The sequence below is a fragment of the Chiloscyllium punctatum genome, chromosome 9 (genome assembly GCF_047496795.1).
Source record: "Chiloscyllium punctatum isolate Juve2018m chromosome 9, sChiPun1.3, whole genome shotgun sequence".
Lineage (NCBI taxonomy): Eukaryota > Metazoa > Chordata > Chondrichthyes > Orectolobiformes > Hemiscylliidae > Chiloscyllium > Chiloscyllium punctatum.
The window spans coordinates 29,708,305-29,830,200 of record NC_092747.1 but is presented as its reverse complement, the minus strand read 5'-3'; the positions used below and the strand labels follow the sequence as shown (position 1 = coordinate 29,830,200).

The 121,896-nt window shown below is 42.1% G+C and overlaps 1 long non-coding RNA gene across 1 annotated transcript; it reads right to left on the bottom strand.

Moving 5' to 3' along the window:
- Positions 1 to 24,893: 24,893 nt before the first annotated feature.
- LOC140481254 (uncharacterized) lies at positions 24,894 to 61,505 on the bottom strand. Its single transcript, XR_011961487.1, has 4 exons — positions 61,366 to 61,505; positions 27,804 to 27,838; positions 25,944 to 26,095; positions 24,894 to 25,080 (listed from the first exon to the last, which is right to left on the bottom strand). It is a non-coding gene; the product is annotated as an uncharacterized lncRNA (long non-coding RNA).
- Positions 61,506 to 121,896: the final 60,391 nt, after the last annotated feature.

Here is a 121,896-nt window from a genome sequence, read left to right as displayed (position 1 = left end):
CTAAACTATGAAAGTAACCACCCCAACACACACAAACGAAGTTGCATCAGGACACTATTCAAAAGGGCCACAACACACTGCAGCACACCAGAACTACAAAAAGAGGAAGAGGAACACCTATACAAAGTATTCGCCAAAAACGGATACCCTCGCAATTTCATCAACAGATGCCTAAGGGAGAGACAACGGAACAAGGACATGCCGCAACCCAAAGGACTAGCCACACTACCATACATCAGGAGCATTTCTGAACTGACAGCCAGACTACTGCGACCAATATGACTCATAACAGCACACAAACCAACAGCCACGCACAGACAACAACTCACCAGAACAAAGGACCTGATACCCAACATGAGCAAAACTAATGTAGTGTACAAAATCCCATGCAAGGACTGCACAAAACACTACATCGGACAAACAGGAAGACAGCTAACGATCCGTATACACGAACACCAACTAGCCACGAAACAACACGACCAGCTATCCTTAGTAGCCACACACACAGACGACAAGCAACATGAATTCAACTGAGACAACACGACCATTATAGGGCAAGCCAAACAGAGAACTGCCAGGGAATTCCTAGAGGCATGGCACTCATCCACAGACTCTATCAACAAACACATCGACCTGGACCCAATATACCGGCCATTACAGTGGATAGCTCGAACTGACAACCGGAAGAGGCAGAGACAGGCCACTATAAATACCGGAGAAGACAGCACAGAAGCGCTTCACAGGAGGCTCCCAAGCACTGAGGATGTCACCTAGACAGGGGACAAAACGTTTGCAAGACAAATTCCAGCTCGGCAAACAGAACCACAACAAGAGTATCTTCCCTTACCCGTCTCACCTCCTCACCTCACAGCATCCTCACTCCACAATACAGACCCATTCCCCCATTTCTGTTTTACTTCAACTTATCCTGCTCATCCTCTCCCCCTTAACACCCTCAACTCCTCCTGCACCTATATATCTCACCCCAATCACCTCGTCCCTGAACTCCCTCATAAACACACACCCCCATATCACCTTACTGCATTAGCCCCTCCACATACATCAGTGCACTCACTTCTCCACATCTCCCAACAGAGTTATTCAGTTTCCAATATATACAAAACTCTTTGAGAAGTTTACAAACCAGTAAAAACAAACAAATGGCACTCAAAATCAATTTTTAAAATCCAGTATTCTCTTTGGTATCACATAAGTATGTTAAAATAGCCAAACTCAACTTCCTTTACAACTCTGTCAACAATCTCTGATCAGCAGAATCTATTGGAGCTCAGTCAAGAGTTCATAATGAGATTCGATTGAACAACTGTGTCAAAAAAAATCCTCCTAACCTGAATACAGTAAAGCATTTAGCAACAATTTCAACTTCTGTTATCTGGGCGAGCTTTGTAATAGCCAAAAGGAAATCACTGAACAGAACCTCAAAGATGGTAAAAACTCAGCCATTTGTGAAAGCTTTCAAACAGTCAAACAGAGCAGTGGATAAAGTTAAAAATCACACAACACCAGGTTATAGTCCAACAGGTTTAATTGGAAGCACACTAGCTTTCGGAGTGCCTCTCCTTCATCAACCTGGTGTTGTGTGATGTTTAACTTTGAACACCCCAGTCCAACACTGGCACCTCCAAATCAAAGCAGTGAATGATACTGATTGGATTGATCTACAGAGAGCCAGCATGGATTCTGTGGGCAGAATGGCATCTTTTGCATAATTGTGATGCAATGACTCCATGATCTGCACACAATGAAATGTTGAAAACCTCCAAACATTTCAAGGGGGCATTATAAAGCAAAATAATATACTGTACCACTTAAGAATATATTAGAGGAAACGATAAGGAAGTGAAAAAGGCGTTTGGTATGCTTTCCTTTATTGGTCAGAGTATTAAGTTCAGGAGATGGGAGGTCATGTTGCAGCTGTACAGGACATTGGTTAGGCCACTGTTGGAAATTTGCGTGCAATTCTGGTCTCCTTCCTATCGGAAAGATATTGTGAATGTTGAAAGGGTTTAGAAAAGATTTACAAGGATATTGCCAGGGTTGGAGGATTTGAGCTATAGAGAGAGGCTGAACAGGCTGGGGCTGTTTTCCCTGGAGCGTCGGAGGCTGAGGAGTGACCTTATAGAGGTTTACAAAATTATGAGGAGCATGGATAGGATAAATAGACAAAGTTTTTTCCCTAGGGTCAGGAAGCCCAGAACTAGAGGGCATAGGTTTAGGGTGAGAAGGGGAAAGATATAAAAGAGACCTAATGGACAACTTTTTCACGCAGAGAGTGGTATGTGTATGGAATGAGCTGCCAGAGGATGTGGTGGAGGCTGGTACAATTGCAACATTTAAGAGGCATTTGGATGGGTATATGAATAGGAAGGGTTTGGAGGGATATGGGCCGGGTGCTGGCAGGTGGGACTAGATTGGGTTGGAATATCTGGTCGGCGTGGACAGGTTGGACCAAAGGGTCTGTTTCCATGCTGTACATCTCTATGACTCTATGGTAGGTTTTGAGCAGACTCTTAAAGGAAGAAAGTGAAGCAGTGAGGTAGAGGTTTAGCAAGTGAATTCTAGAGCTTAAGGCCAAGATTGCACAGGAATTGACTTTGATTAAAATTAGGAAAGTTCAAGATGCTACAATTAGAGAAACTCAAATAGCTTAGACAGTTAAAAAGCTGATTATATGGGTGGTGTCCTGGATATGCTAGGGGAGCTGTTAAGGACAGAACTATCATCAATTCCAAGAAAAGAATTCTGCCTTGGTGAATTCAGATTTCTGCACCACTCAGAGGGCCCTCTCCCAACATCAGCAGAGGTAGATCTGATTATACTGGGTATATCAGTCAGTCAAAAATGGATTCTATGCTAGAATGGAGTAATGGTCCCCGAAAGATAAACTATGTTTTTTTAAAATTAAAAAATTAAAGTCATAAGAAGAATTCTTAAGTGTTACAAATAATGGTCTGAGACGACATCAGCAGATCACTGCAGGCACATTCTGATCTCTTCAGTAAGTGTCTAGGCATTATATTGAAAACCGCAAATATCATGCCATCTTTGCAATGTCACCAAGAAGACTTGAAAACTTTGGCAGGTTGAGCAGTCTTGATCATCACTATTCAGCACTTGTACCATGACATGTCACTTCCTGTGGACATCTGTAATCACTGGCCTAGGTTTTCTACTAGTCAGTCTTATCCCCGTATAGATAGGAGCAGTTCATGGGGATCCTGCAGCATTCCCATAACAACACACACCAAAGAAATTATCTGGGAACTTCAATTTTCCACTAGGCAGTTCCACGATGCCTTGAACTCTACAAGAGTCTCCATTTAAAACAGAGTTTAGAAGGTTCTGATGAAACTAAGTAAAATAATTAATCAGAAAAAGTTAGATCATTCGACTCTAGTCTGCCTCCTTAGCTATTAAACATGATTTACTCATTTACTCCAAGTACAATTCTGGGTAATCCAAGATGGAGGATGGGAAAAATTTCTGGCTGTAAAAGCTGCTCCTTTTTTTGAGGTATTTCAGGTGTTGGAGGTGATTTCCTCGAATTCCAGGAGCAGCAATTACTGTTTTATATGCTGTTGCATTGTTTTGGAACTTTGGGAAAAAAAAGTCAAAACAACAGTAGTTTAAAAGGGAGAAGAGCAGACAAAGGAAGCACATGGTGAGGACAGTGCAGGAGAGACAGACAGAGAGAACGAACGAACAAACAAACAAACAAAAACAAATGAACGAACGAACCTGCACAGTTACCGTCTTCGCTGTTTGAATTTGTGTATCGCTGGACATCAGAGTGCAGCTGGGAAAATTAACAAACAGTGAAATTCACAACTAATCTTGGAGGAACTGTTGGGCGAATCAGATAAGTTAATTGTAGTTTTAAGTCTGTCCAAGAGAAAGGCTGCAGTAGTGAGTATAGTGGATTCTTTCTTGATTATATGTTTTTGGAGGTAAATCTCTAGATTAAACTTAAGATATAAGCTATAGCTATAACTATTAATTTAACCTGGGGCAGTGTTTGTAGAGGAATAAGACGGTGTTATTTTCTGTGTCTGTAGATTGTGAAGGAGCAAAAATGGCCTTTGCAGTGATATGTACTTCATGTCAGATGTGGAAGGTTAAAGAAAGTTTAAGGGTTACTGCGGATTATATCTGCCATAAATGCTGTTGGATGCGAATCTTATCAGATCCACTGGATCGGTTGGAGAGACAGATAGAAGTGATGAGGAATTTGCAACAGCAACATTATGTGGTCGATGGCAGTTATAGGGAGGGGGAAAGTCTCAGATACAGTCATATAGATGGGTTAACTCGAGGAAGGGCGAGAGAAGTCGGCACCTAGGGCAGGAGTCTTTTGTGGATATACCCATTTCAAACAGGTATGCTGTTTTGGAAAATGTAGGGGGTGATGGATTTTAAGGGGAACATAGCATGAACAGCCAAGTTCCTGGTATTGAGACTGGCTCTAATGCAATGAGGGGTACGTTGGCTTCCAAGAGATCAATTGTGTTAGGGGATTCTATAGTCAGAGGTACAGACGGATGTTTCTGTGGCCAGCAGAGAAAAAGCAGAATGGTGTGTTGTTTCCCTGGTGCCAGGATCAAGGATGTCTCAGAGAGGGTGCAGAATGTTCTCACGAGGGAGAGGGGCCAGCAAGGGATCATTGTCCACATTGGAACCAACGATATAGGAAGGGAAAAGGTTGAGATTCTGAAGGGAGATTACAGAGAGTTAGGCAGGAATTTAAAAAGGAGGTCCTGAAGGGTAGTAATATCTGGATTACTCCCAGTGCTACGAGCTAGTGAGGTCAGGAATAGGAGGATAGAACAGAATGCATGGCTGAGGAGCTGGTGTATGGGAGAAGGATTCACATTTTTGGATCATTGGAATCTCTTTTGGAGTAGAAGGGACCTGTATAAGAAGGACCAATTGCACCAATATACTGGCAGGGAAATTTGCTAGAACTGCTTGGGAGGATTTAAACTAGTAAGGTTGGGGGCGGGGGGGGATAATGAGGAAAGAGATCGATCTGAGACGGGTACAACTGAGAACAGAATTGAGTCAAACAGTCAGGGCAGGCAGGGACAAGGTAGGACTAATAAATTGAACTGCATTTATTTCAATGCAAGGGGCCTAACAGGGAAGGCAGATGAATTCAGGGCATGGTTAGGAACATGGGACTGGGATATCATAGCAATTACGGAAACATGGCTCAGGGATGGGCAAGACTGGCAGCTTAATGTTCCAGAATACAAATACAGGAAGGATAGAAAGGGAGGCAAGAGAGGAGGGGGAGTGGCATTTTTGATATGGGATAGCATTACAGCTGTGCTGAGGGAGGATATTCCCGGAAATACATCCAGGGAAGTTATTTGGGTGGAACTGAGAAATAAGAAAGGGATGATCACCTTATTGGGATTGTATTATAGACCCCCTAATAGTCAGAGGGAAATTGAGAAACAAACTTGTAGGGAGATCTCAGCTATCTGTAAGAATAACAGGGTAGTTATGGTAGGGGATTTTAACTTTCCAAACATCGACTGGGACTGCCGTAGTGTTAAAGGTTTAGATGGAGAGAAATTTATTAAGTGTGTACAAGACAATTTTCTGATTCAGTATGTGGATGTACCTACTAGAGAAGGTGCAAAACTTGACCTACTCTTGGGAAATAAGGCAGGGCAGGTGACTGAGGTGTCAGTGGGGGAGCACTTTGGGGCCAGCAACCATAATTCTATTCGTTTTAATATAGTGATGGAAAAGGAAAGAGCAGATCGAAAAGTTGAAGTTCTAACCTGGAGAAAGGCCAATTTTGACGGTAATAGGCAAGAACTTTTAAAAGCTGATTGGAGGCAGATGTTCGCAGGTAAAGGGACAGTTGGAAATTGGGAAGCCTTCAGAAATGAGATAACAAGAATCCAGAGAAAGTATATTCCTGTCAGGATGAAAGGGAAGGCTGGTAGATATAGGGAATGCAGGATGACGAAAGAAATTGAGGGTTTGGTTAAGAAAAAGAAGGAAACATATGTCAGGTATAGACAGGATAGATCGAGTGAATCCTTAGAAGAGTATAAAGAAAGTAGGAGTACACTTAAGAGGGAAATCAGGAGGGCAAAACCGGGACATGAGATTGCTTTGGCAAATAGAATTAAGGAGAATCCAAAGGGTTTTTACAAATATATTAAGGACAAAAGGGTAACTAGGGAGGGAATAGGGCCCCTCAAAGATCAGCAAGGCAGCCTTTGTGTGGAGCCACAGAAAATGAGGGAGATACTAAATTAATATTTTGCATCAGTATTTATTGTGGAAAAGGATATGGATGATATAGGGAAATAGATGGTGACATCTTGCAAAATGTCCACATTACAGAGGAGGAAGTGCTGATGTCTTGAAACGCATAATGGTGGATAAATCCCCAGGACCTTATCAGGTGTACCCGAGAACTATGTGGGAAGCTAGAGAAGTGATTGCTGGGCCTCTTGCTGAGATATTTGTATCATCGATAGTCACAGGTGAGGTGCCGGAAGACTGGAGGTTGGCAAACGTGGTGCCACTGTTTAAAAAGGGCGGTAAAGACAAGCCAGGGAACTATTGACCGGTGAGCCTGACCTCGGTGGTGGGCAAGTTGTTGGAGGGAATCCTGAGGGACAGGATATACATGCATTTGGAAAGGCAAGGACTGATTTGGGATAGTCAACATGGCTTTATGCGTGGGAAATCATGTCTCACAAACTTGATTGAGTTTTTTGAAGAAGTAACAAAGAAGATTGATGAGGGCAGAGCAGTAGATGTGATCTATATGGACTTCAGTAAGGCATTCGACAAGGTTCCCCAAGGGAGACAGATTAGCAAGGTTAGATCTCATGGAATACAGGGAGAACTAGCCATTTGGATACCGAACTGGGTCAAAATGGTAGAAGACAGAGGGTGGTGGCGGAGGGTTGTTTTTCAGACTGGAGGCCTGTGACCAGTGGAGTGCCACAAGGATCGGTGCTGGGCCTCTACTTTTTGTCATTTACATAAATGATTTGGATGTGAGCATAAGAGGTACAGTTAGTAAGTTTGCAGATGACACCAAAATTGGAGGTATAGTGGACAGCGAAGAGGGTTACCTCAGATTGCAACAGGATCTGGACCAGATGGGCCAATGGGCTGAGAAGTGGCAGATGGAGTTTAATTCAGATAAATGCGAGGTGCTGCATTTTGGGAAAGCATATCTTAGCAGGATTTATACACTTAATGGTAAGGTCCGAGGGATTGTTGCTGAATAAAGATACCTTGGAGTGCAGGTTCATAGCTCCTTGAAAGTGGAGTCGCAGGTAGATAGGATAGTGAAGATGGCGTTTGGTATGCTTTCCTTTATTGGTCAGAGTATTGAGTACAGGAGTTGGGAGGCCATGTTGCGGCTGTACAGGACATTGGTTAGGCAACTGTTGGAATGTTGCGTGCAATTCTGGACTCCTTCCTATTGGAAAGATGTTGTGAAACTTGAAAGGGTTCAGAAAAGATTTACAAGGATATTGCCAGGGTTGGAGGATCTGAGCTACAGGGAGAGTCTGAACAGGCTGGGGCTGTTTTCCCTGGAGCGTCGGAGGCTGAGGGTGACCTTATAGAGGTTTACAAAATTATGAGTGGCATGGATAGGATAAATAGACAAAGTCTTTTCCCTGAGGTGGGGGAGTCCAGAACTAGAAGGCATAGGTTTAGGGTGAGAGGGGAAAGATATAAAAGAGACCTAAGGGGTACCTTTTCACGTAGAGGGTGGTACATGTATGTAATGAGCTGCCAGAGGATGTGGTGGGGGCTGGTACAATTGCAACATTTAAGAGGCATTTGGATGGGTATATGAATAGGAAGGGTTTAGAGGGATATGGGCCGGGTGCTGGCAGGTGGGACTAGATTGGGTTGGGATATATGGTCGGCATGGACGGGTTGGATCAAAGGGTCTGTTTCCATGCTGTACATTTCTATGAATCTATGACTCTACACTTGCCCCACACCCTATACACCCACAGATCCTGACCTGACATTCCCTGAAGACTTCCTCGGATATGTGGAACAGTCCATCTTCCGCGACTACACTGGCACCACCCCCCACCTTTTCCTCCGCTACATCGATGACTGTATCGGCGCTACCTCGTGCTCCCACGAGGTGGTCAAACAGTTCATCCACTTTACCAACACCTTCCACCCCGACCTCAAATTTACCTGGACCGTCTCAGACTCCTCCCTCCCCTTCCTAAACCTCTCCATTTCTATCTCGGGTGACCAACTCAACACAGACATTTACTATAAACCAACCGACTCCCACAGCTATCTAGATTACACCTCCTCCCACCCTGCACCCTGTAAAAATGCCATCCCATATTCCCAATTCCTTCGCCTCCGCCGCATCTGTGCCCAGGAGGACCAATTCCAATACCGAACAACCCAGATGGCCTCCTTCTTCAAAGCCCACAATTTCCCCTCAGACGTGGTTGACGATGCTCTCCACCACATCTCCTCCACTTCCTGCTCCTCCACCCTTGAATCCCGCCCCTTCAGTCACCACCAGGACAGAACCCCACTGGTCCTCACCTACCACCCCACCAACCTCCAGATACATTGTATCATCCTTCGTCATTTCCGCCACCTCCAAACCGACCCCACCACCAAGGATATATTTTCCTCCCCTCCCCTATCAGTGTTCCAGAAAGATCACTCCCTCCGCAACTCCCTTGTCAGGTCCACACCCCCCAACAACCCAACCTCCACTCCCGGCACCTTCCCCTGCAACCGCAAGAAATGCAAAACTTGCGCCCACACCTCCTCCCTCACTTCCCTCCAAGGCCCCAAGGAATCCTTCCACATCCATCACAAATTCACCTGCACCTCCACACACATCATTTACTGCCTCGTGACTGAACACTTTAACACCCCTCCCACTCCGCCAAGGACATGCAGGTCCTTGGCCTCCTCCATCGCCAGACCATGGCAAGACGACGCCTGGAGAAAGAGCAGCTCATCTTCTGTCTAGGAACCCTCCAACCACAAGGCATGAATGCAGATTTCTCCAGCTTCCTCATTTCCCCTCCCCCCACCTTATCTCAGTTCCAACCCTCAGACTCAGCACCGCCTTCTTGACCTGCAATCTTCTTCCCGACCTCTCTGCCCCCACCCCCTCTCCGGCCTATCACCCTCACTTTCACCTCCTTCCACCTATCGCATTCCCAATGCCCCTCCCCCAAGTCCCTCCTCCCTACCTTTTATCTTAGCCTGCTTGGCACACCTTCCTCATTCCTGAAGAAAGGCTTATGCCTGAAACGTCAATTCTCCTGCCCCTTGGATGCTGCCTGATCTGCTGTGCTTTTCCAGCAACACATTTTTTAGCTCATTCCCTCAAGACTTGTCACCCCCTTACAGCCTTGCCACCAAGCCCCATACCTGCCAGGTCCAATCTGACACCCCATCCCACCAGACCCAATGCAGACCCAACCTGAATTTCCCAGCACCGTGCCAGCCTTCTGCCCACCTGACACCCTATCCTAAACACTTATCACTTACCTTTCCACTTTGTACCCTCCCCATATGAGTCCCTACCTCCAACCCATCTGGCACTCTACTGCCCTGGCACTCTAACCCTTACTCACCTGCCATCCTACCTTTGGCACACTTTCCCCTTCCCATCTGGCATCCAACTTACACGTCTCCCTATTACTCGGTTTTCTATCCTGCTACCCAACTGGCACCCTAGTCTTCCAGCATCCTAACATTCCACTTATCTCATGCACTTATAGATGCTACCTAAGAACCTTTCCATTTCTGAATACAGCAGCCGACAGCTGTGTAAAGAGTCAGACGTTGTATTCCTCTGGCAGCTCTGCACTATGGAAGAGTGAGCCCTGAGCAGAATCTCCTTTTAGAAATGTTCCCTTCTTTCAGGAAAATGAAGGGCCAGGGTGGCAAATTGTGTGAATTCCAGCCTATGATTTTGGATGAGACCCTTGGATCAAAATAGAAAAAAATCTCTCAATCAAAGGTCGAAGCTCATTTTCTAAATTCTGAACCTATTTTACTGTTTCAGACAATGACTGACCTGGATCACTTATTTAATGTGACTTATTAGGGTGTTTAAAATATCATATAATTACTGACCTCACCCACCAACATACAGCAGTAATCTCCCTTCCCTCACTCCCCCCAAACCCCTGCCTTAATAAATGACCAACCTAGTGATTTTAGCTCAGGAGTAGAAATAATTTACTATTGTACCAAACCGATATTTGAAACTGGGCTGTAGTGGTTGTACCACTAAAAGCAGCCTTTGTGCCAAAGTATAATTTTATCCCATCCAGAAACTAAGCAGTAGAATTACTAACAGCCAAAAATAGGGCCCATAGTAACTCATCAGAGAACCACCAACCACTGCCGTCTCTTCTCTGTTACTTTGACTGAAAATGGGTAGAAATGTTCCAAAATTCAATCACAAACTCACATTGCTGTTACTTAACAGATCACATGAAATAAGTTTGCATCAGATGGAACTATTCCACAGTCACATGAAATACGTTAGTTCAGGGCTATGATTAAACATAAATTATATAAGGAAACATCAGTGACATTCCCAAATTCCTACCAGAATCTGCTAAGACATGCCGCATCAGAAGTAAACAATTTTAAAGAAACAACACTGTTTATTAATATTTTCCACAATTACCATGAAGTCAGATTTCCATACACAAATCTGAAGAAGAATGTGGAAGTGCACTTCTGGCAGATTTTTGCAGTGCTCAAACTTGGCTAATGGCTTTTTTTAAACTCGAAATCTCAGCACCCAGTGAGTTTGCAAACATATTCTGATCATTTGACGTGTGGAGATGTGTTTCTATGTGTAAATAATGAACTTGTGGAAGCCATGACCTGAGTACACAAATAAGCATCATAACATTAGCTATATTGTTGAATTCAGAATGTAATTAGAATGGAACATATATTTGGGCTCCTTAGTTAGACAAGGCCCACCTGTCTACTTGATTCAAAAGTTCCTCACAGAACTGGCTTCAATGATCAAATGAGACACCATAACACCACAATGCATTGTTTCTATAATTAGATCTCTAAGTCAAGTAACTAAACATGCAACTCCAGTACAATGTAATGAACTGTTATTATGCTTTTATATGGTTAAAAATAATGGCAAACAGATAATCTATGGAAAATACAGACTTTAATTGCAGCCAGTGTTAAGTCATAAGTCTCAAGTGGTAGCTCATGAAATTAATGAAGAAAAGACAGAGATGACCTGATGTTTCAGCTGAGATGAATTAATTGGACGATGAATTTTAATTAAATGAGTTGAGTGCCATAAGGGAGAAATTATTCTGAACTTGCTCTGCAGTGAATTATGAAAAGTGACTGAGTTAATTGGCCAGCAAGTTAGAATTAAGCAAGTTGCTATAGGGGTGAAGGTCATTAAAACTCCAGTCTAAATTGGATCATTAGCAGTGCCTGTATTATCTGGTGTGTATTTACATACACACATAAAAGGTTGTGCAGCAATTAACAGTTACGTTTACTTGGTATACAGATAAGTATAATAAGACATGTGTGTGCATAGGGAATGACTGTTGAAATTGTAATCATGGTGACTTAGCAGGTATGTTAAAGAGCACTGCTTCACACGCATGAGAATCATTGTCAAATTGGCAAGGTATCAATCTCAAAAAAACTAAACTGGTGTCATGCAACACGTAACTTATCCTTGTACCGTTGATACATCAGGGTGAAATTAGAAATGAGAATCTGATGTTATCGCATAGAGGAGATTTAAGAGCAGAGGGATCATCCCAATTGGCCCAGCCAATATTTATCCCTCAGTCTAAAAACAGGTCATCTGGTCCTTTACAGATTTCTGTTTGTGGGAGTTTGCTGTGTGCAGATGGACTGACATATCTAAACATTCCAAAAGTGATGACACATCAAAAATACATCATTGGCTGGAAAGCCCCTTGAGATGATCTGAGGTTGTTAAAAGTGCTAAAAGTGAGTGAGACATGATCATGCCTGGATTGAGATCTTAAAACATGTTAGCCTTGATAGAACTCATTGATGCCTTTCAACTTCCAAAGGCCTTTCCACAGCCTGCATGATGTAGTCCGGTTTGATGCAGATGACAATGTCTCGTCAGTGGACGTCACTTCCTCTAACACATAGCAACCTAGATTCTCGCACTTCAATGAGACCAACATCAAAAGTGCACAAGAGCAGGTGGTAGAGACTGGAACACTCGTGAGGAGTCGCATCAGAGTAGGAAGCTCCAAGTTCTGCTCAGCTAAACAGACACTGTACCCTGAGGGCCATCAGTGAATAGTTTTGCACCCTCAGTAGGATGAATGACCCTACAGCTGTTTACTTTGACTGGTTAGTTGCTTAGTTCTCTAGTAATCTGCAGCAAAGTGTGTGATCTTCAGCTCATTGCTAGCAGTGAGATGCAGATAGGCCAAAAGAGGGATGTTATTGACAGGTATGTGAGAATGGGGACTCCATCCAAAGCATTTCCACTGCCAGCTCATTAACCCCACTCTCCCACATCCCATTCTGTGATCAGCATCTGTCTCTTGTCTCAACGGTCTTGGTTCAATAGGGTCGCAGGTTGAGCAGTCTTCTGCAGAGTCTTCAAGCTCTGAAATTTAGACAATGCTAACCAAGATCATTCTGGTAGACAGAGCAGGATACTGTGCAGTTTGTCACTACCTCTGTGGAAGCAAAATGTAGAACTGATAGGGACAGTAAAGATTTGTAGTTGCACAAAGATTTGTACAAGTATTTCACAATGTTGAATTGATATGTTTCATATTTGAGTGCCATAAACATTATTCTCTTTTACCACTTTCACATCTTGCGCAGTGTGGTCAAGCCACAAATCATCTGCCATTGTCTCTGCAGTCTTAGCAGTCACATTTTACTCAGCAAATATAATTTTGAGAAGTTCCTGCAATGTTTCTCTCAGAAGAACAAATAGTTTCACCCTGAATACAGCGAGAGGATTCTTTTCAGAAATAGGAGATATCAGATGATAGCCCTTCCTCACAGGCTTTGTGTTCTCTGATTAATTCAAGATACAAAAACACTCTTCATCAGGCCATTGTTCAAACTGCCTCAGCAAGGGTCCACAGCAGAACATCAGTCGTTTGAATTCTAGGAAATAAAACAAAGTCTCCAGCGGCATATTTTCAAGAAGACACTCCAGCTACCTCTACAAAGGTTGAAATCAATCAATATTTTCACAATCCTTCAAAACTTAAATCATCCAATAAATATTATGCATGAAGTATGTTTCTAATACAATGACTGAGAAGATATAAATTAACACAAAAAAATGGTGCTGGGAGTTCGGTGGTGGTGAGTCTGATGCAATGGCAATGGTGATTTATTATTTGCAGGAGTCTTTAGTGTCATAACATCAAAGATAATGTGTCCCCAACAGAAGAGTCTTGAAATCATATTAGATTATTTAAAACATTTACAATATGAGAGAGGCTTGAGCAGAACATCTCAAGAGTCTTTTAATTCAGGTACCAACTCAATATGATCTAATGTTACTGATGATGTATTCAAGCTAGTAGTATGTAGCTAGTAATCCTTCATGCTGCATTTAGTTTTAATGGTATTGGCGTGGGCATTGAGTGTGTTGTGTGTTTGTGCACAAAGAAATTTCACATGTGGTAGTCAGATGGGTGCACTGGTAAAGCCTTAGGGAGCCTGACAATAATAAACCAACCATGGGCAGCAATGTACCCTATCTTCCTCCTGCTGCTCCTCTTACTCTCCTACTTCCCTGTCTTCTTCATCCTCCTCCTCACAATTGTCTGGGGACATTCTTGCTCCTCTTGCAGGCCCAAACCTGGCTATTGTGCAATTTTAAACATAGTCAATGAACCCATAACCATTCTGGAGGCTGTCGCTGGTGCACATGGAGAGGTTTCAACTTCACAATGGCTTGTTCAAAGATGGCGTTTTCACTATGTCATGGATTCCTCAGCCTTCTGAGAGGTATCATCAACGACATCTTAAGTGGATATCCCGTGTCTCCACGTTGCTGGTCAGTAACTTTGCATCAAGATGTGAAGAGAACAGGGAAAGTCGGCTGCTGCAGGCTGAAAGCATCATGGCAGCCAATCGGGAATCTTGCAGCTGCATAGAAATGTCCTTATGGTTGCACACCAACTGCTTTTTGATAGAGTAGAAGCCTCTACAATTGACTATTAATCCTGGGTGATCCATGGAGCCAATGTATGGAGTCAATGATACCGTGAATATAGCACCAGCCAAGGCTGAAACACAAGATTCTATGCACTCTGACTCAGTGGCAACCATGTAAGAAAAGCAATCAGTCACTGGCCTCATGGATTTGTGGATAAATATCTCAGTCGGGAGTGGGTACTGCAGATGCTGGAGATTAGAGTCAGGATTGGAGTGGTGCTTGAAAACCACAGCAGGTCAGGCAGCATCCGAGGAGCAGGAAAATCGATGTTTCGGGCAAAAGCCCTTAATGGAAATAAATATCTCAATAGAGTCCTGGAAATATTCAGAGACAAAGGAGTTGACAGTCATTGGTGAAGATGGGCCGTCAGGTCCAGTTGGCAACAGGACTTGTTCAAACTGGCTCCAAATGCATGATACCATCTACATGTCACTTTGAACCTCCTGATAAATGCACATTGCAACATGACGTGGAAACTTATTGTTTGCCTGTCGACCCTGTGTGCCACAAGCTGTATCTATCTGCGGATCTTCCTCCTGTTGTCAAACTGCAGCTCTATATATGATAGGCTGTTGCTGATACTGATCCTGATGTTGTAGGTGGTTATCCTGCTCCTCACCTGAACTTAAACATAACAGTGTTAGACAAATTCCTGCAGATATGATAGATCAGAGCTTGAAAGTGAAAATTAGACTCCTGAAGCTCTAAGGTGTAGGTGACACCTCTGGATTGTGTAAAGCAACCTCCCAGCCTCAGCTATGCCTCATTTCTAGCACTGTCACACAAACAAATAGGCAAGCAGCTGTGTCTGTCGAATATTTCTTGGCATATTTCCTTGCTGTATTTTTAACCCCCTTCATTGCTATTCTCTTCTCCTATTGTTAACATGAGCAAGTTCCATGAAGCCTAGGAAATGCAAAGCTCTACAGATAAATTGTCAAATTGCTTTAATTGAGTAATTAACAGGGATCATGCACATGCAACCAAACAGGCTGCAGGCAAACGCAGAAGTTAGAGATTTGCTGGCTTTCCAAAATACTCACATGTTTGCAGGTGTTCACCACCACCTTCACTCATGTTGAAATAAGCCTCCTGCTCCTTTAGTTCCCTTCATCTGGAGATGTAATTAAATTTAAAACTGTCTATTTTGGCATGATTTTCCCCTCCCTGGGGTGGTGAGGACAGTGGTAAGGGTGAGGTGTTCATTTTGCGAGACTCCCAAAATCATATCGTCACTGATGAGAGAAATTAAATCGTTTCTTCTGAGAAAACTTCCTTACCATCAGGTCTTGAAAAGTCTATCTGCATGTATTTACATCTCATTAATAACATAACTCATCGGAGTTAACTTTCCCTTCCCAAGTAACATCTGCCCAATTGAGACATTTGAAATTTCAGAAACCCGATTGATTGAACCAACCATGTACCTGGGGACCTTACACTACAGTCTCCAGTCCTGGGAGCGTGCACAGCTTTCACTGCCTGTACCAAACACTTCTTAATGATCCTTGTCTTTACTTTCACTGTAACCTCAGCAATTGTAAATGGCACCTTCCTGGGACTAGGGCAGGATGTGTCCCTGGGCCATTGTTTCACCCCTGGAGAATGGCAATATACAAGCTTCACCTTCATAGGAGTCAATTCAGCAGAGCAGGTGCAGGGGCAGGCAGCAGCTTTGTCTCCAATCAGAACGATGGTGCAGTAGACAAGGCACAAGTACATACTGAAGGAAACTGAAGAATTACTGGGTGTAGTGGCATTACCATTATACCACAGCTCTCCCCTGTTCCCAGTGGATGGCACCAACAGGCCATCCTTCAAAGCCATTCAACCTGCGAGAAGCTTGCAGCTCAGGTCTGCATCACAAAAAGAGACAGAAAGCAGAGCCACAAGAAAATTAATGACCTGCTGCACTTTGCAATGGTAAGTGGCATTATCTTCACACTATCTTGTTTCCATTGCTTCACACTTGCGGGCCGTCAGTCAGTCTCATCGTGCTACTGCATAGACACCTTACAAATGGTCAGAGACTACAAGCCTCGGTATTTCATGCATGATGTTCATACGAGGGCTCACACCCCTTCATCCTCTTCAACTAAACCTTCCTGCTCACTGTGTTTCCTACTCACTTATTGGGTGCAGAGCACCACTTTGCAAGTTTATGCCTGCTTGCAAACTGTTCCAGCACCTATTCTCACCACAATCAATCCTTCTCTTTATTTCACATTTACTTCCTTCCACCCAATGGTGACCATGTAACCATTGACAGTTTTCATAAAAATCCATTTGGTTCACTAATATCCTTGAGGGTAAGAAATCTGCTGTCGTTACCTTGGTCTGGAATCCATGTGACTCAGAAATCCACTCTTAACTGCCTTCTGGGGGATAAATGCTGGCCACACCAGTGACTCCCACATCCTGTGTAATCATAACAATAATAATACAGTCAGTTCTGCCATTACGTGGTAGTTCCATTCTCATGCAATCCTGTGTTACAAGAAAATCGCATAATAGCGCACTATTTAAAGTAATGGGGCTGGAATCACATTATAACCAAAAAATGCTTTAAAAGTTCATGCTTTTGAAACAGTGTCCCTGATTCATCAATCGTGTTACAGTGAATTCACATTAACAAAACGTATGTTATAGCCAAATGACCTGTATTAATAAATTTTGAAACTCAGCAGCAGTCTGAGTATTTTTTCTATCCCTTGTCACTAGCAGCCATCCCTTAATGTGCCAAAGGCTTCGGAAAGAAACATTAAAATATGAGCAAGAGTAGGCCATTCAGCCCTTTGGTCCTGGTCCTCCATTCACTAAGACCATGGCTGATCATTCAATTCAGTACTCTCTTCCTGCTTTCTCCCCACACTTTTTGATCCTTTTAGTATCAGGAACACTATCAATGCTTTGACTTCAAACACTTTCTGTGGCAGACAATCCACAGGCTCTCCATTCTCTGGGTGAATAAATTTCTCCTTACCTCAATGCTAAATGGCCTACCTGTATCCTTAGACTGTGACCCCTGGTTCTGAACTCCCTGGTCATTGGGAACATCCTTATTGCATTTATCTTGTCTAATTCTGTCAGACGTTTATAGGCTTCTATGAGATACCCCCTCAATCTTCTAAATACTAGTGAATATAGTCCTAATTGATCCAGTCTGTCTTCATATATGAGACTTGCCATCCCAAGGATCAGTCTGGTAAACCTTTGTTACACTTCCTTCATAGCCAGAACATTCTTCCTTAGATAAGGAACTCAAAACTGCACACAATACTCCAGGTGTGGTCTCACAAAGGCCCTGTACAATTGCAGCAAGACATCCCTGCTCCTATAATCGAATCCTATCACTTTAAAGGCCAACGTACCATTTGCCTTCTTCACCACATCTGCGACTTCTAGAATCGGCATCACAACATTGATTGCTCTGCATGTGACATTGGAGAGGCTGCACAAAATGCAGCTGTACAGCTCAGAGGGAATGTTGCCCCGTATTGGTTGGAGTTCACCCTTGCCCCACTTAACATGCCTCTCCTTTAACTTTCCCATATCGCCATGCTCTCCATGCAGCATGTTTGCCATCTAAGCTGCTCCTACAGATTTCTTCGAAGCCCTATAGGAAGTGTTACATTGTCAAGCAAATCACCCAACATCTCCCTTCCATAGATACTGAGCTTTGAAGCATGTCAGTGCATGAGGTAACCCAGGCATTGGTGACTCAACGGTGGACTCTCACCGTCGTGCTTTAACTTTACAATCTAACATTTTGGCCTAAGAGATTAAAGTAAATCTAACAGTGTTCTGATGGAGCTTGGAATACTGTGCTACAGAGAATATCTTCGACAGCAGAGGCCTCCTGTTACTGGGGTATAATGGGTTGGTGTTTTGAGATTGTTCAAGCTCCACAAAGAAAGCAGGATATCAATGAAAGCAAAATGCTGCAGATGCTGAAAGTCTGAAATGAGCGCAGAGAAGGCTGGAGAAACTCAGCAGGTCTGGCAGCATCTGTGGAAACAGAAACAGAATTAATATGTTGAGTTTGGAATGATTCTTCTCCAGTAGTGGAAAAGTATTTGATTTCGGACTACGCACAGAAAAGTCAGCATTAATGGGCTGAATGCACAGCTGGTGTAATGTAATGATTCTGTAGAGTCCAGCAGAGTCAATACCATGGTTTAAATCAACTGGCACATTTGCCACAGAGCTTTGCTGCTGTTGAAGTCCCGAATTTCATTGACAGCACACTAAGATAGGTGAAATGAAAGCACTCTGCAAGTACTGAGTACCTGGCATCACTCAAGGCAGAAGTCCCACAGAGGCAGTGTGAAATATTGCTTTCCATTAGTCACTCTTTATTCTTTGAGCAAGTTCACTGACACAAGCTGTGGGCCATTGGCCAAAAAACAAAGGCACAGATCATAGCTGTCAACTGATGTAAACAGGATGGATTTAACAGTAATAGGTGAGCAAAGTGTCACGAAACCACTACTTCCTCTAGTAAACTGGCTGAACAAAATAGAGTTTTGGATTGAAGTATGTCACGGAAAACTCCCTCCACTGATTAAAAAGGTTCCACATTGAATGTGTTTCCTTCTTCTCCTAGTAGAAAGTATCTGGTTAACACCCTCTCCATCCCCACTCCACTCTCCCTCCATCAAATATGCACTTTATTGTCCCTCAGACTGAGACAATCAGTGTAGCTGTTTTGGCTGCATTTTTTTCCTTTAAATAATCAACTTACCTACAATTGAGTCTGGGTACGATGTAATTTGTAATCTCACTCAGAGGCAGGATTAGATCGATTACTGCTGAGAAATTCTATTCTGAGGGCAAGGTCCAGTTATGCTATTATAGCAAACTGGACTCTGTACCTGACCAGGCATGCCTTCATGGGCTACGTATTGTACTGTTCCCAAAAACTGACATCCCTCACACTGCAAACATAAACATTCAACGAATAAAAATGTTGCATTTCCTTTTTAAGTCTAATTAACAGTCATCAATGATCTCAGCATGAAAGCAGGAGAGCACGGATGAATACAATAATAAAGCAGTATTGTTCACCAGCTGAATGAATCATGTTGGAGAACTGATGCTGATTGTTTGTATTAAAGGGAAACTGGTGAAAAAAAATACCCCTGCACAGACTGAAACTGTGGGAGTGCAGTTTAACAAGGCTTTGGTCCCAAACTAAATTTTCAGCCTCTATATTTATGTTGGTGCTCCAAAGGAGATTTGTAGCAGACAAATATTAATAAACAGCGTTGACATTGTTGACCGGAATTTTATGGAAGTCCGCCTGTTTGAATGAATGTGGATTCTGATCTCTTGCTGATAGGCAGTGGGACCCTGAAGGCAATGTTACTGACAGTGGATAGTTCCTGGGATACCACCTCTCAGAGCTGCATGCCAAAAGTGAAAGGCAGCTGTTCAGCAGCCTGAGCAATGCCACTGATGGATGTGGCTCCTGTCAAAGCTGCAGGGAGAAAGCCACAGCACCTCAAGATGAAGTACCTTTGAATGGCAGGCAAGAATGTGTTTTCTTATACATATGCTGGGAGCAGGCAGGGTGAACACTCCAGTGGTCGTTTCAGAGGCAATGGTGCCTCCATTGCTACGGGGCCATCAATGTGAGTCATAGCTCCCTCAATACAGAACACCAGGGGGGAAGCTGGCATGAGATACCCAGTGTGGCAAACAGTACAATGCCTATAGAGGGAGCAGAACGTGGCATTAAATGGGCTGTACATTGAATTAATTGGAGGCAAGCAGCCGCACTGTTGTCAGTCTCATTTCTGAGAAGCTCTTTCCAACTTTTCTCTTCTGAGATTTTAAGAGCCCTTCATCCTTTCCGTCCATCTCAAGCCCCATTTGGGTAAATTCAGCTGATGGGGACCAAGTAGAACTCAGGGAAACAATGGAAAGAGATTATTACACATCCATTCATGAGATTTAACAGAATATCATCTTTTGTTTTAAACACAGAATGACTTATTGCATCAAAAATTATCTGAGAAAATACCAGTAACATTTCTACTTTTAGAGAAAATTTATGTCTAATTTCTCTTATTATTTCTGGCTAAGTCTGATGTCCTAAGACATTGGCAGCAAACAGCACTTGATAAACTTGCCAAACTATTGTTAGCACCAAGAAGCTAAAGGAATACTTCTCATCCACGTTTAAGATTTTTGCTAGTTTATTGGTTAAAGTGCACGTTTGAGAAATTTTGAACAGAGAACCTCTGCCTAAATTCACAGTACAAAAATGCCTGCTCAAGATCTGCAGGAAAGCTATTCGTAGTGATGCTTTGGATATACTTAGAAAGGTAAGAGGAGAATCAATTGAGGGTCATTCCATTTAACAGCACAATGGAAAGAAGGTGTTAAATGGAGATGTTGTAGTTAACAGTAACAAACTCTGGTGAAGTTGAGAAGGATTCTATACCTGATGGATCTGTACCACAAAATCCACTTATCTGTCTTTGATCCATATCCCTGAACACACTTATCAAACAAAATCTGTCAATTTCAGTCTCGAACATGCATCAACACAATGATTTTACATCAGACTGTACTTGAGACTAGTTGATTGTCACATTTGATGTGCAACAAACTAAATATGTTGATGTGGCACTACTGAAATATTTGCAAACTACATGAACAACTACCAGAGCTCTGTGTATGCTTTGTCTTTGTTGTTCTGCCAAGCTGACAATGAAGTATTAATAAAAGCAGTTGCAAGATGACCTGTAAGAGGTAGACAAAGAACTGAGCCCAATGACCTTTTCTCTTATGGCAGGAGATACTGATGCTCATCTGCAGCCACATCCAGAGCACAAAAGTGACAACATCCGTCCTTTTACTGACTTCACTCAGGGTGCCCCTCAATACACAAAGCTCCCAAGAACTTTCTTTATATGGGGGTAGAACATTTTCCTCCTATATTTATCTCACATTGCGTTTTCCATAGAATTAGCTCCTTGTAACAAATAGTCACAGCTTTTTACAGCTTCTGGGGGTGGCACGGTGACTCAGTGGTTAGCACTGCTGCTTCACAGTGCCAGGGACCCAGATTCAATTTCAGCCTCGGGTGACCGTGTGGAGTTTGCAAATTCTTCCCATGGGTTTCCTCCGGTTGCTCCAGTTTCCTCCCTCAATCCAATGATGTACTGGTTAGGTGAATTGGCCGTGCTAAATTGCCCTGTGTTCAGGGATATGTAGGTTAGGTGCATTAGTCAGGGGTAAATGTAGGATAATAGGGTAGAGGAATGGGTCTGGGTGGGTTATTTTTTGGAGGGTCAGTGTAGACTTGTTGGGCCAAATGGCCTGTTTCCATACTGTAGGGATTCTAGTTTAGTCTTCTAGACTAACCTAGTCACTGGGTTCCCGTTTCCCCTCATCGCTGAGTAGCAAGTTCAAGTGACCATCTCCAGGTGAGTTCCTCAGAGAGAATCTTAAATCTGCCACCAGCATTAATGTATCTCCCTGTAGTTCTTCTTTCCCCAGACCATGCCAGGATAAATCTCCCAGAATCCTCCAAATGTGACAGGATTATTCTCTCCAACTGGAGACTATTTCTCTCCCACATCCGACTGTGGTGACTTGCAAGCCAAGCAACTTCTTTTATCTGCTGACTGTACAGAACTGTTGTCTGTCTGAGATAATCATTGACTTACTGGAAAATCGGTCATCTGATCTCAAAAAAAAGCTTCAGAGGTGTTGCAGGCATAGAGGGATTCAGAATGTAGGGCCTCTTGAATTGGGCCTTGTCTTGGGTGCCACTAGAGCTGACAGAAGAAGACAGGACTATCTGGTAAAGATGCAGAATAGCATATGCAAAGAAATATGTTTGCATTTGTGCTTATCCAAGAAGAGCAGAGCACATGTTGCTTCTGATGTTCCCCAGCAACTTCAATGCCTTTCCTCAAAGTAGGTAGTTATGTAAACTCCCAGCACTTCACATTTGATGATCTCAGCCCTCTCAGCACACTTATGCACCAGGCTCTCCTGCAATGAAATAAGGATAGAGATTGGATGAGATGAGAGCGAGTGCAGAAGCAGAGTAAGTGAATAGGAATTGTGGTGGGTGAGTAGTTTTAGATGATGTTATGGGTGTGATCTGTTAGACGAACATCATGCATGTGATGCTAAAGTTTGTAAGTTGTGACTGTTTGTGTGCTGCCTGTGCAGGGACAAAGTGAGACTGAGGGATGCCTCTGTGAGTGTGAGATGTCAGACAGAAAACAGTCCATTTAGCTTTGCAACGTACTCGAGATTATTAATGTTCTTGTGGCACTGCTCAATGTCCCTTTTTTGTAGGTCACTGGCACTGACCTGGAGCTGTGATCTGCTGCCAGGCTGGATGGGTCTGACAGGATAGCCTCCCATTGTTATCCCCTGGGAACAGGATGGATCTTCTCTTGCTGGGTCTGTCCAGCAGTTTCTGCAAGACGCCACCGCTAAACCGGAGTGCCAGCGCTGACTTCGTAGCTGGCATTTTTGGGCTTCTGGAGTAGTGGCAATCACAGGCTGAGAGAATGTTCCTGGTTTGCAGTGAGGGAAGTGGTGCCGAGCAGGTCTTAAAATGCAACATCAGAGTCTTCAGTCTTGGGAAGTCCCAATGGTATTGAGAACCTCCAGCTTCTTAGCCTTGTGATTCACCAAATTGCACAAATTTTGTTTGCTGTGGATAATGAGCTGAGAAGCATGAGAAGACATGAGTTAATGCAGCCCAATGTGGATGTCCCAATGAGTGAGGCCACAATCTAAGGATACAGAGCAGACCATTACTGACTGAGATGAGGAGAAATGTTTTCACCCAGAGAGTGGTAAGCCTTTCCAATTCTCTGACACAGTAAGCAGTTGAGGCCAAAATATTGAATATTTTCAAGGAAGGTGTTAGATACAGTTCTTAGGGCTGCAGGGATCAAAGGTTTTGGGGAAAAAGCAGGAACCTATTTGGATGGTCAGCTATGACCATATTGAATGGGCAAAGGGATAATAGCCTACTCTTGCTCCTCATTTTCTATGTTTCCATTCTTTTCTATCCCAGGCCCTGGTGGATATGGTGCAATTCAACACACTTAACGTTACTATAACCTTGAGATGAAAAATTCTTGCCCATGTCTTTGCATCACAAAATAATCGCCAAACAGTTACCTTGTTCACAAACTTAGGGGATTCTGATTCAAATCAGAGAAAGGTGAAACATCTTGTGGGATTTCATGCTGAGCATAAGAATTCAGGTTGGATTTTCCTGTCCATGTATGTCCCCAACTCCATGGACGTTTAAAAGCAGCAGGCAGAACCTAGCTGAGTAATACAGCAGGGCCATTTAAACTGAGGGCTGGTTTCAAACAAACTCCATCTTCACTGTCACTGCTGGGTGAAAAGTGCAAATTGATTGAGTAGATGTAAGTATGGCTGGAAGGCAGATAAATTCTGCTTAATTGTCAGGAACTGAATTGTTTTAAATCGCCAGCTGTTTAAAGTTGAGAAAAAAAACCTTACGTTACCATTGAACATTAAACAGAGGTTGGAGGGATTGCTTTTATTGGCAAGACATCTGTAGTTTTTTGAAGAAAATCTTTGCCACGTATTTCACGGTTTTAATTGATTTCTTTGTTCACAATTTCCAAGGGCTGTCATGTTCATTTTGAATGCTTACCTGAGTTTCAAAAGCCACAAAGCATTCTATCAGCTGTCGATGCCATAGAATAAAGGATTTTTGATTTTATAACAGATTAACCCCTGTGGAGAGTTTTTTAAAATGAACAGGTTTCATTAATAGTAGTTTTATCACAATCAAATGCATATGAGTGAGGATTATATAAGATTATTTGAGCTTATTTTCATCTTTACATTGTTCCTGATGGTGGACAATGAGTGAATGGTTATAAAAGTGGCATGTGAGTATTCAATCATGGGATGTGGCATTTGTTCTGCATCCCTGGTTGCCCTTGAGAAGGTGGTGATGAGCTGCCTTCTTGAACTGTTGTGATCCTATTGCTGGAGGTAGATTCACAGTGTCATTAGGGAGCAACTAAGAAATTAACAAGTGCTAAAGCAACTGTGACAAATCCAGAGAACCAAGCCAGGCCTTATCAACTGCCTGTCACAGCACTCATTCGTATCTGTGGCCACCCACAATCCACTTCTAGAGTCCATGGGTTTGACTCATTCACACCCTTCCCTTCCCCAAAGTGAAAATTGGGCCTTATTGGGCCAAATATATCAAAGCAGTTCTGCCAAGTTGACTTCGAAAGTAAATATCTCTGCTTTTTTGAAGTCTGTTTATTATTTTCCAATAATAATTGTAATAATCAATCTTGCAATGATGGAAGTCTCCTTTGAGCAATTGAAAGGAAATCATGATTAACCAACTGAACAATGAGCTCATTTAGACTGGAAGTGGTTGAAGGATAACAGTTCAAGGCAATCATTCAGCATGTGGCAAACTTGTGCAGGAGAGCTTCAAATGCAGTGCTGCTCAGTTAAGACCCAGTAGAAGTTTTCAGCTGAATCTTTCACCTCTTCCTCCATATTCTCTATCTCAATTCTCTTATCATTTATAATTTTCAGCATTAGCAATCAAAGAAAAAGTTTACACATTTTACTCATTTGAGAAGTTACACATGTAGGAAAGGTATTAAGAATTTGGGTATCAGAATTAACCCTACTTCAAGTATGACTAAGTAACACACTTAAACTTAAAGGTTATTGGAGTGGGATAGTCCCTTTCTTACTCATTTTCATCAGATCCTCCTCCAACTGATGCCTTTTTTGGTGCTTTTAGTTGATACGTGGCATTCCTTGAAAACCTGTCAAAAGTTAAAACCTGATCATACAAGTTATAATAACTGTTGCAATTGTTGCCTGCTGTTAATTCTACATACCATTTTCAACAGTAGACTCAGGATGGAGTCTAACACTAACATTCAAAATATTTAGTACGACTGACTAACCATTTTCAGAAGTCACTATTGCCCTAACTTTCCAAACTTCAGTTGTTGCTCTGGTGCTAGATGCAAGTGTAAAAAAACAAGCACTTTATGCATTCGATTTCATCACAAACTGTATATCAGCCCAAACAGCATAACTGCTAAGCCATAAAAGTGCTGGAGAAACTCAGCAAGTCTTGTAACATCTGTGGAAAGAGGAACAGAGTTAACATTTCAAATCTTATGATTCTTAATACAATCCTAAGAGATCTGCTGAGTTTCACCACTGCCTGAGATATCATGAACCTATTCTGAATTTTATACAAAGAAGCTGTCTGTGTGGAGTTTGCACATTCTCCCTGTGTCTGTGTGGGTTTCCTCCGGGTGCTCCGGTTTCCTCCCACAGTCCAAACGATGTGCACGTCAGGTGAGTTGGCCATGCTAAATTGCCACGTCAGGGGTAAATATTGGGTAGGGGAAATGGGTTTGGGTGGATTACTCTTCAGAGGGTCGGTGTGGACTTGTTGGGCTGAAGGGCCTGTTTCCACACTGTAGGGAATCTAATCTAAAAAAGTTCTTGATTTTCTCTTGCAGCCTTCAATGCCTGTTCCTCAACCTAATGAAGTTATTTTCTATTATCACCTGCAGCATCCTAAGCCAAATGGACAAGTACTTACTCACAAGCTTCAACAATTATAATGCAAGCTTTTAAAATGTAAGTGGAGCTTCTTGGTTTACTGTACCTTGCTATCAAGCTTGCTGATGCTTGAATGTTGATTCTTGGCCTTTCATCTGTGCTTTCACTTCTAAATTTACTCCATGGAAATATCCCAAGATAGGTTCTCCTCCAATTCTTGCTCTTTCCCTGTTTTGGCAGCTTCATATAATGAGACAGCTAAGGTAGAGAATTAATTTCATGGAATATTACAGTCTGTTCAGTGGTATAAGAAATTGGAATTACAATGTACAGTTTTATTTGAAAGGCTAACAGGAATCTTAAAGTGCAATTAGATTGTGAGAACAGAATGGCACAAGTACTGCAGATATTTAAGGAATAGGACCGTCTCCAGCATCATGGTAACTAAAAATAATTTGTCAAGAGGTAATAAATATCTCGTCAGTGTCATCCGCATCTGGACAGCATGTTTTTAAAAAGTGTGGTGGTCATCACGTCATTGCACTGAAGTGTTATATCAGAGCTGCAGAGTACAAATTCACAGGAAAAGCATTCTGCTCTAACGTACGCATTCAGTGTTTTGGCAAAGTGATCCCAGTGCAAGTTTATTTTATTCCTTGAAAATTGAAAAGGTAAATATATAACCTTCTTCACCTGTTTACATAGACTCCTTTTGTTGATGTAGATAACAGTTTCAAATCAGTTAAGGTTATTTTGTTCCAATTTTAGTTATTTTTAATCCTTTGACTTTCTCCCGTACAATTTTCTGGGGGACGTGGTTGTTCACAGTCTTTAAGAGGATATGTTGTAGGTTCAGTTCTGGTTACTGAGGGCAAGGACTGCTTTATGTAGCAGTCAGCAGGGGGTGCACCAAGTCAAGTTGCAAAGTTGCCTAACTTGTGACATCTTGCATTGGGGCACAGACAAAATTCTCACTTATTTAAAATTCAGAATAATTCAAATAAAATTGAAGTTGTACCATTTCTGTTTTGGCCCATTAGAATAGTTTTTTGAAGATTCAAAATCAATTACACACACATCTGAAGTTTCTTATTTCTCCACTTGATTGAAAAGGATATCGGCAGACATTAGCTGTATAAGAAAGTAACAGCACAAAGCATGATCACTGAAACATACCCACATTGGGGATAAATAATGTGCCATTATCAAACACTAATGTTTAAATTTTACCACTTAACACTTAAGAATAAGAGGATAAGCAAGGAAAGAGTGTGTCCATTAGGAACCAAAAAGTTAAGCCACGTGTGAACACAGCGAATGTGGGTAAGGTTCTTAATAAATACTTCATGGCTGCCTTCACAAGAAATGAGACCCATTATACACATATAAAGTGTGAAATATGGACAGGCTAAACATTGGAAGGGAGGAAGTAGTAAAGAATTCAATGTTTTTGAAAATAAATGGATGACTGGACATCGATGAAATATATCTAAGATTGTTCAATAAAACAAGGAAAGAAATTTGCAGAAGTTCTGACAATTATAATCCACTCCTCCCTGGCTACAGGAGCTGTGCCAGAGGATTAGAGAACTTTCAATGTTGTACTGTTATTTAGAAAGAGAGAAAGAGAAAAATAATTAGAGGCCAGTCAGCTTAACTTCAGTTGTGGGCAAATTATTGGAATCAATTCTGAGGCACAGTATAAACCATTGTTAAAAAGGCAGTGACTAGTCACGGAAAGTCAGCATGAATTTGCTGAGGATTTGTCTGATTAACTTGATATTTTGAAGAGGTACTATATGAGGTTGATGAGTGTAATGTGATAGACATGATTGACATGGATACATATGTGTGTATAGATCTATATCTAATTATGTAAAGCATGACTTTAGTCAGACTGGTCAAAAATATAACAATACATGGAAAAGTTTAGCCATCAGACTTTTTAAAATCTCTCTCCTCTCACCTTAAAAATGTGCCCCAGTCTTGAAATCCTCCATCCTAGGGAAAAGATATCTACCATTAGATTAGATTACTTACAGTGTGGAAACAGGCCCTTCGGCCCAACAAGTCCACACCGCCCCGCCGAAGCGCAACCCACCCATACCCCTACATTTACCCCTTATCTAACACTATGGGCAATTTAGCATGGCCAATTCACCTGACCTGCACATCTTTGGACTCTGGGAGGAAACCGGAGCACCCGGAGGAAATCCACGCAGACACGGGGAGAACGTGCAAACTCCACACAGTTAGTCGCCTGAGGCGGGAATTGAACCCGGGTCTCTGGCACTGTGAGGCAGCAGTGCTAACCACTGTGCCACCGTGCCGCCCATAAATGCCGCCATTAACTCTACCTATACCTCTCATTATTTTATAAACTTGTATCAGATCGCCTCTCAAATTTCTACATTTCACTGAAAAACGTCCCAGCCTATCCAGCCTTTCTTTATAACTCAAGCCTTCCATTCCCAGCAACATACTTCTGAACCCTCTCCAGCTTGATAATAGCCTTCCTACGTCCAGAAATGGACACAGTATGCATACATCTCCCCAAAAAGTGGACAATTTAATCTTGGAGAGGATAGGAGAAAATGTGAGCAGGAACAGAAGTCCAGCATTGATGAAGAAAATGTGTTAGGTGGCTGAGTACCAGCAGGCTACAGCTGGAGACATCAAAACTACTTTCACATCTTGACAAGAAAGAAAGTCATATTAGAAAGTCTGTTTCTCTCTACACATGCTGCCAGACCTACTGAGCTTCTTCAGCATTCTCATCTTGACACACTTCTTACTTAGCAAAATCAAGTATCACATTAAGTAAGGAAAAACAATAATAATAACGAATATAGGTGCTAAACGCACAATGAATAATTTCACATGGTCTATGGAATTTTTATATCTCTCAAAATTCACAGTCGACCTGATGTAGCAAAGCAGAAAGTATAAATACAGAATATATTCTCTCTGCCTTCAAATCTTTTCCAGCTTAATTTTTGATGTACTTGCCAATCCATCAGAAAAATGAGCTAAATAATGCAAGGAAACAAAAATCTAGAGTATTGTCAAATTATTTATGTGCTTTAAGTTGTAACAGCTACTGACGCATTGCACTCTTTTGGTCAAAGGATGAGTCTCATGCAATAGTTAGACAAAACAAACCATATCACAGAAGTATTTGCCTACATTCTTCATTTATTTCTAACTTTCTAAACCAACTTCACAGCTACGGAATTCAAAAGGTACTAACATTGTGTAAGATGTGGTATTACAATTATATCATTAGATCTATCAGTTTGAAGAACTGGCCTATTGCTGTGAATTTTTATAAGTATGTGGTACTGTAAAAATATCAATGTTGGGAATATTTTGAGGGAGTTAAAACAGACATCCTGCAACTACCTTCCGAATAGATAAGCTGAGGATGTGTGAAACACAATGCTCTTTCTGAAGGTATTTTTTTTCAGATCTGCTAAATTTCTTACAATTCAATGCCCATTGTATCCAATTGTTTGCCTTGGAAAATTAAGCTTCCACTCTATGTTAGTAAAACTAATTTTAAAATACCCTGCTTTAACTATCCATCTGCAGCCGAATTGCATTTATTTCTTTGGTAATTTCTCAGTGAACACATGAATATTCTAAGTTAATGAATAACATAACTGCGGTTAAAAGAAGCTTTGTGCACAGATTTGTGAATCTGATGTGAGAACTTTGAATAGTAATACTCACATTACTGGTAGAGGAGGTACCCTCACACAATTAAGGTACTTTAAAGGAACAAAGTTAATTTTACTTCCAAGAAACTGAACATTAAAAAATAATAAACCATGGCCTTGAGATTTCAATGGGCAGAAACCCTACAGAATTCCAAATGTGAAGATTTTGTGGGGATTACTGACGAAATTAAAGATTCTGATCCACAATTTCCTTGTGTCTGGAATCCTCCAACAGAATTCATTAAAGTCAGGCCATTAGGAGAGTTCTGCTTCCATTAAGCTAATGGTTACCCAGGGAAAGTTAGACAATTTAAAATTTAGAATAACTCTTGGGTACTTATTAAGCTGACCCATAACTCACCACACACTTACCCAACCATGCCTCTCTCGACTCCTTATATCACTGGACCTCTGACAATCATCTTCTTCCATCTTGACTAGATCACCCAACCCAACATGGCTTAATCCATCCCCCGCCTATCACCAACCCAAGATTCAATACCAGCCATGCCTGCCAGCACTACACTCCCTTGCCCATTGGACAGAAATCCAGGGGCTCAAGCAATCACTTAATTCCAATATTCCTATCCCACCACCAATGGCCCCAGTGCACCATACACTCAACCTACCCCAAGCTCTCTAACACTTATCTGCCACCCTAGTCACCTGGCACCTTACTCAACTGGCATCTTACCTAGCTGGCACTCTAGCTCACTCTGGCACCTTACTTACCTAACACTTTGGCACCATACACAGTAGGCTAAGTCTTAACCAACTCCCACCTTAATCCCATACTTAGCTAGATGTATTTACTCTTTCACTGCAGCTGACCACATGGCTGGCTGTATGGCTGGACATTTAACTCGCGGAACACAGCATGCTGACATGTTTTTTTCAAACTGGGGTATGGTTCCACCAACTACCCTGAACTCTGGGGGGTCTATGTTGATGTTAGGTTTGCACCAAATGACTGAAGGAGCAGGATGCTGAAATTCCCAACCAGAAATGTGGAGGTTAGTACAAATGGAGCAAGATTGGCTCAAAGGGGCAATCTAACTGTGATTACCATTTTCCCCAGAATATCTGGGTCAATAATACATTCAAACTGACTGCTTAGATTTCTGGAGCCATGTTAACAATGTCTTCAAATATACATTCTGACAATATTCTGAGAGTACTTTCTAACCTTCTTTTGACTTAAATTTTGACTCAACAGCTTTATATAACTGAATAGAAAGCTCGGTCAGAATTTATATTGGATCATTTTATGTTACTTATTATACCTCTTCTAAATACCTTGTTTATTCTATTGATGAATAGATGTTGGTTAAAACATCAGAATCACAGATGGTTTGGAAATTTGAGATGAAAATAATTTATGTATTCAGCAGCAGAAGGGCAGGTAGGAAGTAAATTGTTATGATCACAGAAAGTATAAAAGGCAGCATGTTTTAAATGGGGTTTTGGAGTTTCGGAGATCTGGTGTACACTGAGACTAATATTGTCATTTGGTGATAGTGTACATTCAGATATAAGGAGGCAATGTCACTCAAATATATTCTCATCACACCACACAAAGTCACATTTACCACCAATGATGGTATAATTTACCAAGATGGTATAATTTTGGTAGAAATGGGCGGTATATTCATCTGAGTGTGGAGGCATGTTTTGGTGTGAAAATAGCCACACTCATCATTTTGCAGGAAATCCATATCCCCTCTACAGCCCCAATCCCTGCCATTGCCCTTACCTTTTTTGGGGGGGGGGGTTGGGCATAAATTCCCAATGTACAAAATGCATACCTGCTTCCACTGAAATCAGGTTTCCCATTTTAAATGAAGGGCAAATATCAGATTTCCTCCCTCATGTTATTCCTGTCTGGTGGTGCAGGGCTTTGAAAGTCCATTGAAAGCATACCAGGCATGTAAGTTTGTGAGAATAAAGGAAATCCTGTTCAAGAGTCAGGAACATTCAGAAAGTTAAGTGCAAAATTATTTGATAGCTTCAAATTTCACTATTAGGTGCTGTGTAGTAATGTAGGTAGGTTTTTATTACATTGATTTATCACAAGAGTCTGTCTTGCAAAGGTAAATTGACTCTTCCATTGACCAACAGCATGTATTGCTTACATGAATTACAGAACTTGAAGATTTATATCAACAGAATACTGAATCTTTCATTATAAAGATGTTGTGAAACTTGAAAGGGTTCAGAAAAGATTTACAAGGATGTTGCTAAGGTTGAGGATTTGAGCTCTCGGGAGAGATTGAATAAGCTAGGGCAGTTTTCCCTGGAGCATCAGAGGCTGAGGGGTGACCTTATAGAGGTTTACAAAATTATGAGGGGCATGGATAGGATAAATAGACAAAGTCTTTTCCCTGGGTCGGGGAGTCCCGAACTAGAGGGCATAGGTTTAGGGTGAGAGGGGGAAGATATAAAAGAGACCTAAGGGGCAACTTTTTCACGCAGAGGGTGGTACGTGTATGGAATGAGCTGCCAGAGGATGTGGTGGAGGCTGGTACAATTGCAGCATTTAAGAGGCTTTTGGATGGGTATATGAATAGGAAGGGTTTGGACGGATATGGGACAGGTGCTGGCAGGTGGGACTAGATTGGGTTGGGATATCTGGTTGGCATGGACGGGTTGGATCGAAGGGTCTGTTTCAATACTGTACACCTCTATGACTCTATGACTAGGGATGAAGTCTAAAGAATATAGTGAAATTCTCTCTGGAGAAAGTGAGTACTGCAGATGCTGGAGATCAGAGTCGAGAGTGTGATGTTGGGAAAGCACAGCAGGTTAGGCAGCGTCCAAGGAGCAGGGGAATTGACGTTTCGGGCAACATCAGGATTCCTGATTATCTGCTTATGCCCCAAAACATCAATATTCCTGCTCCTCGGATGCTGCCTGACCTGCTGTCCTTTCTCAGCATCACACTCTCGACTCTGAAATTCTCTTTGCCAAATTATCAAAGGGATGCTCCAGAGAGTCAGTTTTAGGTGGCATCACTCCCAGCTTAGAGTTTTACTTGGCAGGAGCATAGGATTCCTGTCTAATGCAAGGTGACCTAACTGCTCCCAGCAGATAAAGCTTTATTTTTATTTGTTCTCCTGATATGGGTGTCACTGGTTAGGGCAATATTTGTTACCCATCATTAATTGTCCTTGAGAAGCTGATGCTGTGCTGCCTTCTTGAACCAAAGCAGTCCATAGCTGTGTGCCAAAGAAAAGATACCAGCACAAAGACATTCCAACAAGAATGGAAATTAAATGGTAAATTACAGAACACCACAACCAGATACCTAACAGCAATTCAACTGCCAGTTGGATAAGGAGAAAGTGAGGACTGCAGATGCTGGAGACGAGAGTGGAAGAGTGTGGTGCTGGAAGAGCACAGCAGATCAGGCAGCATCCAATGAGCAGGAGAATCGATGTTTCGGGCATAAGCCCTTCATTAGAAATGAGCTCATGTCCAAAATATTGGTTCTCCTGCTCCTCGGATGCTGCCTGACCTGCTACGCTTTTCCAGTACCACACTCCCTGCCACTTGGATAAGGATGGAATATTAAGCAGTGCAGGGGAATATAGAGAAAGAAAGAGGAAAGTAAGGCTAAGAATTCCTTGAACATATGAAGAACAGAGGTTATTGGTATATTTAACAGTTTTAATCATATCCTTGAACAAATATGAATGATAGTTTTACTAAATAGTCTGGGAAATAACTTTTCACCCTCCACAGTGACAGGGAGAAGTGCAAAACAAATCTACTTCTAAGATGATAGTTAATTTATACAGATTGGATTTGGATGGCCTAACTACATTCTGGTCGCAAAAATCTGAACAAAATGTTCCCATCGAGTTAATTATATTTGTTATGTCTGTCTTGGCATTTCAATGCAAAATATTATTCATATTCCAGATATGTGCTTTCTAGGAAAAGGTCCGGCAAGTGAAAACGATCCTGACACATTCCACACAATGAAGTGTGCCCAATGCTTTTCCGATAATAGCTTCATAAGCCACACCCTGTTTTTGTAAAGTGTCTTCTCATCACGTGGAGTCAAGTTACTTCTGCTGAGTTCATTCCAGGACCATAACCCAGACCCTATGATGTGTGTTTACAGTGTGAAACGTTGCTTAAAGACCTCAAAGTCCAGCCCCATATTGTTAACACAACTAAGGCCAGACAGGAACTGACCCAGAGCATTACAAGTTCATCAGACAATTCAAATTTTGAGTCCATATTTCCTGATTTTGTTTTTGCTTGTGCCATGAATTCTTTGGGGAGCCTTGTGTTACAAATAACTGTTTTAAAATAAAACATTCCAGTTTGACTTATTTGATTTCAATTGACTATTTGGATCACGCTTGAGTTATTTCCTTTACTGACTGAAAGCAGGAGAATTTCCAACAGGTAAAGCCATGGCTTACTGAGCTAAGAAAGCCAGTGGGATCTTCCAATATGCAGGGAGCCACACCCTATCTTAGGTCGAGTCCCCTTGGTCTTGCATCAAAAAATGTAAACTGAGGGTCTACTCACAGCACAACAGTCTGCTTCTCCAGTTTACTGGTCAGGTAGACTATTCTTCCTTATCCCGCCTGGAGCTGAAGTAATTGCAGGTCAGATAAGAGGAGATGCATATTAATTGGCCACTTAACACCTTATTTGGCAGTTGGACAGGAAAGCCAAACTTGGGCCTTTTCCTACAGAACAAAATTCCTGTGGTACTGGGAAAGCAGAAGTAACCTCCCTGATTTTCCAACTTTCCTCCCACCTCCTTCTCTGCCACTTCACAGCTAAGGGTAATTCAGACCTTGTATGATTTTGAAATGTGCTGCTTATCATAAAAGTAATCCACTGTTGAGCTTTTATCAACACTTATGGTGATGCGGATGTTCGACAATGTGCAATGGTGGCCCAAAATAAAATCCTTATGATTCTTCCTTTTTATTTTGGATAAGTATGTAGGTTCCAATTCTATGTATGTTTGTAACAGCACAAAAAAGTAAATACTTCAATAGTTTTTTTTAGGGATAAAGAAGAAAACTTCATGCTTAAGCTAAATGTTAACATGCTTTCTAGAATCAAATGTCTGCTTCCTATCCCCAACTCCATTCCCATTCACAGCTGTATTTCTAAGCTGTGGAAGAGTGCTGTGATTTTGCCAGGTGAGTAAGAGTCTTACCTCACAGATACCCAATCTGCCCTCTGATTTCTATCACTATTCTTCACTGACCAAATGTCTTCGTTCGACCAAATTAATATGGTTTTGTGTGTGGGAAATCATGTCTCACAAACTTGATTGAGTTTTTTGAAGAAGTAACAAAGAGGATTGGTGAGGGCAGAGTGGTAGATGTGATCTATATGGACTTCAGTAAAGCGTTCATTGGTTAGGCCGCTGTTGGAATATTGCGTGCAATTCTGGTCTCCTTCCTATTGGAAAGATGTTGTGAAACTTGAAAGGGTTCAGAAAAGATTTACAAGGATGTTGCCAGAGGATTTGAGCTGTAGGGAGAGGCTGAGCAAGCTGGGGCTGTTTTCCCTGGAGCGTCGGAGGCTGAGGGGTGACCTTATAGAGGTTTACAAGATTATGAGGGGAATGGATAGGTTAAATTGGCAAAGTCTTTTCCCTGGGGCTGGGGAGTCCATAACTAGGGGGCATAAGTTTAGGGTGAGAGAGGAAAGATATAAAAGAGACCTAAGAGGCAACTTTTTCACGCAAAGGGTGGTACGCATATGGAATGAGCTGCCAGAGGAAGTGGTGGAGGCTGGTACAATTGCAACATTTAAGAGGCATTTGGATGGGTATATGAATAGGAAATGTTTGGAGGGATATGGGTTGGGTGCTGGCAAGTGGGTCTAGATTGGTTTGGGATATCTAGTTAGCATGGATGGGTTGGACCAAAGGGTCTGTTTTCATTCTGTACATCTCTATGACTCTATGACGACAAAGCTGGGATTTAGCATTTTGTTAGCTGTAGATAAAAGAATCACTATGGGGAAGCCCAATTAGAAAATGCTACATTGGAAAGTAAGAACTGAATGCATTTTATATATTTTCCTGATCCACCCGTTCAGGGATTTTATTACAGACGGACAGCACGGTCGCTCGCACTGCTGCTTCACAGTGCCAGAGGCTTGGTTTCAATTCCTGCCTTGGACAACTGTCTGTGTGGAGGTTGCACATTCTACCCATGTCTGCGTGAGGTTCCTCCGGGTGCTCTGGTTTCCTCCCACAATCCAAAGATGTGCAGGTCAGATGGATTGGTCATGCTAAACTGCCCCATAGTGTTCGGTGCATCGGGTAGAGGAGTGGGTCTGGACGGATTACTCTTTCGAGGGTCGGTGTAGACTGGTTGGGCCAAAGGGCCTGTCTCCATACTGTAGGTAATCTTATTACCTCTGTCTATTTACCCCCACCCCCTCACCTTCCAAGGCCACCAACATAGCTTTCAGAGGAAGCAGCAATTTACCTGTATTTCATTCAGTCTAATCTACTGCATTTGCTGCTCGCAATGTGGTCTCCCCTGTCCAGGCGAGATGAAATGCAGACACTCTGTCCGCAAAAATGCCCCTGATCTTTCAGTTGCTTATACCACTTCAACAGATCACCGTGTCCTGTTATGACATGGGTTGCTTTGAACAGTCACTCATTCCTAAATTCCCCTTGGCCCATTATCACATTGTATGGCTTGCATTCAGCAAAGCCAGCTTATTTTCTCACTCTTAGCTCTTATTATCACGTATTCTCTTCTGTTCTGGCCTACTATCCATAATCTCCTTATTTATTGATCCTTCACATATCTCAATCTCTCTTTCTCTCTCTCTGGACTCTGTCTCCATCTATCTGCTCACCACTTCGCCCAACTTCATCTTCAGCATAAATTACTTTTTGTTAGATTAGATTACTTATAGTGTGGAAACAGACCCTTTGGCCCAACAAGTCCACACTGACCCTCCGAACAGCAACCTACCCAAACCTGGAGTAAACAACGGGTAGGGATAAAGCCCAAAAAGAGAGAAGAACGGAAAAAGGAATAGTTAACAATCTGGCTGGGAGGGTGAAAAGCTGTTATTGGAGACTGTTAGTGGCTCACAATAGGTAGCTGGTAATGGCAGACTATGTAATAACAAATACTGGATTAGTGGTGCTGGAAGAGCACAGCAGTTCAGGCAGCATCCAACGAGCAGTGAAATCAACGTTTCGGGCAAAAGCCCAATAACAAAGCCTAGTGTGTGGGGTAGGGGCTGGGACATGGGGGAGTTCAGGCCATAAAGTTTTTAACTCGACATTGAGTCTGGAGAGCTGAGGGTCCCCAAGTGGAAGATGAGGTGTTCTTCCAGCTTGTGCTGAGCTTCACTGGAGCAGTGCAGCAAATCTGAAACAGAGATATCGGACAGGGAACAAGGTGGTGTATTAAAGTGGCAGGGAATTGGAAGCTCAGTGCCTTCGTTGTGGGCAGAATGTAGATGTTCTTCAAAGCAGTCAAACAGTCTATGCTTTGTTTCCCTAGTGTAGAGGAGACCACATTAGAAGCAATGAATGCAATAGACTAGATTGTGAGAAGTGCAGGTAAAGTGCTGCTTCATCTGGATGGTATGTTTGGGCCCTTGGATGCTAAGGAGGGAGGAAGTAAATGGGCAGGTGTTACAGCTTTGTCAATTGCAGGGGAAGGTGCATTGGTGGATGGGGAGGTTGTTGGGACTGGAGGAAGAGTGGACTACAGTGCCCCAGAGGGAACAGTCTCTGTGGAAGGTGGACAAGGGAAGGGAGGAGAAATGTGTCTGGTGGTGGCATCTCACTGGAGGTGGTGGAAATGGCGGCTGATGATCATCTGGATGTGGAAACCATAGTGCTCCAGTGCAGTTCAGCACAAGCTGGAAGAACAACACCTCATTTTCCGCTTGGGGACCCTGCAGCTCTTCGGACTCAATATCGAGTTTAATTACTTTAGGGCCTGAACTCCCCCATGTTCCAGCCCCCTACCCCACACACCAGGCCTTCTTCGATATAATCTGCCATTACCCACTACCTATTGTTAGCCACTCACAGTTTCCATTAACAGCTATTCACCTTCCCAGCCAGATCGTTAATGACGCCTTTGTCTGTCCAACTGTTCTTCTCTCTCTTTGTGCTCTATCCCTATCCATTGTTTACTCCTTTACCTGCTGAGATTTTTCAGCAACTTCTGTTTTTGTTACCATTGTTTCCTAACTGGCAATTCTGATGAAGAGTCACTGGACTCCAAACATTAACTCTGCTTTCTTTCCATAGGTGCTGCCAGACCTGCTGAGTTTCTCCAGCAATTTCTGTTTTTGTTTCACATTGCCAGCATCTGCAGTGCTTGGATTTATTCTGTAACAGGTGGGACTTAGAATCATAGAATCCCTAAAATGAGAAAGAGGCCTACAAACAGCATCCCATCCAGATCCAGCCCCTACCCTATCCCTGTAACCCCATGTTACCATGGCTAATACACCTAGCCTACACATCCCTGGGCACTATGGGGCAATTTAGTATGGTCAATCCACCTAAACTGCACAAATTTGAATTGTGAGAGGAAACCAGAGCACCCAGAGGAAACCCACGTAGTCATGGACAGAATGTGCAAGCTTCATACAGGCAGTAACATGAGGCTGGAAATAAACTCAGGCCTGGTGCTGTGAGTCAGCAGGACTAAACACTGTGTCATTGTGCCACCCAGGACCGGAGCCAGGGCCTCTTGGTGTAGAGGTAGGGACATTACCATTGTACAACAAGAGCTCCAAACAAAAATTATGTATTTTCATCCAATCTATTCAAGCACATGTCTGGGATAAGTGGATCTTTGGGGGTCAAGAGGTAGAGACAATATGATTGTACCTTCTTACATCAATTTAATATGAGAGTAAATAATGACCATTAGTGAATTGAAGGCGAATTCAGCTAATTATTGTACTGAATGAACGTATTTGGATAAATTTTGCTATTTATCAATATTTTAAATCTTGTTAATTATAAGTGATGAATGTCAAAATCCAGAGCCGGTTTTAGTAGTGCCAAAAATATAAGACATTAATCTCTTTTTCACAAGGCTCCTGCAAACTCCTGGCTATTGATTCTATTTCTGCAAAATTCTATATCATGCAATAGGGTGAATGCCTTATTTACTAACCAAAGTACCGTCTATGGTAGGCAGTGTTGATTTGTGCACAATGTCTTGCTCTGTTTTGTGAAGTTTTGATCTATGCACTCTGAGGCTAGAAGACCTTGATGTCACTGAAACATGTTGGATACTGGCCCTTCCTTCCAGAGTGCTGTAAGCCACAATCATATGTTTACCTGAAATCCCTGTCAGCTTCTTTTTAACCCCGATTTCCTCTGTTTTTCTCTCTTTGGGATATTATTTAATGGGCAAGTGAGATATTGCTGTATTTTTGTAAGTGTCATGACTTAGGGCGGCATGGTGGTTCAGTGGTTAGCACTGTTACCTCACAGCACCAGGGACCCAGGTTTGATTCCCACCTCGGGCAACTGTCTGTGTGGAGTTTGCACCTTCTCCCTGTATCTGTGTGGGTTTGTTCCAGTTTCCTCCCACAGTCCAAGGATGTGCAGGTCAGGTGAATTAGTCATGCTAAATTGCCCATACTGTTAAGTGCATTAGTCAGAGGGAAATGAGACTGGGTGGATTACTCTTCGGAGGGTCGGTGTGGACTTGGGTCAAAGGGCCTGTTTCCACACTATAGGTAATCTAATCTTAACTGGGAAGATTGCTCTGATAATCATGTCCTGCTGTTCCTCCAGCCGTCATAAAATATGCAAATGTATAATATTGGAAAGACGCAATCAATTTATCTGTCTGAATGCTACTCAGGACAAAACAGCTCACACCACATTATGGGAATCACAGTGGATCAGGCAGCATCTGTGAAGAGAGAGCAAGCTAATATTTCGACTCCCGATGAATCTTCATCAGAGCTCTGTGACTCCCAACGTTGTTTGCTTTCAGTATAGGTTCCAGCATCTGCAATAATCTGCTGTCAAACCAGATTGTTATTGACAGAAGATTCATTGTAACATGCCTAATTTTAACAAAATAACAAAAGGAAAAAATGAACTCTGATCTATTACTTTGCAACTTATCCTATACCCCTTCAAACCTCCCAATTCAAACACACTCAATAATGATTCAGATAGACAAAATACAGGGGTGAAAAAAGATTATAACAGGGTAAACAAAATTCTTAAGATCAGAAGTCCAAACTAAAAGGTGGTAGCTTAATTTTTCACTGTCCTTTTGACTTTAGTCATGGTGACATGTTATTTTACAGACAGTGTAAGCTGTTCTTTAATTTATGGATGGTCGGTTGCTTTTTTTCTTGTTAAAATATTTTTTCTTGGTTTTTCAGATTTTTTTCCCATAGAATGTGAGAGACGACGAGATAAATGCTTCTTGTTTACATGCTCAGAAAATGTTCTCTGCTACCCCTACCGCTTACAGCTTTAAACACTCTGCTGCTCAACCAATTAAAAGGCTATTTTCAGGTCGAATTTCCTTAATTCCAAAGACAGTCAGTACCCCTCAATCTTGAAATCACCCTCTCACTGCTTCAAAGAGCAATATTTATCTCACAGCTCAAGTAATATGGAGGACCTGATGTTTCAAGTTGTAAAACTTCTGATATTTCAGTTAAATCAGTCGATCTTTCATTTCAGTTTAGAGTCACCCCAAAAAAATGCCCGGTCTCTTCCTCAAATGACATTTTATACATCTGTGACAACAAAGTAACTGTTAGCGATTGTTGGTCATGACCAATATGCAGCCCAGCTTGAATCTGTTCTCACCTGATATACATATCAGTACTTTACAGCAGGGGGTTATTAGAGAGCGTTCAAATGTAATATCTAATGTTTTCAGCGCATCAATGTTATTTTATGATTAGTCACCACAACACAGTTCAGCTAGAGTTATTTTTAAAAGTTAAACTAGCTCTTTTGATTTGATTGATCTGTTTTCTGATTAGGGCTTTTGTGGTTAGTTGGGTATATCCCTATCTATGATCTAGAAGCTCTGGCTTTAAGTCCCATTTCAGGATCTAATGGCTAAGGAGCTTCAATTTGCGGCAAAAGTGGTTGTAAATCCTACCAATATAAGCCATGCTAGAGCAGGCATGATGAGCAACCGTGTCTTGGAATGAAAATGAGACTTTACCACTACTATCCATAGCCGAGAGTGTGGTGTTGGAAAAGCACAGCAGATCAGGCAGCATCCGAGGAGCAGGAGAATCGACGTTTCAAGCATAAGCCCTTCAACAGGGCTATTTCCAGATGAAGGGTTTATGCCCAAAACATCAATTCTCCTGCTCCTCAGATGCTGCCTGACCCGCTGTGCTTTTCCAACACCACACTCTCGACTCTGATTTCCAGCATCTGCAGTCCTCACTTTCTCCCACTGGAATCCATTGCCAAGAACTACAACATGAATGTAGGAGTGCATGTTGCATTAGGGGGGTACCAATGGCTGAAAGCCTTCCGCAGCCAAATGCTTGGCGTTCAATCCCCATTCCAGTTGCAGTGACTTTGAGACCTGACTCCTTACCTATTCATGGTGGAGACAGAAACATAGACAAATGGAGCGAGAGTAAACCAATCAGTCCATGCAGAACCTGCTCTGCCATTTAATATGATCACAGCCAATCTTCAATCTCAACTCCATAATCCCACATTCTCCCCAAGTCCCTTCATTCCAATAGTTTTAGAAATCTATCTATTTCTCTCTTGCATGTATTCAGTTACTTAACTTCCATTACAATAGAGAAATGCACAGGTTCACCACCATCTGCATGAAGAAATGTCTCCTCTTCTCAATGTACAGTTCTGGTCCCCTCACTATTAGGAAGGATGTGACTGCACTGGAGGAAGTGCAAAGGAGATTCACCAGGATATTGCCTGAAGCAGGACATTTCAGCTCTGAATAGAGGCTGGATAAGCTGGGGCTGGAGATAGGAGGTGACCTGATAGAGGTGCATAAGATGATGAGGGGAATTGATGGAGTGAATTGTTGTGCAGTGTGTCAGGCCTCTATTTTTGGACCAGGAGGTCTGGGTTCAGTCCCACCTGTTCCAGAGGTGTGTAATAACCTTTCTGAACAGGTTGGTTCGGAAAAATAGTAAGTGGCTTTTCCCTTCCGTTGAAGGGTCAATAACAAGTAATTTTGAAATGAAAGACAGGAGGTTTGGAGGGGATTTGAAGAAAACCTGTTTCCCCAGAGCACGGTGGGTGCCTGGAGTGCACTGCCTGGGAGAGTAGATGAGGAGGGAAGCCTCACAATCTTTAAAAAGTATTTTAATGAGTATTCGAAGTGTCATAACATTAAAAGCTATGTCCCTAGTGTGGGGAAATTTGGAGTTGTGTAAGTACAAACATGTACAGAAATGTTGGGCCAAAGGGCCTTTTCTATAGTATATCTATCTATGTAGCCTATGTAATCAATTATTCTAGACTCCTTTCCCCAGTCAGAGAAAAACAATATCCCTGTCTCCAGTTTATCTAATCCTGTCAGAATTTACATGTTTCAATGAGATCCCATCTCATTAGTGAGTTTTGAGAAGATTTGTAGCTCAGATTGAGGTTCTGGATGTAAGTTTGCTCGCTGAGCTGGAAGGTTCGTTTTCAGAGGTTTCGTCACCATATTAGGTAACATCATCAGTGAGCCTCTGGTGAAGCACTGTTGTTATATCAAGACACCAAGATAGAAGAGGATGAAATAATGGTCTCCTTTGATGTAACAGCCCTGTTCACATCTATCAACATCAACCTTGCCAAGGAAACACTGACTACATTATTAGAAGAACCAAAGGCACAGACACCAAACACTATCAACTTCATCAGCAAGGACAATATCGTCAAGCTGGTGGACCTATGCCTTACCACAAACTTCACCTTCAACAAAAAAACTTACAGACAAACCAACGGAACATCCATGGGATTTCCAATATTAGGGTTCTAAGCAGAGGCAGTAATGCAGAGACTCGAAAAAACAGCTCTGCCAACCATCCAACCCATCCGCCACATTTATGACACCTTTGTCATCACTAAACGAAACAATTTAGAGGAAGCCTTCAAGGCCATCAGTAATTGGGGGGGTGGCACAGTGGCTCAGTGGTTAGCACTGCTGCCTGACAGCACCAGGGTCCCAGTTTTGATTCCAGCCTCGGGTGACTGTCTGTGTGGAGTTTGCACATTCTTCCCGTGTCTGCATGGGTTTCCCCCAGGTGTTCCGGTTTCCTCCCACAGCACCAAAGATGTGCAGGTCAGGTGAACTGGCCATGCTAAATTGCCCCATAGTGTTAGGTCAATTAGTCAGAGGGAAATGAATCTGGGTGGGTTACTCATCGAAGGGTCGGTGTGGACTGGTTGGGCCGAAGGGCCTGTATCCACACTGTAGGAAATCTAATTTAATATCCTTACTGGCACAAAATTCACTAAAGAGGAGGAAAACAACAATAAACTGCCATTCCTAGATGTCACAGTAGAGCGAACAGCAAATGGGGAACTTCAAATCAGCATCTACAGGAAACCAACACATACTGACCAAATACTGAACTACAGAAGCAACCATCCCAACACCCACAAACAGAACTCCATTAGAACTTTATTTCAATGAGCCACCGCACACTGCAGCACAGAGGAACTACACAGAGCACAGGAAAATCACATCTACAGCATATTCAAAAAGAATGGGCACCCAATGAACACAGTCCATTGATTTGTCGGCAACAAACCCCAATAAGCAGACAAAACACGTCCAGAAACCCTAGCCATTCTCTCCTACATCAAAGATATCTCAGAAATGACTGCCAGACTACTCAGACCCCTTGGCATCATGGTAGCCCACAAATCCACCAACAAACTAAAATCGCAGCTAATGAACTTGAAGGACCCTATACAGACAACAAGCAAAACTAATGTCATTTACAAAATACCTTGCATGAACTGTAACAAACACTATATTGGACAAACAGGCAGAAAAGTAGCCACCAGGATACATGAACATCAACTAGCCACAAATAAACATGACCCACTCTCACTAGTATCCTCACATACAGATGAGGAGGGACACCACTTCGACTGTCACAACACATCCATCCTAGGACAAGCCAAACAGAGACACGCGCGAGAATTCCTAGAAGCATGGCATTCCAACCGGAACTCTATCAGCAAACACATTGGCTTGGATTCCATTTACCACTCCCTGAGAAAAAGAGCAGGAAATGACATAACTGTTGGAAATGACATCACCACAGGAAATGAAATCACCAACCTGAGGAAACCTAAACACATAAATAAAAAGCAGGTCAAAACACCAGTGCTTCACCAGAAACTCACTGAAGATGTTACCTAGTATGGTGATGAAATGTCTGAAAACGAACCTTCCAGCTCAGCGAGCAAACTTATATCCATCCCCTCTCATTGGTTTAAACTTCAGTGAGTACAGGTATAGTTGACCCAACCTCTCCCTAGATGACAAAACTGCCAACCTGGGAATCAGTCTGGTGAACATTTTTATTGTACACCTTCTATGGCACGTATATTAATATAACATCAGTAGTTAGTAAATTGTTAAGCATCTATTATAAAATGCCAGGACATAAAAAGCTATGTACCAAGAGCAGGTAAATGGGATAAGTGAGGGTTGGCGTTTGTTGGTTGGCATAGTCACGGTGGGCTGAAAGGCAAATGGTATGCTGATGTTCATTGCAAGAGCATCTGAGTACAGAAGCAAAAGTGCCTTATACAACCAAGATTGCACACAATACTCCAGGCGTGGTCTCACCAACACTCTGTTTGGCTGTATAAGGCACTTTTGCTTCTGTACTCAGATGCTCTTGCAATGAACATCAGCATACCATTTGCCTTTCAGCCCACCGTGACTATGCCAACCAACAAACGCCAACCCTCACTTATCCCATTTACCTGCTCTTGGTACATAGCTTTTTATGTCCTGGCATTTTATAATAGATGCTTAACAATTTACTAACTACTGATGTTATATTAATCAGTCTATAATTCCCTGTTTACACCCCCCTCTTTTACAGAGATGGATTTTACTTTCCACTCTCCAACCTGCCAAAACTATTCCAGAATCTGTAGAAATTTAGATGATGACAACTGAAACAACTGCATAGAGACTGGTATCCTGTCACCAAGTTATCCTTTATTTACACATGCACAGTAGATAGACTCTGACAAGCTAGCTCACATCCAGTCCCTAGACTGAAGAGACTCTCTGAATCTCCTGTTTATGTCTGTCATCGTGACTCCTTTATTGACCAAGGCTAACAACCCCAATTAGGGATCTCATACACAATGCGAGTACTTGGCTCTTGTTACAATCACTATAACAACCAATGAATCCAATACTTCCCGGGCCACCTCCTTTAATACCCTGCAATGTGGGTTTTCAGGTTGTGAGGATTTATCAGCTTTCAGATCCATTAATTTCCTCAATTTTTTTTACTAGTACTAATTTTCTTCAAATCCTCCTTGTCAATAGACCTTTCTTCCTTATTCAACTAAAGTCTTTGTTTAATTACTCTGCCATTTCTTTATTCTCCATTATCAATTCTCCTGTTCCAGATTTAATAAAAGCAGATTACTGCGGATGCTGGAATCTGAAACCAGGGTCAGTTAGACTCGAAGCATCAGTTCTTTTCTCTCCTTGCAGATGCTGCCAGACCTGCTGAGATTTTCTAGCATTTTCTCTTTTGGCTCCTATTCGAGACTGTCAGGCATCAGTATTTATCTTCACTATTAATTTTCCTTTTAAATAATTATATAAGTTATTACAATCTGCTTTTATATTTCTGCAAATTTAGTCTCATTCTCTGTTTTCACACTTTTAATTAATCATTTTGTCCTTCTTTGCAGAACGCAAACTAGACTTTGAGGAGGTTGTATTGTATGCAAAGAACTTTGAGTTTAACTAAGTTTTGAGATAACCATTGTTAATAATCATTGTTTTGAGATAACCGTAATGTAAAACATTTGATTTTTCCACAATTTTTCACCATCTGAACTGAGTTATTTTAAATTTGTTCTCAAGATATGGGAGTCTCTTTTGTTCATTAATCAATTTCCTAATTTTCAACAAAGGGGCATCAAAAAGTCTTTCTCCTTGCTTGCATTCAAATGGAGTTACCTTATCTAAGTTCAGTTGGTGCAGCATTGACGATCAAACAAACCCTAGAGCATCTCAGTCTGTATAGTTCACCAGCTCCACTAAATAGTTCCAAATGAACCCATAGAAATCTTTGACAAGCATTGATCAAATTTACATCATAGCAAATATTTGAAATTTTTGATCAAATACAACACCATGTCAATTTTGAAAGATATCTATCCCCTATTTCCTCCCGACAAGTTGCCTGCATGCTCCCTTTTCATCCATGCTTAATTGTAAAGTCACAGTTAACTCACAATTTAAAAAAAATTCAATTTGAACAGCATAAAGGTGAATAGATAATCTCTTTGGGGATTTATTATAATTGTAAAAGAACTGTACTGGAAGGCTTCATTGTGTCAACCTGATCCACACCCCGATGACAGATTGTTTTGTTTAAATAAGTAATTGTCAGACTCTTTCGCCTGATTAAACACCTATTTATTTGGTATTGAGCTCACTACCATCTGGAGGTGTGTACCTTGTCACGCAGTGAGCTCTGTTCATGTGCCAAGTGAATGGTAATTTCGATAGCTACGTAAATCAAAACTCAATGAATAATCAGACTAGGTTATTGCACAGTAGACCAGTTGACAGATTGGAATTGAATTGTTCTGATTGGAAATAAATACATTGAAACACTTTCCTGGAAGCAAATATGTCATAGCATATTTTTCGTGGAATGTATACTGTGCTTCGACTGTGATGATCTATTGACTTGGACTTTATGGCTTTAATGACAGTGATGTTGGCACGACTAGCTGTCATTACTCTGTAAAATAGACATCAACTTCTGGCAGACACAAAAACAGAAACTGCTGAAGAAACTCTGTGGAGAGAAAAATAGAATTAATGTGAGGTATAGATAGATAGCCAAGGCTTTTCCCCATGGCAGAAATAGCTGTCACGGGGGGGTCATAATTTTAAGGTGATTGTAGCAAGGTTTCGGGGAGATGTCAGAAGTAGGTTCTTTACACAGAGCGCGGTGGGTGCGTGGAATGCACTTCCAGTGGTGGTAGTAGAGTCAGAGACATTAGCAACATTTAAGTTGCTGCTGGACAAGCACATGAACGGCAATAAATTGAGGGAGGTGTAGGCTAGGTTGATCTCAGTTTAAGACAAATGCTTGGCAGAACTCGTGGGCTGAAGGGCCTGTACTGTGTTGCACTATTCTATGTTCTATGTTCAAAGTCCAGTGATTCTTCTTCAAAACTATTCTGTTTTTGCATGTTTCAGATTTACATCATTTGTAGTTCTTTATTTTATTTCAGCAATCTCTGGCATCTGCACTTGCTCAATAAAATACTGATATCTAGAAGTTGCTGGCCAGATTCCCTGCTATTTCTTGTGGTGTGCTAGTGACATCTTCACAGAAGACTATTAACAAAACAAATTCATTGAATTGATGTCAACACCCATCTTTTACATTACCATCCTCACTGTGAAGACATTTAAACTCATTATACCTTGTTGACTGAGGTGCAGTTGGATTTTTAACAGTGCATTAAGTCATAATCATTGCTGAAGAACCTCATTGACCACGAAGAAGGTAATTTTGTAAGAAAGAAATTTTAACTTTTTTGTCTACATGATTAAAGTTGCATTTTTTTTTAGTTTGCAGTTTCTTAAAAGTTGATTTATGGTGTTCTAACACACTGTACCCAGTGTGTACATTAACACGCAGTAATGTAATAGCCAGATCCTTTACTAATTTTGTCCATATCTGTAAAATATTTCTAGTTCACATTGTGTTATACATATATCTCCTGTAAAAGTGACATTTTTTTAAAAAAGGAAAGTGGGTAAACTACCCTAGAGAATTTTGGATGCTCAGTGACAGTGCAGAGATCAATAAATGTTTGGTTGCTATGGGAATCAAATGATAAGGAGATAATAAGATTAGAGAAGACAAATTGTGATCTTATTGAAAAAAATTGAGCAGGATGTCACGAGGGGTCATAATTTTAAGGTGATTGCAGGAAGGTTTAGTGGAGATGTCAGAGGTAGGTTGTTTATGCAGAGGGTGGTGTGTACATTTTCTATTTCTGAAGTTCCTACGTTACAAATATTACGTACTATGAATAAGAAGAATACAGCTTACCAATGAATTCACAGTTATGAATATAGAAATTAGATGTAGGAGTATTGATTCTGACTTTCCAGCATCTGCAGTCCTCACTATCTCCAAACAGCAGGAGTAGACCATTCAGCCCTACCAGTCTGCTCTGCTATTCAACAAGATCATGGCTGATCTGATGACTCCACATTTGGTCTAACCCCAGCAACCTATCCTCCCCCTCCTGCCCTCACTTACCAAGAATCTGTCTTGCTATGTAAGGGATTCAGGACCCTGGAGTAACCTTGTGATGGTGTCCCAGAACTGAACATCACTGAGTATAAATAGCACAGAGGATGGCAAAGTAAAAACATTTTGAAGAGGACTGCAACACTTGAGAAGGAGAGAGAATCTTAACAGCACATGGGCATGAGTAAACAGGATAGATTAGTCCTGACATAAGTCAGAGCTGGGTAGAACTGTGAATTACTATATACAGCAATGTTTAGCATTAATAGATAGTAAATACTGTTGGATTGAAGTTTAAGCCTGAAGACAGTTCTTGATGTTGCCTTCTCCTTGACCAGTGTGTCTTGTACCCAAACTCAGAGTATGGCATCAAACTGCACAATAAAACATGTCCACCTCAGCCTTCAAAATATTCCAAAATTCTGCACCCTTCACTTTTCGAGGTGAATTGTGGCAACTCTTCCAATGAAAAAGCTGCATCTGTACCTGCAGCCAGTGACAGTAAAATTAACAATAGCATTCAACTTTTTATCAAAGAATCTTTCCAAGCAATAGAGGAAAATAAAGAAAGAAATTGCACCTTTCATGGCCTCAGGATGTTGTGAAGTTCTTCATAGCCAATGGAGTACCATTTTTTTGAAGTGCTATTACTTTCATGACATCTTGAACCACAGCACACAAGATGTACAAAGCAAGATATGACAAACAGGATTTAGATAAATGGGCAGGTTATCCCTTAGCGATACAAACACAGAAAATGACAGAGAAACTCAACAGGTCTGGTAGCATCTGTGAAAAGAGAAACAGAGATTTGAGTCCAATATGACTCTTTGTCAGGATGGAAAGATGTTGAAAATAGATTTCTTTTCATATTTTTGACAATGGCAAAGAAGGAGAAAGAGGGCAGATGGTTTAAAGACTATGTTTTAGTGATATTTGTTAAGGGATTGAGATTAGCCAAGGCACCAAGAAAACTCCCTTGTTCTTTTATGAACATTGCAGTGCCATGGAATCTTTGATGTTGAGTGAAGAGGGCAGATGGTAAGTTGATTCATTATCTCATCTGGCAGAAATGCAGCACTCACTCAGCACTAATTGGTCAGCCTGGATTATCTGTTCAAGGCTCTACAATGAGAGTTAGATTTGAAAGAGATACACCTTGTAAAGGATGTGACAGTATCTCAAGGCTGGCACTTCATCGCAACACCATCCATTGGGCAAGTACCTGGTTTTCCGCACTGGTATATGTTTGTCAAAAGTGTGCATCAGTATGTAAAAGTAGGAGGAGATATCTGAGTGAATCAGCATGCCTGTGAATACACAGCTTTCAGGGAGTCCCTATGGCAGAATTGGCTTAAGGGGAAGATAGATTGCCATTTATTTTGAGGTAATGACAAATTGCATAGTTGGCTCCTTATAGGTACCAAGAGTTGTTTGCATAAAATGATAATGATGACACTAACACGCAACCTCTGCACTCCATCTGAACAATCCATCAACACTCCAACAAAGAGGATACACTAATCACCTTTGATTGAGAAGGCTTTTAGTGCACTCAACCAAAGATTCTGCTGATTGGGATATACGAAAGACACTCTACAATAACAGGCAAAATGATGGGTACATGTTGCTGAACATAACTCTGGAAAGTGGCACATACATGTTTTCATGTGATCAGCAGAAATGAAGCACGGTGCAGGATGAAGACGACAAAAAATGGTGTAAAGCTGATAAGATTTCATGAAACAGGAACCTCCCGAACCAGGCTCCAAACCACCATTATACCAGTGCAAAATGAGACCGAATGTGGAATAATGGTGGCTGGAATGCACCTGGATTCTGGTCACTGCCTGATATTGACTATTGACTGATGGGGCATGAACATGAATGTGCCATGCATTTACCAGTAACATGCATGGTGAAGACATCATTATGATGTTGATCTGCTATTTTGCTTCGTGCAGGTTGAGTTAATGTTCTGGCTCAAATGCTCCTTTCAATCGCTTCTTTCAAATGGGAGGTGACGGCTTAGCAGTATTATTGCTGGACTGTTAATTAAAAAAACCCAACTGATGTTCTGGGTGCCTGTGTTCAAATCCCACCATGGAATTTGATTTCAATAAAAATCTGGAATTAAGACTCTGATAATGACTGTCAATCCATTGTTGAAAACTCATCTGGTTCACTATTCTCCTTTACTGCCACACTTACCTGGTCTGACCTACATGTGACTCCAAACCCACTTAATTGTCCTCTGGGCAATCAGGGATTGGCATTAAGTGCTAGCCTGGCCAGCTATGCCTTAATCTGGTTAATGAATAAAAAAAGACAATCTGAACGTGTTCAATTTCACAAGGGACTACTGCCCCCAGTTACCCCCAAACTGCTTTTTTCAAAGGGACCAATCAACCAACTTTCATGTGTTTTTGATTTATTCTTGCATTGGTGCATTGTCATCAACTCAAAATAAATGGCAATGAAAGGACTGTTAACCTGTGTTACTGGAGCAGTTCTGTATTTTTTTTTCAATTTACATGGGAGTGGTGTTCTACTTTTTCAAGTTGGTCAGAAAAATAGGAAGGCGAGTCAGGTGCAGGTCAGTTTCAGTAATAATGATGTGAGTTGCAGTTCCTCTGGGCTACAAGCTGCTTGTAAACGGATCAGAGGCAAAAAAAAAGGGGGAAGTTATGAGTAGAAATAGGAGGATTTGGAGAAAGCAGAGGACAAGGAAGAGGAGGATATATCTGGGACATTTTCTTTCAAAAGAGCTACGAGTGATCGGATACTGAGCCTATGTTTATGTCATCCCAAGAAATACATATGACTAAACAACCCTTCCTCCACATCTCGGCTCGCCCAAGCCTTTCCACCCCTAAGGGCTCACCACACGATCAGATCCTGACTCCTTTTCTCTCCACTATACTTTCCATACATGGTCACTTTCTGAGCTGGTGGCTGTACATGTCAGACCAAATGACGGTGCTTCTACATGGGAAGTCAGGAACAATTCTTCATGAGCATACAGTGGCCAGCTAGGTGATAGATCTTGGCTATCTGAAAGCAGGAGAGGGGATTAGGGATAACGGAAGCAGGGAGGGAATAAAAAGCAAAGTCACTCCATCTGCAGGTTGCCCTTCATACTGATAGTAGCGTGAGGGTTAAGGGGGATTTGAGAGGGAGCATAAGACAGGAATGTCCTCAATGAGGCCAGATTTGGCAGCCTCTACCAAGATTTCTGTGTTGCCTGCCTCAATGGGACCAGAGGCAGGTTCATGTCCAGGCTCAAAAATGGGGGATGATAAGTTACTCCTCATGCAGGCTAACCCCATTCTGATCAACAAGTTGTCTACTTGAAACCTGTCTCTAAGTATAAGTGAAGTTTTGTTCTTAGTAATAGATGATGGACTCTTGATAAACTTAGACTGGAAATGGTCATATGTTGCATTTATTGGAAAGAATAGTGAAGACATAGTGTGTGCTTGATGAAATGTACCTCTGCGTCTGCCTATTATGAATTACACATGCATGCGCCATGCTATTTATATTCCTACATTCCAGTGTAACTTATTAATGAAAGGAATAGTTGTGAAAGTTTCCTGAAAGGTAGATCTGTTCCTGATACAGCTGCCCCCCGATCTCAAAAGTATGACAGAACATGTGATGCTGCCTGGCACAGTGTGTCCCAGCACATGGCCTATGCCTGCAGGAAGAAAGGGACCTGTAGTAAACTTAGAGCCAACCACCTGCTCCTATCCTTCTGGTCACATGGCCCTGTTGGAGGCCAAAGCACAGATGCTTACATTATAATGAAGTCTCCGATACCTTTACCAGTTTCACTTTAAACTCTATAATACTTTAGTAATAATTTAAACTAATACTTTAGTCTCAAAACTATGAGCATTACTAAGAAGTCTTGTTATACCTATTTATAGAATGTTAGCATTGCTGGTAAGATCAACATTAATTGCTCATCCCTAAATGCCTAAATGAAGGTGGTGATAGTTACCTTCTTTAACTGTTGCCATCCTTGGTGTGTAGGAGCGCCCACAATGCTATTAGAAAGGGAGATCCAAGGTTTTGACCCAGCAACAGTGAAGGAACAGGGATATAGTTCCAAGTCAGGATGATGAGTGGCTTGAAGGGAAACTTGCAAGTCATGCAGTTCCCTCTCCTTCTATGGCAGAGAAGTGCTCCCTAAATATCTTCCCTCTGTGACACCATTTTAAGCCTTGATAATTGTTGCGACCCCTGAGTGAGAACTCTGAGAGTAGAAGTCCGGCTGTTATAACTTGGTCAGAGATCCACAGCAAACATTGCTGTCTTAGAGCTCACAACTTCAAACTGTCAGCTTGCAACCCCACTTGCAGTCCTGACCTCTACTTTGAGATACCCTGTGGCCGCGGGTTTGAAAGGTAATCTTAGAAAAGAGTTGGTGAATTCCTGCACTGCACCATGTGCTGCGCTGTGTGTCATTGAATGAGGGAGTGAATGTTTCAGGTAGTGGATGGGAAGCAGTTTGAATGGGTTGCTGCATCCCGGATGGTGTCAAGCTTTGTGAGTGTCACTGGAGCGACAGTTGTCTGGGAAGGTAGGGAATATCACACTACTGAGCTGTGGCTTGCAGTTGGTGGACAGGCTTTGGGAAATCAAAAGAACACAGCAACAATAATACCACCACAGGAAAGTTGTGAGTTGATTCATTGTTGAGCTGCTGCTGTTATGGGTTGCATTTCAACTCCAATAATTTTGAAAAATGGAAATTTCTAAACTAGTATAGACAAAGTAAAAATTTACATACATAGGAGAAGGACATGATTTGTGGTAAGGGTGAGGAACTTCGAGTCTTCACTACTCTCCAATTTATATTAAACACAACTACAGTAAGATTGAAGTAAGTAGAGTAGAAAGGAAAGTATGGTAATAGTAGCTCAGCAAAGCAGAACGCCCATCCTGTAGGAAATCATGGCCATGTAACATGGTCTAGACAAAGCCATGTGCATGAAGTCTCAGCAGCTGCAGGAATGGGTTTCAGGGCTTGAGTGGCAGCTGGAGTCATCCAGGCAGAGAGCTCTGTGGGCAGAGGTGCTCCCACCACATGGTAGGAGCAAGCAGGCAGGTCGGGAATAGATGACCTCTGAGGAAAACAGACAGATGATGCAGGAATCCCCAGCGGAGGTCCCACTCACTAACCAGATTTTCAGTCTGGATACATACAAAGCCAGCTAGAGATGGGCAATAAATGCATGCTCCAGCCAGCACAGTCCACATTGCATGAATGAAGTTTGAAAAAAAATACAAGGAGAATGATTTCTCAAAAGAGTGTGGCAAAATCCAAGACTGTACAGCACTAGTAATAGAGGATTTTTGATAATTTCCAATCGATGTGTTCAGAGATATTATTATGTTAGGGGAGCAGACAGGTATTTCTGGAATGATTCCAGGATGGTGTGTTACTTCCAAGATTCTAAGGTAATGGACGTCGCAGAACAGCTGCAGGATATTCTTCTGGGGGACATTAAGCAGCCAGTTATAGACCCTCTTATGGCGCAGTGGTAGTGTCCCTACCCCGGACCAGGAGGCCCAGGTTTAAGTCCCACCTGCTCCAGAGGTGTCTAATAACATCTCTGAACAGGTTGATTAGAGCAATAGGTTAAAGAAAAATGAACAATCAATTAAAGAGGTCTACACTGGAACGGCGTGGGTAGGAATAGTGGTGTCCTCCTGCAATCAGAACTTAGGGAGTTGGGCAGAAGATTAACAAACAGGATGTCAAAAATACTAACCTATGAATTACTTTCAGTGCCATGTGAAAAGGAATACAAGAATAGGAGGAAAAAGTAGGAAATTGGCATAAAGCCAAAATGTTAAGAGAGGTCTGGTGTAAACCTAAATGGTCTTCTGCATGGTAACAATTCTGTGATTTTGTGATTCAATGTGGATGACTCTTAACTATCTGCTGAAATGGCCTAACAAGCCATTCAGTTCAAGGGATATTAGGAATAGGCAACAAATCCTGACTTTGTCAGTGACACGCAAGAAAAGAAAAAAATAAAGTTTTTGCGTCCATTGATGATTAGACATCATTTTGGATTTGAGACAGTAGTAAGACCAATATATGAGCTGCTCAAATGTTACTGCGATGAATTGCCTTATCTGTTTTTTCAGAGCAATTCATATAGAAATGGACATAGCAAATCTTGAATATATAGGACAGCCTTTCCTTAATGATTAGCCACATAAAACTCACAGAAGTATTCCCAGCACTGAGCTTGATGACCAATTAGAGCCGAATGGTGGAACTGCTGTGATGTTAATTAGATGTAAATTAAACAACATCAAATGGAATTTGTTGTAAACTTGATTTATTTAAGAAAACCTGCCTTTCTGAAATTCAAGCATGTGATCCTCAGTAGAGACTAGATAACATCAGTGACATACAGTATATTGAAAAATATTTTTTGATTTTCGAGAAACATCAAAACATTTTTGGGGTTCATAAATAATTGTTATTTGCAATCAAATAAAATATTATTGTGGCTTTATATCTCATGCTATTTGCAGCTACATCTGTAAAACGTGCATCGCTTCTAACATAGATATAAACAAAATGTGCTAATTCTCTGTATATTTAATAAAGTAAAATTCAACATTATTGCCATGAAAAGCAAGACCTGGACAACATTCAGGCTTGGGCTAATAAAATATAAGTAACATTCATGCCACACAATTACCAGGTAATGACTTTCTCCAACAAGAGAGAATTCAACCATTGTCTCTTGACATTCAATGGCAATGCAATCACTGAATCCCCCACTATCAACATCGTGGGGGCTACGACTGACAAGAAACTGAACTGAACCAGCCAGATAAATGTGTGACTACAAGACCAGGTCACAGGTTAAGAATTCTGTGGCAAATAACTCACCTCCTGACTCAGAAAAGTTTGTACTGTGAGCATGGTGGAACATGCTCCACTTGCCTGGATAAGTATAGCTCTGACAGCACTCAAGAAGCTTGACACCACCCACAACAAAGTATCCAGCTTAGCTGGTACCCCAGCACAACATTCAGTCCTTTCACCAATGATGTACATTGGCTGCGTGTGCACCATCAACAAGATCCAACTGCACTCGATAAGTCAGATCCCAAATTATAATGTTGCTTAATTTACTCTAAGTTTTATTTTTTCAATTAGTTTACTATGATGGTTAGTCACGGAAGGAACATCAAAGTTCACAAATGAAGAAAAGAACTGTTTTATGTTATATAAGAACTAGTTGAAACAGTCTCAGTATATATAATCAGAAATAAAGATTCTACTTCAGCAACAACCTAACAGATACTCAAAAGCTCAGTGGAAGGTCACTGGTTCCACTTAAACAGTTCTTGTTCAATTGGCACAGTTTTACTTAGTTTCTTTCAGGCAAATCTTTGCCTTCAATTGATGCTGTGTTCTTCAGCCAATGTCGTTTTGTGAGACCTTTAAACAGACTGCTAAACAGCTCACTTACTTCTTAACACAAGTTCCATTGCATGTTCTATTGCCTTCTATTTCTGGAGCTTCTCAGGATTTCTTTGTCCTGCCCTGACAGCTCTGGAGACTATTAAACTGATGCTGGAAAAGGTGTTGTCTTTCTGATAGACGTATGCACATACTCTGAGAGAAAGCTGTCACACTCACTGAACCTTTCTGGATGGTTCTTTCTCTCTCGAAAGGGTAACTGTTTCTGTCTCTATCTCCCTTTGACAGCTTGTTTTTAGACAAAAGCTCAATTTCTTTCTCTTGCTTTCAATCTTATTTTTGACAGAACTGACTTTTAACATCAAGGAATTTTCAAAAGCCACATTTAGATACATGTAATCATAACTTCAAATATCCTGACACAACACTCAGAACTCTGACATGAAACTAAAATTATGTCCTTTCCTTCTCAACCCACACAGTATAAAAATACAAATCAAACTTGTCGGTATGTACAGTGCTGTCCATATTAGAACTCAAATTTCCAAATAACAGTTATACTATACCATACTCACTAATAACTAATAGGTTCTGTGATATTAGTATATTCACTCACTGTCAAATTACTGGATAAGTTCCCAAACATATATTATACAGATTCAAATCAAGAACATTCTAATTGAAAGATCTTAAATTGTTTTACTTGTGTAGCATGCTATTCAAAGTATCTTCTTTGTAGGTTATTGTATTGTAAGCTAATTGATTATGTAATCTGTGTCTTATCAAATAATGTAATGCACAATGCACAGTATAATTCACAAAATATTCACTGCAAGAATAGTATCAGGTAGGTAAAAACAATGACTGCAGATGCTGGAAACCAGATTCTGGATTAGTGGTGCTGGAAGAGCACAGCAGTTCAGGCAGCATCCAAGGAGCAGGAAAATCACTCCTCGGATGTCGCCTGAACTGCTGTGCTCTTCCAGCACCACTAATCAAGAATAGTATCAGGCTGAGTGAAAATTTATTGAATAGCTTTAATAATCCGAAAGAAGAAAGAGAACATTGAATCGGTTAATTTTCAACTTCAAAGTTTAAGATAGGCTTGTTTCCTCTCAAAATTGCTTAAAAAAGAAAAGTTAGACATTTCTGTAATTTTGCCACTGAGGTCTAGACTGAGGCTGTCTGCTTATCTCTACTGTGACCTTGCTGCTCCAATGAGATTTGATATATCTTGCACACACTGATATCCTGGATTTAAAATAAGAAAGCTTTTCAGATGTAAGCACACAAGCTTTTTTTTTGGAGCAAAGCAAAGAGAAGGCCATATTTTCATGCAATCCCATACAGGAAATCCTTGGGCTTTATCATGAAAGCATTTAAGCCAAAAAGGGAGGCAGTAAACAAGAACAAAGGACAGGACTGCACAGGAACAGGCCCTTTGGCCCACCAAGACTGCGCCTACATATGATGCCTTTCTAAATTAAAACCTTTTGCCTTTACATGTTGTGCATCCCTCTTTTATTCAAATATCTGTAAAGATGCCTCTTATACATTGTTGTTGTATCCGCCTCCACCACATTGTCTGACAGTGCATTCCTGGCATATTCCACCCGCTGCAAAAAAAATCTGCCTCTAACATCTGCTTTAAACTTATTCTTAACTTAAACCTATGTCCCCTAGCAAGAGATAATTTTGCCCTGGGAAAAAGACTCTGACTCTCCGTGTCTCTGACAATCTAACAAGTCGCCCCCCCTCATCCTTCAACGTTCAAGTGAAAACAAACCAAGTTTGTCCAATCTCTCCTCATAGCGAATACCCTCCAAACTGGACAACACCATGGTAAACCATTTCTGTATCCCCTCCAAAACTTACACATCCTTAGTAGTGCGGCAACCATAACTGTACTCGGTATTCCAAATGTGACCGAACAGTAGTTCGATACAGCTACAACATGACTTGCCAATTTTTATACTCTGTGCTCTGACCAATGGAAGGCGAGCATGCCATATGCCTCCTTGGCCATCTTATCCACTTGCGCTCTCACTTTCAGGGAACTGTGGACCTGTACCCTAGGTCCCTCTGAATATTGATGCTACTAAGGATTCTACCATTTACTGTATACTTCCCATCTGCCAAAATGCAATATTCTGCATTTGTCCAGATTAAACTCTACCTGCTATTTCTCCAACCAAGTCTCCAATCTATTTATGTTCTGTTATATCCTCTGGCAATCCTCCTCACTGTCCACAGCTCCCCCAATTTTTGTGTCATCTGCAAACTTAGTCATCAGACCACCTACATTCTCCTCCAAGTCATTTATATCTATTACAAACAACAGGGATCCCAGCACTGATGCCTATGAAACACCACTCGAAACAGATCTCCAGTCAGAAAAACACCCTTCCACTGCTAATCTCTGTATTCCATGACTAAGCCAGTTCTGTATCCACCTTGCCAGCTCACCATGGATCGCATGTGACTTTACCTTTTGTATCATCCTGCCACGAGAAGCCTTGTCAAAGGCCTTGCTAAAGTCCATATAGACAACATCTACTGCTCTGTCTTCATCAATCATGTTTATCACTTCCTCAAAAAACTCAATAAAGTTTGTGAGACATGAATTTGCCCGCAAAATGAAATACTGCCAATAGTTAATACATCCATATGCTTGCAAAGGTAAGTAAATCCTATCCCTAAGAATCTTCTCCAATAATTTCGTCTACCACTGCCATCACGCTCACTGGCCTGTAATTTCCTAGATTATCCCTGTTACCCTTCTTAAACAAAAGAATAACATTGACTATTCTCCAGTCATCCAAGGCTTCTCCTGTGATTAAAGAGGATATAAAGATTTCGTACAAGGCCCCAGCAATTTCTTCACCTGCCTACTTCAGCGTTCTGGGATCGATCTGATCAGGTCCTGGGGACTTGTTGACCTTAGTATTTTTCAAAACACCCAATGTCTCCTTTTTTATATTGACATACAGGGAGAATATCAACATACCCCTCTCTAGATTCACCATCTACCATGTTCTTCTCCTTTATGAATACTGATGCAAAAATTTGTTAAGGACCTCACCCACTTCCTCCAGCTCCAGGCATAAGTACCCTCTGTTGTCCTTGAGTGGACCTACCCTTTTCCTAGCTACCTTCTTCCAAGCACAATGTATCTCCAGACCCTTCCATGTAGCCACCATGTCTCTCGTGTACTCTTCATACACAATATCCAGTTTCCCGCAAAGGCAAACTCATGACATCTATAATAACACTGAGAATCTTTGAAATGTTCATGAAACTGTCAAAATAAACAACCATCCATTAAATCTCTTTTTAGAAAGAAAAGCTCTTTACGTGCTCATAAAACTTCAAATTTCATTTGAAAATCTTACTCAGCTTAAGTGGTCATAAATCTGTCAAGATACGCCTTATTCCAAAATGACTTCAAAGAAACATAATCTTATTACATAGTCACACGACAATTAGTCAAACAAGGTTCACAGTCCCTTTGATAGCAACCACAGCTGAGCTAAACTATTTGTCAGGTTTGGAACTCAACCAGGCATTCATAAGATTTAAACGCACAACTATAAACAAACCTTCTAGAACTGAATACAACAGAGCCTTTGAAAGTAACTGCACAGATGACAAGCCATCTGTTTTTTAAAGGTTCAGTAGATTCCTAAACTTTCAATAAATGTACATCTCAAAGCACAGGGTCTAGGTGTCATGTTAATGTCTGATTTCCAATATGCTTGAATCATAAAGGTTCTTTATCAGCTGATGAAACTTCTCCAATGCATCCAAACACATAGAACTGTACAGTACAAGAACCAGCTTCTACTGCCACCTTGGCAGTGTGTTCCAGGCACCTACACTTTCCTCCTTTAAACTTTGTCCCATTCCACCACCAGCTCCCCCCACACCCCCATCTTAAACCTATGCCACCTGGTAAAGACTCCAACCATCCATCCCACCCATGTCTCTCATAATTTTATATACTTGTCTCAGGTTGCCCCTCAGCCTCTGATGCTCTAGCCAAAACAATCCAAGTTTTTGCAACCTTTCCTTATAGCTACTACACTCCAATCCAGGTAACATCCTGGTAAACATCTTTTGCACTCTCTCCAAAACCTCCACATCCTTCCTATTGTGTTGTGACCATCACTGCACATAATACTCTAAACTAACTAAAGTCTTATACAGTTGTAAAATGACTTGCCGACTTTTAGACCCAATACCCTGAATGATAAAAGCAAGCATGCTGTTCACTATGCAAGTTGAATAGTGTGGCGCTAGAAAAGCACAGCCGGTCAGGCAGCAACCGAGGAGCAGGAGAGGGAACATTTTGGGCATAAGCCCTTCTACAATTCTTTCTTCCTTTTGTAATTCATCCCATAAAATCCATGTACTTTCACTTAGTTCCCTTATGCACTGATTATGGCCCTTAAGATCTCTGTGCAATATAATGCCATTTAGAGAATGTAATCAAATCTAAATAAGATACTTGAGATGTAGGGATGATAGTGGAATCAGCAGCACTCTTATTTACAAGTACCTTGAATCATCTCAGTGATTTGTAAGAGGCTGTGCAAGAATATCTTATTAAGAGAGCTCCATCTTCAAAAGAGATCACTGATGTCTCTATACTTCAATGTAGCAAACTTTGTGCAACAGCGTTTTCTTCTGTGGCTTAGTTGGTGGCATGCTTACCTCTGAATTCTTAGGTTGTGGGTTCAAGTGCCAACCAGGATTTGAATACAAAAATAAAGTCAGTATTGCAGGAGTGCTGCAATGTCGGAAGTTCTGTCTTTTACATGATATGTTAAATTGATGTGCTGTCTGTGACAAACAATTTCCCTTGATGCAGTTTCAACGAACAGCCTGGGAGCTATCCCTGATGCTCTGGATAATTTTGATCCCTAAATCAATATTAGATAAAGAAAGATAAATCTGGTCACGATCACACCGCTGTTTTGGAGGTTTGATGTACACAAATTAGCTGCTCTGTTTCCTACATTATAATCGTAACTGTAGTCATTGATTGTAAAGTGCTTTGAGATATTCAGTGACTGGGAAAAGTGTATTCAAAAGTCTTTGTTTTCCTTATATCCTCAATTCGCTATGAATCCTGCAATGGGAGAAAGTGAGGATTGCAGATGCTGGAACTCAGAGTCGAGAGTGTCGTGCTGGAAAAGCACAGCTGGTCAGGCAGCATCCGAGGAGCAGGTGAGTCAATGTTTCAGGCATAAGCCTTTCATCAGGAATGCTTCCCTTATCGAAAACTGAAAATTCTCTTTTTCACGACTGAAACTTCATCTTACAAACGTGAAGCCCAAGAAAAGCCACAGTTCCACATTTTACTAAACTGTTTCCTTTTGTTAAACCATAAGTGAGTGAAGAGTCCAAGGAACTATTATGGCAGGTAGCATTTTTCCCTATAATAAGGAGTACAGCTGCTTTGGTAATTGATTAGATTTCCTACAGGCTCAACAAACCCACACCAACCTTCCGAAGAGCAACCCACTTCCGACCCAGTATTTACCTCTGATTAGCACACCTACCACTATGGGCAATTGAGCATAGCTAATTCATCTGACCTGCACATCTTTGGATTGTGGGAGGAAACCAGAGCACACAGAAGGAACACATGCAGACAGTTGCCTGAGGCAGGAATTGAACCCTCGTCCCTGGTGCTGTGAGGCTCCAGTGCTAACCACTGAGCCATCATGCCACCCATAAAGTTGGACATGGGCATGTTTCTCAGCATGATGAAGCTTGTGATCCACCAAACTACAAAACAGATCAACAGTGTTGAATGGCTCCAACAATTTTACCTTCAAGATCTGCCCACCTAATCTCTGGTTTCTTCCATTTACAGCCTTGTAAAACTCTTTGCTCTTGTCAGGGTGGACCATGGAATGTTTTAACACTGGTGCAACCTCTGTTTATGCTTGCAGAAGTAGCATGTGGTATAGAGTGTTGTTTATTGCGTTGTTTGTGTTCCAACTCCAGATGGTGCATGCTCATCTGCAGAGAGAAATAAAGTATCAGATTAGGAATGTGTCACACCACTTTCATAACAACATCAGGATTAAAGAAGGTCTCTACATATTAACGGGGATATGCTGTATCAAATCTGAAATTACATATACATATGCATTTGCACAACCTTAGGTTTCTAATAAGAGACTCTAGTACTATGGTTTTGCAATATGTTTTCCCATAATATCATATGTATTCTTATCAGAGGATTTTTCCAGAGTCATTAGCTCTCCCTGAGCTTCTGTAACCCTCTCTAAACTGAAGAACTGAACCAATTAGTTGCTGCTTTTAGAGCACACTGTAGATTGCTCTGGCAGTTTAAGAGTTAAATGCAAACATTTCCTCAGAATGCTTGTAACCCTATTGATACATTTTATGTCCTTGTGCCAGGCTGTTTTACTGTTGGCACCATCTTTAGCTGCTAAGCAATCTCCTCTCAAGCCTGATACATGATTGCAGGGAAATGTATTCCCAGATCTAACCTAGCAGACCCTACGGCTTATTCCTTTTTATTATTTGCTTTGTCTTTTCTCTCCCTGCTTCTTAAAATCATAACCCATGCTAATGTGCAGATCCATGGATTCCTCTGGTATTTTACCTCAGTCACTCTTTTCATATGTGAGACTACATAATATTCAGAACCATTTGATGGGCACTATGAAGGCCTTGATGAATTCTGATTTGGAGATGCCGGTGTTGGACTGGGGTGTACAAAGTTAAAAATCACAACACCAGATGTGACAACCACCTGATGAAGGAGCATCGCTCCGAAAGCCAGTGCGCTTCCAATTAAACCTGTTGGACTATAACCTGGTGTTGTGTGATTTTTAATGATGAATTCTATTCTCTTCCAACATCCCCACAGGCACATTTCCCAAGCAGGAGTCAACAAGAAGTACTGGCTTGTCTGTCCATTCTCTTGAATGGGGTCTCAGTCCAATTGGAGCAAACCAACTGTACCTAGGCTGAGTTCAAATAGTTGAGTGCAGATCAGGGAATTGAATCTAGGACAATCCGGAGCATAATATTTAGCATTATATGATGTGAAAGCATTATTTATTCTGTTCTAAAGGTGGCTCACTGGACCCAATACATTAATTCTGCTTTCTCCCCACAGTTGCTGCTCGACCTACTGAGTGTTTGCTGTCATTTCTGCTTTTGTTCTGATTTCCAGCAACTGAAATTTTTATTGTATTTATTTTGCCTTTTTTAAATTCTTTCATTGGGTGTGACCTTCGCTGGCTTGACCAGCATTTATTGCTCATCTTTAATTCATTGCCCTTTAGAAGGTGCTGAAAAATGAATTCCTGAAGAAGGGCTTATGCCCGAAACGTCGATTCTCCTGCTCCTTGGATGCTGCCGGATCTGCTGCACTTTTCCAGCAACACATTTTTCAGCTCTGATCTCCAGCATCTGCAGTCCTCACTTTTTCCCTTTAGAAGGTGGTCTAGATTAGAGTGGTGCTGGAAAAGCACAGCAGGCCAGGCAGCATCCGAGGAGCAGGAAAATCAGAAGGTGGTAGTCAGTTGCATTCATGAACTGGTATAGTAGATCTGGTCCAGGTTGAACCACAATGCTTTTAGGGAGGGAGTTCCAAGATTTTGACCCAGAGACACTGAAGGAATAGCAATGTAGTTTCAAGTCAGCATGGTGAGTGACTTAGAGGCAGTGGTGTTCCCATATATCTGTCCTTCTCGATGGTCATGATTAAGGGTTTGGATGGTGTTGTCTACGTAGACTTCATGAATTTCCACGGTGCATCCTGTGCACCCTTTATTATAACAGGATTTCTGTATGAGTAGTGAAGTCTTTGTTCACTTGTAAAGGAACTTGATTAGACCGCACCGAGGGTAATCTGCGCTGTTTTAACCTTATCCAAGAAAAGACATTATTGCTGTGGAGAAAGTGCAACAAAGGTTCATGAGTCTTGTTGCCAGGAAAAGCAGGACTGTCCTATGAAGAGAGATTTGACAAACTTTCCAGAATTTCAAAGAATGGAAAGCAATCTCATAGAAATATCGAGGGAGTGAAAGATGAAGGTCTTAGTTGGGCTGTCAATGAAGTGGGCTGCTTTTTCCTGGCTGGTGTTCAGTGTTGCTTGAGTCACACTCATCTAACCAACTGGAGCCTATTCCAGTGCACTTCTGACTTGCCTTCTAAATGGTGGATAGGTTCTGGGGAGTCGGCAGGGAAGTTACTTGCCACAGAATTCTTGTAGCTATAGTATTCATATGGTTGGTCCAGTTCAGTCTCTTGTCAATGGTGGAGGTTGATGTTTGAATTTTTCTTTTTGGAGATGTTCATTGTCTCATACTTCTGTGATGCAAATGTTATGTATGTGTGTCCTATCAGCTTAAATCTGACAGTTATCCAGGTTGTTCTACATGTGGACATGGAATCATGGAATCCCTATAGCGTGGAAAGAGACCATTTAGCCCATTAAGTCTGCATCCATCCTCCGAAGAGCATCCAACCCAGACCCAGCCCCCACCCTATCCCTGTAATCCCGCATTTTACCAAGCCTGCACAGCCCATACATTATGGGCCAATATAGCGTGGCCAGTTCACCTAACCTGCACAATTTTGGACTGTGGGAGGAAATTGGAGCACCTGATTGAAACTCACACAGTCAATGGGAGAACATGCAAACTCCAGGTCTGTTACCCAAGACTGGAACCAAACTTGGGTCGCTGGCACTGTGAAGCAGCAGTGGAACCACTGAGCCACCTTGCCACACGGGCTGTTTCACTATCTGAAGTGTTGCAAATGTTGTTGAACACAATGCAATCTTCAGTGAATATTGCCATCTCTGACCTAACAATGGAGGGAAGGTTGTTGATGAAGCAGTTGAATATGAATAACTCCCATTTTCTGCCCAGCTCCATTCATAATGTAATGAAACACTGATATAACCTTCAAAGATCTGATTTCTAGTTTCCGCAGAAATTCAAGTGCGATTGTTATTGATCGATGGTTACCATTAATGACTTAAAATGTAGTCACTTGCAATATTTAATATCGCATAGCTAAAGCAATTATATTTAGTGAATAGCTCAGCCATATTCCAGGCTGCAATGCTTCATCTGAATCAACTGACTTTCTTAGTTATTATTTATCTGTTCATGGGATGTAGGTTTCATTAGCATGGAGAGGATGTATTGCTTATCCCCTATTTGCCCTTGAAAAGGTGGTCAGAGAATCTTCAAGATGTACAGACTGGAAAAGGCCCTTTGGCCCATTGAGTCTGTGCTCATCAAAAACAACCACCTAACTATTCTAAAGCCATTTTCCAGCACTTGGCCTGGAACATTGTAGGCCTTGAGATCACAAATGCACATCTAAATACTTCCTAATTGTTATAAGGGTTTCTGTCTCTCACAGCCTTACAGGCAGTGAGTTCAGAATCCCACTACCATTTGGGTGAAAGATTTTTTTCCTCACATCATCTCCTGCCCCTTACCTTAAATCTACACCCTCTAGTCAATGAACGCCACCAAGGGGGAAGGTTTCTTCTGTCTACCCAGTCTATGCCCCCATAATTTTATACTTACCAGCCTTGTCCCCCTGGTAGTGAGCTGGCTGCTTGAAATGTTGCAGATGATGTGGTGTGGGCAAATCCTCAATATTTCGATGGAAGACAGTTCTAGACTTCTGACTTCTAGACACAGTACTGTTCTGAGTAGAGGATGATGTGTGACTAGGAGGCGAACTTACAGGTGTTTATATGTATTTGCTGCCCTTGATCTTCTAAGGATTAGAGGTTGTGGATCTGGGATTTGCTGATCTGAAGCAAGATGTTGGTCCAGTTATTCCCTGGATATCGGAGTGGAAACAAGAGCATGGTTTCTGCCACTGATTGCTGTTGAGTGATTTCTACTGGGTATGGGGTGAGAACAGAAATAGGATATGTTTCAACAATCAAATAGCCTGCTGATATTCACTATTTTACATAAATAAAAACTCTTTGCAAGCAATTGAAGGTTATCAGCCATCATTGGGCATTTAAGGGGAGTGCAAGAGAGTGAATTGTGAAAAGCTGCTGCAACTATGTTTCAAAGGAATTTTATTGCTATCATTGCGTATGCCAACCCTAAAATGCTTGCTCTTATCTGACCCAATAATATTGGAGCATGTGCTGACATTTACAGAATTGATTCAATGGAGTGAGTCACCAGCATAACCTTTACATTGTCTTTACAATGAACATTGCATAATGATCGTCCAATAGAGAGCATTCATTTGGTTACACTCTAGTCGACCTGTTACTGGGAATCATTCGAGAGAACTGAAGCATGGGATTCTTTCTCCCTGCCTTTAAAAACCTGAACAGACTGCATTTCCCTAAATCAAATTGCCTATACAGCACTTGCACTTTACTAAGCTCCAACACCTACCCTCTGTCCTTTCCTTCTTACGATTGAAATATTTCTTGTTCGGCTGCCCTGCTAAATTGGCCCATCTTATTGAAAAGTGGCATGGTCATCGTCACACATAATCTGAGGAGCAGCCCTAGCTGATGTGAAAGCTGGTGGCACTCCGGCAACTGAACAACAGCTTCAGACTCAAGTGCATCAGGGGAGTAAGCATAGCTGTGTGTCGTATGGCACCCTGAAGTGAAGAATGCCAGTTTGGGCATGCCTGGATGAAATTAGCTCCCTGGGTATTCTGCAGCTCTGTTTATTTATACCCATGTCGCTAAGTGTCCAGGTAACATAATTAATCAGCTGGTACAATTATGAGGTAGAAGTTCAGTGTATCACTGTGTGAAATTGTAACCTGAATTGTGTGTGGTATTCACGCCCTCCACCCCCACACCGTAGATTGTCAAGTCTGTTTTTTTTTGTTTAAAATGTGTTTGTTTTGTCTCTCCGGGTTTGACATTGACAGAACTCTGCTGGAAATGAGGTTACCTGTTAAATGCATCCTCCCGCTGTTATTGAGGAGAGGTTCGTGTTTAATGTCTCAGGTGGGGAATCGGCAACCTTAGCAAAGATTCTCAGGGGTTTGCCAGCAATATCTCCCCCACCCACCCACCCATCCCTGAACACACACACACACACACACACACACACGCCGAGAACAGCATGAAAGGCAGAGTTCCTGTAGCAATGTGCACTGACTGTGAACACATGCTGCAGGAAGTCCCATAGGGTAAACAGCCCGCGTTGAGGATTAACACAGGGCACAGCCCGTCGTGAATAGGGGCACAGCTCGGTACCTCTGCCCCTGCTCGGCTCTGATAATAACAACGCGGTATGTAGTTGGATTTAAGTCAGTGAATGGAGAATCACAGCGTCATTTATATTTCCACCACTCTACTCCACGCATTGCAAAACCAGAAGTACCCTATGACCATGTCCTCTAAACTTCTACCCTTTTCTTTACCCTGTTGGTCACTGGGGTGGTTGAAACCCTTTTTAAATTTCTTTTGTTTGCTCCCTCTCCTCCTGTTGGCCACTGAGAATTAGCTTCGATATTGCTGTTTCCTTTTTTTTGTGTAAAGGAAGATGAGAAGTGCGTCAGGCTGTGGAGGAAATCAGCACCTATACCCAGCAGTAACCCCACATCAGAATGTAAGGCCAGGATCACGCTGGCTTCCATTTGCCCAAGTGCAGTTTGGCAGAGGAGCAGCGACGTTATGTAACATGGTCTGAAGCCAACTTACAAAACAAGCGCTCCCAGTGTATTTCCAAGTCACAGCTGCACTCAATTTTTATACACTCCTATCATTTCGAACTATCATGTCACGAGTATCTGCTGATGTACTGTGTGAAATAAGTGATTGATGTGTGAATTTGAGCTCCCCAACTCACTTTCTTCCGAATGAACCACGAGTCTGAGAGATTGCGGCTGTTCTCCAGCGGCAGGCTCTGCGCGGCTGTAAAACGTTAGAAAGTTCCTCGAATTTTCTGTCACAAAATTTCAGCGCCAATCAGTCGGCAATCCGCTCTGTGAATACTTCAGTTCCAGTCCCCTGGTCAGGACACCTTCCTTCGACGGCTTAAAGCAGTCTACCACATCACTTGACGCTGAAAGGCAAGTCTAATCTTTCCCTGACAACAAAAAAAAACAAAAATTGCTGGAAAAGTTCAGCAGGTCTGGTAGCATCTGTGCAGAGAAATCAGAATTAACATTTAGGGTTGCTGACCCTTCCTCAGAACAAGGTCGAATATAAGTTTCTGTTTTTTACTTTGATTTACAGCATCTGCAGTTCTTTTGATTTTTACTTAATCCTTCCCTCCCTTCCAGTATTTCCATGCAATGAAATTAAAGGTTGAAGTAAGTAAAAAAAATAAATATTTTAAACATTCATTCACGGGATCATCGATAAGGGCAACATTTATCGCCTATCCCTAATTACCCAGAGGGCAGTTAAGAGCCAACCACATTTGGAGTCACATATAGGCCAGACCAGGTAAGGATGGCAGATTTCCTTTGTAACAAAACAAAGTCAACAACATGGCCATTGGTGAAGATGAACTCAAACAAAATGATGTCATAGCTACCACAAAATGAAGAAAAAAACCTGTTTCATTTAAACATTATTGGTATTTGACCACATGTGGAAGACAATATAAAAACAAAAAAGTAGTAATATTGAATATAAAATTAGTTCATGATTATCATTTAATTGGAACCCGACAAATCCATCAATTTTTCTGTTCTCCATTAAATAATTCTGTTTTCTTTTACTCTAACTTTTTTCATAAATCATTAGTCACATTGAACTGTCTCTCTTTTCACAATTTCATTTTCATCAGAAGGTGCTTATAATTTTGGTTAAATTAATCCTCATATATCCTTTCTCATGTGATACTTTATCAATACTAGGAATCTAAGAACAATTCACCCATCATTCCCCTTTGTTCACAACATGTTATTTCCTCAAAGAACTTCAACAGATTGGTCAAACATGATCTTCCTCTCATAAAACCATTGCTGACTCTACCTGATTATCTCAAAGTTATCCAAGTGCCATGTTATAACTCGAAATGAGATTCCCTGCTGCATGGAAACAGGCCCTTTGGCTCAACAAGTCCACACCGACCCTCTGAAGACTAACCCACCCAGACCCATTCCCCTACCCTAAACTTACCCTTGACTTGGCAATTTAGCATGGCCAATTCACAGTCTTTGGATTGTGGGAGGAAACCGACACAGACAGTCGCCTGACGTGGGAATCAAACCCAGGTCGCTGATGCTGTGAGGCAGCAGTGCTAACCACTGAGCCACTGTGCTTCCCCTGAGTCACTGTGCCGCCCCATTAATAATGCCTTCTAACATTTCCCCTATGACAGATGTTAAGCTTATTGGCCTGTAGTTTCCGGTTTTCTGCCTCCCTCCTTTTTTCAATAAAGTAGTAAAATTTGTTAATTTTCAATCTCAGTGGGATCTTATCTGAATCTAAGGGTCATTAATTAATCCTGTCTCATTCCATTATTACCAAGTCTAAAATTGCCCATTTCCTGGCTGGTCAGGGATTAATGGGAAGGTAAATTTGAGGTTATATTCAGATCAGCCACAACATTATAGAATGGGGAGCAGGCTTGAGGAGCTGAATGGCTTACTCCTGGTCCTGATTCTTCTGTTCATATGTTTCAAGATCATGCTGTTCCACAAATCTGTTTCAAGTACACTCTAAGAACAACATCCTACAGTTATTTTTGCCAGTTTGATTCATTCATCTATATAAGGGTCTCCATTATTGCTATGGTACCTTTCTTACAAGCTTCTATTAGTATTTCATTTATACTGAATCCTACAGTGTAGCTTCTGTCACGGGGCATATGAATACTCCACCAATGGTTTCTTATCTCTGCCATTTCTCATCTCCATCAAAACTGATTTTAATTTTGGTCCTCTGAACCAAGATCATTTTTCTTTCTATACCAATCTCACTCTTAAATAACTTTATCCTTCTTCCAGGCCCCTGTCAAATAATAAAAATTTAAGTTGCAGCTGTGGCCAATTTGCAACCATGCCTTTGTAATGGTCATCGTATAATATTAACTTATTTTTATTTGTGCTATCAATTCATCTATGCTGATGCAAATACTTCATGCATTCAGATAAAGGGCTTTTAATTTTATCTTTTTTTTCCACACTCTGGTCTTATTTACTGGCGCATGCTCATCCTTGTGCACTTTGTCCCTTCCAGTCATCCTCTGGTTATCATTACCTGCATTTCTATACCTGTACTATTGCCTCATTCTTTCCCTTTAAAATCTCCCCTCACATGAGCCCTCTTCCACACTCCCAACACCTATTTAATTTAGAGCCTTTTTTACACCCTCAGTTGTAGAATTCACCAGGATACTGATTCCAGTGTGATGACCCTGCAGAGCAACAGCTCTTCCCCAGTACCAGTGCCAGTGTCCCATGGTTTTTACAAAACAGCTACTTCTCCAATACTCAGCCTTGTTACCCATACACACCAAATCTAAGCCCATAGCTCACGCTTACCCTAAACCTGATTATGCTGTTTGAATGGCATAGGAGATCATTAGTCTTTCAAAAATGGAATGATATCCATTAAGCAGCAACACACATTTGCATCAGTTCCCTTTAGTAATACTCTCAACTGATGTTCTATCTAATAAATCCTTATATCTACCTCCCCCTCCTCGAGCTAAGATTTCCTGAGCAGTTTTGAAGAAGGTCACCAGACACAAAATGGTAATGCTGATTTCTCTCCGTAGATGCTGCCAGACCTTCTGAGTTTTTGCAGCAATTTCAGTTTTGTGCCTTAAAACTTACCTCACCAACATGCTTGCAAATCTCTGTTGTTATTCCTGCAATACAATACAGTTAATCCCTTTGACTGGTTTTACAAGAAACTACTATGCAGAATAAGAGAGAGAAAGATGTAAAACAGAAGGAAAGACCAAAGTCTCAAGAAGTCGCACAGCAGATCCAGGAATTGAGGAAACAGGATGGGGAAGTCCGAAATCTGTTTCAAAATTAGGGTTTGATCCAAATAAACTTTTTTTTTCTCCCCATCCAGAAATTCTGTAGCCAAAGGAATCGAATTGCTAGAACCCTCAGTTCTAAAAGGAAATTGATTTTTCCAAATTTGGAGTTACATGACTCATTGTACTGTATATGCAGACTGGTTTTCCAAAGCAATCCTGTCAGATATCTATATTTCATCTTCTCAGACTGCGTGTTTAGTGTCATTATGCACTCTGTCCATTTAACGGACAATTATCTCTATGACTCATGAGTACACTGTTTACAAATTCTGTAAAATTTCAGGAAGTTTTGTGGCAACCTTTGTTATGATACATCCTTTAGTGTTTTTAAAATACACTATTTTCAAAAAGGATTTGTCCAGCCTTTTCATGTTGGTTTTAAAGCATCATGTTTTATTGAAAATTGCAGCCTTGAAACTATACTGTTAAACGATTAACATATAAACACTTAACTAAACTATGTTTTATCCTTAGGCTGCAATTTTAATGGAGATGCCAAGCCATTAACTAATAGCTTAACACGTCTATTAAAATAATATTTTCAAAATTTCAACACATGGTTAGCACTGCTGCCTCACAGCGCCAGAGACCTGGGTTCAATTCCCGCCTCAGGTGACTGACTGTGTGGAGTTTGCACGTTCTCCCTGTGTCTGCGTGGGTTTCCTCCGGGTGCTCCGGTTTCCTCCCACAGTCCAAAGATGTGCAGGTTAGGTGAATTGGCCATGCTAAATTGCCCGTAGTGTTAGGTAAGGGGTAGATGTAGGGGTATGGGTGGGTTGCGCTTCGGCGGGGCGGTGTGGACTTTTTGGGCCGAAGGGCCTGTTTCCACACTGTAAGAAATCTAATCTAATCTAATGTATATTAATTTTTCTGCATTAAGATTTGTATGGAATAATTTTAAAGCTGATGTCTCTTCATGAAAATATAGAATGTAACAGCATAGAGACTATTCAGCCCAAATAGTTGGCGCCTTTTCCTTAAACATGAAAACAAAAATCTTTTGTCTACTTTTGCATGGGTGACACCATTTTAATCCCTGAAAGTCTAAGCAATACAACAAAACAAAGTGCCCACATTTTAAAGCTTCTTAACTGCTAAAAATGTCTTTTATCATATTCTTACTTAATTACGACACGACTCGTTCAAAAGAGGCCTGAGCTCTGATGTTGGAAATCTGAAAGGCTTGACGTTTCACTTCAGTACCACCAAAGTTGTGTCTAATTTGATCCAAATGAATGATGAAGTTTTCTCAGAACATTTACTGTGCTGAAAACACTCTGTCCCAATTTCACACTTTGCAGTTTGGAAGGAATAGAAGTATCTTCAGGTTTTCAAGATATTGATTGCTGCTCATTACATTAAAGTGTATTTTAGGAATTGTTGGATTGTCATTTTGCCTGGGACAACAATTATGTCCCGTTCAAACTTTCAAAGTTTGGTCAGAGGTGAGGGAGGGATTGGGTGTTGGAGGGTATGGAAACTTGCTAAGCCCAGTGGATGAATGCATTGTCTTGTGTAACATTGAACCACTGATGTTAGAAGTCTCTAGTTTCTACTAAGTTCAGTTAGACTGGCAGGCTGGTGTTAGGGAAGTTACATCTTCAGTCCTGTGATCCACATTTACATGTCAAGATTGACCATTGAAATAACCATTGGTTGAGTAGAACACTTGGAAATTATAATCAAACATTAGTCATTTCTGTCAGAACAGGAGGGGGAGAATGAGAGAGTGAAAAGTACATTTTGTAGTGTTGAGATGGCAGGTTGGGACTTTTTCCCATTTCTTTGCATTCACTCCACACCTGACCTATTTTCCTGGGTTAAGCATTGAAGGTAAAAGCAGGCTTTGAGCTTTAAAGAAGGAGACTGCAAGTGCAAATCTTTTCATGTTTGTGTGAAAGCTTCAAATTTTACTTGAAAATTACAGCCTTAAAATTATACTCTTGGAAGATTAACACACAAATGCTTAAAACAGCGACAGGTATACATGATTCCCCAGTCAGTCCCTTCGAAGCTAGCCTGTAACTAATAGTTCAACACCGCCTGCAAAATAGTAATTTTACAAGAGTTTAATGTAAATGTGTTGAGTTTTTGTACATTGAACTTCATGTGGTATAATTTTAGAACCTGGCATTCTGTGTCTCTCCCTTAAGTAAGGAACAGAAGTCTTACACCCACTTTATCATGGATGAGGCCACTTTAACCCCTGAGAGTCTGAATAATTAAAAAGTAAGCTGCGACACCCTGTTTGCTAATCTCTAGTTTTACATGCCAGTGATGGACCTGTTATAGCAAAGATTGGACCTTGGTTGCCAAACATTAAGTAAGGACCAAGAATGCAGATCAGGAATGACCAAAAGCTTTGGCACAGAACAGAGTCTTCAACAACAGAGAAGTCGCAGTGACCAGAATGTCAGGAGATGAGAAATACAAAACCCTCTTCTTATACAGGAAGCTGTTTAAGTGGGGGGGGAGCAAACAGAAACATAGTGATAAGAAGGACAATACCATGAGGGATATTAACATTGTACTCTGCAGCAAAGAGCAAGAGTCCTGAAGGCTTTGTTGCCTTCCCAGTGCCAGGATTTGGGATATCTGCTCAGGGCTAGAGAGGCAGCTATGGTAGGAAAGGGAAATCCAGTTGTTGTGGTATCAACAACAAAGGCAGAACAAGGAAAGAGGAAATAGTCAACATACAGAGCTAAGCACCAAATTAAACAGCCGAACCTCAGAGGTAATAATCTTTACTACTATTTGAACCACATACAAACTGGCAAGGAGCAAGTAAGATGAGAGAAATTGATGTATGGTTCAAAGACTGTGTGTTTGAAGTGGGTTGCACATTGTGTGGCACTGTAGCAGTACTGGGGAAAATCAAGGCTGTAACATTTGAACCATCTGAGCCTGAGCTGTGCTGTGGTTGGGGCTTTAGTGAATCTCATTAGCAGAGAAGTAGAGAGAGTTTAAAACTAAATAATGGGACCATTGGATCAAATTTGGAAGACGTGATAAATTAAAGAGCAGAGGCAAGGCAAGAGAGAAAAGTGGGTAATTATAAAGAGAAAATATAGGAAATGCTGTTCAGACTGTGACAGGAAGGAGTAGAGTGTACGAGTCTAAGAACAAATCAATAGCTAGTGCGAGAGGATACAGAAGTAGTAAAAAGGACAAAGCTAAAGCCTCTGTATCTGAATGTGTGACACAGTAGAAACAAAACAGATGAACTGAAAGCACAGACAGAAATAAATATCATCCACCAACCATTGCAATATAGACCAGGGTGCAAAAAGACAGGTTCGGAGCTGAATATTAAAGTGTGCACGTTATTTAGGGAGGATAGGAAGCAAGGAAGTGGTGTGTGTGATTCTGTTTAATAATGATAATATTCGCACGATAGAGAAAAATGATCTAAGCTCAGGAAGCTAGGATGGAAAGATGTTGTGAAACTTGAAAGGGTTCAGAAAAGATTTACAAAGATGTTGCCAGGGTTGGAGGATCTGAGCTACAGGGAGAGGTTGAACAGGCTGGGGCTGTTTTCCCTGGAGCATTGGAGGCTGAAGGGTGACCTAATAGAGGTTTACAAAATTATGAGGGGCATGGATAGGATAAATAGGCAAAGTCTTTTCCCTAGGGTCGGGGAGTCCAGAACTAGAGGGCATAGGTTTAGGGTGAGAGGGGAAAGATATAAAAGAGACCTAAGATTAGATTAGATTAGATTACTTACAGTGTGGAAACAGGCCCTTCGGCCCAACAAGTCCACACCGCCCCGCCGAAGCGCAACCCACCCATACCCCTACATCTACCCCTAACCTAACACTACGGACAATTTAGCATGGCCAATTCACCTGACCTGCACATCTTTGGACTGTGGGAGGAAACCGGAGCACCCGGAGGAAACCCACGCAGACACGGGGAGAATGTGCAAACTCCACACAGTCAGTCGCCTGAGGCGGGAATTGAACCCGGGTCTCTGGCGCTGTGAGGCAGCAGTGCTAACCACTGTGCCACCGTGCCGCCCACTAAGGGACAACTTTTTCACGCAGAGGGTGGTATGTGTATGGAATGAGCTGCCAGAGGATGTGGTGGAGGCTGGTACAATTGCAATATTTAAGAGGCATTTGGATGGGTATATGAATAGGAAGGGTTTGGAGGGATATGGGCTGGGTGCTGGCAGGTGGGACTAAATTGGGTTGGGACATCTGGTCGGCATGGACGGGTTGGACCGAAGGGTCTGTTTCCATGCTGCATATCTCTATGACTCTATGTAGAATCAGTTTGAGTACAGACCCGAAATAATAAAGGCAAGAATTCACTTGTGGGAGTGGTATGCAGGCCTCCTAACAGTAACCACATAGTCAGGTGGAATATAAAGGAAGAAATAATGGGAACTTGTCAGAAAGGTGTGGCAAAAATTGTAAGGGATTTTAATTTACATATAGACAGGAAAAATAAGATGAGAAGTTCATGGAATGTTGTTTTTTGGAATAGTTTCCTCCAACAGCGTGGTTCAGAGCTAACCAGAGAGCAAATTACAGTAAACTAGATTTGGCAAGCAGATAGGATTAATTAACTACTTTATAGTAAAGGCAGCAATAGGTAGCAACAATCATATTATGATTGAAGTTTACATTCAGTTTGAGGGATAGAAGAGTCCACCTGAGACTTTTATTTGAAACGTAACTAACGGCAATTATGAGGGGATGAAAGCAAATCAAACTGAAGTGAATGGGCAAAATAGCTTAAAAGATAGATCAGTGGCAGACATTTAAGGGGATATTTAAGAACATACAGAACAGGTACTGTTCAAAAATTCCAATGGGAGAGCCCCCATCTGTGGTTAACTAAAAAAAGCTGAAGTCAGTCTCAAACTTAACGAAGAAGCATATAATTGTGCAAAAACAGTCAGATATTAGATTGAACGTTAAAAAACTGCAGAGAATTAGTAACAGATTAGGAAGTGAAAAAAAACACAAGAAATATCTAGCAAGAAATATAAAAACAGAAAATAGAGTTTCCATAGATATTTTATAAAGAGAAAGAAATAAAGCAAGCATTGGTCTTATTAGCAAGTGAGTCTGGGAAATTAATGATGAAAAATATGGAGATGACAGTTGCACTACACAGTAACTTAGAACATTTTTCACTTTTGAGGTAAGTAACATTCTGAAAATACATAAATCATACACAATTAGTACAAAGGTATGCAGCAAGTAATTAGGAAAGCTGATAGAATATTGTGGCTTATTGTGAGGGGATTTGAATGCAGAAATAGGAAGTTTATGCTTCAGTTATATGGGCATCATTGAGCCACATCTGGAGTACTGTGTACAATATTGCTAATCTTATTTAATGAATAAAGTAAATGCACTGAAAACAGTTCAAAGAAGATGAATATCTGGAATGAAAACAAAATGCTGGAGAAACTCAACAGATCTTGGATGATCAGTGGAGAGAGAAACAGAGCTAATGTTTCAAATCCATTATGACTCTCCTTCAGAACTGAAGAATGTTGGCATTTGATGATTTTATTCTTTTGACAAAAAGGGAAAGAGGAGCAAGTGGAAAAGTTGGTGAGGGCACAAAGATTGCAAGGTATAGAGATTGCAAATGGTAGCAGGGAACAGATATAAATGAAGACTAGGTATTAATGTGGTAATAGTCAAGATTAGAGTGGTTCTGGAAAAACACAGCAAGTCAGGCAGCATCCAAGGAGCAGGAAAATCGACATTTCGGGCAAAAGCCCTTCATGCATTCTGCCTGTGTCTGCGTGAGTTTTCTCCGGGTGCTCCAATTTCCTCCCACAGTGCAACGATGTGCAGGTCAGGTGAATTGGCCATGTTAAATTACCCATAGTGTTAGGTGCATTAGTCAGAGGGAAATGGGTCTGGGTCAGTGTGGACTGGTTAGGCCAAAGGGCCTGTTTCCACACTGTAGGGAATCTAATCTCATCTAATCTAATCAGGAATTAATGTGGTAATGATAACTGGAATGGATGGGTTGTCTTGGGCAGAAAAGCTGTACAGGAGTAAGTGGAATTGATGGGTTGTCTTATGAGGAGAGTTTGGACAGATTGGCTAGTATCCACTGGAGTAAGAGACAACTTGATCAGTACATAGAATCCAAAGGGATCTTCACAAGAATGATTGTGGAAAGGATGTTGCTTCTTGTGGGAGAATTAGGAACTAGGGGTCACTGTTTGAAAATAAGCAGTCACCCATTTAAGTCAAAGATGAATATTTTTCTCTCAAAAGGACTTAAATCTTTGGTACTCTCTTCCACAAAAGGTGGTAGGCACAGAGCTTTTCAACATTTTTAAGGCAGAGGTTGATTGATTCTTGATAAACAAGGAAATGAAAATACATCAGAAGTAGGGAGGAACATGGAGTAATCTGATCGGTTTTGATTTTATTGAACCAGATTGAACCAACAGGAGGGACTGAGTGACCTGCTCTAATTTGTACATTTGTGTAGGAGGCCAGCATCATGAAGGTCTATCCCCAGTTGCTGAGATCCAGTGTGATAGGCTTTGCAAGTTTCACTATGACAATCAGAAAGCAGGAAAATGGAAGGGAAATCCAATCATTTCCACTATAGTGTGTGCATGTAGAAAACTTGAAGCAAAGACAGTGGTATAGCTGACAGGGGCAGGCTCAGGGCAGTTTAGAGGGAGACGATAGCGTAATGTATGATTGCTGGACTGTTAATCCAGAGACCAGGTAGTGTTCTGGGGACCCAGGTTTGAATCTCGCCACTGAAGATAGTAGAATTTGAATTCAATTTTTAAAAAAAGACTGGAATTAAGTTTAATGATGACAATGAATCCATTGTCAATTGTAAAAATCCATCTCGTTCATTAATATCCTTTAGGGAAGAAAACAGCCATCCTTACCTGATCTGTACTACATGTGACTCCAGACCTAAGGCAATGTGGTTGACTCTTAACTGCTCTCTGAGCAATTAGTGTTGGGCGATAAATGCTGTCTGGCCAGCAACGCCTTCATCCCATGAATATAAGGAATTAAACCATAACCAGGGTGGATAGGCAACAATCAGTTTCAGTGTCTCCTGTTAGATCAGAATGCAGAAGAAAATCTCTGCTAAGTGTTCCAGAGCACCATACAATTTGTTGAGACTAAAGAAGGACAGTACTGTGTAACAGCAGAAACATGATTAACCTCAGCATATTATCAATGTCCTCAGTGGAATGCTATTTGTTTATCACTTGTAATTCTCAGGGATAAGGGAATCTTAGTATTAGCCCATTTGATTCTGATGCCAGATTAAAAAATGGCCAGGGGACACAATTCCCCACCAATGGGAATCCACTCCCATAGTACAGTAATAAACAGAGTTCATGCATAAAATTAAATGCAATCTCAAACTTTATTTTAAGAACCCTGAGCCTTCTCCATGTTGTTTTTATATTATTAACATTGTGAGAACAAATGATATGCGCTGAAAAGTAGGCAGGATGAAATAATTGGAATGGAATTAAATTATAACTTTCCTCTTTCTCCCTGTTTCCTGTTCCCGCTCCAGTTCAGTATAAACTTGAAGATAAAGTTACATATTAAAGGTTTTGAAGGGACTTGTGACAAGATGCAATGTGATAGTACAAAGACTTTTAACAAAATATTCTTTCGTGGGATATGGGTAAGGACAGCATTTGTTGGTTATATCAAATTTTATATCCATATGTTTATAGAGTCATAGAGATGTACAGCACGGAGACAGACCCTTTGGATCAACCCGTCCATGCCGACCAGATATCCCAACCCAATCTAGTCCCAGCTGCCAGCACCCGGCCCATATCCCACTAAGCCCTTCCTATTCATATGTCCATCCAGATGCCTTTTAAATGCTGCAATTGTACTAGCCTCCACCACATCCTCTGGCAGTTCTTTCCATATACATACCACTCTCTGCATGAAAAAGTTGTCCCTTAGGTCTCTTTTATATCTTTCCCCTCTCATCTTAAACCTATGCCCCCTAGTTCTGGACTCCCCCACCCCAGGGAAAAGACTTTGTCTATTTACCCTATCCATGCCCTTCATAATTCTCTAAACCTCTATAAGGTCACCCCTCAGCCTCTGATGCTCCAGGGAAAACAGTCCCAGCCTGTTCAGCCTCTCCCTATAGCTCAAATCCTCCAACCCTGGCAACATCCTTGTGAATCTTTTCTGTGATTTAGGTAGTTTTATTGGCAAGATTTAGTTGATAGTGTTATGATCCCAGCTAATGGGGATATTGAACGAGTCAGATACCAAGTGAAACCTGCCTTCATTGATTAGAAGTTCACTTTTTACAGTTTAATATCATTGCAATAGTCACTGAATTTATTCATACAAGGCTACCAATATTGTTTTACCATAATGATGTAAGTTTATTCACAAAAGGAAGAAAAATGAAGAAAGCTATTTTATGTGTATATATATATATATATATATATAATAAAACAAGGAGCTGCAGATGCTGAAGATCTGAAACCAAAAGAGAAATTGCTGAAGAAACTAAGCAGATCTAGCAGCGTCTGTGGAGAGAAAGCAGAGTTAGCATTTTGAGTCCACTGGCTACATAAGTCAATATGAAATGATCTTAACCTAAGTTAAATATAGATTCAACTTTTGTTTTTCAGCAACAACCTTTTCACATATTCAATCCCAGAAAAATATTACACCTATTTTAACCCTTTAATTTCTTACTTAACTGAATATATCCACTAGGCCTGAAGCTCCTTTCATTTTGAAGGCTTGCACATGCTTTTAAGACCATAAGACCATAAGACATAGGAGTGGAAGTAAGGCCATTCGGCCCATCGAGTCCACTCCGCCATTCAATCATGGCTGATGCGCATTTCAGCTCCACTTGCCAGCGTTCTCCCCGTAGCCCTTAATTCCTCTAGACAACAAGAACCTATCAATCTCGGCCTTGAAGACATTTAGCGTCCCGGCTTCCACTGCACTCCGTGGCAATGAATTCCACAGGCCCACCACTCTCTGGCTGAAGAAATGTCTCCGCATTTCCGTTCTGAAATGACCCCCTCTAATTCTAAGGCTGTGTCCACGGGTCCTAGTCTCCTCGCCTAACAGAAACAATTTTCTAGCATCCACCTTTTCAAAGCCATGTATTATTTTGTACGTCTCTATTAGATCTCCCCTTAATTCTCCCCTTTTCACTTCTGACAGCCAAGAAAGGTCAAGAAACTCTTTGCAAATTCCATGAAAATAACAAACTGTCCTGCTGCTGAAATGAAGCTGCTCTTCTGAATTGAAAAAGCCTGAAGATTCAGCAAGCATGAACCTAACTCAAAAAAAATCTACCAGCATCCCAGGATCATTCATTTGTCTGTTTATCATGAACTCAGCAGTGTAAACACTTAATTGATTAACACCACAGATATCTGATGAAGTACTTATTAAATCAAGCCAAGATCTGCGGATACTGGAGATCTGAAAGAAAGGCAGAAATTGCTGGAGAAACCCAGCAGGTCAGGCAGCATCTATGGGAAGCAAGCCGAGTTAATGTTTCAAGATTAGTGATCCTTCTTCAGAAAAGGATTCAAATTTTCTGTTTTGCTTGCTTAGTCACATGCTTTGTTAGAAATAATGTTTCGGAGTCATTTTTCCAAATTAACTTTACTTTTAAAATATTAAAACGTATCTTCACAGAAGGAAGCCAAAACCTATCTGTCTCTATTTTAACAATTCAAATCCCCCAATGTTAATAATAGATATTGTTATCAAAGGACTAATACCAATAATCTAGCAGGTGCCACTGAAACAAGCACATGTTGTTGGCTGAAGATCCTGCATGTTTTCGTTGATGGGTACCTTTCTACCAGAGCCGTTCTTTCCTTTTCCCTCTACTTTTAATAATAATTCAAATTGCTTCATTTCCTTTTCTCTTGTCATTGCCTCTAATTCAAGACACTTCATTTGCAATTGAAGTTTAGCATTTTCCAAGGATTCCAAGTATATTTCTGGCAATTTCCCCTCACAGATACAGAGTATTCCAAGTTCAATTTGTTTGACAATTCTGAAGGTTCTGCCTTGCACACTTTCTGTAAAATATCCAAAGTGACTTCTTTCACCCCCAAGAAACTCTTAGTGCCTGAAAGAGCCATTATTATATATGACACACCCTACTTAAACCGACCAAGCACACTACCTAAAATAAAAAAAACACCAGCACTCACCACTCACTTTAAAACCAATAATCCTAAATAATTCCAACCTGGAAGTAGAGACTTTGATCCCGACAAGAGCCCTCAATTTGTTATGGACAAGGCCAAACCCCTCAAAACATGTCAAGGAGATAGCCTAGACCCTATGTTTTTCTTATGTTAAGGCAAGTGCCAGGCATTGTGTTCCGAATGTAATTTCATGGTCAAACTACCAAGTCTAAAGCACACACATTATACATACACTGCAGTTAAAATACAGACCAAATAAAAGTAAAAGAATTGGCTTAACTGTAACTCTAAAAAAAACTTTAAAAAACACTCATTGACTGTCTCAATAAAGTAACATTCTATAAGCACATCCTTGGCAAAAGCAATGTCAGTAAAACAGATTGTCGCACATGCAATTCGAGCTGCATGAAGAGAATCCTAGGTTCTAGCTGTAGTAAACAGGGAGACATGTAGCAGCTTTCACAACCCAACAACTACTGAAAGCAAAACTAAAAATCCTGGTTCTGTGGGAGATTGACCCCACCCATCCAGACTGCTTCTATTGTTCCAACTTTAAAAAAAAACACAAGCCCTCACAAGCTGTTTATTAGTTTTGGAGCAGACCTTCCAATACCTCTGTCTCAACCTTTCTTCTTACACAAAACCAGGAATAAAAACACCTCTTAATGCCACAGTATTATCACTTGTAATAGGTACAGACTGTCATGTGGAAAATGGATCCAGATCCTGCAGTTAGTGCCCAAAAGGGTGCATCGATGCTAAGTAATCTAATCTACAAGGTTACTATTTTACGCCAGAACCTTTACATCTTCTGATGTCAACTGCAGCACAGGTAAACATTCAGGAAGCAAACTGTCAGATAAAACCAGCAGCACAGTTGTGCACCTTTTTCTAGTTATGAACTAAAGACATGCTCTTTAATGTTTGTCCATATTTTATTATCTTGCATAGTTTTAAAGAGATAACCTCGCTCACCCTGTTGACAATAGTCACAGCCCTCTCACTCACTATTGTTCACCCCCTTCCTTGACCAGTGTTATCTCCCTCCCTCAGCCCCCTTACAGTGTTCACACATCCACATCACTTAAAAGCATGAAAAGCCTCAAATTGCCCTTCCAATATGTACAATTATGTACTGACCCTTTCCAGATCATCCACACAGGCATCAGGGATTCCAGAACCTGAGACCGGAAAAGGGGTGCAGTAAGAGAGAGGTCAGGGAATGGTGATGGATGGTGAGACAGTCGGTGGCACAGGATGGGAACAGGGTCATTGGTTAGCACTACCTGTATGCAGAAAGGACTAGGAACACTCTTAGGGGGTTAGCACTGTTTATGGTGCAGAAAGGAACAGGATGGTGGTTAGCACTGTCTCTGGTGCAGGAGGGAACAGGATGGTAGTTAGCAATGTTTGTGGTGCAGGAGGGAACAGGATAGTGGTGAGCACTGTCAGTGGTGAGAGGAGAGGGAGCAGGATGGTGGTTAGTGCTGTCTGTGGTGTGGGTGAAGGGAGTAGGATGGTGGTCAGCACTGTGTGGTGTGGGGGTGAGCAGAAGGTAGTTAGGAGTGTTTGTGATGTGGGAGGGAACAGGAAGGTTGCTAGCACTGTCTGTGGTACAGGAGGGAACAGGATGGTAGTTAGCATTGTTTGTAGGGTGGAGGTGAGCAGGATGGTGGTTAGCACTGTCGGTGGTGCTTGGTGGAGTAACAAGATGGGGGTTAGCTCTGTCATTGGTACAGAAGGGAACAATATGGTGGTTAGCACTATTTGTGGTGCAGGAGGGAACAGGGTGGTGGTTAGCACTGTCTGTGGTGCAGAAAGGAACAGGAAGGTGGTTAGCTCTGTCTGTGGTGCAGGATGGCACAGGAAGGTGGTTAGCACTGTCTGTGGTACACAAGGGAACAGGATGGTGTTTAGGTCTGTCTGTGGTGCAAGAGGGAACAGGATGGTGATTAGTACTGTCTGTGGTACAGAAGGGAACAGGAGGGTGGTTAACACTGTCTGTGGTGCAAGAGGGAACAGGATGGTGGTTAATACTGTGTGTGTGCAGGAGGGAACAGGAAGGTGGTTAGCACTGTCTGTGGTCCAGGAGGGAACAGGATGGTGGTTAGTGCTGTCTGTGGTGTGGATGAAGGGAGCAGGATGGTGGTCAGCACTGTCTTTGGTGTGGGTGAAGGGAGCAGGATGGTGGTTAGTGCTGTCTGTGGTGTGGGTGAAGGGAGCAGGATGGTGGTCAGCACTGTCTGTGGTGTGGGGGTGAGCAGAAGGTGATTAGAAGTGTTTGTGATGTGGGAGGGAACAGGAAGCTGGCTAGCACTGCCTATGGTACAGGAGAGAACAGGATGGTAGTTAGCATTGTTTGTAGGGTGGAGGTGAGCAGCATGGTGGTTAGCACTGTCTGTTGTACAGAAAGGAACAGGAAGGGAGTTAGCAATGTTTGTGGTGCAGGAGGGAACAGGATAGTGGTGAGCACTGTCAGTGGTGCGAGGAGAGAGAGCAGGATGGTGGTCAGCACTGTCTGTGGTGTGGGGGTGAGCAGAAGGTAGTTAGGAGTGTTTGTGATGTGGGAGGGAACAGGAAGGTTGTTAGCACTGTCTGTGGTACAGGAGGGAACAGGATGGTAGTTAGCATTGTTTGTAGGGTGGAGGTGAGCAGGATGGTGGTTAGCACTGTCGGTGGTGCTTGGTGGAGTAACAAGGTGGGGGTTAGCTCTGTCATTGGTACAGAAGGGAACAATATGGTGGTTAGCACTATTTGTGGTGCAGGAGGGAACAGGGTGGTGGTTAGCACTGTCTGTGGTGCAGGAGGGAACAGGATGGTGGTTAAAACATACTGTGGTGCAGGAGGGAACAGGATGGTGGTTAGCTCTGTCTGTGGTGCAGGAGGAAATGGGAAGGTGGTTAACACTGTCTGTGGTGCAGGAGGGAAAAGAATGGTGGTTAACACTGTCTGTGGTGCAGAAGGGAAAAGAATGGTGGTTAGCACTGTCTGTGGTGCAGGAGGGAAAAGAATGGTGGTTAACACTGTCAGTGGTGCAGGTGGGAACAGGAAGGTAGTTAGTACTGTCTGTGGTGCAGGAGGGAACAGGAAGGTGGTTAACACTGTCTGTGGTGCAGGAGGGAACAGGAAGGTGGTTAACACTGTCTGTGGTGCAGGAGGGAACAGGATGGTGGTTAGCTCTGTCTGTGGTGCAGGAGGGAAAAGAATGGTGGTTAACACTGTCTGTGGTGCAGGTGGGAACAGGAAGGTAGTTAGCACTGTCTGTGGTGCAGGAGGGAACAGGAAGGTGGTTAACACTGTCTGTGGTGCAGGAGGGAACAGGAAGGTAGTTAGCACTGTCTGTGGTATAGAAGACAAGTGGATGGTGGTTAGCATTGTCTTTGGTACAGAAGGGAACAGGATGGTGGTTAACACTGTCTGTGGTACAGAAGGGAACAGGAAGGTGGTTAACACTGTCTGTGGTGCAGGAGGGAACAGGAAGGTGGTTAGCACTGTCTGTGGTGCAGGAGGGAACAGGAAGGTGGTTAACACTGTCTGTGGTGCAGGAGGGAACAGGATGGTGGTTAGCTCTGTCTGTGGTACAGGAGGTAACAGGAAGGTGGTTAGCTCTGTCTGTGGTACAGGAGGGAACATTGTGATGGTTTGCACTGTCTGACAATGGCAGGATAGGATTGTGGTGATCACTATCTGACAGTGAGAGGGTGGGGATTGTGTGAGCATGGTCTGACAGTGAGAGGGTGGGGGTTGTGTGAGCACTGTCAGACAGTGTGAGGGTGGGGATTGTGTGAGCACTGTCTCACAGTGTGAGGGTGGTGGTTGCGTTAGCACTGTCTGACAGTAAGAGGGCTGGGGGTTATGTGAGCACTATCTGACAGTGAGAGGGTGGTGATTGTGTGAGCACTGTCTGACAGTGAGAGGGTGGGGGTTGTGTGAGCACTGTCTGACAGTGAGAGGGTGGGGGTTGTGTGAGCACACTCTGACAGTGAGAGGGTGGGGTTGTGTGAGCACTGTCTGACAGTGAGTGGGTGGGGTTGTGTGAGCACTGTCTGACAGTGAGAGGGTGGGGGTTGTGTGAGCACTGTCTGACAGTGAGAGGGTATGGGTTGTGTGAGCACTGTCTGACAGTGAGTGGGTGGGTGTTGTGTGAGCAAAGTCTGACAGTGAGAGGGAGGGGTTGTGGAGCACTATCTGACAGTGAGAGGGTGGGGGTTGTGTGACCACTGTCTGACAGTGTGAGGGTGGGGGTTGTGTGAGCACGGTCTCGCAGTGAGAGGGTGTGGGTTGTGTGAGCACTGTCTGACAGTGAGAGGGTGGGGGTTGTGTGAGCACTGTCTGACAGTGTGAGGGTGGGGGTTGTGTGAGCACTGTCTGACAGTGTGAGGGTGGGGGTTGTGTGAGCACTGTCTGACAGTGTGAGGGAGGGGGTTGTGTGAGCACTGTCTGACAGTGTGAGGGTGGGGGTTGTTTGAGCACTGTCTGACAGTGAGTGGGTGGGGGTTGTTTGAGCACTGTCTGACAGTGAGAGGGTGGGGGTTGTGTGACCACTGTCTGACAGTGAGTGGGTGGGGGTTGTGTGAGCACTGTCTGACAGTGTGAGGGTGGGGGTTGTGTGAGCACTGTCTGACAGTGTGAGGGTGGGGGTTGTGTGAGCACTGTCTGACAGTGTGAGGGTGGGGGTTGTTTGAGCACTGTCTGACAGTAAGTGGGTGGGGGTTGTGGAGCACTGTCTGACAGTGTGAGGGTGGGGGTTGTTTGAGCACTGTCTGACAGTGTGAGGGTGGGGGTTGTTTGAGCACTGTCTGACAGTGAGAGGGTGGGGGTTGTGTGACCACTGTCTGACAGTGAGTGGGTGGGGGTTGTGTGAGCACTGTCTGACAGTGTGAGGGTGGGGGTTGTTTGAGCACTGTCTGACAGTAAGTGGGTGGGGGTTGTGGAGCACTGTCTGACAGTGTGAGGGTGGGGGTTGTGTGAGCACACTCTGACAGTGAGAGAGTGGGGGTTGTGTGAGCACTGTCTGACAGTGAGTCGGGGTGGGGGGTTGTGTGAGCACTGTCTGACAGTGAGAGGGTGGGGGTTGTGTGAGCACTATCTGACAGTGAGAGGGTGGGGGTTGTGGAGCACTATCTGACAGTGAGAGAGTGGGGGTTGTATGAGCACTGTCTGACAGTGAGTGGGTGGGGGTTGTGGAGCACTATCTGACAGTGAGAGAGTGGGGGTTGTATGAGCACTGTCTGACAGTGAGTGGGTGGGGGTTGTGTGAGCACTGTCTGACAGTGAGAGGGTGGGGGTTGTGTGAGCACTGTCTGACAGTGAGTGGGTGGGGGTTGTATGAGCACTGTCTGACAGTGAGAGGGTGTGGGTTGTGTGAGCACTGTCTGACAGTGAGTGGGTGGGGTTGTGGAGCACTATCTGACAGTGAGTGGGTGGGGGTTATGTGAGCACTGTCTGACAGTGAGTGGGTGGGGGTTGTGTGAGCACTGTCTGACAGTGAGTGGATGGGGGTTGTGTGAGCACTGTCTGACAGTGAGTGGGTGGGGGTTGTGTGAGCACTGTCTGACAGTGAGTGGGTGGGGGTTGTTTGAGCACTGTCTGACAGTGAGTGGGTGGGGGTTGTTTGAGCACTGTCTGACAGTGAGAGGGTGGGGGTTGTGTGACCACTGTCTGACAGTGAGTGGGTGGGGGTTGTGTGAGCACTGTCTGACAGTGTGAGGGTGGGGGTTGTGTGAGCACTGTCTGACAGTGTGAGGGTGGGGGTTGTGTGAGCACTGTCTGACAGTGTGAGGGTGGGGGTTGTTTGAGCACTGTCTGACAGTAAGTGGGTGGGGGTTGTGGAGCACTGTCTGACAGTGTGAGGGTGGGGGTTGTTTGAGCACTGTCTGACAGTGTGAGGGTGGGGGTTGTTTGAGCACTGTCTGACAGTGAGAGGGTGGGGGTTGTGTGACCACTGTCTGACAGTGAGTGGGTGGGGGTTGTGTGAGCACTGTCTGACAGTGTGAGGGTGGGGGTTGTTTGAGCACTGTCTGACAGTAAGTGGGTGGGGGTTGTGGAGCACTGTCTGACAGTGTGAGGGTGGGGGTTGTGTGAGCACACTCTGACAGTGAGAGAGTGGGGGTTGTGTGAGCACTGTCTGACAGTGAGTCGGGGTGGGGGGTTGTGTGAGCACTGTCTGACAGTGAGAGGGTGGGGGTTGTGTGAGCACTATCTGACAGTGAGAGGGTGGGGGTTGTGGAGCACTATCTGACAGTGAGAGAGTGGGGGTTGTATGAGCACTGTCTGACAGTGAGTGGGTGGGGGTTGTGGAGCACTATCTGACAGTGAGAGAGTGGGGGTTGTATGAGCACTGTCTGACAGTGAGTGGGTGGGGGTTGTGTGAGCACTGTCTGACAGTGAGAGGGTGGGGGTTGTGTGAGCACTGTCTGACAGTGAGTGGGTGGGGGTTGTATGAGCACTGTCTGACAGTGAGAGGGTGTGGGTTGTGTGAGCACTGTCTGACAGTGAGTGGGTGGGGTTGTGGAGCACTATCTGACAGTGAGTGGGTGGGGGTTATGTGAGCACTGTCTGACAGTGAGTGGGTGGGGGTTGTGTGAGCACTGTCTGACAGTGAGTGGATGGGGGTTGTGTGAGCACTGTCTGACAGTGAGTGGGTGGGGGTTGTGTGAGCACTGTCTGACAGTGAGTGGGTGGGGGTTGTTTGAGCACTGTCTGACAGTGAGTGGGTGGGGGTTGTGTGAGCACTGTCTGACAGTGTGAGGGTGGGGTTGTATGAGCACTGTCTGACAGTGAGAGGTTGGGGTTGTGTGAGCACTGTCTGACAGTGTGAGGGTGGGGTTGTATGAGCACTGTCTGACAGTGAGTGGATGGGGGTTGTGTGAGCACTGTCTGACAGTGAGTGGATGGGGGTTGTGTGAGCACTGTCTGACAGTGAGTGGGTGGGGGTTGTGTGAGCACTGTCTGACAGTGAGTGGGTGGGGTTTGTGTGAGCACTGTCTGACAGTGAGAGGGTGGGGGTTGTGTGAGCACTGTCTGACAGTTAGTGGTTGGGGGTTGTGTGAGCACTGTCTGACAGTGAGTGGATGGGGGTTGTGTGAGCACTGTCTGACAGTGAGTGGGTGGGGGTTGTGTGAGCACACTCTGACAGTGAGTGGGTGGGGGTTATGTGAGCACTGTCTGACAGTGAGTGGATGGGGGTTGTGTGAGCACTGTCTGACAGTGAGTGGGTGGGGGTTGTGTGAGCACTGTCTGACAGTGAGAGGGTGGGGGTTGTGTGAGCACTGTCTGACAGTGAGTGGGTGGGGGTTGTGTGAGCACACTCTGACAGTGAGTGGGTGGGGGTTATGTGAGCACTGTCTGACAGTGAGTGGATGGGGGTTGTGTGAGCACTGTCTGACAGTGAGTGGATGGGGGTTGTGTGAGCACTGTCTGACAGTGAGTGGATGGGGGTTGTGTGAGCACTGTCTGACAGGGAGTGGGTGGGGGTTATGTGAGCACTGTCTGACAGTGAGAGGGTGGGGGTTGTGTGAGCACTGTCTGACAGTGAGTGGGTGGGGGTTGTGTGAGCACTGTCTGACAGTGAGTGGGTGGGGGTTGTGTGAGCACACTCTGACAGTGAGTGGGTGGGGGTTGTGTGAGCACACTCTGACAGTGAGTGGGTGGGGGTTGTGTGAGCACACTCTGACAGTGAGTGGGTGGGGGTTGTTTGAGCACTGTCTGACAGTGAGTGGGTGGGGGTTGTGTGAGCACACTCTGACAGTGAGTGGGTGGGGGTTGTGTGAGCACACTCTGACAGTGAGTGGGTGGGGGTTGTGTGAGCACTGTCTGACAGTGAGTGGATGGGGGTTGTGTGAGCACTGTCTGACAGTGAGTGGATGGGGGTTGTGTGAGCACTGTCTGACAGTGAGTGGATGGGGGTTGTGTGAGCACTGTCTGACAGTGAGTGGGTGGGGGTTATGTGAGCACTGTCTGACAGTGAGTGGATGGGGGTTGTGTGAGCACTGTCTGACAGTGTGAGGGTGGGGGTTGTTTGAGCACTGTCTGACAGTGTGAGGGTGGGGGTTGTTTGAGCACTGTCTGACAGTGTGAGGGTGGGGGTTGTGTGAGCACTGTCTGACAGTGTGAGGGTGGGGGTTGTGTGAGCACTGTCTGACAGTGAGTGGGTGGGGGTTGTGTGAGCACACTCTGACAGTGAGTGGGTGGGGGTTGTGTGAGCACACTCTGGCAGTGAGAGGGTGGGGGTTGTGTGAGCACTGTCTGACAGTGAGAGGGTGGGGGTTGTGTGAGCACTGTCTGACAGTGAGAGGGTGGGGTTGTGTGAGCACACTCTGACAGTGAGAGGGTGGGGGTTGTGTGAGCACTGTCTGACAGTGAGAGGGTGGGGTTGTGTGCGCACTGTCTGACAGTGAGAGGGTGGGGTTGTGTGAGCACACTCTGACAGTGAGAGGGTGGGGGTTGTGTGAGCACTGTCTGACAGTGAGTGGGTGGGGGTTGTGTGAGCACTGTCTGACAGTGAGAGGGTGGGGTTGTGTGAGCAGACTCTGACAGTGAGAGTGTGGGGGTTGTGTGAGCACTGTCTGACAGTGAGTGGGTGGGGGTTGTGTGAGCACACTCTGACAGTGAGAGGGTGGGGTTGTGTGAGCACTGTCTGACAGTGAGTGGGTGGGATTATGTGAGCACTGTCTGACAGTGAGTGGGTGGGGGTTGTGTGAGCACTGTCTGACAGTGAGAGGGTGGGGTTGTGTGAGCACACTCTGACAGTGAGTGGGTGGGGGTTGTGTGAGCACTGTCTGACAGTGAGAGGGTGGGGTTGTGTGAGCACTGTCTGACAGTGAGAGGGTGTGGGTTGTGTGAGCAGACTCTGACAGTGAGAGGGTGGGGGTTGTGTGAGCACTGTCTGACAGTGAGAGGGTGGGGGTTGTGTGAGCAGACTCTGACAGTGAGAGGGTGGGGGTTGTGTGAGCACTGTCTGTGCTGCAGTGGGAAGGTGAAGTCTGCCCAAGGGGTTGGGTGTGAAGTTTGCTGGGTTGGGGCTGCTGAACATTGTCAGCAGGGGAATGAAAATGTTTTTCCACACTAGTTGATTTACTGAGAGGTCTTGATTTTTTACACCTCTTGTGAAAGGCTCCAGCAAATCCATGCAAAAACCCGGATAAATAAAAAAAAAGCAGCCCTAGTTTCCTCAGTGTGGTTGTCTAATTCCATTTTCATGGGAATCCCAGAGCCCATTCCACATCCAGCTACAGACCTACTGTGTACAGAAAACATAGTGAGAGGGCGAGGTGGAAGAAATTTATCCAGGGCACTTTGGTGACCTGGGTGATTATGCTTCCTGCCAAAGTGTGTAACCTCACATTCCCCCACATTATATTCCATCTGAAAAATTTTGCTCACACACTTAACCTGTCCATATGCCTCTGCAGGCACTTTTTTTCATCTTCACCACCACTTTCCCATATATTTTTGTGTCATCTGCAAACTTGGCTACAGCACATTCACTTTTTTTTGTCATCCAAGTCATTAACATTATGTCGTAAATAATTGAGAGCCCAGCACTGATCCCCGTGGTACTCCACTAGTAAGATTGCCATCCTGAAAATGCGTGCCTTATCCCAACTCTCTGCCTTCTACTAGTTAGCCAATCTTCTACCAATGCTCATATATTACTTCCAATACCATGAGTTCTTATCTTATTCGGTAGCCTAATATGTGGAACCTTATCAAATGCCTTCTGAAAATCCAAATGTATTGCACCAATTGCTTCACCTTTATCCTGTTTGTTACTTATCAAAACATTCTAATAAATTTGTTAGGCATGATTTCCCCTTCATGAAGCCATGCTGACTTTGCTTGAATATATTATGTATTTCCAAACGCATCCTTTATAATAGACTCTAACATTTTCCTAATAACAGACTTCAAGCTAACTGGCCTTTTTTTGGCTGCTTGCTTTTTTAAACAAAGGTGTTGCATTGGCAGTTTTCCAATCCTCTTTGACTTTTCCGGAATCTGAGGATTCCTGAAAGATTATCACTAGTGCATCCACTATCTCTGTAGCTTACTCTAATGTCCTAGGGTGAGTTCAGACAGATCCAGGAGATTTATCAATCATCAGGCCCATTAGTTTCCCAAGCATTTGTTTCTCTTGTAATAGTTATTGTATTTATTTTCTCTCCTCTTTTTGACACTTAGTTATTTAATAATTTTTGGAATACTATTCATGTTTTCTACTGAGAAGATTGATGCAAAGTATTTATTCAACTCCTCCACCATATCCTGCTTCCTTTTTTTGTCCCCAGCCTCAATCACTAGGAGATCTATGTGCACTTTGACTTCTCTCTTCCTTCTTATATATGAAAATCATCTCTCACTGCCTGTCTTTATTCCCTGCAAGTTTACACTCAAAATTTATTTCCTCCCCCCATTATTATTTTTTGATTTCCTTTTGTTGGTTTTAAAATTTTTCCAATTGTCTGGAGTACTTCTAATCTTTGCCACATTGTATGCTTTTTTCTTTCAATCTGATGTTATCTTTAACTTTCCTGGTTAACCATGGTTGGCTTATTCCCTTCCTAGAATCCTTCCTCTTCTTTGGAATGAATCTCTGCTATGAACCACAAACTGTTTTCAATGTTCCTCAATCATCTTTGCTGCTAAACTCCTTGCCCGGCACACTCCAGTCAGATCTGCATTCATTCCTTATTTAAGTTTAACATAACTGTTTCTAACTCAAGTATCTCCCTCTCCAGCCGAATGCTAAATTCAGCCATGGTCATGGTCACCATTTCCTTGGAGATCCTCTATACAGATTTAATTTATTAAATCTGCATCATTGCACATCATCATTTCCAAAATAAACTGATCCCTGATTGTATGTATAATGTAATGATAGAAGAATCTGTCCTGAATACACCCTATGAATTCTCCCCCATGGCTTCCTCTGCCAATCTGGCCATCCCAATCTAAATGAAAATTAAAGCCACCCATGATTAATGTACTGCCTTTGTTACATGCCCTCATTATCATTTGATTTATTCTCTGTCCCACCGTTAAGGGTCCTATGGACTATTCTTATCAATGTATTCCTTTCCTTTTTATTTATCTCCACCCACATGGGTTCTCCTTCTTCCCTTTCAATATCATTTCCTGCTATCATACATGTTCCATCCTGTCCCATCAATGCTACCCCATCTCCCTTTCCTTTCTACCTGTTCTATGGAAAGGTCATATACTACTGAAAAGTGAAAGCCCAGCTTTGATCTCTATGTAGTTGTGTTTTTTGCAATGGCTTAAATATCATCAACCTATACTTGTGCTCAAATTTTGTTTTTTATTTTGTACTGGATACTACATGAATTGAAATAATTTTGCTTTTTTGCAATTTTTCCCCCTTTGACCCTATTTACTGCAGTTTCTCTATGTTTGTTTTCCTTGGAGCAGTGAAAGTTGAGAGGAACCTGATAGAGGTGTATATACAGGTGTGTATAGGTCATGAATAGGGTGGACAGGAACTTTTTTCATTAGTTTACAGTTTACAGAGTGATGTTGATAGGTTAAGTAAGTGGGCAAAATGTTGACGACTGGAATATAATGTGAGGAAAAGTAAAGTTGTTCATTTTGGAAAGGAGAATGAAAGAACAATATAATATTTAAATGGGAAAGAAAACAGCAGAAAGCTACAATGTAAAGGGACTTTGGGGTACTTGTGCTTGAAACATAGAAAGCTAGTGCGCAGTTGCATTAGGTAATCAGGAAGGCTAATAGAGTATTGCCCTTTATTTCCAGAAGGTTAGAGTATAAGAGTGGGGAAGTCTTAGTGGAACAGTATATGGTGCTGGTGAGACCACTTCTGGAGCACTGTGAGCAATTTTGATTCCTTTTTAAAAAAGATACCATTTCATTGGAAGCAGTTCAGAGAAGATTCTCTGGATGATCCCTGGTTTGGAGACGTTGTCTTATGAGCAAAGGCTAAACAGGTTAGAACTCTACTCACTGAGGTTTAGATGAATTAGAGATGATCTCATTGAAATGTAAAGGATTCTCAAAAGGGCTTGACAGGGTAAGTGTGAGGATGTTTTCCATCATGGGAGAGTCTAGGACCAGAAGGCGTAGTCTCAGAATAAAGGGGCACCAATTTAAGTCTGAGATGAGGAGGAATTTCTTCTCTCAGATAGTTAAGAGTCTTTGGAACTCCTTGCCACAGAGAGCTGTGGGGTCAGCATCCTTGTGCATATATAAGGCTGAGATAGATAGACATTGGTCAGTGGAATAATAAAGGGTTATGGGGAAATAGCAAGAAAGTGGATGTGAGAATCAGCCCTGATCCTATAGAATGGTGTAGCAGGGTCAATAGGCTGAACAGCCTATTCCTGCTCCTATTTATTATGGCCTTATGAACTTAACAGTAGCGGGGTCAATAACCATGAGATGTAGATTTAAGGTAGAGGCTAAGAATTGAAGAGAAATGTTTCCACTCAGAGATTGGTGAACATCTGGGACTCACTGCCTGAAAGGGTGGTTGAATTGAAAACTCTCGTAACATTAAATCAATATTTACATATTCACCTGCATTACCATACCCACAGGGCTCTTGAATAGCGAGCAAATGGAATTAGATAGATCCTTGTGGACTGGCATGCACACAATGGGCTGAATGCCCACCGTAAATGTCTATGTGTCAGGCCCATGAAGACAACGCTACACCCTATGACTGAAAGAAATTCTGTCAGTTCTTCTCTTCCAAGAATACTGTACTTCTCCTCCCTCTACAGCAGCATGTAGATGGCCAAAAGTACCTCACCTGGAAGCTGGAATGCTGATTCTTTTCAATAGCGCTCATGGCAGCACCCACGTGTAGCTGTATATTCAGCTGTATGTGTTTAACAGATCGCATTGACAGGATCAGCCAAGTCCAAGATGGCCGTTCCTGAGAGCACAAGGCTCCCAGCTGTACTTAGCAGAATTGCCACTATAGAGCTCATTATGCAGCCACTGTCTCCACTTGCCACTGCCTTCTATTACTGAACCTTTCCAGATAATTCTTAAGTAGAAACTCATTTCTCAAAGACTAGTCCTGTGATGCAGTGCTTGCTGCTTGCTGTCCCTGCTGTAATGGAATTTTACAGACTGTGCTCTGAAACACAAGGAACCTCGAGCCCAGTTACTTTGCTCGCTATTCATGAAATGAAACCTTTGTCTGGTACTGCCAATTTCATTTTAAATGTTCACCAATTTAATTATTAAAGAATTCCTTCAACGTTGTCTTTTAAGCTTTTTTTTATTTACTTTATTCGAAGATATTGGCTCCTGTTTCAAAATTCTCTGGACTGTTTTAACATATTCTATGCCAGCTGGCTAAAACATGCATGAGAATTACTTCCAGCTAATATCCAGTGATCTCTTTACACTGCTCATGGCATTTTGCATATTTCTTTGAAGTGTCAAAAAAAAGTGAGCAACCTAAAGCTGGTCTGTCCCTCTATTAAGTCATGGTGTGTTCCTCATAACAAGATTACAGACAAGTGAAACATCTCCAATTTAAATGAATATCATCTTTTTCACTTAGTTCCTGCTCAGCAGCTTTTCTCTCTCAGAATTAACTTTTTTTTGGAAAACTGAGATTTTGAGATGAAAAGTTGGAGAGCATCTGCAAAGTTTCACATGTTGCAGCTTAGTTTATCATGAAGTACAGCGAAGACTCAAGACACAGAATTGCAATTCTTTTTACAGATGTGCAATCAGCTTTAATCCATGTGTGAGAAATTAGGATTCACGATGATGATCATTTAATGTTTTATGTTTTTATGTCAAAAAAAGAGCTTCAGACACAATGTAGGAATTAACACACAAGTCTTTTCTAATGATCTTATTTATGGAATATTTTTTATGAAAATTATTGTGGCTAAGTCCACTAGATTCGCACATGGTTAAACAACCATATGTTGTAGAACATGGTAATAGGATTTTCTGTACTCCACACTGTTCTTACCTGGTTGTAGGTCTTCATCCTACATCCTTCAACTTGTATCCCACCTCAGGTACTACAATAACTTTCTCTGCTTCTCAGACTTTGTGTGGATGAACTATCTATGAAGATAAAAGAAAATGCATAGCCAAACGATTTGAAATTAGGTACATTGGAACAGTTCAGCACATCTGTTCTGATATTCAATAAGGTCATGGCTAATCTGTGACTAATTCCACATACCTACCTTTGTCCCTTTCACTTTGGTCCCAGTTTGATCAACCTTGGATTTAGTATTTACAATTGATCCAGCTCCAACTTTCAGTCTTCTGTTTCCTAACTTCATTTCTCTGGTATTAAATTTTAGATGTTGCCCACTCATCCTAGATTCCCCACTCGGCAAATACAATTTCAATCCACACTACTAGTAATTCGCAAGATCTTGGAAACTTCAATCAACTCACCTCTTAACTATCTAAGTTCACAGCAGTCCAACTGTAATGTGTAATCTCTCCTCATAAATTATTCTGTAAGATTAGAGTCCAAGTTAGAGAGCAAGAGGGTAACTAGAGAAAGGGTTGGCCCACTCAAGGACAAAGGAGGAAAGTTATGCATGGAGTTAGAGAAAATGGGTGAGATTCTTAATACGTACTTTGCATCGGTATTCACCGAGGAAAGGAACATGATAGATATTGGGGTTGGGGATAGATGTTTGATTACTCTAGGTCAAGACGGCATGAGGAGGGAGGAAGTGTTAGACATGCTAAAAGGCAGTAAGGGTGACAGGTCCCCAGATCCAGGTGGGATCTATCCCAGGTTACTGAGGGAACCAAGAGAGGAAATAGCTGGGGCCTAAACAGATATCTTTGCAGCATCCTTGAACACAGGTGAGGTCCCAGAGGACTGAAGATTTGCTAATGTTGTCCCCTTGTTTAAGAAAGTTAGCAGGGATAATCCAGTTAATTATTGACCAGGTAGTGAACCAGACGTCAGTGGTAGGGAAGCTGCTAGAGAAGATACTGAGGGATAGGATGTATTTACATTTGGAAGAAAATGGGCCTATCAGTGATAGGCAACATGGTTTTGTGCAGAGGAGGTCATGTTAATAGAATAGAATTAATTTAATAGAATTCTTTGAGGAAGTGACAAAGTTGATTGATGAGGGAAGGGCTGTGAACGTCATATACATGGACTTCAGTAAAGTGTTCGATAAGGTTTCCTATGGTAGGCTGATGGAGAAAGTGAAGTTGCATACGATCCAGGGTGTACTTGCTAGATGGATAAAGAACTGGCTGGGCAACAGGAGATAGAGAGTAGTAGTGGAAGGGAGTTTCTCAAAATGGAGATCTGTGACCAGTGGTGTTCCACAGGGATCTGTGTTGGGTCCACTGTTGTTTGTGATATACGTGAATGATCTAGAGGAAGTTATAGGTGGTCTAATTAGCAAGTTTGAAGATGACACTAAGATTGGTGGAGTAGCAGATAGTGAAGGGGACTATTAGAGAGTGCAGCAGAATATAGATAGATTGGAGAGTTGGGCAGAAAAATGGCAGATGGAGTTCAATCTAGGCATATGTGAGTGATGCATTTTGGAAAATCCAATTCAGGAACAAACTATACGGTAAATGGAAAAGCCCTGGGAAAAATTGACGTACAGGAGATCTGGGTGTTCAGGTCCATTGTACCCTGAAGGTGGCAATGCAGGTCAATATAGTGGTCAAGAAGGCATATGACATATTTTCTTTCAATGGGCAGGGTATTGAAGGCAAGAGTTGGCAGGTCATGTTACAGTTGTATAGGACTTTGGTTTGACCACATTTGGAATACTACGTATAGTCCTGGTCAACACATTACCAAAAGGATGTGTTTGCTTTGGAGAGGGTGCAGAGGAGGTTCACCAGGATGTTGCCTGGTATGGAGGGCACTGGCTATGAAGAGAGGTTGAGTAGATTAGAATTATTTTCATTAAAAAGATGGAGGTTGAGAGGGGACCTAACTGAGGTGTACAAAATCATGAGAGGTATAGACAGGGCAGATAGCAAGAAGCTTTTTTTTCCCAGAGTGAGGGACTCAATTACAAGGGATCACGAGTTCAAGGTGAGAGGGGAAAAGTTTAAGGGAGATATGCGGGGAAAGTTCTTTTCGCAGAGGGTGGTGGGTGCCTGGAATGCGTTGCCAGCGGAGTTGGTAGAAGCAGGCACGATACTGTCACTTAAGCTGTGTCTAGACCGATACATGAGTGGGCAGGAGCAGAGGGGTACAGATCCTTAGAAAATAGGCGACAGGTTTAGATAGAGAATCTGGATCAGCACAGGCTTGAAGGGCCGAAGGGCCTATTCTTGAGCTGTAATTTTCTTTGATCTTTGTTCTTTGTCTCATTTTACTGAATCTACACTGCACTGCCTCCTAGGCCAATGTATCCCTCCTGAGATATGGAACCCAGAATTGCCCACAGTATTCCAGGTCTAATGTAAACATGGATTTGTATAGCTGTAACATAATATCTAGATTTTGAGTTCTACACTATTAGACATAAAGTTAGAGTATGCCATTTTGGATAATTTCCATTCCTGTTTATGTACTTCAATATTCTATGTACCTGCATCCCCAAGTCTCTTGAGACCTGCATTGTGTGTACTAACATCTGGTATGAAAGACTTTAGGGCATGATTTTTGGAAGTTCACATAATAACATCAATAAAAATTTCTCTGTACACAATTTCTGTTATCTTTTCCAAAGAACTTGATCACCTTTATCAGACACAATAAGTCCTTCACAAATCCATGCTGGCTCTCTCAAATTAGCTGAAATTGTTCAATATGTATAGTCACTCTATCCTTGCAGACACTCATGTTTCCCCAATAACAGTTGTTAAACATAATTCCCTGATCTCCCTCTTTCAGCTTTTTATACAATGGAGTGATATGTGCAATTTTCCAATCAAAAGTAATGAGTTCTGAAGAGAAGTAACTTTGAAAGATCATAGCTACAGCATATGAAATGGTTGCATCTATTTCCTTTCAAATTATGGAATGAAACCTATCTGTGGATTTGTCACTAAATATTGTTAAAAGGAAATCAGAACTATGACACAAGAAACAAACTTGAAAAAAGGGACACAGTAGTGACTGCAATGAGGTAGTCCTCATAGAATATGAGTTCCCTCATTGGGCCTGTTAATCTGCTCCAATCAGTGAGCCCTGGCTGACAGATAAAAACAGGAGTGTTTGGCCACTTGGGTGTTTTTCATATCTTCCTGGTGGTGGAAATTGGATAAAGATTCGTGCACTTTGTGTCTTTTCACTGTGTCTCACACCTGCACACACACACACTATGGGTGCTGGGGATTAAGAATAAGCACTACCGCACTTAGGCGGTAGTGTGGGGGTAAAAAAAGAAAAAAAAATTAACAGGGGATCTAATTGAATAAAGATTCGTGCACTTTGTGTCTTTCACTGTAAAAAAAAAGAAAAAAGAAAAAAAAAGAAAAAAAACAGGAGTGTTACTGGCCACTCGGGTGTTTCCTTTCTTCCTGGTGGTGGAAACTGAATAAAGATTTGTGCACCTTGTGTCTCTCACCGTGTCTCACACCTGCACAGACACAAAATGGGTGCTGGGGGAAAAAATAAGCACTACCGCAATTAGGCGGTAGTGTGGGGGTTAAAAAAAACAGGAGTGTCAGACATTCTGACACTCTGAGAGCTGGCTCTGAGGGAGCTGGATCAGAGTTAAGAACTCTCCACGTGTAAATAAAGGTGATAGGCCAACAGCCTTTGTGGACAGCCTTTTTGGTTATTAGGAGCCTTACTTGCTAAAAAAAAAGAAAATAAAAAGGAGTGTCAGACATTCTGACACTCTGAGAGCTGGCTCTGAGACAGCTGTACCAGTTTCACAGGCGGCCAACATGTAAATTAAGAGTGACTTGGTAATAAGATACCTGCCTATATGAGTTATTTCAGATACATTCTACAAAATATAAGAAGTTGCTTCAGCAAGAACAGTTACCTGTCAATCTTTGGAGAAAGTGAGGTCTGCAGACGCTGGAATTCAGAGTCGAGAGCGTGTTGCTGGAAAAGCAACTCTAGACCTGTCAATGTTTGTTCGCGGACTAGGATGTAGATTCTGATTGTTCCGGGTGTTGCCATGAGGATGCAACAGTGATTTGCTATCTCTGCGACCTCTTTTTTTAATGGAATAAAAAACTTTCTCTTACCTACATAAAACAGAGTCCTGTGTATTCATATTTGTAACTTCTAGCATGACAAATGCATCACACTGCTAGCTGATACCCAGCCAAATACTTTCTCATCTGTTTATTCTCAATCATCATTAAATGATGGAAACTATCACTACCACTGCTAAAAAGGAGCACTGACAATCAATTTAGTTATTCCAGAACCACGTAGATTCTGACCTCATTACACCTCAGTTCAAACTTAGACAAAAGAGCTAACTCCACAGATGAGGTAAGAGTCACAGCCCTTGACATCAAGGCCACATTTGACCAAGTATGGTCAATGGGAATCTGAAGGAAAATTCTCCGCTGGAAGTTGGTTGAGATTGTTGGAAGTCACAAGGTCAGAAGTGGGGATGTTTGTTGATAATTGTACAATGCTGAGCTCCATTCACACACATTCTATACTGAAGTCCATATCCAAATGTGGCAAGACCTGGAAATCTTCTAGGTATGGACTGATAATTGACAAGTAACATTCATGGCATGCAAGTGCTGGGCAGTGACCATCTCCAACAAGAGAATCTTATCCTTACCCTTTGAATTCAATGACATTACCGCCACCTACCAAACCCATGACCACTGCCATCCAGAAGGACAAGGGCAATAGATTTGGAGATGCCGGTGTTGGACTGGGGTGTACAAAGTTAAAAATCACACAACACCAGGTTATAGTCCAACAGGTTTAATTGGAAGCACTAGCTTTCACCACCTGATGAAGGAGCGGCGCTCTAAAAGTAAGGGTAATAGATACCACCTGCAAGCCACGAATCATATTGACTTGGAAGTATATTAGGGAACTAGGGTGGAAGCTGAGAGCGAGAACAAAAAGAGTTGTTATCTCTGGGTTTGATACTCATGCCACATGATAGTGAGGCAAGGAATATGGAGAGATATCAGCTGAACACATGACTGCAAGGATGGAGCAGGAGGGAGGGTTTCAGGTACTTGGATAATTGGGGCTCATTCTGGGGAAGTTGGGACTTGTACAAACAAGACGATCTTCATTTGAACCAGAGGGTTACTGGGTGGGAAATTTGTTGGTGCTAGTCAGGTGGGTTTAAACTAGCTCAGCGGGGGATGGCAACCTGAGGTGCAGTTGCAATGCACAGGAAGATGAGAGTAGGGAGGACAGGGACAGGATTTCACGATCACAGGAATGTGCTGGCAGACAACAAGTTGGTTTGAAGTGTGTCTACTTCAACACCAGAAGTATCTGATATAAGGTAGGTGAGCTTGCAGCATGGATAGGTACCTGGGACTTCAATGTTGTGGCCATTTTGGAGACATGGATAGAGCAGGGTGAGGAATGGATGTTGCAGGTTCCAGGGTTTAGATCTTTCATTAAGAACAGGCAAGGCGGTAAAAGAGGGGGAGGTGTGGCCTTGTTAGTCAAGCATAGTATAACGGTGGCTGAGAGAACTTTTGATGAGGACTCGTCTACTGAGGTAGTGTGGGCTGAGGTTAGAAACAGGAGAGGAGAGGTCACGCTGCTTGGAGTTTTTTATAGGCCTCCACAGAGTTCCAGGGAGGTGGAGGAGAGGATTGGCAAAATTATTCTGGGTAGGAGTGAAAGGAACAGGGTGGTTATTACGGGGTTCTTTAACTTCCCCAACATCGACTGGAAATGCTATAACACTAGTACGTTGGCTGGATCAGTTTTTGTCCAATGTATACAGGAGGGTTTCCTGACACAGTATGTCGAAGGGCCGACAAGAGGGGAGGATCTGGTGCTTGGTAATGAATCAGGCCAGGTGTTTGATTTAATGATAGGTGAGCACTTTGGAGAGAGTGATCATAATTCAGTTACGTTTAGTTTAGTGATAGAAAGGGATAGATACGTGCCATAGGTCAAGAGTTATTGATGAGGCAAGGGCAATTATAATGCAATTAGGCAAGAATTAGGATGCATAGAATGGGGTAGCAAAATGCAGAGGATGCAGACAATGGAAATGTGGAGCTGGTTTAAGGAACAGATATTGCATGTCCTTGATAGGTATGTCCCTATCAGGCAGGGAGGAAGTGATAAGGTAAGGGAACCGTGGTTTACTACAGAAATTGCATCTCTTGTTAAGCAGAAGAAGGAGGGTTATGTGTTGATGAGACAAGATGGTTCAGATGAGGTGACGGAGCATTACAGATCAGCTAGGAAGGATTTAAAGACAGAGTTAAGAAGACCAAAGACAGGAAACAAGCAGTCTTTAGCAAATAAATAAAGGAGAACCCTAAAGTTTCCTATAGGTACGTGAGGAATAAAAGGACGACTAGGGTAGGAATAAGGCTAGTCAAAGACAGAAGTAGAAAGTTGAGTGTGGATCCTGTGGAGATCTGAGAGGTGCAAAACGAACATTTCTCATCGGTTTTCACTCAGGAAAAGGAGAATATTGTAGAGGAGAAGAATGAGGTACGAGATACTAGACTAGAAATGATCAAGGTTAGCTATGAAGAGGTGTTATCAATTCTAGAAGGAGTGAAAGTAGACAAGTCCCCTGGGCCAGATGGGATTTATCCGAGGATTCTCTGGGAAGCTAGGGAGGAGATAGCAGAGCCTTTGGCTTTGATATTTGAGTTGTCATTGTCTACAGGTTTAGTACCAGATGACTGGAGGATTGCAAATGTTGTGCCCTTGTTCAAGAAGGGCAGTAGGGATGACTTCAACAGTTTCCTCATTTTCCCTTCCCCACCTCACCCTAGTTCCAAACTTCCAGCTCAGCACTGTCCCCATGACTTGTCCGGACTTGTCCTACCTGCCTATCTCCTTTTCCACCTATCCACTCCACCCTCTCCTCCCTGACCTATCACCTTCATCCCCTCCCCCACTCACCTATTGTACTCTATGCTACTTTCTCCCCACCCCCACCCCCCTCTAGCTTATCTCTCCACGCTTCAGGCTCACTGCCTTTTTTCCTGATGAAGGGCTTTTGCCCGAAACATCGATTTCGCTGTTCCTTGGATGCTGCCTGAACTGCTGTGCTCTTCCAGCACCACTAATCCAGAACCAGGTAATTATAGACCAGTAAGCCTTAGTTCTGTTGTAGGAAAGGTTTTGGAAAGGATTATAAGAGATAGGATTTATAATCATCTAGCAAGTAACAATTTGGTTTTAGATAGTCAACATGGTTTCGTCAAGGGCAGGTCATGTCTCACAAACCTCATTGAGGTTTTTGAGAAGGTGATCAAGCATGTAGTTGAGGGTAGGACAGTTGACGTGGTGTACATGGACTTCAGTAAAGCCTTTGATAAAGTTCCACATGGTAGGCTGTTGGAGAAAATGCAGAGGCATGGAATTGAGAGTGATTTAGCAGTTTGGATTAGAAACTGGCTTTCTGAAAGAAGGCAGAAAGTGGTGGTTGATGGAAAATATTCAGTCTGGAGTCCAGTTACTAGCGGTGTAGTTCTGGTTTGGGACCACTGCTGTTTGTCATTTTTATAAATGACTTAGACGCAGACATAGGTGGATGGATTAGTAAATTTGCAGATGACACTAAAGTCAGTGGAGTAGTGGACAGTGTGGAAGAATGTTACCGGTTGCAGGGGAACTTGGATAAACTGCAGAATTGGGGAGAAGTGGCAAATGGAATTCAATGCAGCTAAATGTGAGGTGATGCACTTTGGGAAGAATAACAGGAAAGCAGAGTACTGTGTCAATGGAAAGATTCTTGGTAGTGTGGATGTGCAGAGGGATCTTGGAGTCCATGTACATAGATCCCTGAAAGTTGCCACCCAGGTTAATAGTGCTGTTAAGACGGCATACAGTGTGTTAAGTTTCATTGGTAGAGGGATTGAGTTCTGGAGCCACAATATCATGCTGCAACTATACAAAATGCTAGTGTGACCACACTTGTAATATTGTGTACAGTTCTGATTGCCCCATTACAGAAAGGATGTGGAAGCATTGGAAAAAGTGCAGAGGAGATTTATCAGGATGTTGCCTGGTCTGGAGGGAAACTGTTATGAGGAAAGGCTGAGAGACTTGGGTCTGTTCTCATTGGAAAGAAGAAGGCCAAGAGGGGATTTGATAGAGACATACAAGATGATCTGAGGATTAGATAGGGTAGACAGTGAAAGTCTTTTTTCTAGGATGATGATGTCAGCTTGTACGAGGGGGGCATAACTACAAATTATGGGGCGATAGATTTAAGTCAGATGTCAGAGACAGGTTCTTTACTCAGAGGGCGTGGAATGCACTGCCTGCCAATGTAGTTAACTCAGCCACATTAGGGAGATTTAAACAATCCTTGGATAAGCACATGGATAATGATGGCTTAGTGTAGGGGGATGAGCTGAGAATAGTTCACAGGTCAGCGCAACATTGAAGACCGAAGGGCCCGTTCTGCACTGTATTGTTCTCTGTTCTATGTTCTCTATTCTATTATTCTTTCAGTATTGCCACATCAAAATCCTAGAACTCCCAGGAATCAACAATATTGTGGGTGTACTCACACCAAATGGACAGCAACAATTCAAAATGATAACTTACTACCATCTTCTCAAGGGCAAATACTGCAATAAGTGCTGGCCCAGCCTGCAAGACTACATCCCTTGAATAAATAACAATAAAAATCACTTTACATCCTCATTCTCACTTTCCCTATAGCGTCCAAAGTACAGTTTACATTATTCTGTTCTCTTGGTACTCTGCAACAGAACTGTTTTCATACTCTTTCCTATGTTGTTGGCCCCAGCAAGTTATTGAACATAAATACAATTGATAAATGACATAACATCAACTCAAACCAAACAAATCTGAGGTCCATTTGATTTATATCATACAAGGTAGAATATTTGAGTTACCTTTGGTTTTGTTTGATATACATACGATGTTACTTGAACAATTTGTTTGGTTTATTATGAAATAAAACCTTAGCTCCTATGACATATTGATGAACTGCAATGCAACAGTTTTGATTAATTCTGATTTCTTGACTGGATTTCATATTTCACCATAAACACATACCATTCTCAACATTCACACCATTTTTGGGTACAATCCCTCTGGCCCATTTCTATATTTCTATTGTCTACAGTAAAAGTTTTTTTTTCGAAATCTACCATTTCACTGCAATCTGAAACCTGTTGTCAATAAGTCAATTGTATCCTTAGTAGAAGAATGAGCAACTTAACCACACCAGCACATGTCCTTAAAAATAAATTGATTTGGTAATAATTTCTATCAATCAGCCTCAGACAAGGGAGAAATCAGTTAGAACATAAGAACATAGGAACTAGAAGCGGGAGTAGGCTCTTCAAGACCGCTCCGCCATTATGTACAATTATGGCTGATCTTTGTGTGGCCTCAGCTCCACATACCCACCCTCTCACCATAACCCTTAATTCCTTTACTGTTCAAAAGGTTACCTATTTGTGCTTTAAAACATATATTGAGGATGCCTCAACTACTTCACTGGGGAGGGAATTCCACAGACTCACAATCCTCTGGGTGAAGTTCCTTCTCAATTCAGTCCTAAATCTGCTCCCCCTTAATTTGAAGCTATGCTCTCTTGTGCTCGTTTCGCCTGCCAGTGGAAACATCCTCTCTACTTCTATCTTATCTATCCTCTTCATTATTTTATATGTTTCTGCAAGATCCCCCTTCATTCTTCAAGATTCCAATGAACGTAATCCCAGTCTACTCAGTCTCTCCTCATAAGCTAACTCCCTCAACTCCAGAATTGAACAACATCATGACATGATCATTCAGAAATTGAATGAAAGGAAAGGAATATTCCCAAAGAAATCAAAAATGGCAAAAGATGCCTCCACATTTGATGGTATTGGTGTCAGTTGTATCTATAAAAAGATAGTGCATATCCTATCAGAGTTAATAGATCTGTTTAATTGTAATGTAATAAATGTAATAAATGGCATTGAGAACAACCTTTTCTCTGAGACTATTAAGAAAGCAAACTTAATGTTTCAAGTCCAGTATTCTCATGAAGACTCTGCTTTCTTCCCACAGATGCTGCCAGACCTGCTGAGTTTCACCAGTAATGTGTGATTTTGCTACAATATATTGACTCTGGTGGGCAGTAGGAGTAACAAATTCCTTGCAATTCCTTCTAAAGATACATTGCAAGTCATTAAAAAGGCTCTCAATAGTCTTCAGGAACTTTCAATAATTTGGGCTGAAGCATTTTCAATGTGAAAAGTTTTGTACAGGCAGCTCATAACGTACAAAGATGATAGGGTGATTGAACAGAGTAAGGAATACAAAGTTACAGCTGCAAAGAAAGTGCACAAAAGCAAGATCAACATTAGATTTGAAATTTAAGAGGTCCATTCAGAAGTCTAATAACAGCAGGGAAGAAGCAGCTCTTGCACTTGTTGATACGTGTCTTTAACCTTTTTTTTCTTCCAGATGAAAGAGGTTAGAAGAAATTGTAACTGGGGTGGGAGGAGTCTCTGATGATGTTGGCTGCCTTTCTGATGCATTGAGATGTGTAAATGGAGTCAATGAATAGAAGATTGGCTTGCATGATGGTCTGGGCTGTGTTCACAACTTCCTGTAATTTCTTACCGTCCTGGGCAGAGCTGTTACTGAACCAAACCGTGAGGTGTCCCGATAGAATGCTTTCTATGGTGCATCTGTAAAATCTGGTGAGGGTCCTTATGGACATGCCAAATTTCCTTCACCTCCTGAGGAAGAAGAAGCAGCATTGTGCCTTCTTGACCTTTGCACCAACATGGGTGGTCCAGGAAAGATTGCTCGTGATTGTTACTCTTAGGAACTTGACGATCTCGACCAGCTTTACCTCAGCTCCACTGATGTAGGTAAGGGCATGTCCTCCTCCTTGCTTCCTGAAGTCAATGATCAGCTCTTTAGTTTTGCTGACAATGAGGGAGAGATTGTTATCTTTGCACCACGTCACCAAACACTCTGCCTCTTTCTTGTATTCCGACTCATCATTCTTTGAAACCTGGCCCACAATGGTAACCATCAACCTACAATGAATCATCTACATGATTCCCTTAAAAAAATATGCTTTTTATTTATTATCCTTACAAAATTCTTTGTAATTTTTGCCAATTGTTTCTTAAGCTGCTGCAATGCTAATGTAAAGAATTGAGGTTTACACCATGTGTGCTAGAAACTTTTGACCTCTGTTCACTTACTAAAATGGACAATAAAACGGGATAGAACAAGTGCTTCCTAACTGTCAACTGAAGACTAATTGGAGAGCTTGATCTTTCTACAGTTTTCATGTGGTGGTGGATAAGTTGCTGAAGGAAGCATCTTCATTGCTGACAACCTCAGCCAAAATGCTCCTCCACTGAAAATCAGGAGCACCAGTTCCTCTTACTTTCCATTATCTATTCAGTGGAAACAAGAATGTCAGCATAAAATTAATAACGCTTTTCTTAATCTATCTTCAATTCTCTTTAATTAATACAAACTCATGATTATCTTAATGATAATCAATTTCTATTCTAAGGAAAATAGTGAAGCATCAAGAATGTGTTATTCCGTCAATATTCATATGTTGCTTAGCAGTGCTTGATAATATCTGACCCTAATTAAAGTGGCTTTATGTAAACTGCAACACAGCCAAAATGCCTGTCTTACAGCCTGTTAATATTTCTTTTCTCAAAAGTAGGTGCTATTAGATGTTGCCCAGCAATTTTATTTTCCTTCCACATGAAATGGTTGTGCATTCATGCAGAACTATAGCTAGCAAAATGTGAGCTCAGGTGCTCCAGAAATGGCAGGTGGCTGGACTTGACTTGACAGCAATTAGATGTACAAATCTTTGATTAGGCTTCAGGGAATAGTATCATTAGCAACACTGAATGGGCCTACAAGCTCACCGCTGCCTCATTAACTACAGTGCTTATTTTACATTACATGGATGGAATGTATTGTACACAGGATTAAAATGGCCACATAAGAAAGCAAGAAGCTGGAATAAGCACTTTCTGGATGGTTAGACATGTCGAGGTATGTTTTCTATTGGTACAGCCCATGTAGGTTGCTAGGGGTGGCAAATAAAAATAGCACTAGCAGTATTGGCTGATATATTTAGTCCCACCCAATGGGAAAGAATGCCATTCTGTTCGTGAAATTGATTAATAATACCAATTAATGGTTTGTTAATTGTTGATGTGCAGATTGGCACTAGTTTATGTTTGGCATTGTACATTCTCTCCTGTACTGTTATTACTGACCTGAATTGGTACTAAGTATCTTCAACTCAGGCAAACATGCTAGCATTATAGAAAAAGGAAATCACCAACTGATATATTATAATATATAATATAACTTATGTCTGTAATCTTGCTCATCCAACTCAATAGCTGAGATCTCTGTCCTCCTCTAATTGTGGCCTGTAGCACTCCCTGATCTTCATTGCTATACCATTGGCAGTTGTGCATTCAGTTTGCCAGTCTCCAATCCTTGGAAATCCCATACTAAATCTCTCCACATCTCTCCACCTTCCCCTTCCCCTCAACACACCCCACCAACTGGCATTCCTTCAAACCCATTTCATTAACCAAGTTTTTACCAGATGCCTTAATAAATGACTCAGTATCAAAGTTCAATGACGTGAAACTTTAAATCAGTTTTTCTTTCCACACATGTTGAGCATTTCCAACATATTTTAGTTCAATATTAGGGCAGAAAATATTCTGAACTCAAGATGTGAATAACACTAATGTCATTTTTTTTTCATCACCTCATGAATCCCAACCACTTTCAGAGTATGTGCCATTATCAGATAGCCCAGGTTTTCATTAAAAATACAAATTTCTAATCGTAATGAGACTGCTTGCCCCATGGGCATGAATGCACTATTTGTAGTTAATTTCCACACTAATTTTAGTTATCACACTGTACTTGCACCATGTAATGATGATGGCATTAACATCACAGGTCATTTGTTTAGGTTGAACACAAGTAGAGGCCATCAACATTAGATCGTCACCAAGAAATCCAATGAAAATTCAGGAGAAATGTTTTCTGTTGAAGAGTGGTAAGAATGTAGAACTTGTTACTCACAGGAAATGTTTAAAGGTAATTGTTTAAATGTGTCAAAGGGAAAACTAGACAAGAGGAGGGAATGGATTATTAATTTGTAGAATTTGAAAAGAAATAAAAAAAGGGGTTTGAGTGAAATGTAAACACAGACATGGATTGATTAGGCCATATGTCCTATTTCTGTGTGGTATATCCTATAGTATCCTAAATAGTCTTTTCAGAACTAACCTTGCAGCCTTAGCTCTGATGATCTGCTGTTTAGATAGAGACGTGGCTTACCTTTACAATTTTTCTCAAGCCATTGAAGCGTCTCTTAACTTCATTTGGGTTCTGGAGATTGGTTCACGTTCCTGCTGAGCATTTGTTTTAGAATATAAAAAAACCAAGAAGGTTTGATAAACTTTAATAATGCTGCCAGTTAGAGTGTTGTGTGCAGTTTTCGTTTCACTCTGGGAAAGATATTGGAATTTTGGAGAAGGTACAAGACAGCTGGTGAAGTACACATATACATATAAAGAAAGACTTGCAGTATTGAGTCCTTTGCATTAGAACAATTCAGATATTGGTCAATGATGATGGAAGCATTTTAAATCCTGAAAGAATGAGAAAAGTTAGACAGAAGTCAACTGTCTCCACTAGTTGAAGGGTCAAAAGTGAAGGAGGACAGATATAAGATTACATGTATGAAAAATGAGACAGAGGGCAGGAGAAACCTGCAATTGTGAGGCTATGGAATTAATTGGAGGAGGCAGAAACCTATGTCAATAGCCAAGATTGGATAAAAGGAACAGGGATTATAGGGATAAATGCAGCTAAATTATTTGCTTGCCTGGAGCATAGAAATATAATTTGAGGATTGCTGAACTATAGTGTATGATTTTACTATGGATAGGCTAAGGAGGCAGTGACCCAGTGTGCCTGAAGTGGAATGGCAGATTGAATGGTGGGCTGTTGATGTTATTCTGAAAGATTTGCTGGCCATCTAACCAACTGAGTAACTGCCGTAGCCACCACTGGCTGCCACCTCACACAAAAGAATGACGCAGGTTTGCAGAAAAAGTATAGATTCACACGGTACGATCTTGGGTAAGTAAGACCAAAATATACAGACATTAACCGCGAGAAACAAAACTGTAAAACATGCCCAGGCAATGCTCTTAACATGTTAGAAATTCCAGTTTAGAGCTTGTGTAATCTGCAAGTTTGTATCTAATTATTTCTCAACATGCTGTTCTGCCAAGGCATTTTACAATTTGTATTTTTAAGGTATTTCACCACTCCCATTATCTCACACTAAGTTGTAATGCATACTGAAAATATGACTGCACCCTCAGACCAATATCGTCAAGTGTTGTGCAAAACCTTAAATCCCTTGGGAGTTTGAAAGAGGGTGTTCCTTATTATCCCCAGGTCAGAACTGCTTTCTTGGGTGATGTCCAATCCTTGGATTAAATCAACACAGTAAATTGCCTCATGTGTAAGAGCAATAACTCAGCTCCCAACACAGCTGCCAGGTCTGCCTCTGATTGTACATTCTCTTGTGCGTGAATTGTAACAGATGCTTCAATTTAGATGGATAGCCAGTGTTGGCCAATTCACTGCTTTATTCCAAATGCTGACACTTGTTTCCAAAGACTCCTATGCTGGAATTTAGAGTCATAGAGATGTACAGCATGGAAGCAGACCATTCAGTCGAACACGTCCATGCCGAATAGATATCCTAACCTAATCAAGTCCCACCTGCCAGCACCTGGGCCATATCCCTCCAAACCCTTCCTATTCATATACCCATCCAAATGCCTCTTAAATGTTGCAATTGTACCAGCCTCCACCACATCCTCTGGCAGCTCATTCCATACACGTACCATCCTCTGCATGAAAAAGTTGCCCCTTAGGTCTCTTTTATATCTTTTCCCTCTCACCCTAAACCTATGCCCTCTAGTTCTGGACTCCCCCAAACCAGGGAAAAGACTTTGCCTATTTACCCTATCCATGCCCCTCATAATTTTGTAAACATCTATAAAGTCATCCCTCAGCCTCCGACGCTCCAAGGAAAACAGCCCCAGCCTGGTCAGCCTCTCCCTATAGCTCAAATCCTCCAACCCTGGCAACATCCTTGTAAATCTTTTCTGAACCCTGACTTCATTATCCATGCATTATGAGTAGCATTTGAAATAAAGTATATACCTTGTCAAGGAAGATGTGTGATGATGGAATATTATTCTGACTTGATTCCGACAGAGCACTAGTCACACACTTCACCAGAGGAACTTTACATCGGTGAGATAATAGCGGGATTGCACTGTGTAGATGAAAATAGATTTACAACTTCCATGCCACGATTCTGGGTAATCCAAGATGGAGGATGGGAAAAATTTCTGGCTGTAAGAGCTGCTCCTTTTTTTGAAGCATTTTAGGTGCTGGAGGTGATTTCCTCGAATTTCAGGAGCAGCAATTATTGTTTTATATGCTGTTGCATTGTTTTGGAACTTTGGAAAAAAAAAGTCAAAACAACAGTAGTTTTAAAAGGGAGAAGAGCAGACAAAGGAAGCACACGGTGAGGATAGTGCAGGAGAGAGAGAGAGAGAGAGAACCTGCACAGTTACCACCTTTGTTGTTTGAATTTATGTATCGCTGGACATTGGAGTGCATCTGGGAAAATTAACAAACAGTGAAATTCACAACTAATCTTGGAGGAACTGTTGGCTGAAGTTCACAGCACAGAATCAGGTAAGTTAATTGTAGTTTTAAGTCTGTCCAAGAGAAAGGCTGCAGTAGTGAGTATAATGGATTCTTTCTTGATTATATATTTTTGGAGATAAGTCTCTAGATTAAACTTAAAATATAAGCTATAGCTATTAATTTAACCTGGGGCAGTGTTTGTAGAGGAATAAGACGGTGTTATTTTCTGGGTCTGTAGATTGTGAAGGAGCAAAAATGGCCTTTGCAGTGATATGTACTTCTTGTCAGATGTGGAAGGTTAAAGAGAGTTTAAGGGTTACTGCGGATTATATCTGCCATAAATGCTGTTGGATGCGAATCTTATCAGATCGACTGGATCAGTTGGAGAGACAGATAGAAGCGATGAGGAATTTGCAACAGCAACAGTATGTGATGGATAGCAGATATAGGAAGGGGGAAAGTCTCAGATACAGTCACATAAAACTCCAGGAAGGGTAAGAGAGGTAGGCAGCTAGAGCAGAAGTCTTTTGTGGATATACACATTTCAAACAGGTATGCTGTTTTGGAAAATGTAGGGGGTGATGGATTCTTAGGGGAACGTAGCACGAACAACCAAGTTTCTGGTGTTGAGACTGGTTCTAATGCAACGAGGGGTAAGTCAGCTTCCAAGAGATCAATTGTGTTAGGGGATTCTATAGTCAGAGGTACAGACAGATGTTTCTGTGGCCAGCAGAGAAAAAGCAGAATGGTGTGTTGTTTCCCTGGTGCCAGGATCAAGGATGTCTCAGAGAGGGTGCAGAATGTTTTCACGGGGGATAGGGGCCAGCAAGGAGTCATTGTCCACATTGGAACCAATGACATTGGAAGGGAAAAGGTTGAGGCTCTGAAGGGAGATTACAGAGAGTTAGGCAGAAATATAAAAGGAGGTCCTCAATGGTAGTAATATCTGGATTACTCCCAGTGCTACGAGCTAGTGAGGGCAGGAATAGGAGGATAGAACAGATGAATGCATGGCTGAGGAGCTGGTGTATGGGAGAAGGATTCACATTTTTGGAACATTGGAATCTCTTTTGGGGTAGAAGTGGCCTGTACAAGAAGGACGGATTGCACCTAAATTGGAAGGGGACTAATATACTGGCAGGGAAATTTGCTAGAACTGCTTGGGAGGATTTAAACTAGTAAGGTGGGGGGGTGGGGGGGGGGGGGGGGGGGGGGGAGGTGGGACCCAGGGAGATAGTGAGGAAAGAGATCGATCTGAGACTGGTACAATTAAGAACAGAATTGAGTCAAACAGTCAGGGCAGGCAGGGACAAGGTAGGACTAATAAATTGAACTGCATTTATTTTAATGCAAGGGGCCTAACAGGGAAGGCAGATGAACTCAGGGCATAGGTATGAACATGGGACTGGGATATCATAGCAATTACACAAACATGGCTCAGGGATGGGTAGGACTGGCAGCTTAATGTTCCAGAATACAAATACAGGAAGGATAGAAAGGGAGGCAAGAGAGGAGGGGGAGTGGCATTTTTGATAAGGGATAGCATTACAGCTGTGCTGAGGGAGGATATTCCTGGAAATACATCCAGGGAAGTCATTTGGGTGGAACTGAGAAATAAGAAAGGGATGATCACCTTATTGGGATTGTATTATAGACCCCCTAATAGTCAGAGGAAAATTGAGAAACAAACTTGGAAGGAGATCTCAGCTATCTGTAAGAATAATAGGGTAGTTATGGTAGGGTATTTTAACTTTCCAAACATCGACTGGGACTGCCATAGTGTTAAAGGTTTAGATGGAGAGGAATTTATTAAGTTTGTACAAGACAATTTTCTGATTCAGTATGTGGATGTACCTACTAGAGAAGGTGCAAAACTTGACCTACTCTTGGGAAATAAGGCAGGGCAGGTGACTGAAGTGTCAGTGGGGGAGCACTTTGGGGCCAGCGACCATAATTCTATTTGTTTTAAAATAGTGATGGAAAAGGATAGACCAGATCTAAAAGTTGAAGTCCTAAATTGGAGAAAGGCCACTTTTGACAGTATTAGGCAAGAACTTTCAAAATCTGATTGGACACAGATGTTCGCAGGTAAAGGGACAGCTGGAAAATGGGAAGCCTTCAGAAATGAGATAACAAGAATTCAGAGAAAGTATATTCCTGTCAGGGTGAAAGGGAAGGCTGGTAGGTATAGGGAATGCTGGATGACTAAAGAAATTGAGGATTTGGTTGAGAAAAAGAAGGAAGCATATATCAGGTGTAAACAAGATAGATCGAGTGAATCCTTAGAGTATAAAGAAAGTAGGAGTATACTTAAGAGGGAAATCATGAGGGCAAAACGGGGACATGAGATTGCTTTGGCAAATAGAATTAAGGAGAATCCAAAGGGGTTTTACAAATATATTAAGGACAAAAGGGTAACCAGAGAGAGAATAGGGCCCCTCAAAGATCAGCAAAGCGGCCTTTGTGTGGAGCCACAGAAAATGGGGGAGATACTAAATGAATATTTTGCATCAGTATTTACTGTGGAAAAGGATATGGAAGATATAGACAGTAGGGAAATAGATGGTGACATCTTGCAAAATGTCCAGAGAAACAGAGGAGGAAGTGCTGGATGTCTTGAAATGGTTAAAGGTGGATAAATCCCCAGGACCTGATCAGGTGTAACCGAGAACTCTGGGAGAAGCTAGAGAAGTGATTGCTGGGCCTCTTGCTGAGACATTTGTATCATCGATAGTCACAGGTGAGGTGCCAGAAGACTGGAGGTGGGCTAACGTGATGCCACTGTTTAAGAAGGGCGGTAAAAACAAGCCAGGGAACTATAGACCGGTGAGCCTGACCTTGGTGGTGGGGAAGTTGTTGGAGGGAATCCTGAGGGATAGGATGTACGTGTATTTGGAAAGGCAAGGACTGATTAGGGATAGTCAACATGGCTTTGTGCGTGGGAAATCATGTCTCACAAACTTGATTGAGTTTTTTGAAGAAGTAACAAAGAAGATTGATGACGGCAGAGCAGTAGATGTGATCTATATGGACTTCAGTAAGGCGTTCGACAAGGTTCCCCATAGGAGACTGATTAGCAAGGTTAGATCTCATGGAATACAGGGAGAACTAGCCATTTGGATACAGAACTGGCTCAAAGGTAGAAGACAGAAGGTGGTGGTGGAGGGTTGTTTTTCATACTGGAGGCCTGTGAACAGTGGAGTGCCACAAGGATCGGTGCTGTGCCCTCTACTTTTTGTCATTTACATAAATGATTTGGATGCGAGCATAAAAGGTACAGTTAGTAAGTTTGCAGATGATACCAAAATTGGAGGTGTAGTGGACAGTGAAGAGGGTTACCTCAGATTACAACAGGATCTGGACCAGATGAGCCAATGGGCTGAGAAGTGGCAGATGGAGTTTAATTCCGATAAATGTGAGGTGCTGCACTTTGGGAAAGCAAATCTTAGCAGGACTTATACACTTAATGGTAAGGTCCTAGGGAGTGTTGCTGAACAAAGAGACCTTGGAGTGCAAGTTCATAGCTCCTTGAAAGTGGAGTCGCAGGTAGATAGGATATTGAAGAAGGCGTTTGGTATGCTTTCCTTTATTGGTCAGAGTATTGAGTACGGGAGTTGGGAGGTCATGTTTCGGACAGGACATTGGTTAGGCCGCTGTTGGAATATTGCATGCAATTCTGGTCTCCTTCCTATTGGAAAGATGTTGTGAAACTTGAAAGGGTTCAGAAAAGATTTACAAGGATGTTGCCAGGGTTGGAGGATCTGAGCTACAGGGAGAGGCTGAACAGGCTGCGGCTGTTTTCCCTGGAGCATCGGAGGCTGAGGGGTAACCTTATAGAGGTTTACAGAATTATGAGGGGCATAGATAGGATAAATAGACAAAGTTTTTTTCCCTGGGGTCAGGGAGTCCAGAACTAGAGGGAATAGGTTTAGGGTAAGAGGGGAAAGATATAAAAGAGACCTAAAGGGCAACTTCTTCACGCAGAGGGTGGTACGTGTATGGAATGAGCTGCCAGAGGATGTGGTGGAGGCTGGTACAATTGCAACATTTAAGAGGCATTTGGATGGGTATATGAATAGGAAGGGTTTGGAGGGATATGGGCCAGGTGCTGGCAGGTGGTACTAGATTGGGTTGGGATATCTGGTCGGCATGGACTGGTTGGATCGAAGGGTCTGTTCCATGCTCTACATCTCTATGACTCTATGACTCTATGTCACTTGCAAAGATTTTGCTTCCAAGTGCATGCAATTGAGGGATGTATATGACATGGATAGAAAACTGATAGGCAGATAGGAAAATAGGAATAAATTGGTCTTTTTCCCAGTGGCAGACAGTGACTAGTGGAGTACCACAGTGATTATTGCTTGGACCCCAGCTATTCACAATATATAGGACTGATTTTGATGAGGGAACTAAGTGTAATACCTACAAATTTGAAGACACCACAAAGTTGGGTGGGAGGTTAAACTTTGAGGAGGATGCAGAAATTCAGTATGAATTGGACAAGTTGAATGAGAGGGAAAATGCATGGCAGAGGAAGTGTGATGTTGATAACTGTGAGGTTATCCACTTGGCAGTAGAATGAAGTAGAAGACAGATTATTATCAGAATAGCGTTGGGAAAGAAGAAGGTGCAATGGCACCTGAATGTCCTTGTACAACAGACACTGAAGATGAGCATGCTGGTGCAGCAGGCAGTGAAGACAGCAAAAGGTATGCTGGCCTTCATAGTGAGAGGATTTGAGTACAGGGCCAGAAATGTCTTGCTGCAAATGTACAAAGCTTTGGTGAGATTACCTTTGGAGTATTGTGTGCAGTTCTGTTGTTCTTATCTGAGGCAAGATGTCATTGCTACAGAGGGAGTGCAGCAAAGATTACCAGGTTTGCCAGTCCTGGATTGACAGGACTGATATAAGAAGAGAAACTGGTTTGGTAAAAAGTGTATTCACAAAAGTTTAGAAAAATGAGGTTTGGTTATTTTATCGAAACCTATAAAATTCGAACAGAAGCCTACAAAATTCTAACAGTATTAAACAGGATGAAGGAGTAGGAGAACCCGGGTTCAATTCCCGCCTCAGGCAACTCACTGTGTGGAGTTTGCACGTTCTCCCCGTGTCGGCGTGGGTTTCCTCCGGGTGCTCCGGTTTCCTCCCACAGTCCAAAGATGTGCAGGTTAGGTGAATTGGCCATGCTAAATTGCCCGTAGTGTTAGGTAAGGGGTAGATGTAGGGGTATGGGTGGGTTGCGCTTCGGCGGGGCGGTGTGGACTTGTTGGGCCAAAGGGCCTGTTTCCACACTGTAAGTAATCTAATCTAATTAAACCTGTTAGACTATAACCTCGTGTTGTGTGATTTTTAACTTTGTACAACCCAGTCCAACACCAGCATCTCCATATCATGTAAGAAGGATGTTCCTGTTGACCAGGGTGTCCAGAACTTGGAGTCGAAAAGTGTGGCGCTGGAAAAGCAGGTCAGGTCAGTCAGCATCTGAAGAGCAGGAGAGTCGACATTTTGGACTAAAGTCCTTCATCAGGTGTGTCCAGAACCTGGGGTCACTGTTGAATGATATGGGTAGGCCATTTAGGATGAGGACTAAGATGAGGAGCAATTTCTTCATGCAGAGACTGGTGAGCCTACGGAATGCTCTGCCTCGGAAAGCACTTGAGGTCAGAACATTGATGTTTTCAAGAAGGAGTCAAATAGAGTTCTTAGGACTAAAGAGATCAAAGAGTATGAGGAGAAAGCAGGATTAGGGTACTGAGTTGGATGATCAGCCATGATTATATTGACTGGTGGAGCAGGAAAGTAAGACTGAACTGCCTACTTCTGTTTCTATTCTCTATGTTTCTTCTAAAACAAGGTAAGGAAGCCTGCTCACTGTACTGCAACAAGTTATCCAGATAAGCTACTCTTTCCTATTAAGGTGGTAGGAGAAAATCAATTTGGAGGAATTCACACATAGCGTCCTGGAAAAGATGGGCATGAACCTGGGAAGTGACATCATATCCAAGAAAGAAGATGCGTTTGGAGATAGGAGCAACAGTTTTCAAGGATGGTTGGCTAAAAAGGTCAGTTGAAATAAAAACTCTGGAAAGTCAGGTTAATGATTCAGTGAAATCTTCACATTCTCTTTTTCAGATGAAGATGCTATTTATAAATATTTACAACACTTGCTGCTTCTTTTTTAGAATTCCTGTATTTGAATTTATGCCTAGGTATACATATGCCTGCAAACACTGGTGACTACGTTTTACAGAAATTCAGTTGTTACACAAACATTTTTCTAAACAAAATCTGACAACAAACAAGTTTGCAAATAAAAAATAGGGAGTTTACCTGTCTATTGTAAAGTTTATATTTATCCAGCTTCTCATCTTGTTTAAGTCCAGATCATGTTCTTTTGCATCTGAATAATAATTATTATCTGATTTCTTTTGGCAGTGAGACTATTTGTCTTCATGGTTGATTTATGCAACAATAAACTTATTCGAAAAGGAAGATTCGCAAAAGCACTGAATGTCAAATAATTTTCCTCATTTATAAAAGCGTCGAGCAAACTTTATTTCTAAGAAGCAATTTGGCTAATATCACTTCTATGAACATTAATCAATGGGAAAAGTTGTCATATTAGAATTATACAATATATTAGATAAGCGTTTCTGCTCCCCAGTGACAAGTCCTGCTGAATCCACTAGATCTTTGGAAACACTATTCACACTACTGGGCACTTCTTGCTGCGCATTGCATCTCATGCTCAGACTCCATACCTAATTTGATTTATTTTTGCACAACTGATCTTTATTTTACTTATGTCTAGCCCATTTTGTCTCAGGATTGTTTCCCCTTGAGGAGAGGGAAATGCTTAATAGCAATCATTAGGATCTCACTAATTAATGTCGGGCATGTTCTAGATGTAGAAGCAATTTGCTCACAAAAGGTGGGATGAATCATCACGTCAAATTACTTGCGAGAATATGTTAATATGAATGTCATTCTGAGAGAAAGCAGAATTGTTTCTTAAAATGAAAGGAGGCAAAGAATTTAAAATACTGTTGTGTCCTCTTGTGATTGCTGAAATCTTCTAAATGGCATTGTCTCCTATCAATGCTGAGTTTGAGAACCACTTTAGTTCTGTGGTCACACACTTGGCTCTGAACCAGAAGATTATAGCCTCAAACTTGAAATGTGACTTAGCTAAACTGAAGTACAGCAGACAGGGACTGCTGTATTATTGGAGATACTGAAATCTAAATGTGACCCACTGAACTACATTCCATTTAGAGACATAGAGTTTTTACAGAACAGAAAGAGACTCTTCTGTCCATTGTTCCTTGCCAGTCATCAAACATCCATCTATTCTAATCCCTGTATACTATGGCACTTCAAGTGCTCATCTAAACAAGTCTTAAATGTCTTAAGAGTAGCTGCCTCTAGAACCCTTTGAGGCAGTGAGGTCCAGATGCCTACAACCCTCTGGTTGAAACCATTCTTACCCAAATCCCCCCTAAACCTTCTGATCCTTACCTCTAAACTGTACTCCCTGAATATTGACCGCTCTGCTGAGGAGAAATGTTTCTCTCTATCTACCCTATCTATGCATTTCAGAACTTTTACTCCTCAATCAGATCCCCTTCTCTGCTCTAAGGTGGCAGCAACAGTGGCTCAGAGGGCAGCACAGTGCCTCAGCGGTTAGCACTGCTGCCTCACAGCGCCAGGGACCCAGGTTTGATTCCACCATCAGGCAATTGTGTGGAGTTTGCACATTCTCTCCGTGTCTGTGTGGGTTTCCTCCAGGTGCTCTAGTTTCCTCCCACATTCCAAAGATGTGCAGGTTAGGTGAATTGGCCATGCTAAATTGCCCACAGTGTCCAGGGATGTGTAGGTTAGGTGCGTGAGTAAGGGGTAAATGTCGAGTAATAGGGGCAGAGGAATGGATCTGGGTGGGTTACTTTTTGGGGGGTCGGTGTGGGCTTGTTGGGTCAAAGGGCCTGTTTCTACACTATAGGGATTCTATGATTTTATGTGAAATCTATATAGTGGGAGTTAGTCAGAAATTTGAATGACACTTTTTAAAAAATCAAAAAGAAATTGCACCCAGAACAGGAGAAGGAATGCAGGCCAGTCATAATTAAATGGTAATAGTAAAATGGAAAAAGTAGCTGATACGTTTAATCTTTAATTTTTTTGACATGCATATTTTTATGCCACAGGTTATAGTAAGCACCCACTAATTGTATAATTGCAATAATAGTAGCTTTTATTTAGCAACTCTATCCAGCATTTTACAATGTTAAATTTATGACCACGATCTATTTTATTGTCAATGTGGTAATGGATGTAATAAAATGCACAATTAAGTTTGCATATTCTGTTGTATTCTCCACAGATGAACATGGACATCTGGAGTTCACCACAGACAGTGCATCACACTACAACAGCAGCCACACAAACCACAAGAACTCCTGCAGAATAAAGACTGAGGCACCTGCACCGACAGGGTCCCCACCCAGTGTACACTCATCTGGAGTAGAGAATACAGTGCTCTCACTGTTCAAAAGCGAGCTTGTTGCAGGTTGTAGACACCTTTAAATTAAACAGCACATGGAAAAGCAGATGGTTACAGATGTTAGCTGACCAGATGTTAACTACCTCATCTGCACAGCTCTAAACACAATGTAGTTTGGATAAGCTCAGACTGCACGATACTCACTGATAGAGTCAGTCATTAAACTTCTGCCGGAGAACATTCACCAAAACCCATTGCATTACTGTGTGCAGTTGTTGTTGCCTCTGCTTTGCTGACCTGTTCAATAAAACATAATTGCTAACTGCAACTTATCATTTCCCCAGAACTTAACAATAATGCCCTTCTCATCATGATACAAAGGGGGCAATTTTTAGATTTAAACACTAATTGCGCAGGTTGTTGATATGTTATACCCACCCAAATAAATCTTCATGAAGCCAGTGTTAGGTTTTTTGCCCCGACTTATTTCCATTAATTTCACAAGCTGCCGATGAAAACCTCTCTCCCTGTAGATAACCCAACTACATGGGCTGGGAAATACAGTAGGTTAGTTGATTTCAAATAGTTTGTAGCTGTGCGACAAAGGGAGAGGATGGAGTTATCAAGAGTGAATTGAATGAAAATCCACAAAATCATTGCAGCACCTTTAAGTGTCAAAAGCCAGAAGCAGCTGTCCTGGAAGCGTGTGTCAAACCTGCAATCAGCTTTCCCTGGCATCAGATAAAAAAAAACACTTTTAATGATTGCTGAAAATTGCTACTTCCCAACACCTACCCCCATGAATAGTCAGCAGGATTGAAACTGCAGAGATGAAAATGTTATGAAATTGTACCTTTGGTCATCTAACTTCAATTAATAGATGCAAAAAAGGCCCTCCTGATTACAGATGAGCTTGACCTAGCAGTACTTTTCATTCAATATCTTTGAGAAAGAACAAGTTGACCTATTTCTGTTGAACTTCTACTTTTAACAGATCAGTTGCAATAAAAACATGGTTATTTTCACTATTGTCTCGTAGCCAATTTATGTGGATTTCTCATTCTGATGGTGGCATTTATTTTGAATAAAAATATGAACTGTGAAAATTAGTTAAAGCATTAAAAATGTCCATGATATAAAGGTCAACTGACTCATAATGTGGAAATGCTCAGTCATGGATTTTCTTGATGAATTACAACACCTTTAGCCTACTTCTTATTGCCTGCAGCACTCACAGCTTTAGAAGTGGTGTTAACCAGCCTCGTAGCTCACACACTAGCATATTGTGTAGTCAAACTACATTTGACCTCAAGCAATTCCAGGAAGCTGAAAACGAGTAGAAGACTCACAACAGCAACCTTTATGTAACTGCAGGTGGGGCCTGCCTAATCTTACCTGAGGGTGCAGAGTCAAGATGACACACTGTATATTTTGGCAGTCATATAACAAAATCTGAGTTTGAGGTGTGCACAGTTGTAAAAAAGTGAGGCTATGGATGTGGCCCAAATCAGCCATCTCTACAAACGTATTGTTTAAATTTAACAGCCTCAGCAAAAAAGTATGGATTTGGAAGGGAAGGCACTGCAATTCCACATGAATACAGTATTATACTCATTGGAATTCTAAGTGCTCTGTAACAACGTTAATGTTAGCCAACAACACAGTTGGATCATTTGTGACACTGGAAGTTTTGAAGTAAAGAATTTATGGAGTGTTGCTAGAGCAGACAGGAAAACTAGCAGGAGGGTTAACAATCTGAAGAATCTATTTTAAGGTAATTGGCAAAATAACCAAAGGGAAGATGAGGCAATATTTCTTTTTGACACACTGTGTTATTATGATTTGGAATGCATTAATTGAAAAGGCAGTGGAAATAAGTTCAGTAGCAACTTTCTAAAGGGAATTGTACATGTACATGAAAAAGCAAACTAACAAAACTTTGGCGAAGGAAAGGAGATATTAGACTAGTTGAACGGCTAAGTGTAGTTACATAGGGCCAAATAGCCTTCTGTAAAATTCTCTGAATCCATAATGTAAACTTTTTTTGAAGTTTGTTTAGCACTTAGCACTACTGCGGCTGGTGTGAAGGATAATTGCTCAAAGCCAACCCTCATGGCACCATCCCTTCATTTGCCAGGCCAGGTGCATTATCAGACCAACAGCTCTACTCCTTCATCAACACATCAAAAGGCAAAGCACGAGCAAAAAACAACAATACAAATTTCCCAAAAGAGAATAGTGGCACAGACAATAAAAAAAACCCAGCCATAAATAAATGATGAAAGTACACAGAAACACCAAGCCAACATAAAGAAATAAATTGTGGTGCATAGGGAAAGTCCACTCATGAGATTATGGGAACATTGCAAAGAAGCAAACTGATACTGTCTGAAGGTGTAAGAGTAAATTGTAGTCTATAGGACACAAGAACAACAATCACTAAGCCTCAATCAATACCAAGGAATGGTGCCATGATTTTCCCTTACTGTAGGTATCTGGAGTGAATACTTACCCTATGTTGAGCATATCTTTTAAAAATGGCAAATATCTGGTTCAAACAGAGCTATACTATTTCTCCTGATGCCACCAAAAATAATCTGTGAATTGCAGCTAACCAAATTGCAAAAGATAGTCAACAAAGCTAAACAGAGCCTTAGTGGGAGGATCATAGGCACAAAAGTGATTGGGTCCCTCAAGCCTAAGCTGCAATCAATTGGATTTCGATCTCTACCTTAGTTCCATTTACCTACCTTAGTTTGATATCCCAAGATGCTTCTGTGGCAAATAAAAACAGGAAGTTCATACTTAAA